The sequence below is a fragment of the Lytechinus variegatus genome, chromosome 3 (genome assembly GCF_018143015.1).
Source record: "Lytechinus variegatus isolate NC3 chromosome 3, Lvar_3.0, whole genome shotgun sequence".
Classification (NCBI taxonomy): domain Eukaryota; kingdom Metazoa; phylum Echinodermata; class Echinoidea; order Temnopleuroida; family Toxopneustidae; genus Lytechinus; species Lytechinus variegatus.
In genome coordinates, this window is record NC_054742.1 from 37,913,304 (window position 1) to 38,046,083 (window position 132,780).

The 132,780-nt window shown below is 35.8% G+C and overlaps 4 protein-coding genes and 1 long non-coding RNA gene across 11 annotated transcripts in view; 2 read left to right on the top strand and 3 right to left on the bottom strand.

Moving 5' to 3' along the window:
• Positions 1–1,837, top strand: part of LOC121410943 — a 2,982-nt gene extending 1,145 nt beyond the window's left edge. For 2 of the 3 annotated variants that reach the window (XM_041603350.1, XM_041603348.1), the window contains exons 2-3: positions 1–137; positions 506–1,837. The exon at positions 1–137 is cut by the window's left edge and continues 173 nt beyond it. In XM_041603350.1, the coding sequence (XP_041459284.1) occupies positions 1–137; positions 506–1,026 (658 nt within the window). In that variant the 3' untranslated portion in view covers positions 1,027–1,837. Of the gene's footprint in view, positions 143–505 lie in introns of all 3 variants that reach the window. The other variant, XM_041603349.1, reaches the window with a different exon arrangement.
• A 19,338-nt stretch (positions 1,838–21,175) lies between these two features.
• Positions 21,176–34,958, top strand: LOC121410945. 2 transcript variants are annotated; one of them, XR_005969403.1, is made up of 3 exons: positions 21,176–21,387; positions 32,939–33,152; positions 34,315–34,958. It is a non-coding gene; the product is annotated as an uncharacterized LOC121410945 (long non-coding RNA). The 2 variants fall into 2 exon arrangements; XR_005969402.1 differs by lacking the exon at positions 21,176–21,387 and adding an exon at positions 22,575–23,632.
• Positions 34,959–36,688: 1,730 nt separating this feature from the next.
• On the bottom strand, positions 36,689–51,867 carry LOC121410944 (THAP domain-containing protein 5-like). Of its 4 annotated transcripts, none has more exons than XM_041603352.1 (6): positions 51,659–51,867; positions 44,615–44,820; positions 41,710–41,850; positions 41,056–41,390; positions 38,094–38,209; positions 36,689–36,901 (listed from the first exon to the last, which is right to left on the bottom strand). In XM_041603352.1, the coding sequence occupies exons 2-5, from the start codon at positions 44,771–44,773 to the stop codon at positions 38,206–38,208; spliced, it is 639 nt and encodes a 212-aa protein (XP_041459286.1). In that variant the 5' UTR covers positions 44,774–44,820; positions 51,659–51,867; the 3' UTR covers positions 36,689–36,901; positions 38,094–38,205. The 4 variants fall into 4 exon arrangements, with proteins under 4 accessions (XP_041459286.1, XP_041459285.1, XP_041459287.1 ...); XM_041603351.1 differs by lacking the exon at positions 51,659–51,867 and adding an exon at positions 50,265–50,520; XM_041603353.1 differs by lacking the exon at positions 51,659–51,867 and adding an exon at positions 48,373–48,730.
• Positions 51,868–55,328: 3,461 nt separating this feature from the next.
• On the bottom strand, positions 55,329–58,206 carry LOC121410947 (high mobility group protein 1 homolog). The gene has a single exon (XM_041603356.1). It carries the CDS (start codon positions 57,954–57,956, stop codon positions 57,342–57,344), a length of 615 nt encoding a protein of 204 aa, XP_041459290.1. The 5' UTR covers positions 57,957–58,206; the 3' UTR covers positions 55,329–57,341.
• Positions 58,207–91,925: 33,719 nt separating this feature from the next.
• On the bottom strand, positions 91,926–121,667 carry LOC121410948 (dual specificity protein phosphatase 6-like). Its single transcript, XM_041603357.1, has 3 exons — positions 120,559–121,667; positions 112,660–113,034; positions 91,926–93,997 (listed from the first exon to the last, which is right to left on the bottom strand). Exons 1-3 carry the CDS (start codon positions 120,959–120,961, stop codon positions 93,567–93,569), a joined length of 1,209 nt encoding a protein of 402 aa, XP_041459291.1. The 5' UTR covers positions 120,962–121,667; the 3' UTR covers positions 91,926–93,566.
• Positions 121,668–132,780: the final 11,113 nt, after the last annotated feature.

Below are 132,780 nucleotides of genomic sequence, written 5' to 3' on the forward strand. Positions count from 1 at the left end.
CGACAGCTTTCGATTAGAGTTACAAGGTCTTGATGGGTTGATCCTTTGTCATTCTATCAACAACCGTCGCCTTGCCATAACCAATGTCTTGGATGCACTCTATGATAAGTTCTTGCCCAGAGCAAAGAAATTGCTGAGTAAGCTCATTTTTTGTGTGGTGTTTTAGTTGAACATAATTTACCTTCACTCTGTGTATGTTCATGGTAACAAATAATAGCCTACCTTTAGTCATCTTATACCCTATAGCTTTAAAAAAAATCCAAAGAATGGACCACCTTGATGGGAAAAAACACAGAACAAGGTTCAATTCAATTCCATCTAGCATCTTAACCATGTTAACTGAATATTTGCTTAAACGGAAAGCACTCATTTTAAATGTAATACAGACATACACACAAACCATTACTCGTATTGAAAATGTTATACTTTTGACTTAAGGGGCAGTATTTTCTCCACCTAATGCCAAATTACCGAGAACTCTCTCTATCCTCGTGTTGTCTTCCAGGTATTAGGAACGTAGCCGTAATTGCGCATGACTTCAGCTGGCCATTCCAGAAGAAAGCTACACTCGAAAGTTTCCAGGTGAACCAACCGACGGCTGTGGATTGCTCTTCACTCCTCATCTTCTGTGGTAAGTTGGACAACACCCGGGATAATACCCTGCAGATGGATGACTTCGATTGGAACCAACTTTTGAAATTTGCAATGAACGTCACACCCCAGAAGAGGTCTCAGGAGCAAGCACCCACTGGTGGATCAGGGAGTTCCCTGTTTGGATCATCTGTAGATCTGCTTTGGGCATCTTGTAATAAGTCCATGCTTTGGGAATGGATCCAGTCCGCAATGAGTCTCTTTGTTTGCATCATTGTAGTCATCGTCGTGAGCGTTATCACGATCGTAACCATTGTCGGTTTATTTCCATTTGTAATGATAATATCGGCTGTCTTTTTGTTGCTATATTGGTTCTTGAAGAACGTACGTCATCACAGTGAAGCCAAAAAAAGTATTCAAAGTCAGCCTGTATGATGTCAAGAGTGAGGTAACCAGCCACTATTGAAAAGATAAAGAAAGGGTATTGAGGTACATGTGGTATACGTGCACTTATCCAGTATGGCGTGCTCATTTTTCCAAAGCTTTTTACAACCACTTTTCTGAGAAGGGCCCATTTCTTGAATTGTGTTTTCTCCTCTGAGCGAAAGGGAGATGGCTCCAGTTTGTCCAGGTTATTGTGTTTTTAGCATGTCATATTTTTCATAAGGGAGTGCTATTTTTTTTTTTTAGTAATAACAGTTAAGTTTTGTTTATTTGTTCGTCATGATATTTTATGTGAGCCATCTTGTATAAAATTGTACTCGTCCAGTTCTTTGAAGGGAGGAAGGATCAATATTTGTAAATCAGATACAGCGACAGGCTGGTAGAAAGTCATTTTTACACCACGCCATGCATTGTTGAATGCTTATGACAAAAATTACGAGCCATGCTGAGAAGAAAAAAAAATCAGTTTTACAAAATCATCGCTCGCAAGATTATGGAATATTTTCATTATTTTGTATAGATATCTTTCATCACCATGACGTCATTTACCCATGATTTGATATGTTGATATTCCAGCATCATGACATCTTTTTATTTTTTAATTTAAAATATCCGAGCATCTGCGTGTGTGTGTGTGCGTGTGCTTGTGGGCGTTTCTTTGTTTGAATTTCAAACCAATTTGCATTTGACTTTGGTTCTTATTTTCTTCAGCCGCTTTCGAAATTGTTGATTGTTGACCTGTATTGTAAATTAAATATAACAAGAGGAGGTGATATATAGGGGACATCCCGTATTATCATTTTTTTTAAATGAAAAAGTAAAGAAAATTGAAAAGGAAACGATGTACCTGTCTTTGATTCTTTTTTTCCATTATTTTCCATTTATTCATCTAGACAAACTCAAATATATTGGAAGACCAAAGTCAGAAACATTTTTTTAAATAATGTACGAAGTAATAAAAAAAACGTGCCCGTCCACTTTTCTCTACATGACTTTTTATAATGCCATTTCCTTAATTTTTTTTTTATTTTCTAAACAACACAAGGGGCTATACGTAGGTCTATCTGTAGCGGTTGTCCAACTTACGACGAGACTTGACATGAATCGACATAATTTTAATGATGATGATAATAACAATAAAACTACTACTACTACTACTACTACTGCTACTACTATACTACTACTATTACCACCACCATTACTACTACTAATAATAATAATAAAACTACTACTAATAATAAAAATAACAATAATAATAATAATGATAACAACAACAGTCGATAAGAATGATATTAACAATAATCTAGGATTTTAATCAGTAACACCGTTTTCATCAAGTTGAGTTCATTTTAACGTCATTTCATTAAGTAATGTGATATGAAAATGATTTTTTAAAGTATTTTCTTTATGATGAAAATTGTATTATATGCCCTCTAATACGCTGAATTTTCATGAATAATAATCTGCCTTTGTGAATAACATTTTGCCGTGTGCTAAGACTTGTTTGATTTGAGTCGCATTTTTACAGCAGATTTACTGATTGTCTGTTTCTTGTAAGAGACAGAAACTGGTTTGTATGGTAAAATTGAATTGAAGCCTATCGATTTCCAAAGTTACAAAGTGGAGGTACCGTGACCGAGTGGTCTAAGGCGCTGAACTGGAGATCCAATGATCGGAGTTTCGATTTCCGACTTGGCACTTTTTATGCCCTTAAGCAAGGCACTTTATCCATATTGCTGTTTTATTGTATATCAAATGAATGAAATTGCTATATGCATTATGAATACCAATGTGTGGTCATGTTGTCTCACCTGCGAAGCAGAGTGAGACTATAGGCGCCGCTTTTCCGACGGCGACGGCGGCGGCGTCAACATCAAATCTTAACCTGAGGATTAGTTTTTGAAATGACGTCATAACTTAGAAAGTATATGGACCTAGTTAATAAAAATTGGCCATAAGATTGAACAAGTATTACTGAACATCCTATTAGAGTTTCAAGTCACATTACCAAGGTCAAAGGTCATTTAGGGTCAATGAACTTAGACCATGTTGGAGGAATCAACATCGAAATCTTAACCTGAGGTTAAGTTTTTGAAATGTCATCATAACTTAGAAAATATATGGACCTAGTTCATGAAACTTGGACATAAGGTTACTCAAGTATCACTGAACATCCTGCATGAGTTTCACGTCACATGACCAAGGTCAAAGGTCATTAAGGGTCAATGAACTTTGGCCGAATTGGGGATATCTGTTGAATTCCCATCATAACTTTGAAAGTTTATGGATCTGATTCATGAAACTTGGACATAATAGTAATCAAGCATCACTGAACATTTTGTGTAAGTTTCAGGTCTAATGATTAAGGTCAAAGGTCATTTAGGGTCAATGAACTTTGGCCGAATCGGGGGTGTCTGTTGAATTACCATCATAACTTTGAAAGTTTATTGGTCTAGTTCATTAAACTTGGACATTAGAGTAATCAAGTATCACTGAACATCCTGTGCGCGTTTCAGGTCACATGACCAAGGTCAAAGGTCAATGAACTTTCTCCGAATTGGATGTATCTGTTGAATTACCATCATAACTTTGAAAGTTTATGGATCTGATTCATGAAACTTGTACATAAGAGTAATCAAGTATCACTGAACATCCTGTGCGAGTTTCAGGTCACATGATCAAGGTCAAAGGTCATGTAAGGTCAGTGAACTTTGGCCATGTTGGGTTTTTTGTTGAATGACCATTATATCTCTGTAAGATTATTGATCTATTTCATAAAAAGTGGACATAAGAGTAACCATGTATCACTGAACATCTTGTGCGAGTTAGAGTAGTATTCAAAGTCAGCACTGCTGCTATATTGAACTGCGTGGTGCAGGTGAGACGGCCAGAGGCATTCCACTTGTTTTTGTTTTAACCTGAAATTTGCAATCGATTTCAAGCAATTTTCTTGCAACAGAACTTTATTATATTATCCTGGTTGTCTAAGAATACCAGGAATATTCCACGAATTAATGAATATTGCATGAATCAAGGAATGAGTGCAATATTCGCCTAAAACGATGTTTTCGTGTATATCCATTAATAAAAACCATTGAATAACATCAATGTTACCTTTAAATTGCAAGTCCACCACGAAAGGTACATTTCAATAAAAAGAGAAAAATAAAACCAAAATTAAAGAATCAACAAAATCTGATGTAAAATTAGACACAAACATGCTGTGTGCACAACATGAATGTCCTCATGTGCAAATGAGAGAGTTGGGGATATCACTCACTGCACTCCAGGATTTCCAGGGGGAGCACATATTCCTGATGAAAATTTGACAAGCAAAAAAAAAAGGTTTTCACCAAAAATTGAAGGGCATTTTGTCCACCTGAAAATATGACAAGCAAAACAAAAAGGTTTTCACAAAAATGAAGGTCTTTCCATCAACGTGAAATTTGACAATCAAAAAGGGTCCTCACTTGTGTGTGAAATATAATATGCTCTAACGTTCAAAAGGGGGAGGGGGCACATTGATGTAAGAACGGTTTATTTTCATTTGGTCCAATGCAAAATTCGTCCAATTGCCAACTCGTCTACTGTCATTTGGTCTACCATCAGTTCGTTCAATATCCACACGGTCTTATTGCCACTTCGACCAATAACCATTCCGTCTAATAACCAATTAGTCCAATAGCCATTGAGTCCATATATAGTTTGGCCTAATTAGACTAAGTGTTACTTGGGCAACAATAATGAAAATAAAACGAATATTAGACCAAGTGGTTATGGGACGAAATGGTCATAGACGAACTGGTAATTAGACGGAGTGATGATTAGACCAAATGGTTATTGGACCAGTTGGTTGTAAGACGAAATGTTGATGGACGGAATGGCATTAGACTAAATGAAGGTAAACCATGTAGTGAGTGGACGATTTGGCAGTGGACGAATTCGTGATTGATTTGCCGTAAGAACGGCATATCTACATTAAAAAAAAATATTGAGTATGGTTCTAAGGGGGGGGGGGGCTTGGGCCGGATGTACCCCGGTCCCCCTGAATCCGCCACTGCGTTCAGGAAGGAATCAAACATTGTTTCACATTTTGTTGAGGAGAAAATTAAAATATTCTCTTATCTCATAAAAAAACGCAAATGAAAGAGTTTCTCATTTACATATGATTACAGACCAACATGTGCATATAACTGTTTTAGAAAAGTTGAATTAGCCGAAATTTTGAAATGTCCTACCTTTCTTATAACGTCGATGAAGTTCATCGCATGCAACATGCTCCTTTGATTTTTCTCTTTTTAAAAATTTTGTTGAAGTCAACTTATATAGGGTCCCTAAGTTGGCTTCGACAAAATATTTTAAAAGAGAAAATGAGTTAGGGTGAACATGATCTTTAAAGGACAAGTCCACCCACAACAAAAAGTTGATTTCAATATAGTAAGAGAAAAATTCAACAAGCATCACACTGAAAATTTCATCAAAATCGGATGTAAAATAATAAAGTTATGACATTTTAAAGTTTTGCTTAATTTCACCACAAAACATGCACATCCTGGATTTGCATATGAGGAGACTGATTACGTCATCCACTCACCATTTATTTGGTATTTTATTATATGAAATATTCTAATCTTCTCCTCTTTGTCAAGTGAAGAACAATTCCTCCTTGAACATATGGAATTAGCATTGTATTCTGAAATCGGGTTTAAATTAAACCCTGGCTTGAAGTTGTGGTTTAACTATGGAAAGCCATTAGGAGCACAAATCCGTAACACTACACCCTCAACCAACTCATATACCACCAAAAAATTTTCATAACTGTCTGGGAATGATAACTGAAGTATTTTGCTTCATTATGAAAGCAAAATGATACAAAATTGTAAACATAAGAAATATACAGTATAAACAGAATTTTTGATCTTTTGGCTTCCCATAACTTTAGCACAGAAATAGACCGTGGTCTAAGTTAAACCTGACTTCAGATTACGGGGTTATATCTCTCAGTCAAGTTAGCCCTTTTGTCATATCTGTAAAAAATGAAACATGAAAACAAAAGAAACAGTGAGTGAAAGATGCATCATCGACTGTCTCATTTGCATGTCACAAATAAGCGAAACTTTGAAATGTCATAACTTTTTTTTATTTTACCTCCGATTTTGATTAAATTTTCAGCGTCAAACTAGTTTGATTTTTCTCTATTTAGGCCTATTCAAATCAGCATTTTTCTGGGGTGGACTTGACCTCGTGATCAATATGCATTGCACGGGGAATACTATGAAGAATAAACGCTTTGTAATTAAAGCTCCGCTTAATTGCCTATACAGATACAGTAAATACTGTAAGTTATAATTACTAATTATTTAAATCTAATTATTTAAATTTGCAAATAGATGTCGTGTGTTTATCATTACTCGCATGAGGATTCCTTATTTCTATTACTATCATGCATGTATTTTTTGACCGTATATAATTTTCTTTTGAAATTTAAATCAAAGCAGATTGAATCAAGGCATTTATTCTCGTCTGAAACAAAATAGCCGATAATAAAAGTTGAGTAATTGCAACTTTTTGCGTAGCAATTATGAAAGACGGCTTAATTCCGATCCTTCACTTTATAAGAAATCATGCAATAGTCCAAATGTTATAATGCTGTGTGTGGGGTTGTGGTACTTGACTTTTTATTCGATCAAATCATTATGAAAAGTATCAAATTTCTGTATCAAAACCAATTTTTGTCAAAAATCCGTTCTTATTCATAGCTGGTCAGCCCTCGGTAATAAAAAATGCATGGCTGTTTAAATGAATACTGGTAGTTATTTATATTGTGTTATAGATTGTTGCGATAGCTGTATTTTATGCAGACTGTATAGTAGGCCTATATCTCACGTCAGGCGCGTATGCAGGATTTTTGAAAGGGGGGGGTTCGAGCTGATTTTTTTTTAAATCTCCCGCCCAGTCTCTAAAAAGTGATGAGCAGGGGGGAGGTGATGATTTTTTTTTTTCAGCGCTGCAAATAAGACAATAACATTTAAGTGGGGATGGGTATGTAACAGTGCGGTCATGACCCGTGAGCGAGCAGAAATGTTCTCGTTTTTGCGTTGAAAACATAACCTTTTTGTCAATAGTTTGTTGGTATCATAGTCGATGCTGTCCTTGGATCGTAGCACTCATGATATGGCCAACCGCGTAGCCAGGATTTCATTTTGGAGGGGGCGGTAAATGCACGCGAAGCGTGCCAACACTTACAGAGCGCGCAAAGCGCGCTCCCTAGGGGGTGGGTGCAGGGAGGGGGAGTTTTCCCCTCCCGCGCGAAGCGCGAAGCTTTTAGTGTTTCATAAATTAAAATGAAAAGGAGCCGTTTCTCTTGTCTCTAGTACCTCCAATTCGGTTGACTATATTGCGATTTTGAACCTTGTTTTCAAAAGTGATTGTAAACGCACAAAAGAGGTATACAATGGAGGAAATTAAAATGATAATAACTCCGCGCGAAGCGCGGAAGCTAAAGTGATTTATCAATTTTTCTTGCCATAAAAAGGGTCCCGAGAAAAGGGTATTCTCAAAGATATATTGAAACTTTCTTTGGAAAGATCAGATTTGATTACAAACAATTTAGCATCAGTGCATATTTTTAACTCGCAAAACAGAGGAGAAGATTGGTAGAGGAAGATATTCCTCCCCGCGATGAGCAATGAAACTCTGAAATTTCAAAGGGCGGACGTTTCATCAAATGTAGATATCTCTAATACCCAAATCGTCTCTAATTCAATCGATTTTCTAAGATTATTGAACTTCATTACAAGGAAAATAGTGCGCATAAAGTTGAAACTTCTGTGATTTATTGAAATTATCTATCTATATAATAAAGGATGATTAATTTTTTTGACTTATCCTGAAGCGCTTCATTTTGAATATAAAGAAACTTAAGTGTCATTCAAAATTTCAAACTGAGGGCGCAAAACAGGACAGGAGATGAATGTATACAGGGAAATGACATGAAGTTTAATACAATTTGATAAAAAAAATATTGTACTTTTTATTTAATACGACACGAATTCCATATCTTCCTCTTTTTAAATTAGGAACCTGTTTGCCCCCAAATTACGGTTGTTTGTAGTAATGATCTGAAAAGCGGGAGAAGCTGACTTTATGGAGGTGACGACAGAAACTGATATAAAGATTTCACCCGCTCGGAGCCGACCAGACCAGAAGTTGCGCGATCAATTAAAAAAAAGATAACTTCATACATTTACTTCGGCCTAACCTTACTCAAATTCATGCCCTAATGTATACAATTTTAACTTTAACTGGCAAGAAGCACATAGCTGAGGTGGAAAAACAGGGTTAGAGAAAAGGTGGGGGAACAATGGAGAACTTCAATATTGTCATTTAACCGCGCGCAGCGCGGAAGCAAAATTCATATATGAATTTAAAGCAAGAAGAGTGAAGGAGTTTCTCTTTTGAGAAAAAAATAAAGAATAAATAGAAAAAAACACAAAGCTACCTTTCTTCCCTTTCCTTCCTTCCCTTTTCCTTTTCTCCTCTCCTTTTTTCCCTTCTTTTTTTTTCTTTTTGGGGACATTTTGGGGGGCGACCGCCCCCCTGGCTATGCGCCTGGATATGGCCTTGATCAGAACACTAGAAACTTTAGAAATGTCATGAATAATTACGAGCGACCGGAGCAAGCGAGCCGAAATGTTTGCGTTTTTCCGTCAAAACATACAATTCTTCTCAATAGCTTGTTGGTAATGATTACATAGTTGATGATACATGTCCTTCTGCTCGTAAGTCTCATGATATGGCCTTGATCAAGAGACTAGAAACTTAAGAAATTTCATAAATGATTACGAGCGAGCGGAGTGAGCGAGCCGAAATTTTCGCGTTTTCCCGTCAAAACATACATTTCTTGTCAATAGTTTGTTAGTAAATCAAGTATTAGTCGATGCTACATGTCCTTCTATTCGTAACACTCATAATACGGCCTTGAACAGGAGACTAGATACTTATGGAATTTCATAAATTATTACGAGCGAGCGGAGCGAGCTAACCGACATTTTAGCGTTTTCCGTCATTTTGGTTTTCATATTGGTAAAACATATTTTGTAAGAAAACGTATGTCTTTGTCTTGGTTCACTTGTATTCATAAGTATACATCATGATAATCATGTATGGCCTTGTTAATGGCGATACCGTGATCATGTCGGCGACATGCGGAAATAAAAGATATAATGAAATAGAGCGAGCGAAGCGAGCGGAAATTTTTTCTGTGTTTTTCGTCGGAAACATGAGATTCTGTTCATTATTGCTGTCATATACATTATTGGGTAGGGGAACTGTCCGTAACCAGACCAAGGAGTTATCAGGCGCTTGCCCGATAACTCCTTGATCAGACCGACCTCTGGGGAGACAAGGAAAAAAAAAAGAAAAAAAAAAAAAAGGAAACGAAAGGGGGGGGTTTGAACCCCCGAAACCCCCTAGTGATAAACCCCCCTTGCGTACGCGCCTGTCTCACGTATAGCTTTTTGGCCAAATGTTGGGTGCCGGGGATCGGGAAGCAGGAGGCCGGGAATAAAATCAACATAAAAATGTGCAATAGTTATCGAGAGCATTTACTTTATGTTTTGAAGTATGTTCTCGCACATTTACATTAGATCTGCTCACTATCTTACAGGCCAGGCGCGTAGCCGGGGGCGGTCGCCCCTAAAAATGTCCCCAAAAAGAAAAAAAAAGAAGAAAAAAAGAGAGGAGAGAAGGAAAAGCAAAGGGAGGAAGGGAAGAAAGGTAGCTGGGTGGGCTTTTCTTTTTATTCTTAATTTTTTTCTCAAAAGAGAAACCCCTTCACTCTTGCTCTAAATTTATATATAAGAATTTTGCATCAGCGCTGCGCGCGGATAATTGTCAATATTGCAGTTCTGCAGCTCTGTATCCCCTCACCCTTTCTCTAACCCTGTTCTTCCACATCAGCTATATGTGTTTCTTGCCAGTTAAAGTTCAAATGTATACATTAGGGCATGGAATTAGACATGTTTTATAGATCCATGGAATTAGAGTAAGGTTAGTCCGAAGTATATGAAGTTATCTTTTTTCAAATTGATCGTGCAACTTCTGGTCGGGTCGACTCTAGGCGGGTAAAATATTTAAATCAACCTCTACCGTCACCTCCATATGGGCAACTTCTCCCGCTTTTCAGCTCATTGTTAATCATAATTGGGGGCAAACAGGTACCTAATTTAAAAAGAGGAAGGTATACAATTCGTGTCGTATTAAATAAAAACAACATTACAATATTATTTTGTCAAATTCTATTAAACTTTATTTCACTGCATATTCTTCTCCTGTCCTGTTTTGCGCCCTCAGTTTGAAATTTTGAATGACACTTAAGCTTCTTTATCATTCAAAATGAAGCGCTTCAGGATTATAGTCAAAGAAAACATCCTTTTTCATATAATTTAAATAAATCACAGAATTTTCAACTTTTTGCGTATTATTTTCCTTGTAATGAAGTTCAATAATCTTAGAAAATCATGTGAATTAGAGCCGATGGGGTATTAGAGATATCTGCATTTAATGAAACGTCCGCCCTTTAAATTTCAGAGTTTCATTGCTCAGGGCGGGGAGGAATAACTTCCTCCCGACATTTACCCTTCTTCTCCTCTGTTTTACGAGTTAAAGATATAATTGTTTGTAATCAAATCTGATCTTTTGAAGGGAAGCATTCATTTTAACTTAGAGAACCCTTATCTCGGCACCATTTTCTTTGGAAAAAACTTGATAAAACGCTATAGCTTCCGCGCTACGCGCGGGGTAATTATTTCGAATTCCTCCATTTTATCCCGTTTTCATGCGTTCACAATAACTTTTGAAAACAAGGTTCAAAATCACAATATAGTCAACTGAATTGGAGCTGATATAGGTACTGGAGACAAGAGAGACGGCTCCTATTCATTTTAATTTATGAAACACCGAAAGCTTCGCGCGGGAGGGGGAAACTCACCCTCCCTGCACCCACCCCCTAGGGAGCGCGCTTCGCGCGCTTTGTAAGTGTTGGCACGCTTTGCGTGCATTACCGCCCCCTCCAAAATGAAATCCTGGCAACGCGGTTGCTATCTTATCACAACTATAGTACTGATATTTATAGTTTATAGGAAATTCATAGGTCAACGAAAATGAGTCAATGAAACATGAGAAACTCTCCGATTTCTAACGTAGATGGTAGCAATTAAGAATTGAGCTGGAGGACTTCGAGTACACATTTACCTCCACGATAATCATTGTTATATACGACATAATGTCCCATTATTGCTCTAAATTTGTGTTCGATGGACCCTAGTGCACTTTTTTGTTCACTCTGTACCCTCCATGATGATGTGTGACCCCCCCCCCCCCCCATTAAAAGGGGGTGAATTACAAGTTTGGTATTTGGCATAGGTCATAGCCAATCAGTTTAAATCGGACAATGTAACAGAAGGCTAAGTTTCCCAATAAAAAAAAACCCTTCGTGAAAGGATCGACTTCTCGGATGTTTTATCCAACAGTGAGTTAGTGACCATGGTGACAGTGCTCATCCGCCAATCAAAATTAAGCAAAGACGACAAATAACAATGTTGAAACTTTCTCCTGGTCTATGCAATCATGGACCATGATGCAAAGTAGTGGTTCCTTTTAAATATCGCAGACTAATATACCATTCAATCTTACATCTCCTATTGCGAAAATTCTTCCTCTAAAGCTAATTAAGAAACGGATTTTGGGAACGAATTCTGTTCGCGATTTAGGCGATTTCCCGAATTATGAAAGATTGACCGATCAAAATTTGTATATGATTAACATCTTTGCAAACCGGGCTGAAAGTATTTATAGCTTATTAAATAGAGTAGAATCCACTGAGCAAAATTTCATCAAAATCGGATGACAAATAAAAAAAGCATTGACGTTTAAAATTTAGCAATATTTTGTGAAAACAGTCGTCATGAATAATCATTAGGTAGGCTGATGCGATGTCACATCCCTACTTGTACTTTTATTTTGAGATTAGGTTTATTCAATTTTTTTTCTCCAAGAACTAGAAAAATTGGATTGACAACTGATTTAGTGCATTAGATTTTTAATGCTGCAACTTATTTCATTATAAGGGAGACATATTATTCATACAAGTATGAAATAATAAAAAAAAATATGATTTTATGTAATTATATATGAAAACGGAAAGCGGAGATGTGACATCACCAGCCCATTTAATGAATATTCATGACGGCTGTTTTCACAAAATATTGCTAAACTTTAAACTTCAATAACTTTATTATTTGTTTTGATGAAATTTTCGGCATTTTGCTCAGTGAATTCTACTTTATGTATTAAGATATAAATATGTTCAGCCTGGACCATCCCTTTATAATAGGAAATAGGATGATGCGTGCATACATGTGCAATGTGTTGAAATATTGAAGACACAGTATATATATAAGCATGGTATTATTATTACATTTGCACTGGATTGCAGCACATAGTCCTATGTAAATTAAACACCACACACACCATCACACACACCGACATACAGTGTCTACAAGAATCATTTGTACACTACACACAACAATGCAAAATTAGAAGATAAATTATGTTGGAACCAAAAATTCCTAACTTGGCCATCATAAATCATACGAAGAGAGAAACATTCCCACTGTTTTGCACTTAGTTTCAAATTGTCATCGGTCAAGCATGAATGATATAGAACTATACATGAAATTAAATAATGCATATTATCAGACCTTGCTTTCATCATTGAAGTATAGCAATGCTTCAATGATCATGACTTTTTTTCCTATTATTCCGAGAGATGAGATGATACGCTTTCATTATGTTGATATATAATTCTTAATATTTCAGTCAGTATTGCGGATTTCATAAGGATTTTAAACAAATTAATGTCTGACTGATGTTGCCTCATCGATTGTTGTAAATGGGTATAATCAGATTCATTTTTCATATTTCATTTCCTGTCAAAATTAATCTAAAAAAATTAAAAAGAACCCGGGAAAAGAACTTATGACCTTTGTTTTGCACTTACTTCCAAAATAATGATCAGTCATGCATGAATGATTATGATTTATGTAACAATGCATATTTTCATACACAGCATAAACTGTGGTGTTAACCGGTGTACATAGAGGACAACACCAGTTATTTTATTCCGGTGTTAAATTGGTGGTGTTAGTTTTACACTTATAGGTGTTATTACAACACCTTTTGTTGTTACATTTACACTCTTTAGTGTTATGTTTAATCTATAGGGTGTAATTTTAACACCTCAGGGTGTGGTCCTCTATTAACACCAATTGGTGTCAGTTTTAACACCACAGTTTTTACAGTGTACCTTATTGTGAAGCGTATATAGCTCGCAACGCTTCATTGATCATGACTTTCATGTTTTTTCCGAGAGATAAGATGATATACTTTTATTATTTTGATATTCAATTCTTATTATTTCAGTCGGTAATACGGATTTCATAGAGGATTTCAAACGAATTGATGACTGACTGCTGTTGCCACATTGACTTTTATGGGTGTAATTATTTGATTTCCTGTCAAAATAAATAAAACAGGTGAAAAGGATCAGAATTTTATATGAAATGAAAGCATGTCATCTTATCTCTCAGAAAAAAATAAGAAATAAGTCACTATCATTGAAGCATTGCGAGTTACACTTCGATGATCACAAGAACATGAAAAAGGTATGAAAATATGCATTATCACACTTAATGAATTATAATCATTCATGCATGACTGATCATAATTTATAACGAGGTGAAAGCAAACACTACACTTTTCTCTTTCATTAGATTTTATGAAAGCCAGGTTACAATTTTTTTTATCTCCACCATGGTCCATCCACTCATTTTACAGTGATTGTTAATGTACAGTGTATAAAGTAAGAGATCGGATGTAAGATAGGAAAGTTATGACATAATGGTTTGCCAATGCTTCACAAAATAGAACAATATATGGACATCTCAGTGATATGCGAATGAAATAGTCGATGATGTCCCTCGCTATTTTTTGGTATTTTATTACAATATTACAATTTTTACAGATTTGACAATAATGACCAACTTCACTGAACCATGAAATGATAAAACACTGATAGTTCCGTTATGTTCAGGGAGGAATAAAACTTTGTTTCACGTGACAATGTGATTTTTTTTATTATTTATTTTTTTGCATACCAACCAGGATGTGTATATAATAACTGTTATGTGAAATGAAGCGAAACTTAAAAACAGCATAACTCTTTTTTATTCTACATCCGATTTCGATTATATTTTCTGTGTTAATGCTCGTTGGATTTTTCTGTATTTATTCAATTGAAATTTTTGTTGGGGGTGAACTTGTCCTTTAACCTAGACGTTAAATGTTATAGGCAGCTTGCCGTGAAAGGAACATCGATAACTTTGATTTATCAGACATCTTTGCTCTGATCGAAGTGTTAGGCTATCTCTGATAGGCCTAATTCTTTTTTACTACCACCATCATCATCGCCAGCATAATTACAGCAGGTGTTTATTGCCATTCACTGACAAAAGAAATACTTTACAGCATTTTTTTTAAGTCAATGAGGAAAATGCCCGGGAAAATGTGTCATTTCTTATTTTCATGTGGAAATATTTCAGCCCTATATATCTTTGAAATGCCAATATATTTCAGAAACTGGGGCGATGCAATCGAGTAATTCCCCAAATGAAGGTCATGCAGAAAATATCCCAAATCAAAACAAGATTCAATGTTGGGGAGAAAAAAAATCATTTTATCAATGGACATGCCAGTGTTGCTTGCTGATTTCTCCCCAACTACCGTAACAAAGCAGTTTGGTTGTGGCAGGATCAGTTCTTGCCTATGCATTGTTGGACCATGGAGCTAAAATAGCTCTATGGTTGGACAATGAACCCGTCTGCCAACCTGACGGGGTCAAATGTGCACCCTCATAGCACCCCTTTGTCACAGAAAACTCCGTCCTTTGTAAAAAAATATGTCCGCATTATCTCGCACACAAACGCATGCTAAGTCACATTAACATGCATGTGACTCGTAACAGTGGTTGTGTACTCAAGTCCTTCATCGCGCTAGATCAAACCCAAACCGAAATGTTAAAAATAGAATAAACAAGCAAGAAGGAAGAACATGTTTTTTTTTACACTCGCTGATCTAGAACGAGGTATGGCTCCGTTTTATTACAGAAGAGAAATAGTAGCTAAGCTAAATATTGCAAATTCTTCACAACACTTCGGTCTGACACCGGGCTATGCACAATTCATAGATATCCCACGGCACAGTCCCACAAAGTCATTCAACATCCTTAAAACGAGGCTGACTTTTCCACGTACAGTATGCATGAAAAGGCACACACAATAACCAAGCATATTCACTCCGTGTAGAAGAAATGCGAGCCTTCTCTTGTGTTGTGTACACTGTACAGGACTGTATGCGGCATGCAAAGCACAATGGTTAGGCATCGATTGGATAGGCAGATGGCGGGAAAAGCGGTATACGCCCGGGGTGCATAAGAAGCTCAGCAACCTTCTATCCTTTGTTAACTGTTTTCAAAAAAAAAAAATATAAAATACAAACATTTCTCATTGGTTTTTATAAAATTAGCAAGAGACTAGGGTCACGGGTGTATATCCCAGTTAGTGGTCATAGGAGATATACCCCCATACTTTTCGGATGGGGTGGGGGACGGGTGGTGTGTCGTCCATCGTCTCAACTATTCAAGACAGAAACAATAATTTTCTCTCTTAAAAAAAGGTAGATAGGTGGATAGGACTAGATTTTCAAAATTCTAGAATCACAAAATTTCGCCATGACAAACTCCAATATCTTGCTTATTGTAAATAGCCTAGGTTATACCTATGGGCTGTTTTCAAGTAAAATAAAACAATTGCGGAAAATCTTGTGTACTGAAAACAGCATAAAATGAGATAGAACGTAGTATAAAATAATAAATAAAGAAATCTTGCTTGCCTTGCTATATAGGCCTATGGGGGGCCACTTCCATTCACGAGTGGATACCATGCGCGACCATGGGGTCTCGAAAAGCACCCTAAACACGTAATTTCCATATTCTGAAAATGCACCCCTTAACAAGTATTGGCGTGTGAAACCCTACCCTTAACAAGTATTGGAAACAAAACGATACTCTTGGCAAATATTCCGTGTTGGGACAACATCACGATTGAGAGAGTTTTCAAAAGCTTCATTAAATTGCACCTTAGAAGATGGAGGTCTATAGCATACCCCAATCAGCAATTTTCCTTGAGAATTCGGCATAGCAATTTGAACCCACAGCATTTCGCAACCCCTAAACAAGTACAGGAATGTTTTATTGTTACGGGTCCTTTGGTCGTCGGCTTTACCTTATTTGGTTTAGTACGACCCCACCTTCTACACCTCGCCCAAATCGGACTCTAAACATGAAGTGTTGGGGCAAAAAGGACATCCTTTATAAAACATTTTAATTTTGTTTTATCATCCCCGCAAATTCGACCCTAAACACGTAATTTTCCTAGTAAAATAGATACCCTTTTTTCATTATTTCTGTGTTTTTGACACCCTTATCACGTTACGTACGTAACGTGCCCTATCGTGAAAAAGACATCCTTTTTACGTGTTTTTTTGGTCGCGCATGGTATCCACTCGTCAATGTAAGTGGCCCCCCCGGGATATAGGCCTATGGAACCGACCAGGGGAACCGATCTATATAAAATATAAACATTTCTCATTGGTTTAATAAACTTTGGCAAGAGACTAGGGTCACTGGTGTATATCCCAGCTAGTGGTCATGGGAGATAGGCCTATACCCCCATACTTTTCGGATGGGGTGGGGACGGGTGGCGTGTCTCAACTATTCAAGACAGAAACAATAATTTTCTCTCTTAAAAAAAGGTAGATAGGTGGATAGGACTAGATTTTCAAAATTCTAGAATCGCAAAATTTCGCCATGATAAACTCCAATATCTTGCTTATTGTAAATAGGTTAATTATACCAATGGGTTGTCGATTTGGCGAGGAGGGGGATATATATCCCCAATTATTCTAGTTCTGGTATAGGGTGGGGTGATGGCTTGTGTTATCATGCTCCCAATTTACTTTCGACCATTAGGATGAATCCTGGTATGACAACTATGATCATGATAGGAGTGAGTATTATAGGCCTACATGATGATCACGATCATAATGATAATACCAATTGTCGTATATTCATTATGACAGTCTTTCCTCTGAATTTTCTTACATGCCTATAGACAGTTATTGAATAAATCATTCATTTCAGATATTGGACGGATAGAGAAATAAAGATGGATAGTGAAATAAAGCAAATCCAGAATGAAAAAGAATAACATGTTCTTTTTTTTATACATGACATACATTTTTTAATTATTTACCCCTCCCAGCAACCTGAAGCGCATGAGGTGGCGTTTATTTTTACCATCGTTTTGAATATTCTTTATCCAGGTTTATGATGAAAAAGAAGTGAAGAACACTCAAAAGAAATATGCCTTTAAAGGGAAATGACCTTGAAAACCGACGAGGGTCCGCGAAATGGTTCATTTATTTCATCTCGCGCTTCGCGTTCACATTATTGCCATATTACATGTACATGTACTAAATCTCGATGTAGAAATAAAGTTATCATAATATACTTAAAACTAAGGACTACTCCACCCCCTGGCGTACAGATTTGGGGCTTGAAGACCACGACCCCCCAAAAAAAAATCACAAGAAAATAAGGAGAAATAAAGAAAGAAAAGGAAAAGAAACGAGGTGATTAATGTCATGCCAAAATCGATTCAATCGAAATAGTAGATTTTTGTATTAAAAAGGTCAAAGCTTTTTGCTTGCTCGTAGCTTTTCATAAATTTTGCCCTTTGATATCCAAGACTATTTTTTTTTTGGGGGGGGTCATAACTTTGCATCTTTGTCCATCACCTCTAAGCAGTGAGTAAAATGAGTTTTCAATGAACAAATATTGATTTGTAATCCTCATTTGGTCAATTTGACAGAACAATGTATGTTTCTTCCAATGTTTCGTTTTTTATACGAGACCCTCATTTACTTTCCTCTGAAACGACTTGTATTCATGCACAGTGTTTTTACAACTGAATCTTAAACCTCTTAAAACCTCTTTAAATATCTGATAGGCGATAACAGTGTACACGTGTACCCTGTTTGCATAGCCCTTGATGTGAGGGAACCCCAAAACTTAAAGGACAAGTCCACCCCAAAAAAAACTTGATTTGAATAAAAAGAGACAAATTCAACAAGCATAACACTGAAAATTTCATCAAAATCGGATGTAAAATAAGAAAGTTATGACATTTTAAAAATTTCGCTTCATTTCACAAAAACAGTTATATGAACGAGCCAGCTACATCCAAATGAGAGAGTCAATGATGTCATTCACTCACTATTTCTTTTGTTTTTTATTGTTTGAAATATGAAATATTTTGATTTTCTCGTCATTGTCATGTGAAATGAAGTTTAATTCCTCCCTGAACACGTGGAATTCCATTATTTTAACATTTTGTGCTTCAGGCAAGGAGGTCCTAATCGTAAAATTCGTAAAAATTGAAATATTGTATAATTCAAACAATAAAAAACAAAAGAAATAGTGAGTGAGTGACATCATCAACTCTCTCATTTGGATGTAACTGGCTTGTTCACATAACTATTTTGTTAAAAATAAGCGAAACTTTGAAATGTCATAACTTTCTTATTTTACATCCGATTTTGATGAAATCTTCAGCATTGTGCTTGTCTGATTTTTCTCTATTGATTCAAATCAACATTTTTCTGAGGTGGACTTGACCTTTAAGTCATCATCATTTTCGTATATGATGACATTATGTCTTTAAAGCCTGTGTATAGCTTTGGTAAAGGGTCAATAATGTGATTGATAATCGAATATCATCTAATATGACAGTCTTACTGAAGCGTAGAGACCGTTTGATATTTTTCCAACTGCACTTCTCTGAGAAAATTTCAAATATTCAAATCTTGGATATATAGCGCCCTCTCTCGGCGATGCTTGTTTTAAATTTAAAAAATGGGCATTCAAGCACTTATCTTATAAATTTAGTGATTAGATATCCAAAAGTTACAGACAAAGAACATATCTTGAAAGTTTCAGCCCATTCCATGTTTTGGAATAGGATTTAATTGAAAGACAAAAACACACAGATATTTTAATTTGATCGGGTGACCCGATCAAGTTAAATTTCCATGTAAAATCGCCAAATTTATCCTGTAAAACACATTTTCATTTCATATCCTCTACATCATAACTGTTATAGGGCATATCCATTCATATTAGCTAGCAATGAATTGGAATAGTGATAGGTGCATTTTGGTGGATTTACCAAAACTATACACAAGCTTTAAAATATCCCGGTCCTAAATCAAAATAACACTAATAACATATCAACTCACACTCGCACCATTTATTCATTGCGATCCATATCCACTTCTCAATTTTCCTACACAGTGCTTGAAGTAGTAGATAAAATGATCCTTTTTCAGATCGGAATACTTTTTTTATGCTCCCGCTTCGCGCTCGCAGTAATTTGCATACGATGTGTTCAGGATCACAAACATTGCTAGATATACCGTATATGCGTGTGTGTGTGTCAAGGGGCTGGGTGTGAGTTTGTTTTGTGCGATCGAGCGCCTTTATAATGTTGATTATGACGGATGCCCCTCGACGCCTCTGGCATGGGTCCATGGGACTATTTTTTATTTTTTTTAGGGGTGGGGGGCTCATCTGACCAAAATTGCCAAAACTGGTCTATATCATGAGCAAGAGGGCCTTCAAGGGGAAGTTCACCACGAAGAAAAGTTTGTTTTAAAAATAGCTTTAAAAAAGATATTGGTGAAGATTTGAGGAAAATCCATTAAAGATTAATGAAGTTATTGGAACTAGTTTTGGATTTGCGACGTCATAAACGAGCAGGTGTCCCATATGTTATGTAATATAAAATGCATGAATTTTAAATCTTTAATGGTTTGTGATGACCTACTTTTGTTTTCTTTGTAGGAACAGGTGTGAAATGACTTGTCTAATGATACAGTGAAAGTACAGTAAAAATCATTTTCAATTCTGAGAAAATGACATTTCATTGATATTTTTTACTTCGGGGGTAACTTCTATTAACTTTTTATTCTTTAATGGATTTTCCTCAAACCCTTGACAATCTCTTATTTTTTTCTGCTATTTACACAATAAACCTTTTGTCAGGTTGAAATTTCCATATCAGCGCAGAAGTCATTGTACATGTAGGCTACGCATTCAGACCGCATAACTCTAGTAAAGGATTTGACAGCCGACTATTATGGGGCGCCAAGTGTCCGCCAGTATATTTTGTCCAAATCAAGTCATTTCGTACACAAAATATGTTTTTATTCAGACGAAAATCATTTCGTCATGACGCTGTTTTATTTCGTATACGAAATTTATTTTTTGTCACATAAAATTAATTTCGTCTCGACGAAATGCACGAAATAAATTTTGTCTAGACAAAATGTAATTACGTCCACAAACTTTATTTGGCGTGCCATACGAAATGAATTTTGATCAAACGAAATGGCGCACCAAATGTCCGATGTTTAATTCCGTCCAATTCACGCCATTCCGTACACAAAATTTGTTTTTGTTCATATGAAAATCATTTCGTCATGATGCAATTTTATTTCGTATACGAAATTATTCTTGTCACACAAAATAAATTTTCGTCGAGACAAAATGTAATTTCGTCCACAAAATTTATTTCGTACACACGAAATGAATTTTGATCTAACGAAATGGCACCCCAAGCGTTCCAAGGAAAATTCTGTAGGAAAATTTGTGTTTCACTCCATCGAAATTCATTTCGTCATGATGCAGTGTGATTTCGTATACGAAATTTATTTTGTGTCACACTTATAATCAATTTCGTCGAGACGAAATAAAATTGCGTCCTCAAAATTCATTTCGTTGCGATGCGAATATCTATTCCGTCGATGAAATGATTTTGTGTCACATCACAAAAAATTCCGTCGACAAAATGATTTTGTGTCACATCACAAAAAATTCTGTCCATGTAAAATAATTCTGTCTCCTCTTTCTGGCAGGGTATATGAGATCGTCGCTGATTGGCTGCACCTTGCTCAAGCCGATCTTCGATCGATCGATATCCGGCCGCGGGACGGTCACACTCACAGGTCGGCATGTTGGTGAACCTTTCTTGTTTAGCTTGGATTTCACGTTATTCATGCCAACAAGAGCTGCAAACAACTTCTCTAATTGGTAGAATGTGGACGGACATTGCATTCGTAAGTTCAGCTATGTTTGAATTACGTTGAAAACAAAATGGGAAATCGTAGTGGTTGCCATACGCATACCTGCTACTTTCATTTGCAAGAAGCTGTGTACTGTAAAAATTATAGTCCCATGTATTCAAGTTTGTGTACTGTAGTCAGACAAAGGGGGGGGGGGGGATTGGTCTTTTCTGCACACCTAAAATGGTGAGGAATTATACAGGCTGAAGATATTTTGGCCTAGAACTTAGCAAATAATGTAAAATTCATACAGAGCAAAATGCTGAAAATTTCATTGAAATCAGATGACAAATATATTTTTTTTTAATTTGAAAGAACAAATTTATTCAACAGTTTGGGCATGTTGGGCGGGCTTGGCCGCAACTTGGCGCAAGTTTACCCAGCCTCACTAACCTTGTACCCCGGGGCCGGGGCACTTGAACAAAAAAGTGGTGGGGGTGTGCCGCAGGAGAGACAAAAACGGGGGCCTTGGGCTTGGAGCGGGCGTATTGTAAAAAGGATGGTCCTCGGAACGGGGTTTGGAACTAAAATTTTGTGAAATGGGGGTCCTTGGAAGTTGGAACGGATCGATCGCCAGCGTGTGAGTACGTGCGTATGCATCCCTATGGAACGGGCATCCGTGATGCAGCTAGCGCAGCCTCCGCCGGGTGCGCTCGCTCAGAGACGATGGTCGGACAGCGCTCTGTGGCCGCTTTTCACCAAAATTGCAGCAGATCAATGCAACCGGAATGGCGTAACGAAAAATATGCGAAGCTTTGGAGTGAATTTCTTCTTTTTTCTAGATAAGAACAAAATGCTTTGCCTTGGAGCAGCTTTCTTTGTTTTTTTCTCAATAAGACAAAAATGCTATGCCTTGGCTTGGAACGGAAATTTGGGTGTAAAAATGGGGGTCCCCTCCGCGGCACATACCCACTATGCATTATATACCGAGTGCCCCCCCCCCCGGGCCTCGTACTAGTGTGAGTGCCCTAGCCTAGGCTACTCCACTTACACGTATTGCGATGTTTCAGTCTTGATTCAGGCCCTCTTCAAATTCAGCTCCTCTGTAATTATGCTCTCGCAGACAAAGTCCGGAGGGGGCATATAAAAGCGTTCCACCTGTCCATTGATTTGCCTGCCTCCCCCCCACCCCCACTTGGTTTCAGTGCAATAAATTGAAATATATTTGATTGTTTTTTTTTTTAAATTTAGGTGTGTTGGTAGATGACACTCTAGGCACCGTGCCTATTAATTCCTGTGTTAAAAAAGTGAGTGCACGCGAATTAAAAGTTGGACTTAAATTACTAGATTTTAACATGGAACTCCATTAAGAAAACTATTTTTAATTAGTCCCTAGATACTACTTCTTTTCTTGGGGTATTGAAGCCTATTCGTCCAGAACTTGCTCAACTTTTGCGACTAGCCTTGTCGCCATAGGGTTGTACACATCCTTGTTTAATACTGATTGTCACGTGACACGGCAATGTGTGTGTGTCGTTAGGCTGTTTGGCCTGTATTCAAGGCGTTCTATCCGTTATGATTTTATATTGAAGCAGAATACATCAGGTATAGGCCCATGTCAAGTCAAATCGATACAGGGATCGAGGAGGGGGGAGGGGTAGAGCAAAAAATTCCCAGTCACATGGATTGAAAATGATATTTTTTAATGATTGTTCATGCATTAGGGCAAACCCCTGTGTGGCAGGAGCATGATGAGTAAAAAAAATGAAATAGTAGAAAGAAAGAGGCCGAAACATATGGCACGTGGGAATAAAGTTGCTTTATATGTTCCAAGCGAATGAAGCAAGCGAGAAAAAAACCTTTCGTGCAAATCTAAATTTGAGACAGATATCTTACCTTACACTTTTCCTAATTTTGGTTTCTTTAATTCCCTTCATTTTTTTATATCTTGGTTGTACGTAGAACATTCGGGGGGCATGCACTGGGCATAACCCTGGCTTGTGTACCCCAGTGCTAAATCAGCAGGTGGGTTTTGATATCTCTGGATATTTAGCAATTTTAAAACTTTTTATAGAATGGATGAGAAAATCCCTGCAATCTGATTGGTTGAGAGCAATGCAAAAATTTTACTGGGCTGCATGAACGATATCCCGATAATCAAAACGCAACGATATCCACTGTAAACAAGCAATCGCCCGAAAAGGTGATGTCATCGCGCATGTACTGTTACCGTCACTTGTTTACGTCAAAATTTGAATTTCGATCAAAGCAGAATGAATCAAAGGATGCAAAATGATCTGTAAGTACAAATACGGTACCGTAATTGTCATTGGGATTAAAACTGCCCACATACTCGTTAGTTGGCATGCCCGTTAGTTGAGAAGTCCAGACATACATGTACGATCTAACGTTAGATCTATACTGCCCTGGGCTGGCTGTGCACAGCCAAATATCCACTGCAGGCCCAGGCAGGCGCTGGCCCCCGGCGCGGCCCGCATACACACACACACAGCTACATGTATTGGAGGTCGGAGGCTGCCTCAACTGCTCAAGATATAGTCAATGCAAAGCTGTATCTGGCATTTTGGGTATAACAATATCTTTGTGGCAACATTATCCAGTTAAGCCCATATTTATGTTGTCCAGGGTTATCAAAGTGTCTGCGCTCTGCATTAGATTTTGGAATTTTCATGCATCGATCCGGTAAAAAAATCATGTGTCCGGTAAATTAAATTTACCGGACGCATGAAATTATCATGCATCCAGTAAATCATTAATTTTTGTGGTTTATTAAAAAAAAATTCCATTCTATAAAACAGATGATGCATGGGTTTCTTTCGTGGGTCAGTGGAACTGTGTGCATGTGGTTACCTTGTACACAGAGTTCCTACTGACCCACTCTAACGCATCATTTGTATATAGATGGCTACTATTTTTTATTAAATCGCGAGTGTAGACCTAAATGTAATTATAGAAAAACATTTCGTTAAGGTTTTTATTTTTTTGACCCCCCCCCCCCAATAAAAGAAGGAAAAACAATTATAAACGAAGTTATAATATACACCCCTTTAATGATTTCGCTTTTTCTTCTCTCTTTTCCCCTCCTTTTTTTTGGGGGGGGGACCTTTTCGGGGGGCACCACCCCTAGCCATGCGCCACCAAATAAAGAGACGAGCGAGCAAAACTTTTGTCACCCAATACAAATATCAATTTTGTGATATATTTTGACACTACATTTGGGATGATTCTCGCATGAATTTTTCTTTCATTTGCTTTTTTATGGCCGTTTATTTCCCAGTCTTCCCTTTCTCTCCCCCCCCCCTCTCTCTTTCTTTCTTTCTTTCCTTTTCTCTTATCTGGATTTTTTTTCTGGTGAAATCCACTAGGGATCAAGGGCCAGCCTGCATGCCCCTGCAGCGGTTTACGCCTCTGCCGTGGTATACGCATGATCTTAACCCTAAAAAGACTGAATCAGCCCCCCCCTCGACATTTTTCGTGATAAATCCGCCGCGCAAATCTTTTTGACCGCGTTGCTCGCTGACTTTTTACTTTCAAGTCTCGCGCAACTTTTGAGACCAAAATTGTGACCCCCGGGTACACAGTTTCGAAATTACGCAACATTTCATTCCTGCATGCAGACCCAAAATTACTCAAAAACGTGAATTTGTGTACAAATCCAATACAAATAGTGTTTTTAGCCAAAATTCATAAATGTATTATTTTTCCTTCTACTGCTTAAAATCAATTTATTTTATCTTTTTCATGGTCAAAATAAGGTCCCTGACAATTTCCATTGAAAAAACAATGAAAAACAAAGTCGAAAAACAATGAAATACATAAGAAATTTAGAAAACAATAGAATACATAAGAAAATAAACATGATGTTGAAATTTTTAAAAAATAAATTTGATCAGATGCCTATCTAGAGTAGGTGAAACAAAAATTAGCATTTCAGGGGCATTTTTTTATTAATTAGAGCAAACTAATGATTTTACGCAAAAATTAGCATAATTAATGAAACATGAGATTTTTTGCATAATTTGATGTGATAATTTGGTAGATTATGCCATGGGTAATGTGTGCCAATTTTCGTCGCGATCGCGCAATCGACGTCCGAGATCATAAGGGGGCGCTGAATCAGCCCCCCTCCCCAGTCTTCTTAGGCATCGAAATAGCCCAGTCTATTTAGGGTTAATCATGATTAAAACTAGAGGTAAATCCAAGATTTTCCAAAGTAGGGGGGGGTGGGGTGAATTTTCTCAAGTACAATTAGACAACTCCCAAAAAAAGTTCTCACTTAAAAAAAAACGGTCATTTTGTCTCACGTAAAGTGATGGTCACTAAAAATGAAAGTCATTTCGTTCGCGTGATATTCGGCAAGCTCCCCCCAAAAAAATAAATAAGAAAAGGGAAAGTCATTTTGTCCATGTTATATTTGGCAACCCCCCCAAAAAAAATTAAAATTAAAAAAAAGGTTTTAACTGTAATAATGATCGAAGGTAATTTTGTCTTGCGTAAAATTTGACAAATGAAAAATAAGATTGTCACTAAAAAAATGAATGTAATTTTGACCCACATAAAATTTGGCAAGCCCCCCCCCAAAAAAAAAAATGAAAAGGTTTTAACAAGCAAAAAAAAGGCTAAAAAGAGAAAGAAGAGACAAGAATATGAACGAAATATATCCCCATTACAAATAATGCTGTGATCATCATAAGGGAGGGGTCGCATAACTAATATAATTCCAAAATATTTACTATAAATCTCAATAGGGGGATCGTGTAGAAATGCTCACCAACAGTGAGCATTAATATAATCCATTTTAATTTCAACTAATTTTATAAAGTATTAAATGTCTTCCCACCAAATGAAAGTCATATCGCATAACTCCAATTTGTATTAAGGCGTACATTTACCAAAGTCTTGGGTTTGAAATCAGATTCAGAACAGCATTGTCCAACCGGCAACCCATATTTTGGGTAATGTCGCCTACATGTATGAGGTCCAAACATTAACATTAATCATTGGTACTAGGAGTGTGTGTGTGTATTTTGAGTTTTTGACAGACGTATATCAATCAGGTTTGATTATTTACGTCTGGGACCGACCTTTAATGTCACAATCCGAAAGACGTGATCAGGGCTCGAACCTCTGCATCAATGTGTAACTTCCCCACAGCTTGGAGTGGGTGACACCATAGGAGTGGATGACACCATAGTAATAATAATATTCCACATATTTATATAGCGCTTAATGCATCGGAACGACGTCTCTAAGAGACTAAGCGCTTTCCAGACTCAGTATTACCACGGTCATCAGAACCTTGTATGCCTGCGTACAATGAATGCACCTTCTCCACTCCCTGGGGAGCACTCCAACAAGAGTTCCAAGACTCAATTGCTAGGCATACTACATTATACATAGGCTTTCACATCCTACCAGGTACCCATTTAACACCTGGTGGAGAGTGGCAAAGTGGATTAACGCCTTGCCAAAGGACGCTAGTCCATGGCGGGATTCGAACACACGACCCTCTGATAGTACAGGCCAAGTTTGAATTTGGAGTCGGCAGGTCAAAACACATTAAATATGCAATTTAGTTTCCGCATGATAATGTCTTTTTTATGAGTTATGAAATATTCTACTTATTTGAACAAATTTGGGTGTGTAGGTAGATGATACCAATACAGGCTAAGTTCGAATTCGGAATATGCTGGTCAAAGATCACAGCTCATTAAATATGCGAGTTGGATTCCTCACGATATCTTATCAAAAAGTCATCAGATTTTTTAAAATTTGGGTGTGTTGGTAGATGATGATGCACAGCATTTATATAGTGCCATATATCTGTTAAAGACATTCCAAGGCGTATTGGAGGAGCCAGCCAATCTGGGTCGCCTACAAGGGTGCGCACACAGAACTGTGACCCGCAGGTATCTCCTCCCAATTACTGGTTGGGGGTATCCAGGTGGACCACTACACTGGGTCATAATATGCGAGTTGGTTTCCTCATAATAACTTATAAATATTCAACAGATTTTTTTTAAATGGGTGTTTAGGTAGATGACACCAAAATACAGGCTGAGATCGAATTAAGAGTCGGTCGAAGCTAATTAACGGCTATGCGAGATCAGCTCATAAAGAAAGTTGCATGTGTCATACATGTACCTTGATTTTCTGCTGCACGGCGGCATAAAAAGTACCCTTGAGTGGCCTAGCCCGAGGACTATGTCACAATTGTCATGAATATTCATTACATGGGCTGATGATATCACATCCCACTTTCCTTTTCCTTGATAGTTAATATTGTACACAAAATTATAATTGCTTCATTTTGTCATGTGTAATTGATATGTCTCCATTCTAATTAAGTAAGTTGCTGTGATCCAATTGTTACTTGTAATTTTTTTTTAATAAACCTAATTTCATACAAAATGCAAAAGAACAAGTGGGGGTATGACATCAGTTTGCTCACTGAATATTCATGCATGCCCAGAACTGTTCCACAGGAATATATTTTAAATTCAACAACTTTGCTATTTTCCGATTTTGATCAAATTTCCAGCATTTTTCTCTGTGAATTTTACTCTATTTCTTGAGACATAATCAATTAAGAATATCTTCAACCCGGAGCAATCATGTTGGTATTGGAATAATGTTACATGTAGGCCTATTAAGCACTAACACCTATTGTTCTACTTGGCCCGGCCAGAGGCAAGACTTCCAGATTGATGCTCTTTCAAGAATTGAATTACATCCTGGATAGAAATTATGAGCTTGTCTTGTAATGGTTTGGGGATGAAGGGATCAGACCAGTGCCGTAACTAATACCCCTTTCATAAACCCAATTATTTTGCTAATAGCAGTATAATTTGGTCGTAAAATCGGAGGAGGACCAGAGTTATCCGCTTTATTTTGATGCTGCAATTATCCGCAGCAGCATCGGGACCAGATTTTGACTTTATGAACGCATTTCTAAATGCGGATAATTGCCATGGAGCGGTCACAAGGTCACCCTTTTCCGAAACAACCGCATCGGAGGGGGTGTGTGTGTGCAATTGCCATGAAGATTATCCTCCTTTTTCAGGACGGGCGCTTGTAAAAATAGTACGGATTGTTTTCAGAGTTTATGAACACAATTTTTATTGAATTATCCGCATTACTCTTAGGCGGCTAATTGGAGGATAGGTTTATGAAAGGGGTATAAGATTTTTTTTTCTCAGGGGGAGGGGGTCAACTTGGGGTCCTTGCTTTTTCAGGGGGGCACCATTTTGTTCTCTGTGTGTGTATATGTGTCACAAGGGTGGATCAGACTTTCGCCAATAGGGGATGGGGCCCAAAATTATCTTCAGGTCTATATTTTCCCTGATCAGTCACTTCTTAGCTTTATTCTTATAAAATAACATCAATATGAAATAATCACGTAGGCCTTATATAAAAAGTGCAAAGGCAAGCAATTTTTTTTCTTACTTTTTTTGGAACTTTTATATATGTATTTAGGATGTATTTTGTCCTGAAAATTTAACATTCTAGGCACCGTTTGTGATCCTGAACAAGATGTGTGTGTTCTAGATAATTACTGAGAATGCCAAGCACGAACATAATTTTTAATAAGTGTTCTAGCATGATCCTGTTAAGGACTGTTTAACCATGAGGATGGTACATATTTCAATAATGGGAATGCGAAGCACGAGCTGAAAATTGTTGACATTCCGACCTAAAAAAAATGGTCATTTGTTCTATGCACTAGATCATAAAATGATAGGTACGTAACTAAATAATTGATGCGAGTGCAAATTGGGAATTTGAGTGTGGCAAACTGATTCTGTTTGGTTCTGCTTGCGTAGACTGGGGCCCGTTTCTCAACACCGTTAAGTCTTCTAACTTCTTAACTAAATTGGAAATAGTTAGCTACCTGTTAGCGAACTGTTTCACGAATCCCTCTTTGCCAAGATCGGGGACAACTTGACCAAATAGTTATGACATCTCCAAACCTGTCATAACTTACTTCTTTCTTAAGGGTCAAGTCCACCTCAGAAAAAATGTTGATTTGAATCAATGGAGAAAGACCAGACAAGCACAATGCTGAAAATTTCATCAAAATCGGATGTAAAATAATAAATTAATGACATTTCAAAGTTTCGCTTATTTTGAACAAAATAGTTATATTAACGAGCCAGTTACATTCAAATGAGTCGATGATGTCACTCACTATTTCTTTTGTTTTTTTATTGTTTGAATTATACAATATTTCATTTTTTACAAATTTGACAATTAGGACCTCCTTGCCTGAAGCACAAAATGTTAAAATAATGTAATTCCACGTGTTCAGGGAGGAATGACACTTCATTTCACATGACAATGACGAGAAAATAAAAATAATTCATATTTCATATAATAGATTACAAAAGAAATAGTGAGTGATGTCATCAGTTTCTCATTTGCATATCGACCGAGATGTGCATAACTGTTTTGTGAAATGAAGCGAAACTTTAGAATGCCATAACTTATTTTACATGCAATTTTGATGAAATTTTCAGTGTTATGGTTGTTGAATTTTTCTCTTTTTATTCAAATAAAGTTTTTGTTGGAGTGGACTTGTCCTTTATGTAGTGATATCATGTGGATAGACTGTGACATTCAAATGAGCCTCGAAATTTGAAAATTTTATTACGTAATAATTTAAAGAAAAATGAATTATATAGCAAACAAGTGGGATAAATCATTCAATAGTAATTGTAATGCACAGAAATTATAACAAGTGTTAATTTAAGGTAGTAAAATAATTGAATTGACAAAGATTCTACCACTTCAGGTCATCCATAATTGGACTCGTTTTCAGACCCTTATCAAAATTTTAATAAATTCTTCCTCTAATATACGCATAGCATTCATAAAATTGTGCGTTTAGGTATCTAAAGAGTTTAACAATCCATGATAATATATTTTTTGATGATGTTTGGAATCCTGAAAATCTGTTTGATTATCATCATGTTAAAGGCAAAAAGAAGCTGCTGAAAACTGCTTATCTAAAAAAAAAAGAGCCAATGGAGTAAATTAGAGAGTCAAAAGGGGGCCTAAGCTTTCGATCCTAGCAGAATCTTCGTCGGAGGCAAAATGACAAACATATAAAGTGGAACAACCATGATATAGACCACAAACATCCAACAGCAACACTAGAAACCATCATGTTAGGAAGAAAGCCTTATGGTTTACTTACGTAAACTATTCAAATTTTATATCTTGGGATAAATATCTCAATGTCCACTTACATGTGATTTTTTTTATCATGATATGAATTAGTGTTAATTTCATTTCCTCAGAAATTTAATGCCCATGTCTGCATGTTTAAGTACTTTTTAAGCATATTTTGCCTCTATTTTTTGCAACTTTTGGAAAATTTGCTATTTTGTGACTAAGGCTACGTCTGGTATGTACTTTCCACCAATAGTATCAATATGATATTAATGGATTCTAGTTAATCCTTTTGGGTAATTTTGGAACTAATTCTGTGTTTGGTAGATAAATAGGACTAACTTGTCCAGGTGTTGAGAAACGGGCCCCTGCTGATGAGTAGGCCTAGAGTTTTTATGCCCCTGCAGATGAAGCCCGGAGGGGGCATTAAGTGTTGCCCCTGTCAGCCCCCCCCCCTTGGTTTCCGCGCAATAACTTGAAAAACATTCAATGGATTTTAAAAAATTTGGTGTGTAGGTAGATGTCACCAAAATACAGGCTAAGTTCACAGCTCATTATGCAAGTTGGTTCAAAATTTATTTTTTTGATTATATTTATATGCGTATTGATTTCTGCATGATATTAAGTTCAATCATATTGAATGGATTTCTGATCGCGTTAACTGGGGCCCAGGTTGGCACGTTTTAACCAGTGTGTTTTAAAACACATTTTTTTTACTTGTGTGTTATAAATAAATCCTCTTTCTCTTCCCCCCTTTACTCTTTCTTGATTGCTTTGTCATGTTCCTCTTCTCCCTGTTCAATCTTGCACAGCAATCAATATTAAGAATATCATTTTAACAAACAAATCTATGTGATTAGCTCACTTTTATCTACAATAAATTCGTAAACATGGCAGGGCCACACAACATTCAAGACTATTTTTGGAATGCATGCATGGTTACGCAGTTATGATATACACAAGTGCATATTATCAGATCCCGAATTGCTTAAAAACTTGATTTCATGTACAACTCAATGTGAGTCATTGCCAAAATTTGTATCTGTATCATTATTTTCAGAAATTGCTGAAAATTTCTATTAGTAATAAATTTGAAAATCTGTACATAAGAAAAATGAAAAAGTAAAAAAAAAAAACATTACCAGTAACCTACATAGACTGGGCTATTTCATTTCCTAAGAAGACTGGGGGGGGGGGCTTTATGATCTGGGCAGTCAATCATGGGATCACAGCGATGATTGGCAAACGCATTACCCATGGTATATTCTAAAAAACTATAATCAAATTTTGCCTAAATCTCATTGCTAATTTATGCGTAAAATCAAAAGTTTGCTCTAATTAACTAAATAATGCCCCTGAAATGATCACTTTTGGTTCACAGACTCAATATATTTCAACATCACACTTATTTTCTTATGTGTTTATTGTTGTTTCAATGGAAATAGTCGGGGACCATATTTGACCGTAAAAAAGTTGAAATTAATTGATTTTAATCAGTAAAAGGAAATATAATGGCACATTTATGAATTATGGCTAAAAACACTATTTCCATAGATTTGTACGCAAATTCACATTTTTCCAGCAACTTTTGGTCTGCATGCACTTCCAAAATGTTGTGTAATTTCGAAAGCACATACCAGGGGGTCGCAATTTTGGTCTCAAAAGTTGCGCGAGACTCGAAAAAGTGAGTGAGTGATGCTGTAAGTCTGTGAGTGATGCGGTAAAAAAAATTGCGCAGTGGATTTATTGCAAAATATGACAAGGGGGTAAATCAGCCCCCAGTCTCATAAGGGTTAAAAACATTATATAGGCCTACTGATTGTTTTTAATATACATTTGATCAGAATTCCTGAATTAAAAAAATAAGTAGTTCAAGGGCTATATTTATAGGTTTGAATTGAATTTGTATTTTATGCCCTAAAATTGGTATAATTGATTCAAATGAAATAAAGCATATTGATTTACCTGAAATGAAATTAAGCTTTGAAACCCAATGTATATCAATTTTTCCATTGTGCAAATTCTCCTCGCCCCCCCCCCCTCGATTGACAAGACTCAGGACACCTAGGGACAACACGTATATAATCATGTATTAGGAATGAAATGTCATATTACTTATAGTGTTTTTTTTTGTAGGCATTCAATTTCCATGATTTAGTAATTTGGGGGGAAATATCAACTTTTCTGTTCAAAATTCATAAACAAAATTGTGGTAATCTCTTATTAAAACATCAAGAACTGAAATCTTATTTTATTAGTGTATAGTTTAATTGATTTACAGAAAATTGCATCATAAAACAATAAAAAACATTTTTTACTACAATTCTGCGGGGGCATCTGTTTCCTTTGGACACGTCAAACTTTCTTAATTATGTGTAATTGATTCTATGACATGTGTTTACATTTGCTGCAGATTCCCATTCAGCCATTGGACTGAACCGGTACCAAGACCGGAACTGTAACACAGTAAGGATGGTCAATATGAAGCGAGCTTCATTGAATTCCTCCAAGAGCTCTGTACTCTGTTCTGATCATTTTGAAGATGCTTGCTTTGACCTGGGCAGACGATACGTCTTAAACAGGATGCTGTCCCAACCATATTTGATTTCCCGCCTCGTCTTCAGAAGGTACAGTGGATCTATATCATACATGCGTTCTAAAGAAATATATATTCTGTTTTATCTACCTTTGTTTTGATAGAACATTGCTTTAATTATTCAATTTTCAGTAGCAAAATAGAGATGAAAATTATCCTAATCAGGAGGATAACCATGGACCGGGGCCTATACTGTGTATTTACAGTAAACTACTAAATAAATATATTTTTTAAAATTTGGTTTAACTCATAATCCTGGGCTACTTTGAGATTGCATAGCCCAGGGAGGGGGAGGTGGGCTTTTTTGGTCCCCCTCTTCAGATCTTGCCTCTGATCAAAACGAAAACCAATGCACACATCAACATCAATGTAATCTGCAAGCATGGAACTAAAGGTTACAGAATTCATTAAAATTTATTGTTAATAAATTATTTATTGTTAATAAATTAGTAATGCTAATTTATGCGTAATAGAGAATTCTTTGTTTTAAAGGTTAATCTCTAAAGAATTCCCGAAATTCTATGATTTCTAACAAAGTTGCTCAAAAATAAATGGTAAATGACATTTCTAATCTTATGTATTTTATTGTTTCTATAATTCCATATGTATTTCTTTGTTTTGGGGCCTTATGTATTTTATAGTTTTTTTAATGGGATCTGTTCATGGCACTATTCTGATTATAAAAAGCAAAGATTTGATTATTTTCAACCAATAAGTGCAAGAATAATGATAAATTTGTCAATTATGACTGAAAATAGAATTTCCATTGGATTAAATGTGTATACAAAATAATATTTTTGAGCAATTTTTGGTCCGACATAAACTCATAAAATGTTGCGTAACTGAATATCCGGGTGTCTCAAAAGCTCTGCAGAATTGACCAAAAAGTAATCATGGTACCTCATTTCTCATTGTGGACTTATCATGAAAAATGTGGATGGGGAGGGGAGCTTATTAAGCCCCCCCCCCCCCCGGGGCTAGATAGGGTTTATATATCATCATGTATATTTTTTTAAAAAATTATCTTGTTGCAAGTCACTGCAAAAGGTTTGATTTCTAAACGAATATTGTTCTTCATGGATAATCGAATATTTGATTGAAAAATTATCTTTGAATAGTTATCTTTTCATTCTTGTATCTGTTTTTGTTCAATATTCTTTTTTATTATTTTTTTATTAATTCGTCTCCTACAGAATTCACCCAAACCAAGGTATTTCCCAAAAGACTTTTCGATTCAGCAAACAACCTCCCAGATACTGCAAAGACACCAGTGCCAAAGTCTTCAGCACCTTAATTTCTCGAAGACCACTCCTACTGAATACCAGAAAGTCCAAGAGGGGTAAAGTGGAAGTCAACAACAATAATGGACTGTATTAAAACTTGGAGAAGAGGCTGAAAACCACACAGAAGTCCTACCTTATACATTACTTGCTTTTAAGTTTGGACAAACATTGATTTGCACAACTTTACAACAAAAAATTTACGCTGTGTGGATTCTGATTATTTAAAATAGCTCAATGAAAACGTTTATCACTGGGCATGTAACAAAAATGAATTCATTGAATTTGAAGATGTCTTACAGTATATTCATTCTGATTTGAATGTCAGAAGAGAAAAAAGTTTGTGAAAAGTAGGAATGACGGCAAGCTGACAGAAGAATAGAATACATGTAGGATAGAACAAGGCCACAGTTATAAATGAGCTGTTGGATAGAGACAAAAAGATGAATTAAGAATGGGGGTGATAGAGAAATAGAGACAGGAATTGGGGAGCCTGTGATGAATGCCTGAGAAAGTAAAAATTACCATATTTTATTTTTTTAAGGATTTGAACAGTCAGGAAGAATGTGGTCTTTTTTCTGTTGTTATTTCTCAAAATACTGGTATGTTTTGTGTACAGAAAGGGGTATAATCCTTTGCAATAATCACTCTCACAGAAAATATTAACTAATCAAAAGAAAAGTCAAATATTTCACTGATTTACAATTGTTCGGTCACTCTCATATCTAAAGTTACCCCCCCCCCCCATCATTTCAAGGTATTGGAGAGAGAGGTTGGGCAGGACATGGCTGTCAGCAGAAAAAAAATGCAGGGTGGGGCAAAACAATTTTGGGATATGTGCGAGGGAGCGAATGCGACAGAGCAGAATTTTGTGGGGGGGGGGATATATGCGAGAGAGCAAAATGACAGAAGGAAAATGCAGGGGCCAAGAGATTTGAGGAATATGTAAGAGGGAGCGAAGTGACCAAGCAGAAGAAATGTAGAGGACAACAAATTGTTGGGTATGTGAGGGAGCAAAGCAACCAATTAAAAAAGGAGGTTAGTCAAAACGTTCTTGAATATGAGTAAGGAAGCAACTTGTTCACTTCCGAGCAGTAGGACTCGTTTTAAAATAGCTTAGGAAATATGTGTTTCCTAAGCATGGTAAACACATATTGTAGGCCTATAGTACAATTTAGGTGGTCTAAGAGTTAAATTCTGAATGAGCTGCATTTGCTGGTAAATCATGCGCAGAGGATCTTTGTCTTTTATCCATTTCTACACTTTTCTTTAGATTTCAGTTTTAAGGCGGGAAGGATCCCACCCTCCTGTGGATGCTAATATTTTGACTGACCCTGGGTAAATAGAATAATTACAAAAACAAAAATGATGTTTTAATATGAGATTTTTTAATGCCCCTTGAAAGTCCACCATCTTTCTCACTCTCTCCATCTTTGTTTTTATTCATTTTAACTTTCCAATTCTTTCTCTCTTGATATCTATAAAGTTCAGGTTCACCCTTTTAACTTGCACTATTCCAAGCCCCCAACCAATTGGCATCCACAGGAATGGGGGAGTGGGGCTTCCCCCTAGAAAATGCATATTTCCTATGCCATTTTTAAACAAGTCCCTATCGCTGGGAGTGAACGTGTTGCTCACCAGCACGAATTCGAAAATATTTTGATTGACCTGGGGCCCGTTTCATAAAACATTTGCCGCAGCGGCAACTCCCATTTTCTGCGGCAAATCTCAAAACAGCGGCAAATGACAATTTCTGCGGCAATATTTGATGCAGCTATTTGAGCTGCGTCAAATATTTGCCGCAGATACTTTCAGGGGCAAATGACAATTTCTGCGACAATATTTGATCTATTTCAGTTGCGTCAAATATTGCAGCAGAAACGGCTTTTTCATCAAAATATCAACAATTTGGAGGGCCTAACAACCATATTGCTAAAGTTTTTGATGATATTGAATTGATAAATTGCTTTTTGTCATTCTAAATAGAAAATACAGGTATTTTCACTCATTGACAAATAAAAGTAGATATTTATTGAATCACTAAATTTATTGAATTGAATTTACTGAATTTATTAAAGTCAAATTTATTTCATTAAATAGATACATAGGAACATCCATTGTGTTCCTGCAAATTTACACTTTAAAAAAGTATTTCTTTATCCTGTAAAAGAATGAATAATTGTCTCAGTTTGTCAAAGATGTTGCGTCATTGGCTTTTGAGTTTCAATTAGATTCATTTCATTATTCATAAGTGTTTTTTTTGCTGCTGTTGGTTTTTTCTGATGTGTTTGTTGAAACTCCAGCTGAAGCTGTGGTTGCTGTTAACGTTCCCGGAGTGCTTGTTGGACACCTTGATGTTGTTGAGGTTGCCAGTGTGGTTTTTGCATCTCCTGCAGAAATTGTTGATGCTGCTGTAGTTGTTGCTGTTGGTCAATGTAGTGTTACATCTCCTGTGTGTTTGCTGCTGTTTTTGCTCCTACTGTGCATGTGATTGAAGTACCTGAAATAGTAATAAATTTATAATGCATATGAGCAAGATACTCCCGGGGGGGGGGGGCACTCGACCAAAAATGTGGTGGGGGTGTGCCGCGGGCGAGACAAAAAACGGGGGCCTTGGAGCGGGCTTATTGTAAAAAGGAGGGTCCTCGGAACGGGCTTCGGAACGACAAATGTTTGTGAAAACAGGGGTCCTTGGAACGGATCGCCAGCGTGTGAGTGCGTATGCATCCCCACGGAACGGTCATGCGTGCATGATGCAGCTAGCGCGGCCTCCGCCGGGGGAGCTCTGCGGCCGCTTTTCACCAAAATTCGACTCGTTCAATGCGATCGGAGCGGCGTAACGAAAAATATGCTAGCTTTGGAGCGGATTTCCCTCTTCTTTTTTCTCGATAAGAAGAAAATGCTATGCCTTGGAGCGGCTTTCTTTGTTCTTTTTATCAACAAGGCAAAAATGCTATGCCTTGGAACGGAAATTTGAGTGTGAAAATGGGGGTCCCCTCCGCGGCACATACCCACTATGCATTATATACTGAGTGCCCCCCCCGGGAAGATACTAAACTTATTCCTAATTTCAATTTCATTGTTAACCCTTAATAGAGTGGGGGGGGGGTGGAGGCACCTCTTGGTACTTTGCAAGATTTATCCAAATGGACAAGATCCTCAGGCACTCCCGGGATGACCTACCAGAATAGCCTCACAGTAAGGTGTATTAACAGGATTTTGTACTCATAACATTCAGTTGATTTTGCATGAACTCAATTCATCAAATGAATGTAAAGGGTCTACCAGTAAAAAAAATTCTGTGAGCTTTTTCGGGTAATCTTTCTGAGTCCTTTTACTCCTTTAATGAAATATTAATAATTAAATACATGATGAAGTGAGTTTGACAGTTATTTGACATGTTGCATCTTATGTGCTAGTGGTGGGGTCAATCATTATAGAAATGCAGAATATACATGTACATGTACCAATTTGGCAAGAGAAAGCAAGTCACATTATCGACCAATGATTGATATTGGTTTGTTACTTTTGCAGCTGAAAAAAAAATCATCAACACCTCAAACTAAGAGTTTAATTCTAAAATTTGGATTCCTGACAAAGAGCAAATCAAGAAGACAAAAATAATTCAAATTGTTATTATGACTTACTTTCTATGCCAAAATGAATCAGAATTATAAATAAGTTTAACTTACGTTTAAATCACATTTCTCGGCTCTTTATCTGGCTCTTCAAACCCTTCAGTTGTTGATTCTGGCATGACTTTCTGATACTATTTTGTGTCCTTCTGGAACTGTGGACAAAACCTCACCTGAAGGAATAAATTAAAATTTTCAAAAAATGTTTGGCACTATAATTTTTTTTCTCACATGAATACATTACATGTATATCAAAAGAAAAGAAAAGGAAACTTCATTTGACTATTAGGTTTTTGTCAGGGGGGGGGGGGGTAAAGGGGTCAAGATGGGTCAATATGATGAACAAAAATGCAATAGTAAATAATATATAAGGATCAATCTCTGGTTGAAAAACGTCACTTCATGCAATTATTCCTCATAATTCATCTTGCACACACATATACACATAGTGAGGATGGGTGAGAGAGAGCGAGCATCGTCATCGTACATGCAAAAAGTATTAAATCCATCACTGATGTATAGATGGGGGCCATGCCCCCCAGTCAGACTGCAGGTCCCAAGAGAGTGGCTTCTTTCATCCAAATGATATTCATGACTTGAGATGTTTTGTATATTTAATGAGCTTGACGCGGACCATAACACCTTTTCATTCGGTCATTGCTGCTCTAACTGTGCATCGAATTTCATGAATTTGGTACCATTGTAAAGAAGAAGAATCATTCTTTCATGTCATATGTTTGGATTTATTCAAAGATTTTGTAATATAGGTTCAAAGTTTGATCTAAAATATGCTATAAAATAAATATTTTCACCAGACAAAAGTTGCTATTTTCACACTTTATTTGTGTTTGAGCCCAAATGATTTTTATATCATGATAAAGCTGAATATGTATGCTTTGAAACGATATAGGTTTCAAAATAAGAATTGGTTTAATCGGGTCAAGATCACACTTTTCATTTGCCAAGTACATAAAGCAGTTTGAAAACAAGAATACTGCATTCTGATTGGTCAAATAGACCACCCAGTGGCAAATTCCAACGGTTCCAGTGCCAGGGTTCGTAGGAAGGTCACACTTCCCATGTGGTAATCTCCTCAAATACCCTGTGCCTGTTGTTCTGTGAACCTTATCCAGCCAATCAGAACTCTGGATTTCATGCAAGTACAAAATTACAGAAATCTCGTATTGTACCTTAGTGGGAAAAGTGTGATCTTGACCCGATTAAAAGGTGCCGCATATCAAGAGTGGCATTGTGAGAAAGAAAAGAAGTTCAGCTTTATGGTGATATGGATATCATTGAGGCTCAAAATAAAAAGTTTGCACAATGTGCAAAAGAAAATGGAAGAAGAAAATTAAGTTTTGAGGCACACTTTCAGGCCAGAAATTTACTTATTTAACAAAATATTGTATACAAAATAAATGACCAATATGAAAGAGTAACTTTTACTCTATCTGATAGTGCAATAATATTTAATTTAACTTGAGGTTAAAAAGAAATGCCAGTAGTTGCAGTAAACACTGATTTCATGAGAAAGTCTGGCTTAATTGTCAGTATATCATCGAGGATCTAGATTTGGTAAAGTTACATAAACTGAACTTTGTGAAATCTTGAAATCTACGCTGAAAAATGTTCACACTGAAGATCACCAACACAGATAGGCACACGTGGGACAGTGTATTATTATTGCTGGAATATGAGCTTATTTTGCTTATTTCTCAGCAATTACACAATTTCTTCCAGAATCCTTTGGCACATATTTTTTATTCATACAAACAGACACTTGGGTGGTCATTATATTAGATTCTGTAAAAAGTCATTTTGAGATCGTTACCAATACTGGAATTTCTCTTTAAAACAGGTAAATTCTTAGACTCGAGAAAGAAAATCTCATGAATCACAAGATTTTGCAAGGATTCAGCCACGAGATGATTTGGATGTATCTGGACTTTTTGCTCATTAGCATAGGGACCTGCGGTCTGACTGCCCCCCCCCCCAATGTTTAACGACCAAGAAAGAAAAGGAGAAAAAGAAAGAAAGCGAACGAGAAAGGGTGAAATAGAGAGTATTTACTGGATATTATTACGTCAAAATCTTTCCAAATTTTGATTTCTGTATTAAAAAGTTCTAAAATTTTGCACACTCCCTTCGCTCTCTTTGGAGAACTTTTGTTCCATTCGCCATATTTAGCCCTCTCAAAATATTTGGCTCATTACGCCACTGAATTCAATTGTAAGAATTTTATGTTTGCTTAATGTAGACTTAATCTAACCCTAATAAGACTGCCAGGGTATTTTGGAGGCAGGAAAGATGGGCGGAAGGGGAGTGGGGGCCCTCAAGATTGACCGTTAATTGCGCAATTGTGAAGAAATGCAAAATGCCTGCCACAGATGAAAAAATTGTATATTTGATCATTCTAAAATTATTTAGAATTATATATTTTACTAAATCATGCATGAAATTAGAATTTGGCTGGAAATCTATAAACACAGCCCTTGAAGTTTTTGTTCAGACACATAAAAATTAATTGATATCAAATACCTTTCATATGTATTTTTTTCCTTTCTTAAGTATTTCTTTGTTTTTTTTACTTTTTTTATATTGTTGACAAAATTTTCTGATCATAAGCACAATGAAATTAATTGATTTTAATCAGTAAAAATAAACATTAACCGGTATGATACAATTATGAATTCTGGCTAGAAACAGATTTTGCATTGGATTTGTCCATGAAATCACATTTTAGTGCAATTCTGACATGTGTACTTACACAATGCACAATGTTGCATAATTGCAGAACCGGGTACCCAGGTGTCACAAATTTTGTCTGAAAACTCATAAACTTTTTTTTAAAAAGGCTTTATAATGACGCGGCACAATCTTTCACGTTGTGGATTTATCGTGAAAATTTTTGGGCTCCCACGGCCTTTTTAGGGTTAAATCAGATAGCACATCATGATGGGTTTTACTGATATTCATTCTGCAACAAAGACTATCCATCATATCTGACATTGATTTTTACCTGTGGCAGTATGTTAGTCTCTGCATTTCTACAACTGTGGCCAAATATTCTACTACTAGTTCATTAGATGGGCCCATGGCATTTTTCTTATTGTAGGAGACTGGCAAGCCCTGGCTTTGAAGTTCCTGGTATATCCTTCTCCAGCTGCAATATCTGGTCAGTTGAGGACTTGGGGGCTTTGTGTCAGGAGTGGTCTTGGTAATGGCGGTGGCAATGGTGATGGCAGTGACAGAAGCAGACTTGGTGGTGGTGACTGCAATTGCAGCATTGTTGATGGTGGTATATGCCTCATCACGACCAACATTAGCTCCTGCTGCCATGCTGCTGGTCTCCATCTATTATGTTTTAAATAGAATAAAACATTAAAACAATTGATTATTAACACATCAACTTCAGAACACTAGCATATTGATAATAAAACTTGTAGATTAGCAGTCAAAGCATAAAATGAACTTCCACAGAAGAGTACATGTACCTTCTAATAGAATTTCAGACCACCTTGAGGATGTTATGCTCAAAGCAAGGTTTTTATTTGACAACATTGGTCAGAGGGACATGGATTTAAATGTCAGAATACAACTGGTATCATTGGTTGATCAATCATACTGTACAATACCCCATTTAGATATATGTTGCTGTTATCTTCCACTTTACCCCTCTTAGATCTTTGGCATTGAGTAGTAGTCCCAGGGAAGGTGCTGAAGACTTTGGTACAGGTGTCTTTGCAGTATCTGGGAGGTTGCTTGCTGAATCTAAATGACTTTCTTTCGAGGGTTTCCCTGGTTTGTGTGCATTCTGTACGAGAAGAGTGAATAAAAAAAAAAAACATTAAAAAAAGAAGAAAAATTGAATAAACCGAGATGCAAGAATGAAAAAATGACTTTAAATTTGTCAAATTAATATTCAATAGTACATTTAGAATAATATTTGTTTAGAAATGAATCCTTTTCAATGGACTTGCAGCAAAATAAACATGTTTAAATATTCATGATGATTTATTAACCCTATCTGGCCCCAAAGGAGGAAGGGGGGGGGTCTTAAAGGGATGGTCCAGGCTGAAAATATTTATATCTTAATACATAGAGTAGAATCCACTGAGCAAAATGCTGAAAATGTCATCAAAATCGGATAACAAATAATAAGTTATTGAAGTTTAAAGTTTAGCAATATTTTGAGAAAATAGTCATATCATGAATATTCATTAGGTGGGATGATGTCACATCCCCACTTTCCGTTTGGTTCATAAAATCATAATTTTTTCATTATTTCATACATGTGTAAATGATGTGTCTCCATTATGATGAAATAAGTTTCAGCAATTAATATCTAATGTACTAAATCAGTTGTCAATCCAATTTTTCTAGTTCTTGGAGGATAAAATTTAATAAACATAATTTCATATAATAAAATTCAAAAGAACAATTTGAGATGTGACATCATCAGCCCACCTAATGAATATTCATGACGACCGTTTTCACAAACTACTGTTATAAACTATCAAATTCAATAACTTGATTATTTGTCATCTGATTTTGATGAAATTTTCGGCATTTTGCTCAGTGACTTCTACTCTATTAAGCTACATGTATAAATATTTTCAGCCTGGACCATCACTTTAATAAGCCCCCCTCCACATGTTTTGCAATAATTCCACAGTTAGAAACATGTCCTCATATTTTTTTTGTTGGTCAAGTCTCGCAGAAGTTTAGGGACCAAGTTTGCGGCATCCGGATACGCAGTAATGCAACAATGTATGAGTTCATGTCGGACCTAGAATTGCTCAAAAACATTATTTTTCTTACAAATCTAATCCAATGGAAATTCTATTTTAAATCATAAATGACAAATGCATCATTATTCTTGCACTTATTGGTTGAAAATTATAAAATCTTTGCTTTGTCTCAAAATATTATATCTATATTTTGATATTAATAGATGCTCTAAGATCTTATCTTTGAAATGGCATTTAAAAAATAAATTCATGCTTGAGCGAACACGGGACGTTTTATACTTTTAGACTTTTGGCTAATCAGCAGACTTATAATATATTCATTATCTTTGCCATAATTTTCGAAAAATGCTGTCAAATTTCACTAATAAATTTATTCATTTACCTGAATTACATTGGTTTTAATTTGAACTTCTTTTACCTTTGAATTTTCCTTCATAAGTAAGAAGAGACTTTCTTGTCAACCCAAGTGAGAAGATTTGCATTTTTAATTGGGAGAATTTGTAATCATTCAAATCCTTTTTATTATGTGAAACAAATTATGTTATGGTACCTTTGATAATAATTATGTGAAACAATTTATGTAATGGTACCTATAAAAGACATGAATCCTATTTTCAAGGGGTCATTGAATCCTTCACCAAGTTTAATTATGTGCTTGACAGGACAAACAAGAAAATATTCATGTCTTTCAATGGCAATGGTGTATTGAGTCAATTTTGAAGGAGGAAGATATGGCAGATCAGGTAAAATGCATTAAAAAGTTGTGAAGCGAGCAAGCAAAAATTTCCAGTTTTTACTAAAATATCCAATTTTGTGATTTCGACATAATATTCAGAATAATATCATATTTCACTTTCTATGTTTTCTGTTATTTTTCTTTCCACTTTTTTCCTTGGTCATAATTTTGTATTGGGAGGGGGGGAGCACCCCGAGCCCCCACCCCTCAGTATGCCACTGTTCAAAGGCATCATAACCTTTGCAGAACACAATGAAAGGATTCGAAAAAAAACACGCTCTACCATAATTTGGTTTAAAAAAATGTTCTTGCCTAAGGAAGGAATATTCAAAACTAAAAGAGAACATATTAAAAAGGGACAACACCACAACTATCCAAATAAATAAGTAGATTTGGAAATGAATTTTGACTGCATAATTCGAAAATTATGGCAAAGATAATGAAAAGGTTAAGAGGAATTCTGCTGATAGCAAGAAGTCCGACCATCATATTATGCCATTTTGGCGCAAGCTTCCTTTTTTACCCCAGACAAAACAATTTGTGTTTGCGTAAGCACGAACAAAACCAAATTATTTTAATAGCATTTGAAGGATAAGACTCCATAGCATGTATTGACACCAAAATATTGAGATCATAATTTGAAACAAAAATTTTATAGACTTTTCAAATCTATCCCATTTTTTCATACGCACTGTAGAACTTGGGAACTTATTTAGAGATTTACTTAACTGTACAGCAGAGAATTCTCTATTTATCCATAAAATAATTTATCAAAAATGAATTTTAATAAATTATGAAAAATCAGCAATACACCCTTAGCTTTGCAATTTCAAAGCTCATGCTAATTATGTAGGGCTAAACCAAATTTTTAATTTGTTTGATCATTTAGTAAGCGTTAACTTAAAATACACAGTCCCCTGGTACACAGTATAGGCCGAGGTCCATGGTGACCCTCCCGAATAGGATAATTTTCATTTCTCTTTGGCTACTGAGAATGGAATATTCAAAACATTGTTCTGTCAAACCAAAGGTAGATAGATACTACAGAGATTATATTTCTTTAAAACACGTATGATATAGATCTACTGTACCTTCTGATGACGAGGCGGCAAATTAAATGTGGTTGGGACAGCATCCTGTCTTAGACGAATCGTTTGCCCAGTCCTGTCAAAGCAAGCATCTTCAAAATGATCAGAACAGAGTACAGAGCTCTTGGAGGAATTCGATGAAGCTTGCTTCATATTGACCATCCATACTGTGTTACAGTACCAGTTCAGTCCAACGGCTGAATGGGAATCTGCAGCAAATGTAAACACATGTCATGAAATCAATTATATATAATTAAGAAAACTCTAGGCCTACTCAGCAGCGGCCCGTTTATCAACACCTGGACAAGTGAGTCATATTTATCTACCAACCACAGAGTTAGTTCCTATCTTTAGGATTTTTTACAAGATATAATCCATTAATAACGTTATATTGAGACTATCGGTAGAAAGTACAAGAGATGTAGCCTTAATCACATAATAGCATAATTTTCAAAAAGTTAAATCATGATAAAACTTGCAATTATTGTGATAAATCAGGAAATACATCCAATCAAAAAAATAGCAGAGCCAAAACTAGAACAAAAGCTTCGGTCTCTGTTAAAGGGGAATCCAACCCAAATAAAAACTTGTTCTTAGGGGAATAAGAAAAATCAGTCAAGTTGATAGGTGAAAGTTTGAACACTATCTGACAAATAATAAGAAAGTTATTTTTTTAAAGTTGTGAATATTGGTAATCCCTAGATCCACGAGAATGCAAATTGGCCACATATGTGATGTCACGGTGATGTAAGGCAAGGACTACTCTTCCATGTACTCCAATACATAAAATGGCTAATATGTCATTTTTTCAAATGTTTTACTTCAAATTTTTATTTTTCTTTCACATGAGGACATAAAACAATTTACTACCAGGTTTATATTTAGATTACTGCCCCAGGGGAAGGGCAGTTAGGAGAAAAACACAAATCCCTGATAATTAAGTACATGGCCTATGGGAAAGTTGTCCTTGCCTCTTGTCATAATTTACTTACCCAGTTGCCACTTTGAAATCTACATAATCATAGGGATTTCAATTTTAAAGCAGCCATAACTTTCTTATTGCTGGTCCGATTTCTTTCAAACTTTCACCATTCTGTTTTATCTAATTTTCTCCTTTCCAACACTATATTTTATGACCAAGGCTGGATTCCCCTTAGGTGTAAAGGCATCCGGCCGAGCGTTGTTGGAGCGGTCGTGGAGCGGAGAGAAAAAAAAATAATCACTGCTCGCTACCGTTTACCATTTTCAAGTTCGATTTTAGTTTTTTTGTTTTCGATTTTTTCCCCCATTTTGAGAAAAAAATTCTACCCTCTTTCCCTACCGCTCCAACAACGCTCGGCCGGTGTGACCATGCCTTTATGTTGGTTGTTCAGCTGAATTTCATTGGCTTCACTCACCAAATACAGAAAAAGATATAAAAATACTCCTCGAGACAGAGGGCTGCCAGCTGTCTACTAAAGGCAAAACATGCATCAAACATAATTAAACCATGCAGACTTGGGGATTAAAATGCCGAGAAAAATGAAATCATCACTAATTCATTTTGAACATGACTAAAAAACAAGGTAAAAGCAATTTTTGTCTCGCCCACTTATGAAAATAACCAGAAATATTGTGATTTGCGAGGGCACGCAAGAATTATATCGAAACTTCATTGTGAAATTACTGGGATGGAATAACACTTGTCATACCAGCCTTGCACGTAAACTTTAATATTGACCTGAAAATGACCTTTGACCTTACCATGTGACATCCGACTGCAGCATAAGTCTGCAAGTTTGGTTGAAAAGTGACTTACGGTTGCGGAGTTAGGTGTCATAAGAGAGTCTTGCATGTAAACTTTAACCTGTAAATGACCTATGACCTTTCCATGTGACCTCTGACTGCAGCATAACATGCAGGTCCCCCAAGTCCATCTACCATCCAAGTTTGGTTGAAAAGTGACTTACGGTTGCGGAGTTAGGTGTCATAATAAGAGAGTCTTGCATGTAAACTTTAACCTGTAAATGACCTTTGACCTTTCCATGTGACCTCCGACTGCAGCATAACATGCACGTCCCCCAAGTCTATCCAACATCCAAGTTTGGTTGAAAAGTGACTTACGGTTGCGGAGTTAGTTTTCATAAGAGAGTCTTGCATGTAAACTTTGACGTTAACCTGAAAATGACCTTTGAACTTATCATGTGACCTCCCACTTCAGCGTAACATGTGCAGGTCCCCCAAGTCCATCTACTGTCCATGTTAGGTTGAAAAGCGACTTACATTTGCGAAGTTAGGTGTCCTGCATGTAAACTTTAACGTTGACCTGAAAATGACCTTCGACCTTACCATGTGACCTCTGACTGTAGCATAACATGCAGGTCCCCCAAGTCCATCGACCATCCATGTTTGATTGAAAAGTGACTTATGGTTGCGGAGTTAGGTGTCATAAGAGAGTCTTGCATGTAAACTTTAACCTGTAAATGATATTTTACCTTACCATGTGACCTCTGACTGCAGCATAACATGCACGTCCCCCAAGTCTATCCAACATCCAAGTTTGGTTGAAAAGTGACTTACGGTTGCGGAGTTAGGTGTCATAAGAGTCTTGCATGTGAACTGTAACGTTGACCTGAAAATGACCTTTGACCTTACCATATGACCTCAGACTGCAGCATAACATGCAGGTCCCCCAAGTCCATCTACCATCCAAGTTTGGTTGAAAAGCGACTTACGGTTGTGGAGTTAGGTGTCATAAAAGTGTTGCATGTAAACTTTAACGTTGACCTGAAAATGACCTTTGACCTTACCATGTGACCTCTGACTGCAGCTCAACATGCAGGTCACCCAGGTCCATCTACCATCCATGTTTGGTTTAAAAGCGACTTACGGTTGTGGAGTTATGTGTCATTACAGGTTTGTGACGGACGGACAGACGACATTTGGATCCCTTAGTCTCGCCTTCACCTCTGGTGGGCAGGACAAATATGTCATACGGACGTTGAGATATGCCGCGAGAGCTTTTCTCGAAAGGGTGGGTTGAGGAGGAAAGTCAAACAAAACACACCTTTTCGGGACAACCGGGGGAACTTTCCATGAAAGGCTGCATGTGTTTAATATTTTTTCTGAACCAATCGTTTCTATGAAAATTAGTCTTGAAATAACAATATAACAGTAATATAGACACTAGACAGAGGTGCATAGATGGGGGGAGGTTTGGGATGCTCTCCCCCCCCCCAAAAAAAAAAGGGAAAGAAAAATGAAATATAACATTTTCTGAATATTTTTATGTCAAGCTACAAAATGTGATTTTTTTTAATGAAAAGCTTGCTCGCTCACAACTTCTATTGAATTTTGCCTGATATGACACATCTGACTCCCTCAAAATCTTGGGCTCATTTTGTCTCTGATTATTATTAGAAGAAGAGAGCTTGCAGTTTTTGTGATTCTGAATAAAATTTCATATTAATGAAGTAATTCTGGACACAAAATAATTACACAAAGCCATATGGAATTATGAGAAATAGTAAACAAATATATCAGGCTTTGAGAAAGTATTGTTGAATTATTTATCCGAGGTTGGTCTGACAATTACTTCCTGAGGGGCGAAGCCCCGAGGGAAATATAGTAGTTTTGCCAGTCCAACCGAGGATTAATAATTCCCACTATGCTTTCGAATGAAACGCCTGATATATTTGTTTTTTATCCAACTTTTTATAATTTATAACCAAAATCTATGTGATGAGCTTGCAAAGTCCGGTTACTTGAGTTGAATTACCTACTTTTCTCTGAGCCATCGTGCTCAGCAGAACGCAGATCAGTGCCTGTGCCGACACATCGCTGGACTTGCCCGGGAGAGAGAGCGCGCTGGCCGGTGTGCCTGAGAGTTTAGCTAGATCCAGTTTTGTGAAATAATGATGTCAGACCTCGATATACTAGTATCCAAAAATATATCGAGGTATGACGTCAGAGTTGAAATATATTCGGTCACATGATGCTACTTGAACCAATAGTACTATACATGATTTACTCTATGTAGGATATAATGTATTCTATTCTATAGGCGTAAGTATTTGCATAGAAGTGTGATGAAACAAATCAGTGGCGAAGTGAGCCAAAGTTTTGAAGGGGCTAGATATGAATAATTGGGCAGATCTTTTTTGTGAGCGAGCAAAAAAAATAAAAATATTTAACTTTATAAATATCCAATGAAAGCATAATATTCAGAAAAAATATATTTCACCATTTTCTTTTCTACTTTCTTGGTCATAATTTATTTTTGTGGGAGAGGAGAGGGGGCAAGCGCCCGAAGACCCCCTCGCCTCATCTGAGCACTGAAGAAATTACTTTGAAACTGACTTTCCTTTGCAAGCTGCTGGATAATCTTTATATAATAGTTACCATGCAAGGACGGCTGCACTGCCGAGACTATTGAAAATAAATACATGAAAATGCACAAAATTTGTGTTTTCCCTTCTTTCCTTCCATTTTGTTTCACCTGCATAGGAGAGTAAAATTATATTATAGGCGCTGTTTTTCTGACGGTGGCGGCATCAACACCAAATCTTAACAAAAGGTTGTGTTTTTTAAATGAAAACTTAGAAACCTAGTTCATGAAATTTGGGCATAAGGTTAATCAAGTATTGCTAAACGTCCTGCCTGAGTTTCAGGTCACTCAGTTGTTGTGTGTCCGTACAGGTTGTGTGTCCACACGATCAATGTTAGAAAGTCATTTGAAAAAAGTTAGAAGCGAAGTTTCATCAAATTTTAGTACAAAATGTTGGGAAATATAAAGAACAAAATAGAAGATGATAACAAGTATTGAATTCATATTTTTAGTGTAATCCAAAGACAAAAAGGAAGGCTTCAAAAAGATTGTTTACATTCATAATTCCGAAGCTTCGTTATTCCGAAGGTTTGATATTCCGGAGGTTCGTTAATCTGAAAGCGAAATAAGGTTCGTTGTTCCGAAGGTCCGACAATCCAAAAATTGAAATGACGTTCGTTGTTCCAAAGGTTCGTTAATCCGAAAAGGAATAATGAGAGTCATAATTCCGAAGGTTCGTTAGTCCGAAAAAAAATGAGGTTCGTTGTTCATTTAGTTTTTTCGGATTAACGAACCTCATTTCGTTTTCGGATTAACGAACCTCATTTCGTTTTCGGACTAACGAACCTTCGGAATTATCACTCATTATTCCTTTTCGGATTAACGAACCTTCGGAATTACGCCACAAATGTTCGGATTAACGAACCCTTTTTCGATTTAACGAACATTGTGGTTCAGGCAATAATGAATTCACGTGTTTTGGAATTACGAACCTTCTGAATTACGAAGTGTAACCAAAAGATAACATGTCCGGACACTGGACCCCCTCCTATATTAGTTTTGTTTTTAAAGATCGCGATGTTCCATGAGTTTTATATTTCCCCATAAAATCCCACCTTTGTCACTCGGAATATCAGATCGACTTAACGGACACGATGTTCAGCCAGATGGAGCGTATAGTAGTGGTGGTGAAGTGGAGCCGGCACAAACATCGCTCGAAGTAACTAAACTTGTACTAGTAATGAGTGGGGCTAGGACCTAGGCCAAACATACTTAGGCTACCACAACAGGCGATAGGCTTTCTTACCCCTCCAAAGATAACTTCTTAAATTGGAGATAAAATTTTACCTTCTAGGGTGACCTTTTCTTGGACTTGCCCTATACCCTGTACCATGAACCGTTTTGGCAGTGGATATCTAAGTCAGTGGGTCGCGCATGGGATCTCATTCTTACTTCTGGTGTCCATACCACATGATTTTTCTGTGCGCGGTGGCGCATCTTTGGGCCCGAGCCGAGATAGGCCTCGACTCTAACATTAGAGTCTACGGACAAGCCCAACTCATAGTCAAGGGTTCATTACATGCAGAAACAGATCTAGAGGGGGGGTTGCAACCCCCCCCAAAAAAAAAAAATCTGGGGACCATTTTTTTTAAATCTTATCTTTTTTAAAAAACTTGTAATTTTATTTTATTCTATTTCTATGTATTCATTTAATTTATTATTATTATTTATTTGGGGGGAGGGTTGGGCGAACAAATGTCACATAGTCCTTTTTGCCCCCCATCAGCTTTTTTGAGGACACGGGCCACCGCGGAAGTGACAATCTAGGCCAGGGTTGCCGATTCTCATCCCCAAACAAAAATCCCCCCATTAAAAAAAAAAAAAATGGGGGATTGCAACTTAATTTTACAAATTTTCATGGGGGTTAATTTGGCAACGACCTCTATATAAAAAATAGTGGTGTTTTTGATGCAAGGAAACGCCATTTTCACACACAGATTTTCAAAAATTTTCCCTACGTGGGAGGGGGGACACCCCCCCAAACACCCTCGCTTGCTCCGCTCGCTTGGACTCGGTCGCTACGCTCCCTCACATACCACCCCAACCCCCCTTTATAAAAGCTGGATCCGCCCCTGACATGCCACAGCGCACAGAAAAACCAAGCCATTACTTAGAAGTGGTGTGTTTAATGCCTTATGGACGTGGACATCACTTGCAGAAGTGGGATCGCAGCAAGCCAGCATGCGCGACCCACTAACTCATTAACTGTCAATTCGAAATCCACTGCCAAACATGGTTCAATGGTTTAATTTACCAGTATTAATACTAACCTCGCAATGCGTGTGGGTGCCCAAGCTAAAGCTGTTTTTAATAATCTAAAAATAAAATCACGTCAATCACCGACTCAGACAGTCAATATTATATAAAATTTGTCATCCAATGAAGTTTCCAATTTCAACATGCATTTTGCTCTGAGTCAGTCTGAGTATGAATTTTACACCATTTATCAAAATCTAGGCCTAAATATCAGCCTGTATAATTCATTACCATTTTAGGTGTGCACAAAAGACCAATCCCCCCTGGCCTGGGCATGGTCGACTACAGTAGGACCCTACACAAACTTGAATACACGGGACTATAAATTGCACAGCTTCTTGCAAATTTGCAAGTTTGGCAACGACTAACGAATTCCCATTTTGTTTTCAACGTAATTTTGAAGTCGAAAACATAGCTAAACTTACGAATGCAATGTCCGTCCACATTCTACCAATTAGAGAAGTTGTTTGCAGCTCTCGTTGACATGAATAACGTGAAATCTAAGCTAAACAAGAAAGGTTCACCAACATGCCGACCTGTGAGTGTGACCGTCCCGCGCCCGGATATCGATCGAGCGAAGATATCGGCTTGAGCAAGGTGCAGCCAATCAGCGACGATCTCATATTCCCTGCCAGAAAGAGGAGACAGAATTACTTTACATGGACGGAATTTTTTGTGATGTGACACAAAAATCATTTCGTCGACGGAATTTTTTGTGATGTGACACAAAATCATTTCGTTGACGGAATAAATATTTGCATCGCAACGAAATGAATTTCGAGGACGCAATTTTATTTCGTCTCGAGGAAATTGATTATAAGTGTGACACAAAATAAATTTCGTATACGAAATCAAACTGCATCATGACGAAATGAATTTCGTTGGATTGAAACACATATTTTCCTACAGAATTTTCCTTTGGAAAATTGGGGTGCTATTTCGTTAGATCAAAATTCATTTCGTGTGTACGAAATAAATTTTGTGGACGAAATTACATTTCGTCTCGACGAAAATTTATTTTGTGTGACAAGAATAATTTCGTATACGAAATAAAACTGCGTCATGACGAAATCATTTTCATACGAACAAAAAAACTTTTGTGTACGGAATGACGTGAATTGGACGGAATTTACCATCGGACATTTGGCGCGCCATTTTGTATGGCACGCCAAATGAAGTTTGTGGACGCAATTACATTTTGTCTAAACGAAATTTATTTTGTGCATTTCGTCGAGACGAAAATGATTTTGTGTGACACAAAATAAATTTCGTGTACGAAATTAGAAAAGCGTCATGACAAAAAGATTTTCGTCTGAATAAAAACACATTTTGTGTACGGAATTGCTTGAATTGCACAGAATATACTGGCGTACACTTGGCACGCCATAGACTATAACGATAAGGGGAGACGCGTTATATTTTTCGAAGAACAGGGAGCAAAATGACAATTCATCATGATGACACTTGCAATTTCAATAACGAAAGTGAAGGATTTGGTGCACAATTTTGGCAATTTTTTATAATCCCTATAAGAACTATAAACTATTTCTGTTTGTAGGGGGGCAAAGGCAACTATCCTTTACCCCTAAATTATGGTGAAAATTGGGTAAAATCCCACACGCAATACCAATTTTTCAAACGGTATTTGAGAATGATCCTGCCCTTCCACCAAACACACACACACGTTTCTTGGGCATCCAACACCAACTTGTTTTAGCACATCCACAAAATTGTGCTCGGAGGAAGTAGTGAACCCCACCACAAAATGCACCCATTCATGCCCACTGCTGTAGTCAACAAGACTACAATGTTCGGCGAGCCCAGAGAAACAGACTCTTATTGAATGCAATATTTTACTAAAATAAAGCAGAATTTGAACATGTTTTTATATTTATTTTCTGGTGGGGTTCATTAATCTTTGAGTACCGGTATATGTATATTCTTTCTATTTCCATACTTCTTTCACTTCACCCCAACTCACGTGATACTTTTGTTTGCCACCCTTCAAAGAGAACGGTCAGCAACAATCGTCAGAATCATGACCCATTATCTAAATATTAAAATGTCTTCTACTTAGTGCAGTGTACAATAGGGGGTACTCCGGGCTGAAAAATGAATAGAGTAAAATTCCCCGAGCAAAACGCTAAAAAAATTAATTAGAATCTGATAAGGTTTGAGAGTTAAATGGATGCTCCGGGCTTAAGACATTTATATCTAAATAAATAGAGCAAATGCTTAAAATTTCATCGAAGTCGAATAACAAATAATAAAGTTATTGAATATTAAAAATTGGCAATATTTTGTGGGGAAAAAAGGAACATATATATGCACGCCGAATAGGTGGGCTGATGATGTCACATCCCCACTTTCCTTTTTCTTGTTATTACATGTACATGAAATCATAATTGATTCATTTTTTCATAAAATGTGTAAATGATCTGTCTCCAATACGATGAAATAAGTTGCAGCAATGAATAACGAATGCACTAATTACATATAATATACAAAGAACAAGTTGGGATAGGATATCATCAGCTCACCTAATGAATATTCATGAAGACATGCCTACTGCAGAACTGTTTTACCGGAATAATGCAAATCTTTAAAATTCAATATCTTTGTTATTCGATTTTGATCATTTTTCAGCATTTTGCCCGGTGATTTTTTACTTTATTTATCGAGATATGTTTTCAGTCTGTAGCATCCCTTCAAATGCACGCAGTGACCGCCGCGCCGTGCAACAGGTGGGACGAAGTGTCACCACTTTCCATTTTCTTATTAAATCGTTATTTCATGTGTATGGCTTGTCGTCCTTGTAACAAAATAAGTTGCAGAAATGATTACCTAACCATGATTAAAGGTCAAGTCCACCTCAGAAAAAGGTTGATTTGAATCAATAGAGAAAAATCAGACAAGCACAATGCTGAAAATTTCATCAAAATCGGATGGAAAATAAGAAAGTTATGACATTTCAAAGTTTCGATTATTTTCAACAAAATAGTTATATGAACGAGCCAGTTACATCCAAATGAGAGTCGATGACGTCACTCACTATTTCTTTTGTTTTTTATTGTTTGAATTATACAATATTTCAATTTTTACGAATTTGACGATTAGGACCTCCTTGCCTGAACCACAAAATGTTAAAATAATGGAATTCCACGTGTTCAGGGAGGAATGAAACTTCATTTCACATGACAATGATGAGAAAAAAAAATATTTCATATAATAAAATACAAAAGAAATAGTGAGTGATGTCATCAACTCTCTCATCTGGATGTAATTGGCTCGTTCATATAACTATTTTGTTGAAAATAAGCGAAACTTTAAAATGCCATAACTTTCTTATTTTACATCCGATTTTGATGAAATTTTCAGTGTTATACTTGTTGAATTTTTCCCTTTTTATTCAAATCAAGTTTTTGTTGGGGTGGACTTGTCCTTTAAATCAGCTGTCAGTCCAATATTTTTTTTTCATTCTTGGACCAAATTCGAATAAATAAGATTTCATATAAAAAATCATAAGTCATAAGTTTATTATTCCTAGTCTGATTTTTATTTTAAATTTTCAGTGTTTTGGTAGTCTGATTTTACTTAAGTGTTACATTCTATCAGTCTGGAGTACACCTTCATTAGCTTTTTTTTCTTTCACCCATGACAACTCCAATATTCAGAATGTGGTAGACACCTATGGTGCTATCAAGAGTTAAACTTGAAGCAAGCCCGCCTATACGAGTTGACCGAAACTATTCATTCATTCAGGCCAGCGATTCAGATTACTATTCATTCTATTGTTACTGAAAAAAAATTGAACACGGGTGAAAGTACAAATTCACTATACAGCGTGCATTAATTCTAACATAACTTGAAAATGGTTGTTACAATACTCCAATGGAGCACTGAACAAAATAGCTTTAACTTTGGAACATGAAAATGACCATGCTTTTACATGTGTGTAAATTCTGGGAAGCAACCTTGAAGGTACTGTATCCATATATGATGTGCATTATACAGTTTATGAACTCACTCACTGACCAAAAGAACCACTTGATTTAGAACTACATCAAAGAAAAGGATTTACTAAAATTCATAATATTGTTCTCTGAATTAAAAACATTCTTTATTTATGAAGCAGAAAAAATATAACATACAATGACTGACTGTGATGGACGCTGAAGACTGAAACGTCACAAAAATAAAATACATGGAAAGGATTAAGCACAGGATGGATGCCTTGAGAATTAGCATCAGCAGTGGCATGCTTAGTGAAATCATATGTGTACAATCCAGTACATTGATCTCCAACCACTGAAAAAATACTTGTTACATGTACATTGTCTGTACATAAACTTGAGTAGGGATTGATATAATTTCTATGCTTTAAAGCACCTTTTCAGAACATTTTTTCTTTTCCAAACAGTAATTCTCAAACTGGAATGAACACACATATTTTTTCAAAAGATCCTATATCTCTGATAATTACCATCAAGTTGAAAACAGACAATTTCTGGCATAACAATTCAAAGTGAAGAACACCGTAAAAATCACATCAATTTCCAGCAAAATATACACCTCTGCAGATCAGTTCATTCAAGCTTCATTAATTCAAACAAATATGTAAGTGACTTAGGCACAAAGTTCCAACTATGGATCATATAACATTAGTTGTATACACATAAAACATACATGCACATGTAGCTGTCATGTTTATACGTATCATGATGCATCATATGCTGATAACAAAACATGTCATACATTGGGCCATTAAACATGGCTGTATTAGAATTTATGACTGACTGATACTTGGTCAAAATGTGGAAGACCTAATTTACAGTTGATGCTAAATTCAAAACAAACAGAAAACAGTAAATATTCATGCAGATAGTTTTGCCATGGTACATGTACGTAGAAGCTAGGATTAAAAGGAAATTTTATACTTTGATGCACATTCCTTATGAAATTTGAAAATTCATTCCAGTCTAAACAATAGTGTCTATTACCCGTAGTCACAATTTGACAGCATTTCTGATAAAAATAACACTAAACCTTTTGAGCTTGAAATAACTTTGAGGATAAAATTATTTGAGGACTGCTTTAAAAATAATAAAAAGTTGCATTATACTTTCTCTATTTTCTAACTATAGTGGTAAATGTTATTTCACAAGAGTAAAGTACGTGTACATCATACAATAGCATTAATACAAAATTTGACTAAAAATCTCAGCTTAATTTACCAATAAGAACATTACGCAGGATTCTGTCACTTTACACTAAGGATAATTCACACAATACTACTATTTACAAAACTGTACACAATTTATTGTCAATGTTACTTACAAAACAAGGGGACTTGTGCCAGTGTTCCTCATAGTCAGATACATTAAAATAAGAAAAAAGTGCATTAGTTATTTCTTTTAGGGGGTATTTCAATAAATATTGGTATCCAAGATTTTTGAAGGTCATTACAGACTTTACAATAGTATTATGGTAAACTTCTGAAAATTTTACAAGGATTGATAGTCAAGCCAGGAACACTTCAATTTCAATATTACATTCTACACTTCACAATTTTACCAGATGTATTAACAGGGCACTGGACCAACAGTAACAGGCATTAGCAATTGACTTTTTTTTCAATGTACTCTCTTTCATGAAATATTGAATGACTTCAGGTTTGTCCTGATAGAAAACGAAAGGCCAAAGTCGGGAATTTATATTATAGTATAGACCTAGTGGGCCAGATTATGTCTTAATTCTTCCAATAAGTAAAGCAGAGTTTGATCTCAAACACAGAATACATGATGAAGTCAGAAATGCAACAGTAGACTACCAATATCATATATTATATTACATCATTTGTCCATTTCACACTAGATCTACATGTAGATCATCTACATCTCATTGATACAACTGATTAAGCAGCAGCAATTAAAACGTGACAAATTGTTGAACAAGAGATCTAATAAAAATAACAGCTCAATCAATATTTTAACAAGGTCAATAATGTTTGATGGTCATCATACAGATACAGGCTGAGGGTACTGTCTTGGCAGTCTAAACAAGTATTAAGTTCTTCTAGACCCCAAAATTAATAGTTTGGTGCACTTTTTACTCTTCGTCACTGTCAGAATCAGAGCTTGAGTCATCTGAACTTGAGTCATCTGAGGAACTTGAGCTGGTTGATTCCTTCCTCTGCGGCTTTCTTGGTGCTTTTGGCTTTGTTTCCTTGAAGATTGCCATCTCTTTCAAGTATCGCTCCTTGTCTCGTGCAGCTTCAGCATCATACTTCTCCTTGGTTTCTAGGGGAACCGTCTTCCAGATCTTAGCAAGCTGTTGTGCAATCTTTCCAACTGACCAATCTTTGTGGGCATTCTTGATAGCACCTCGCTCGTCTCGGCTGAAAAGGAAGAAAGCTGACAGATTCCTCTTCGGTGCATCTGGATCTTTTTTGGCTCGGCGTCGTCCACTTTTCGAATTCTTGTCTTTCATAGGAGGAATGTAACTCGACATCTCCCGATCATAACGGAGCTTATCAGTAGCTGATTTATCGTTATATGGACGTTTCTCGCCATCTGACATACCCCTCCATTTATCGGCACAATCCTTTGAAAAGGCGGTGAAATTCACTTGCCCTTCAGCTTTGCTACGGCGATCCTGTACAAAGTACGCGTAGGCCGACATGCGTCCACGGGGCCTGTTTGGGTCCTTCTTATTCTTCCCCATGATGATGTTATAAGAAATTACACGTGCTAGCACTCAAAATATCTGCAGTAAACAGTTCAGAATGATAAAGTAAAGTTTCCTTTGCGAACAGTCTTAAAAATTCAGAAATAATGCCAAGGTTGCGGGGGTGTAGTATGCAGATGTACGGCAGTTCCCACACGTGAGTATTGGCCAAGCGTACAACACAATGCTAATGGCGCCAAATGCACATAGGGATAGCGTGCTGACGCCGAAACAGTGCATGTATATGCTAATGAACCGAATTTATCGACTTATATTTTTGCACGCCGTGTATGGTAGCGCGTACTGAGTACGAGACTTTGTTTCTCAGCTGTCGCCACTATGCGTTTTGCATATCGTTGAATTCGTTTTCTTTTAAAGCTACACCATTTTGAATACCATAACGTATCTTTAGGGTAAATTTAGAATATACCATATACTACAGGCTACAGACTCAATATCATCAGTGCTCAATATACTGTAAAATACTGCGTTTATAGGCCTATAGTCTATAATGAAAAAAAGGTCTAAATTTATCAGCCAGTGTAGCAACAGGAAAACAAAAACATAGTTTTTATAGGGACGTCGGAGGGCCCTCTGACATCTGTGAGATAAACCATTTCCCTTTATCACGCAGTATAGATAGCAGAGATTTCCCTAAGGATTGTAAAACATTTATATGCACGTGATAAAGGGAGTGTTATGCTGAAATTGGTTTCTTCGTAATAGGCCTCATTTCAAACATTTTTCAAAATGAGGTGAAAGCTCCATCCATAATAGCTTAATGTTATGGTTGCAACAATTATTTAGTCGGTTTTTAAAGACCCTATTTTCTCTCTATATTTTGCTAGAAGAGATTCGTTTCTAATAGCACTGGCGTACTTGACCGGGGCTTAATTTTTCACGACCAACGGAATATAAAATAGAAAAGCAAAGAAAATGAAAGGGATGAGGGTGAAATATATTTTCTGAATATTATGTCAAAATCTATCACCAACTTGAATTTTTGTAATCTAAAGATGTTGACATTTTTGCTCACTCGCTTCGCTCACTCCCAACTATTTATTAATTTTATGTGATGCCCCATATCGAGCCCCCTGAAATGTTATGCCTCATTATACCATTGATTTATAGGTCTATTATGTTAGGTCTACTGCATGCTTTATATGGCAAACCCGGTATGGCGGGGGGGGGGGGGCAAGGAGAAGCTGTGCAGAAATAAATACAGATAATTTTTTACCCTTCAATGTCTGATTAACGACTTTAAAGTAATAGAGTCAAGTTTTCAAAATTTCAACAGTATAGAGCAATCACACTACCACCTATATCTATCCATGCACATCCTTCCTCTCCATCCACTCCATATACTCAGTCTATTTTTTTTCTAATTCTGTAAGAAAGTTTTCTCCAACCCCCCGGACTTACCGAACAAAGCCTTTGAATTTGGGTCCTGTCTTGTAAAATTTTTATCCGTACAACTCGGGTTTAGAAAATATCTCAAAAAGTAAATCAATCAATCATGATTGATTACTGTTAATTGATTAATGATTATTGATTACTGTTTTATGATTTTTTCTTTTTATTCTTTTTATGTTCCATGATTAGTGTTTTCAATCATGTAAATCCTTTGTAAATATGTGATCTTTAAGGATGTATTTCAATAAATTAAAATAAAAATGCATTAGGACCAGTGGCGTACCTATATCCTAGGATTTGACAAGCAAAAAAAAAAGGTCTTCAAGCTCGTCAGGGGGGGCAATAAAGGTCTTCAAACTCGTCAGGGGGCAAAAAAGGCCTTTTAAGCTCATCAGGGGGTTTTGGCAGGGATATATGTCCTTTGCATGGGTTGTGGCTCGTCAGGGAGGGGGGCAGACTACCCCCATATAGGTACGCTAGTGATTAGGACTAACCTCTCAAAAGAGCTTCGAGCTGTATCGATTAGCCGATCGGGGAAATGTGAAATTTGTTAATTTCCATCACCCCCATCCCCTTGGATAATGTTTGTTTGTTTGCATTTATTTCTGCGTTCAAAAACACAATACAAAATTATTTATGATTACAAAATACAAAATAATTCATAATATAAACAATGTGGTCATATTACATAATAAATACAAATAAGGATGTGAGTATAAATTAATCTTTTATAAATGTAAACATATACATATAATGTAAAAAATGAACGCAGGAGACCGCCATCGTGAGCGGTTAGGCTTGAATTGATGGCGGCCTCATAAAAGATTCGTGACTAAGATTGATATTTACTGACCAAGTGGGTGCATTGCAAGTGCAGGTGCTGGTGCTGTGTATAGCAGTTGAGTAAAATCAGAATATTAAATAGCGAATGTGAATATTTGAGTGAATGTTTTAATTTGGAGGGTGGGGTTGATAAGATTGAATGATAGTTTTCTTTAGAGTGGCTTTTAATGAGTATATGGTTGAACACGTTTTAATATTGTTTGGAAGACCATTCCAAATGTCAGGACCATGGTGTCGTATTGATTTAGAGGCAATTACCAGTCTGGGGTTAGAGAGGTGAAAGTTTCCGGATATGCGCGTTGGGTAAGTATGGACAATGTTGGATCCATCCATCACTAATCTGGATCAACGCTTCCACCCCAAGAAGTAGAAACATAATATGTTTATATCTTGATTATTATGTTTGTATTTCGATTGGGGGTGAAAGCGTTGATCCATGTTCCGGATGGAGGGGACGGGGGTAAAAGATGAAGAAAGAAAAAATGTCAAAAAGTTGAAAATTATTCATATCAGACCTGAAAAGGGAACATGTAAAAATACCCTTTTTAGGAAACAGACGATAGGTAATAAACCTGATACGATGGCAAAGCGCGGGCCATTTTTTATATTAAGATATATAAGAATGAATATTCTAAGCAGCGCACTTTTTTAAATTATTAAGCTGATGCATTTAAACACTAATGCGAGCGCGAAGCGCGAGCTGAAAATGATCGATATATGAGACCTGCAATCGGGACTTTTTAGGGAGAAATAATTTCACGATACGTATTGAACTAACTAAGCAATTAATGCAAGCTGGATACACTGTAAAAACTGTGGTGTTAAAACTGACACCAATTGGTGTTAATAGAGGACCACACCCTGAGGTATTAAAATAACACCCTAGAGATTGAACATAACACCAAAGAGTGTAAATGTAACAACCATAGGTGTTAACACCTATAGGTGTAAAACTAGCACCACAATATAACACCGGTGTAAAATGACTGATGTGGTCCTCTTTGTATACCGGTTAACACCACAGTTTTTGCTGTGTATGTTAGCTGAAATATATTTTTATATAGGGAGCCTACGTACCTTAAAAAGGACTTTTTAAGGGATGGTCCGGGCTGAAAATAGGATATAGTAGAATTCACTGAGCGAAATGCCGAAAATTTCATCAAATCGGATAACAAATAACAAAGTTATTGAAGTTTAAAATTTAGCAATATTTTGTGAAAACATGTCGTCATGAATATATATGGGCTGATGATGTCACATCCCCACTTTCCGTTTTCTTAATTTATTACATAAAATCATATTTTTATACTTGTGTGAATAATATGTCTCCCATATAATGAAATAAGTTGCAGCAATATATATATAATACACTAAATCAGTTGTCAATCCAATTTTTCTAGTTCTTGGAGGAAAAAATTGAATAAACCTCATTTCATATAATAAAATACAAAAGAAGGAGTGTGGATGTGACATCATCAGCCCACCTAATGAATATTCATGACGACTGTTTCTACAAAATATTGCTAAACTTTAAAATATTTGTTATCCGATTTTGATGAAATTTTCGGCATTTTTCTCAGTGAATTCTACTCTATTTATTAAGCTATAAATACTTCCGAACTATCTCATTAAGGACTATTTGTAGGAATTCATAAAAAGGATACGTACATGTATCTTATATACACACACTAGCCCGCTCCGGCGTCCAATCCCCGGGTCCAATCGGGTGCACTGCATTGGGAGATGGCATGTTTACTGCAAAATGTATAGTCACCATTAAGTTTTTCGTCAGAAATTTTTCAATCAGAAAAAATAGGCTGAGAGAAAAAGGAAAAGAAAAAGTTAAGGGGGAGGAAAGAATTGGTAAATAGCACGGGCCCCTAAATCTAAATGAAAATCTCGCTCCCAGCTAGGTTGATGAGACTGACCGGTTTTTCTTGAGTCAATATAGGCCTACGTTTCGTACCGTTTCATGGTATTGTTTACATTGAGAATTTTCAGATCATATGCATGCATAGTTACAACAATGTGCTTAAATGTCATATTTTGTACAGTAACATGAAATATTTTTTTTATTTTTATATGAGTCTTCCCCTCGTAGTGTTATTTTATTCACTCGTCTTCCTCCTCTTATGTTTCCCCTTCCCTTTTTTCTTTTCTTTCTTTGCCCCCCCCCCTTTTTTTTTGCTCCGCCATTGTAGGCCTGGCTTGGCCCGAAACGTCTTTTAGCTCCTCGAGTATCCGATCTTATGTTTTTTTCTCTTAACTCTAAGGTGCCCCTCCCCTAAATGCATGGACAATCGGTATCTGCAGTAAAATACCATCTCTAGATGCACACTCCAATATTCCAGAGTTGATTAGCGAGCCGCGATATTTGAGTTTCAAAAAATGTATCAATCAGAATATACTGACATCAGTGTCCAATTTCAACAGAAAATTCAATTGAGTCCGAAGGAAACATTCCTTTCTTCTTCATGTATCCTATAAGGCTATTCATAGGAGCAAGAATGTTCTTGTTATTATCATAGGCGGCGGAAGCGGGGGGGACGGGGGGGGGACGTGTCCCCCCCCTAAATTTGAGGAGGGGGGACGGTCCCCCCTAAATTTTTTGTTGATGACCTTTTTTTTTTTTTTTTGCTTGTCAATTTATTTTCCTACGTCCCCCCTAAAATTTTTGGGTTGAGAACCTTTATTTTTTTTTTGCTTGTCAAAAAATTTTTGGTTGTCCCCTCCTAAAATTTTTTGCTTCCGCCGCGAATGTTCTTGTTATTATTTATTACCATAAAGGTAAAGTTTCATCCGCCTTATAGATGGTGATTCAAATTTAATTCAAGCAATGCTTATATAGTGCTTCCTATATGATTTTTCATTTGCGTCAATCCAAAGATAAGACTATACGAGTCCCGTACGAGTCAACATCTCGGCCTGAAACTCAGATTAAGTTATTAAACCTGTCTCTTGTTTCAGTTTTTGAATCCTTTCCTATGTTTGTCGCCCTCTATGTCGAACTCTTTACAGATCCGTAACCTTTGGAAGTGTAGGTCCGTTGAATTAATATTTAGAAAATCTCATCTAATCTACGTTATTAAGGTTTCGGGCGATAAATAATTGGGGTAAAATGACTTATTGACTATCATGGTTATGGATATGGCAAAATTTTAATGGATTAGGGTGAAGCATTGAGCAAAATTATGGCAAGAATGTATTGACACCTCTTGTATGCATTCGAAAGTCACTATGGTCCCACGTACTTGAAAATCACGGAGGCTAATTAGACACATAATTCACCTTGTCATTGAACCTTGTTGAAGAGTAATCCCTTTTAGCAGCTTCAAAGCTCTCCCGGGATGAACACATTCTATGTATCAGTGCGGGGTACCATGTAGACAGCTGGCAGCCGTCTGTTTTAATTCGAGTTTTTTAAAACATTTTTATTTCTCGTAGGCCGGGCCTAGGCTACACAGTCTTAGTCCAGAGACCAGACGGCTCGCTATTGTGCAGCCACCATTAGGGGACTTGCAATGCAAAATCCCCCCGTTGGGGCTCTTCAATTTTTGTCTTTAATGAATACAAAATTTGAAAATTAACACGTCCAAAATGCAAATTAATATTCCCTCTTGGCATTATTTGCCAAAAAACTGAGAAAAATCAAGTTAAAAGGAACAAAAACAGTGACTTACCTCGGCTGTCACGCAAATTCACTTCCCTGTTTTATCTGATCTTAAGTTCATAAACATATGGCCATTGAGTCCCCTGACCTGTACAGATCAGTCCTTACGACAATAATCTGAACAGCAAAATAATGACAGGGAAATTAGTAAATATCTCTAGATGTCCTACAATCATATTGGGGAAATTCAGATTGAGAATTAGTGAAGAAGTGTCAATGTTGGTCCACTGTGGTTCACTCTTTGCATTGTAAATCACGTATGATCCAATTGGTGCTAATTTACTCATTGGAAGGATAGCGTCTTTGTATTTCCTTGAACCGATGTGGTGGTGTAGAATTGTCTTAATTTGCTGTTTATTGTCTTTGATATAGATAGTCGTAGAAATTCCTATTTTTTCCCGTTCCAGAGACCCTCAAATTTGTGATTTGATTTGTGATTAGATTTCTGATGTTGATCTATTCAGCTAGTTGGAGCGGCGAGCACGAGCGGCGCAGAGCAATAGCAGCTTAGTGCCGGTATGCCGAAGCTCTCCGTGCCCGCAGCTAGCTTGCACTAGCCTGATATGAATGTGCGCACATTTTTAAGTAGCCGCTACCATGCTATGCCTATGATCTGGAGGCCCCCTTTTTTGATGTGGTCAGTTCCAGAGCATTGCATTTTTGATAATCGCTGAGCCAAGAGTTGTTCCGGAGACCTCCGTTTTCAGCCCAAGATTTAGTTCCAGAGCCCCTGCCTTTGGCAGGGCACAGAGTTATATTGGAGTACCCCCCCCCCCTCGGGAATAACCGTGGACGTCGTTTCTGGTGATTTATCCAACAATTTACGACATTTTACTGTCATCCCATTCACTGACAGTCACCCGTTAGTACAAGCCCCCCTTTGTGTCTCAGAGTGTTGCATGAATATGCATGAGATTGGTCATGACGTTTCTGCCCGATGGACCAATCAGTGGTCTTTGAATTGCTGTGCATAGCTTTGGCTGTCGTTGAACGCAATTTGCCACTGTACTGCGCGGAGTATGAGTGGGCACTGGGATGAGAAATATATGAGGGTCTCTTAGAATGGGGGGAATTCCTGTGGCTTTCTAAATTGGTGATGCTCTGGAACTGAAAATTAGGCTGAAAATGGGGGTCACGTCCGCGGCACATACGTATCATACATTCAAATTATATACCCTTCTTGGGATTTACATACATAAGGTTCAGTCCTGGATGCAGGATATTCTGTTCCTTTATGTTCAGCTCCTGGTGATATACAGTGACGTCTGAAGAATTGGCATGGTCCAGGGAACCTAAGAGACATAATCAAATTTAGATTTTGGATTACGCCACCAAAAAATAAATCCTCTTCAAACTGTAATACATCCTCTTCAAACTGTAATACATCCTTCGACTCCACAATGAGTTACTACAAGCTTGCACTCTTTCTTTTGATATTACTGATCATGGGATAAAATACTGAAAATATATGTTACCTATGATTTGTTTCTTGGTTTTCAAAATTAATCACCGGAGATGAAACACTGGCAGCAGAGTTTGTTTTTTAAAGTTAGGCATTCATCACGGCTTTCTGATTAGAATTTTCGATATCCTGGCCAATCAGTGTGAGCAACAAGTTCAGAACGCTTGCACAAAGACAATTCGCAATATGAAGACAAGTCGTAGAGCAGCTTCAAAATCGCGATACATTGCAACTGGTAAAGACTTCTATTTAAGGATGATGAAATCATTCAAAATGGCAATTTATGGTACTAATGAAAGGACCGAGGATGACTATGTTTAGATCATCATTTGAAAAGAATTTGCGCTTACTGCCATCTAAGGTACTTTGTTTATTAATTCTATTCATTTTCTTGTCAAATTGGATGTATTTTTTTTCCAAATGACATTTAAATCTACCGGTATGTGCAAAAACATGATTAAAATATCGGGTTGTCCCTTGATTAGATCTAACGTTACTGCTAATTTGTTGTCTATATTTGTGGGCCTCCCAACATTTAAGTCTATGTATTGGTGAGTGAAGCCAACGTAGTTCAGCAGAATAGACAATTTACAGAGACTGAAGCCTTTGGTCAAGACAAAGCGAAGTCTAGACTGATAAGTCTATTTCTGTCGGGGATATTTTCCTCTGAGACTTAGTGTGACTCTGTGGTAGACTGATGACGGCCATTGGGCTTGTACTTGTGGAGGTTCGACCGATGTGTAACCAGGCTTGCGCGTACTCCATACAGTTTGTATGGAGAAAAAGGGTGCGCTAGTGCACTCTCTTCGATTACTCAGTAATTCCTCCTTTTGACAGAGAAAACAAAGCGCTTGAATAGAAATCAGCTTACCAGTTGAAGTATGTGATTTGATATCCCAAAATTAAATTCCAAAGAGCTGTTGTACGGTTCCAACGATCAATTGTCCTTTTTCTTTTGTAGATTGCAGCTTAGGAATGTGCCAGCCAATCACAGTCATGTTACCATTTTCAGTTCATCAAAACCAAGAAGCTGCTTGTATATAATGTTGCAAATCAATGATTGAAATTCGAATAACTTTCTTAGTATTTGTTGGATTTTCCTCAAACCTTCACCAATGTTTTTTCTTATGAATCTCTGGTATTTTTACTAACTTTTCGTTAGGGTGAACTTTCCCTTTAAGGTTACCTGAAACTTCTAATAAGTATAGTGATTAGTATTGGTAGTTTGTTTCATTTTATTGTCCCTCATTTTTTTTCATCTACAGTGCTACTGAACTAAGCAGCCTACAAGTGTAGCTATGGCCAAATCAAAGAATCACACCTCCCACAATCAGAGTGAGTATTCATTGATTAACAATTTCTAAAGTGCTGTGTCAGGGTTCTTTCACTTTTGTATTTTTTTATTAAGACTTCTCAATGTACTATAACATACTAGTAATGCTCCTAGATAAGCTGCACTGTATGAGAAGTGTTATGAGTATGTACAGTTTTATACACAGGAAAACAAGACAATATTGATTTTCATGCATGGAGATATAGAAAGCTTTTCCTGCATGCTTGCATTGGTGAAACCTACATTTCTGGGAATAATTTTTGCCATGTTAATTTCTCAGCTGGAGTCTTCCTGTTTTTTTTTTTTTTTTTTTTTACACCAGTGACCACTCGGGCTTTTTTCGGCAGAGACCGATGGACCGCTAAAGTTTCTGTCTTGTCAAAGGCTATGAGTTATCAACCAAGGTTAGGCCCATATTTCCTTATCAATATCTAGATCTATTTCTATCAAAATTTTAACATTATCCTGATATTCCCAAACCTTGATTAATAAAGTTATTAAAATAATGGTACCAAGCAGGATTTCTCAATTCTTGAAGAAAATTGAGAAATCCTGCTTCGTACTATTACTTTCATAACTACTTGGTTGATCGTGGTTTGGAAATATTACGAGAAAAATAGATCTAGACAAGAAAATATAGGCCTAAACTTGGTTGATAATTCATAGTCTTTTGCAACAATGAATTATGTATTTTCTTTTAGCGGAGCACCGATCTGCACAGATTTGCACTGTCAGCGGGCGGGCACCGGTGGACCGCCCATTTCATCTGAGGCCTAGTAATGTCCCAATTATTTAGTGCAGCATCTCATCTCTCTTACTCAGATTAAATGCGACAGTTGCTTTGTGACAGCAATCTTGTGCAAATAAGATCCAAACAAATAAATTGCAAATACAAGGTTAAGAGCTAAATATTGTCAGTGTTTTCCTTTGCAAAGTGAAAAAAAAATGGAATTTCAAGTATTCTGAAAATTAAGGAAATAACCTACGTAATGACAACCCACCTGACACAGTATTACATTAAATCTGTATTAAGAAACTCAAGAAATCCCATTAAACCTCTTTTTCTTGAGCAAATCACTCGGCTGGCAAGCAGTTAATATGCATAAAACCTGCTATGTTGTGCTTAGGAGCATACAGGGTTTTGATTTTAAAAAGATAAGGTTGAGATTTTAATTAAAGTCCAGAAAGTCTATTCTTGAAAAGTGGATACATTACAATATGAGACAACTCTGTATTGAAATGTGTGTGGAGTTGATGTTGAATAAATGACTTCTTCCTTCCTAGGTTTCAAGGCTCATCGTAATGGTATCAAGAAACCCAAGAAGAACAGATATACTTCTCTAAGAGGGGTAAGAATTCAGTACTCTCCATCGCATCCCCCCCCAAAAAAAAAAATAGTAAAAATAAATTAATAGATCTATGTTTAGATATATCAATGTTTTCAATTTGTTTATATTTGTTTCAGATTAATTGCATACGGAGGCAGGTATTTTTGTGTGTGTGTGTGCTTCTAATATAAGTCTCTTCAGTATTCATATCAGAACATTGTCATATCATGTTAAACAGAATGTTTGAAATGTATCTTACAAGTAACATGAGGTTTCAAAACAAAATGTGTTTTTTCTTAGATTTCTGGGAACATGTTTTAGCTGCAGAGTTTAGAGAAAAAGTACTTACGATAAAAAGAATTTCAAAATATTTGTTTTATTTATATTCAAATTTTAATTACAAGTAGTATATAAATTTTCGAAGCATTGAAAAATGTTCTGCAAAGCAAAATGTGTTGCAAGGCAAATGTTTGAAGATCTACCATTTGGTATTTTATTCTTTTAATCAGATGGATGCCAAATACCTGAAGAACATGAGGTTTGCCAAGAAACACAACATCCGCCACCCCAAGGTTTCAGAATAAACATCTCATGAATAGAGAAGAGAAGGATCTAGCATTCTTGGATTGGACTTCTATTTAGCTTCGTTCAATAAAGATCAGTATGAAAGACAGTACAAAGACAGCCTATGCAGTGGCTTTGTCGAGATGAACATTGGATTTGAATAAAAGAGCATTCAGCAGTCTTGTCCAGGAAAAGTAACATTTGTATGACTTGTTTGTTGGAAAATTATAGTGTGATATATAATTTATGTATGGGAATAATGATATCAAACAAGAGAGCGTGAACAAGTAAGAGGATTCACTTGAATGTTGCATGTTGTGTTTCAACATCTGTGCAGAATATGTGAGAAAGTTGAAATCTTGTATCTGTCAATAATAAAGCCGTCTCATAGGTGTGTATAATCAGTTCACAAACTTAGTATTCTCCATGTAGGTTCTTCTGTCAACCTGTCAAACTTTTGTCTTTGCTATATCTGACAAGCTCATATGGCAAGCTTCAAGTTTGTCATTGGCAATCTTGAAGCAGAAACGAACCAATAACCTCAATAGTGCCACCTCAAGTCCACAACTACTCGCATCTGGCCAGCATAATGTAGCATTCTGAGCTGGGTAGTCTTGTAATATATGCCCACTTGAATGATAACACATTGATTAAACAAGGAATACATTTGTACCACACCTCTTATGTTTCCAGTAGCATAACAAGTGCTTTCCTCTCAAAAGCATTTAAAAAAAATTTGTGTCAATAAAATATAGGCTTATTTATTCTCTGTATGGTTACATCAGTAGTAGATTCTTGAGACTACTTCTTTATAACACACAGTCAATGAGGGACCACACAAAGTTTGCACCCTTTTTATAGAAGATTTTAAAAAGTTATGTCTGCAGTCTGATAACTTCAACAGCCTGTTGGTGCTTTATAGTCCATTCGTTTTAGGGTCCATGGTGTGACAGATGAGACAAGATTGAATGAGTGCATGAGGAAGTGTTGTAGAATTATAATTGGTGTTGGTAAATAGCATACTTTGATTAGATTACCAAATTTAGAGAGTACAGGGAATCAAATATGAATTGACAAGTGTGATAATGTGAACTATGTGTGATCGTGTGAAGTCATTTTAAGAAGACAATGTTACAAGTATTTGTGACTTTACAAACAAGGAAATTGTTCCATCATAATTTGTGAACCAAGTCACTTTCATATCACTTAATTCATATCAACTAAAAGATGAAATCACAAGACATACAGGTGACTGCTCGAGTCAAACCTCTTGGGACCATCTGTTGGATTTTAGAGAAATTTGACTTTGAAGATGTTGTCAGCACTTCTTTTTGTTTTGCATATTCTGGTCAAAAATTTTATTTGACATGCGCAGAGTCTACAGAGTACTGTACATGAATATTACTAAACGATGGCCAATTATTATTTAATCAAACAAAATATCAAATATTTAGCTCTTTCAATGGCTGAAAGTATATATTGTCTGCTAACTTGAATTACAGTGTGACACAAAATGGCGCTACTGGAGAAGTGAGATTGACCTTGAGATTTGTCTGGCACTCTGGTTTACAAAAAGGCAAAAAAATTTTTTTTAAACAAGGGTTATTTTGACAACACTGAAAGCTTACCCCAGCTATAAAGCAAGAATCAAAAGCATGAAAATTGATTTAAGGTTATATCACCCGCCCATTCATTACAGATCAATAAATGGGCCTATCCCATGACAAGGGCTCTAAAAAGAATGGAACTAGGATCAGTCATGAAAGAAAAACAAATAAAGATCAAGTTGAAAAGAGTTGGTGGTAAAAAAGGATATGACATTTTAATGTTGTGCTTATTTCCACAAAACAGTTACATACACAGTATCATATTCAGTATGCAAATGGATTCGGTTATGTCACTATTTCTTTTGTATTTCATTTTATGAAACACGGAACATTTGATTTTTGGTAGATATGACAATGAAGAACCTGATTTATTAATCATATGAAATTTCATATGTTCACAGAAGAATCAAACCATATTCTTGATTACAAAGGGGGAAATATTCAAATATTTTGTAATTCAAACAATAAAAAAGAAGTGTGACATCGATTAGCTCATTTTCGTACCGACCAGGATGTGCATATAATTTTCACCTCTGATTTTGATGGAATTTTCAGCTTGATATTCAGTTTCATTTTTTTTCTCACATAGATTTTGTGTAAGTGTTGATTGCCCTATAACTGTAGTGTTATCTTATCTATTCCTTTCACATTCCCATTGTGAGATAGGCCCATTCATCGACCCAGAATTAATGGCAATAATTCTTTAATCTAATTTGTTTGCATTGATTGTTACTTAAGCTCTCAGGGTTGTCAAACAACCCCCCCCCCCTTTTTTTAAAGGTCAAGTCCACCCCCAGAAAAATGTCAATTTGAATCGGTAGAGAAAAATCGAACGAGTTTAACACTGAAAATTTCATTTAAAATTGGATGTAAATTAAGAGGAGTTGACATTTTAAGTTTCGCTTATTTTTCACAAAACAGTCATATGCACATCTCAGTGACATGTAAGTGAGAAAGTCCATCACTCACCACCTCTTGTTTTGTTATTGTTGGAATTTTAAAATATTTCAATTTTAAAGATTTGACAATAATGACCAACTTGACTAAACCACCAAATGCTAAAACGATGGTTATTCCACTTATTCAGGGAGGAATATGTCTTTGTTTCATATGACAATGAGGGGAAAAGAAAGATATTTTATATAAAGAAATACAAAAGAAGTAGTGAGTGGGTGACGTCATCAGTCCCCTCATTTGCATACCGATCAGATTGTGCATATAACTACTAAGTGAAACTTTAAATTGAAATGTCATATCTTTCTTATTTTACATCTGATTTTGATGAATCAGTGTTTTTCTTGTTGGAATTTTCTCCTTCAAATATTCATTTTTTTTTCTTTGTAAACCAGAGAATTCTCAAGATCAATCTCGCTTCTCTGATATAGGTCTAGCGCCATCTTGTGTCAAACTGTGATTCAACTATGAATACTGGAAGAAAATAATTTTGTCCCAAGACTCCCAACCATGTATTCTCGGAATGCATTCGTAAGAGGTTTCTACTAAAATCACCGAGAATTAACTTGTGCATCACATCAATGTACGTGTATCTTAAAAGACGGCCGAATGATTTGATTATCTAAATACAAGAGGATAACATGAGGTTCCTAACTAAGAATCATTTATGGTGTTACATATAAATGAAAATGTGTTTCAGCGTCATCACGGTAAAATACCATGCTTGCTTCGGGGGTATGATTCATTAGCGGGGCTGATGGACGCCATTCAATAGAGTGTGCTCGCTTGTTAGCCGATGCGTTTGGGGATCTATTCGTCTGCTCAGTGGTGAATCCAGGAAGCGGCCCGTGCCCCCTCTCCTCTTTGAAAAACAATTTTTTAAATGTGTGTTTGTGGAATTGTCGTTCGTATGCAAGTGAAGACTTTTTGCGCTTGTCAATTTGTTTGTACATGAATCACCATCGATCAGGAGTAAAGGACCTTTTTTCTGAAGAAAAATCCCCCCTTTAAAAAAAAAACAAAGTAGAGGACACCCCCAATAAAAAAAATGATTAAAAAAATAAATCTATACTGAATAGATATTTTTAAAAAAATGGGCAAATTAATAATAATGAAAATATATATATATTATTTCAAAAGATAGATCAATAAAACAGGATATAAAAAAAATATTACGAAACACAGAAATATGAATAGCAAATTACAATAATGATAATGATTGGGACAAAGATAATACATTATGAATGAATAAATAGATAAATTTATTTTATGTCACTATCCCATCACTTCTCCCCAATTATTTCTAGGTAAAAAGTGAAATTTGTATTTTTCATTCATGCGTTGATGTCGATATTTATACATTCATGTAAATAAGCAGTTGTATCATAACTATTTACATATCCTGTCTCAGAATATACCTTCTGCTTATACTGTGCCTCGGAAACGTCAAAATAAACGTGTACTTTCATACAAGTGTTTCATATAAGTATACAGGTATCTGCCTTTTATGCGTTATGCGCTATCTTTGCGTAAAAATTGACATTCATGAACATTTACAAAGTTTTACACGGATCCACGGGCACATTGGGTCATTTAACGCAAATGTGACTTTCGACCCCAATATTGCTGGAAATGGCCATTTTCGTTATTTTAATGAAAAACACTTTTTTTATTTTTATATTTACCAGTTTTTTTTCTAGGCAGAAAATGATTTGATGGCTGTGTCCTCTCTCCTGTGAATCCGCCTCTCTCTCTGTTTACTTACCTCCAAATCTTTACTTCATTATGTCACTATTTTTGACCATGCGCGGAGAAAGCAATTTGGATAACCTAATCCGTACTTTCATAACGTTCAACCCGAAAAAGAAACATTGATGCAAGGTAGATATTTTCATATTCCATGCGAGTCCTTGGGTTTGAGCCGACCTGATCCATCAAACAAATATACAAGTATAGTCGCTTCTCTTACGGGCGGACGATGTTTTATTGATTTTTGTTTTCTATATCTGTTTGGAGACCGAAATGAATATGGAATTACTTACATTCTCTTCCGTTTGCGATATCGAGATTAAAAAAAAAATGGGAGACCTGAATTGACAATATCACGTTCAACCCCCCCCCACACACACACACATACGTACATTGTTTTGACTGGGGATTTTCAAATGAATGTTTCTCATATTTCCTATACCAATAAAGAATAATGACAGAAGTTCATATTTTCCCATTCCAATAAGATTTATTGCTCACGTTAATAAATATCTCCCAATATTCGACCATTTCTGAATCGGAATCTAAAACAATCGAGAAGAATAAACGCTCTTGAATTTACAGAAATATAGAAATAAATGCGATTCTAGAATGAGATGAAAAAACAATCGCTGGATTAGTTCATGTATCACTAATTTAAAAAAAGTCAATGACAATATTGATGACAACAATAGTAATAATAATAACTTATAATAATGCTAACAATATTGTAAAGAATAATGATATTGACATAAAGGGACGAATAAAAAAAATGAGAAAAGGAAGGGGGAAAATGGTGAATTAGTATTTTTAGAATATTATGTCAAGATATATTACCAAAATGGATTTTCGTATTGATAAAGTTCAAATCGTTCGCAGCTTTTTTTTTATAGAAAATTTGCTCCATATACGCCAGGTCTGGCTTCCACAAAATTTCAATATCACAATTCTCGTTTAGACTAGTCATAATAGTATTCGAACATAATTAGCACCACGATTCGCAGCATAATTTTTTTTAAACAAGTGCACACCAAGTTACCAATAATGCCTATATCATTTCCATTTATTTGAAAGCAGGATAAATTAGAGCATTGCACATTTAATGCCTTGCTCACAGGCATAGGTGCCGCGGCTGGGGATCGAACCCCGGACTTTTTATGTATAGCCAGGCGCCTTAGACCACTCGGTCACGGCACCTCCATAAATGCATAAATGATGCACTCTCAACGATAATGATACATGATGGATAATAGAAAAGTGTTCATTGCTATACTCTGTGTGTGTGTGTGTAGGTTTTTTTTTAATCAAAAGAAAATGTTTGAAGCAATTTCTTTATCCGGTATTTCTTTTTGTAACCATGGTGATATGCCATAATAACTCCCTACGAAGATAATCGTATTGTAAAGGGTTATTTTCCTTTCGGTTGTAATCGTAATAACAGTAATATAGTGAAGTTAGCTCGTTGTATATGACAGAAAATACATTCGATATAATACTACGCTCTAAGAACACTCGCCCAACAAGACAATCATTTTTTTTTTCAGTGCACATTGTAGGGGGGGGGGGCGCCACAGAGGGCAAAGTACACTTATAATTTCCCCCTTTCCAACCGTCTCTGTCAAAACATTTCTCCCGTCCCCTTCTCATCTCTGTCAAACGTTTGGTCTTAGGGACAGGGGGCATATTCCTATGATTTTCAAATAAAAGGGAAGAAAAGGGAGCAGAGAGGGGAGAAGTTAAAGTCTTAAAGAAGCCTATATATGGAGGGACAGAGAAAGAAAGAGGGGGGGGGGCTGGATCGTGTTACTGGCTGCATAATAATATCATTTAATTAGGAAAAATGATGTCACCATTAGGTCGTGTTGTTCCCCCCCCCCCTCCAGCTTTGTGCCGCCCTTATACTGCAAAACAAACATGTTTTTCCTTCTCCAATCAATGTAACAACCAATCAATGAAGATTGAATCCATCAGGATACCTGCTCGGTTCAAAGAAATACGCCAATCAACGAGTACACATCAAGGTCTGATATTGGCGTCGCCTCACGACATCCTTACCAATGGGGGTAAACATTACCGTCAGAATGCCGTTTTAAATCATCTATAAGCTGAACCTAAAGATTAATTTACTATTGAAATTACAGTCGAAAATCTACTTTGGTAACATACACGTAATAATCAGGATACGAAAGTCATTTTGAGAGAAGGCAAAGTTTAATGACATATTTCGAAGCTTTTTTGATAATTCATACAATGTTTCACTTTATCTTCACTCCATTGAAATGGTTCATTTTGTTAAACACAAAACCTAACTATTATTAAACAAATTTCACAACTAAAACATTAACATTTTTCCTCTCAAAGTTCTCAACCAAAATCTCATCATGAACCCTTTGCCCTTTTAAAGAAAAATTCCCTCTCCAACAAAATGTTGCCCTGATTAAACAAAAGAGATAATTTGACTACGACTACCATAACGCTGATTTTTTTTAAAATCAAAATTGATTATAAATAAACATTTTCAAATTTTGCAGCTTTTTGCACAACACAGTGATATGCGAATGAGAAGTCGACAATGTCGCACACTCCCTATTTCTTTTGTATGAATTATTATTAAAGGTCAAGTCCACCTCAGAAAAATGTTGATTTGAATCAATAGAGAAAAATCAGACAAGCACAATGCTGAAAATTTCATCAAAATCGGATGTAAAATAAGAAAGTTATGACATTTCAAAGTTTCGCTTATTTTTAACAAAATAGTTATATGAACGAGCCAGTAACATCCAAATGAGAGAGTCAATGATGCCACTCATTCACTATTTCTTTTGTTTTTATTGTTTGAATTATACAATATTTCACTTTTTACGAATTTGATGATTAGGACCTCCTTGCCTGAACCACAAAATGTTAAAATAATGGAATTCCACGTGTTCAGGGAGGAATGAAATTTATTTTCACATGACAATGACGAGTAAATCAAAATATTTCATATTTCATAATAAAATAGAATAGAAATAGTGAGTGAGTGATGTCATCAGTTCCCTCATTTGCATACTTACCGAGATGTGCAGATAACTGTTTTGTGAAATGAAGCGAAACTTTAAAATATCATAACTTTATTATTACATCCGATTTTAATGATTATTTCAGTGTTATGCTTGTTGAATTTTTTTATTCAAATCAATTTTTTGTTGGGGTGGACTTGTCCTTTAATATTTCAGCTTTGCAGATTTGACAAGGAAACTTCCTAAACCACACTATGGCATTGATGATTTGGAGAGGGGGGAGGGTGGAATTGGAAGATGATAGCACATTGCCCCTTTGCCATCATGGTCATGTATCTTTGTCAAATTCATCGGGACATCTACGTGATAAAAGGGCAAATTCATCCAATTGCGTTTTGGGTAGTTATCGGTATTGTAAAAAGAAGATCTGATATTCTCATATTGAGTTTGTTGTGCGATGCGATAGAAGAAGTTCAAGCTCGATTGAGGATCCGTCTTGCTGAGATCCCTATTTAATCACGTAATTTGGTTTTTGTGGTTCGGTGGGAGGAATAACTATCAAGTAACATTAATACATGCTAATTTTCGTTCACTGTCATTTATACTGTTGTTTATTTTCTAATTATTGTCTTGTTTTTCATGAACGTCATTCTTCGTTCAATTGCGTCATTACTTTTGTTTATTCAGAAAATAGTTCCGCCCCCCCCCCTCACGATACTCCAAAGTTGTTTTCAATTTTCATTCTACCAGCCACGCCCCAATACATCAAGCCTGAGTGCGCTTTCCGTGCTCCCCTTTTATAAAATCTAGAGTAAATCGATGACAACGCTGTGGTATAATATTATGGTGGTTCGAATCCCATGCAGCCATGAAGCAATTTCATTCTTTTGCAGGAGATTTATCCACGTTGTCGGCTGCATTGGATGGGCAGCTGACAGAATAAAGTCCTTGGAAACTGCAGCTGGACCCGAAGTCGATACACTCTTGAATTAGCAACTACACAAAACGCCCTTTCTATATTTCATTCCGTTTATTCCCCCCTTTTTTTTTGGGGGGGGGGGCTTTGTTTTTCCTTTTACAAATCATGCATCACATATAGGCCTGGATAAATCGCAAGAATAAGCATTCCAAATGATTCAGCGAAGTAAGTACAGTAATACTAATAAGCACAAAGAAATATCTAGAAAAGAAAGTTGAACCTTGAAAAAAAAAGTAGTTGAACAAACACTCGTAAGGTTCGTAAACTTTCGCAATCTGGGTCTTATAAGACGTGATGTAGTGGTTCTAAAATACCTTCATAAACAGTTTGAATATGTGATATTTCTTTTGCTCGGTCGCCACGCTCAACATAACAATCGAAGGTAATTTATCACTGCATGGGCCAGGGGGGCCAGGGGCGGACTAAAATTACTCAGTTGCTGTCTTCCACCCAATGCCGCCCACTTACGATAGACAATGTTCATCGTATCTTGACTTGCGTATAATTTCTCCATGTTCATAAAAGATTCAGATAATTCACCGAAGAATGTTTTCTCATTTTTTCTTCTTCCATTCAATTCCTCACCATGCATAAGAGGTTTCCACGTTCCTCAACTTCTCTTTCTTTGCAAAGATATTATATGCTATAATAAAGATGATATACACCACACCTGACTACAAATTTTAGCGTGAAGTCACATACGGCGAGTAGATAACAGCAGTTTAACATTTTGGTGGTTTAATGAAATAAAAAATGAATAAAATGGCTGTTTTGACTCGCCGTATGGCCGCCATTTGAGAAATGCGACTGAGGTGTTACCGACGTAATGTATATAGGAATAAAATAAAATCGGGCTATTTCGTTATTGCGGAGAGAATGATGGAAAGGCGTAGGCCTATATAAAAAAATACCCATAAGCTCTGGGCGATGTCCGATATACTTGTTTTAATTTCTGAAAGGTCACGCCATGCACGTAAGAAATAAGAGAGAGAGAGAGAGAGAGGGGGGGGGGGGGATGGAGAATGGGGAAGGGCGGTCAAAATTCTGTCCACTCTACATTCATGGTCCATTATTATTATTAGTCAGGCGCGGTTCCAGGAGGGGGCCGAGCCGGCCCCGGCCCTCCTATTTTTTGACAACCTGCAGAAAAAAGTGTACTCTTTATCTTGATAGAAACTACGAAAAGCAGGAAGAAAAGTAAGAAAGAGCTATTACACCCATGATGTTTAATTTACAGCCTCGTAACCATGGTAACGGCCGGCCCGACCCCGAAAGGAAACAAGAAAAAGATGAGGGGAAGAATTGGAAAATAGACTTTATATAAAAAAGTTCGCTCGCGCATCGCGCTCGCATTGCCTGTGTAATGAATTCCATTCAAGAGGATTAAATGGCACTTCATATAATATACATTCCTTCTCCTGCAAATTGTGAACATCATATAGTTAATCATTTTTGTCTGGAATTATCTTTTTAGTAATCTTTATTTACAATTTATGCCAAAAAATGCTAACATATTATGTTTATTATGTTATGAAAAATGTATCATACAAATGTTATGGATGTAGAAGAAAACAATAAATCAAAATCAAATCAATTCATATATCCAGTTCTCAAATCAATTTGCACACAATATTTTAGCTCACACATCAAGCTTTCATTATTTTGTTTGATTTACACATATTAGTATATAAAAGTTTTCAGCTCACGCTGCGCGCTCGCATTGTTTTATTTGTGAGATACCTATTCTCTTTGGAAATTCTTTCTAAACTTTGTCAAAATGCTCCTGTATCATGTCAGTATATCAAAAAACTAAGCTCGTGCTTCGCGCTTGCATTTGATTGTTTGAGACACACAAGCTTGTTCTTTAATTTTAAATAAAAACGCGCTTAGACCCTCCAGTTTTCAGGTCGGAATATCACTCTCATTATTTAATTGGCGATACTTGTATCCTCTTCATTAATCACTAAAAACAGTCCTAATTGAGTCCCTTAATTATCACGTTACTGTAATAATATTTAAGGCTCGCGCTACGCTTTCGCATTGTTTAGTTGGATACTTTGATTATAGCAATTCTTGATTATAAAAACTGCTCAGAATCTTCAGTTCTAAGGACATAAAATATCAAAGAATTTTTTGCTCGCGCTTCGCGCTCGCATTATACATTAAGACCACATAAGATACCTTATCTTGTTTATAACAATAAAAACTAACATATACTTAAAACCTCCGACTTTAATTAGGACTACCCCCTGAAAACCAACAAAAAATAGAATTATGGCGGCCGATCGAGAAAAATGTTGCTGAAAATATGTTTCGCCCCCCCCCTATTGGCGAAAGCTGGATCCGCCCCTGTTAGTAGTAGTAGTAGTAGAAGTAGTAGTAGTAGTAGTAGTAGTAGTAGTAGTAGTAGTAGTAGTAGTAGTAGTAGTAGTAGTAGTAGTAGTAGTAGTATATAGCAGCAGCAGCGGCAGCAGCAGCAGTAGTAGTAGTAGAAGTAGTAGTAATAGTAGTAGTAGTAGTAGTAGTAGTAGTAGTAGTAGTAGTATAGTAGTAGTAGTAGTAGTAGTAGTAGTAGCAGCAGCAGCAGCAGTAGTTGTAGAAGTAGTAGTAGTATAGTAGTAGCAGAAGTAGAAGTAGTAGTAGGAGTAGGAGGAGTAGTAGGAGTATAGTAGTAGTAGTAGTAGTAGACAGTAGTAGTAGTAGTAGTAGTAGTAGTAGTAGTAGTAGTAGTAGTAGTAGTAGTAGTAGTAGTAGTAGTAGTAGTAGTAGTAGTAGAAGTAGTAGTAGTAGTAGTAGTAGTAGTAGTAGTAGTAGTAGTATAGTAGTAGTAGTAGTTGTAGAAGTAGTAGTAGTATAGTAGTAGCAGAAGTAGAAGTAGTAGTAGTAGTAGGAGTAGGAGGAGTAGTAGGAGTATAGTAGTAGTAGTAGTAGTAGACAGTAGTAGTAGTAGTAGTAGTAGTAGTAGTAGTAGTAGGAGTAGGAGTAGTAGTAGTAGAAGTAGTAGTAGTAGTAGTAGTAGTAGTAGTAGTAGTAGTAGTAGTAGTAGTAGTAGTAGTAGTAGTAGTAGTAGTAGTAGTAGTAGTAGTAGAAGTAGTAGTAGTAGTAGTAGTAGTAGTAGTAGTAGTAGTAGTAGTATATAGCAACAGAAGCAGTAGTAGTAGCAGCAGCAGCAGTAGTAGTAGTAGTAGTAGTAGTAGTAGTAGTAGTAGTAGTAGTAGTAGTAGTAGTAGTAGTAGTAGTAGTAGTAGTAGTAGTAGTAGTAGTAGTAGTAGTAGTAGCAGCAGCAGCAGCAGTAGTTGTAGAAGTAGTAGTAGTATAGTAGTAGCAGAAGTAGTAGTAGTAGTAGTAGTAGTAGTAGTAGTAGTAGTAGTAGTAGTAGTAGTAGTAGTAGTAGGAGGAGGAGGAGTAGTAGGAGTATAGTAGTAGTAGACAGTAGTAGTAGTAGAAGTAGTAGTAGTAGTAGTAGTAGTAGTAGTAGTAGTAGTAGTAGTAGTAGTAGTAGTAGTAGTAGTAGTAGTAGTAGTAGTAGTAGTAGTAGTAGTAGTAGTAGTAGTAGTAGTAGTAGTAGTAGTAGTAGTAGTAGTAGTAGTAGTAGTAGTAGTAGTAGTAGTAGTAGTAGTAGTAGTAGTAGAGTGCACCATCATCAACAATTTCAACATCTATTTATGAACTAGTGCATGATATGATAAAAACAAACATTATTATTAAAACATACAAGAGACATCAAAAGAGAGTTTACCTTTTACCCTTTCAACCTTTCGCATTATCAAGTTCTCTTGAATGATGACTGAATATATTCACATTGAATTGATGCTGTATGAAAGGTTCCTTTTTAATTCCCGTTTGTATGTTTCTGGTGAAAGTCAGACTCTTCTTCGTGAGTCTCCTTTTTCCATCTTTCGTCTGACTTACGTCCGCTTTTGATATAGCGTTGTCGAAGAAACAGTGAAAGCTATACAGGAATTCAAGGTTTTGAGGCAGACCAAACAATGGGTCACAGGTATAGATAGACATGAGAGAGAAAAACAGAAATATGGAAAAGTAAAAGAAACTAAAACCCCAGGGAAATAGAACAAGGAAAATTTAGTGAAAGAAGTCAACTTCTGATGATCTGAAAAGCAAGGTTAGATGGAACCCATAACGGCGACGACATCGACGACGGCGACCAAGCGGAAGAAGAAGTAAAGGAGAAGAATCATTGACTATCAACAAAAAAATGCTATCTTTGCATCAAGTACCTATATTGACTTTGGTCGTACATGTTTTAACTTCAATAATTTGAACACAATGACTTTTATCATACTGATCAACCCTCAACATCTTCAAGAATATCATTATACTGTTACTAATTGTGGGTACCGGTATTGCTTTCTTAAGGGAAATTTAGAGCTGCCCTAGCTATTGCTTTGAGAAGCCAAAAAAAAAGAATAAATTGTCGCGAGATGAAATACACACGAATCTAGGTAGCAAGATGAATACCAACGGACGTCATATGACGTCAGAGCATGCAGACGAATTTCATTGTGAAATTTCGGATGGCGGGAGAGAGGTTTCGGGGAGAATAGACCTTTAAAATAAAGAAGATTCGGGTAAAGAAAGAACGACACGACCGAGGAGAAGGTTCAAAGGGACATCATCGAAGCTTATACAGTTACAATTAAATGCGCCAAGATATGCATTCAAGGAGAAAATCTGATGAACTTGTGTTTCTTAGAGCTGTGTGCTTATTTGATATGTTTACAACTAAATATGAAGCCACACCCAATCTTATTGAGAGCGATATCCCCTGTTCGTTCAGTTGTTATTCATTTTAGTTTATTGATTTGTATTTGAGAAGGTGTTCGAGGTTCAAGTCCATTGATGTAAGGGAACAGTGGCGTAGTGAGTCAAAAGTTTTGAGAGGGCGAGATATGACGTGTCGGGCAGAATCTCGTATTTTTTTTAAGTTGCGAGAGGGGGAAGCAAGCGAGCAAAAATTTCGAAATTTTTATTGCAAAAATCAAATTTTGTGATAGATCATGAAAAATATTCAGAAAATAAAATACTATACTTCACCTTTCTCTCTCTCTCTCTCTCTCGTTTTCTTTCTCTCTTCTTTTTTTCTTGGTCGAGAACACCCCCCCCCATCTTTCGTCACTGTAAGAGAATTTAGAAGAAATTTGCAAAAAGAAGAAAAATCCAGGTGTTTTGACAGGTTTCCCATAAAATAGAGTGATAGTTTGGATGCATTTAGATGCAATTTGGTCGCTCAGCACCCTCAAATCGTTATGTAGAAATTTTTCTTAGATATTTAAAAAGGGAAGTATAAAAACTCTTTCATCATATTACGCTTATGGAAAAAAATCACGGTTTTGTGAAAATATAAGCCTAAAATAGCAATGATTTTCATATTTTAAGAATTGTACGAGGGTATTAGTTCTCCTTCAGTTATTGAAATTAAATCATATTTGGCTTGAAACTGCATGGCCTAAAATAGACACTGCCTTAAAGTTACTGACAGAATGAAAGTTGTATTTACTTTAAATTACGATTATAATTTATGTTTTTCACTCGCTTACATTTTTTTCATACCTGAAAGTATTCATTTTTGTTTGTATTTTATGAGGGTGTTTTATCTGGGATCGGAATGTTTGTTGGTTTAAAGGCTTGATTTGTTTATCAAACCATTCTCCCCAAAATTGTAAATAGTGGTAAACGCAAATGTATACTCTCCGGCTAAAGCGTCGCCAATTTACAATGAAGGGCGTCTGCGGTTTAACACAATATTCTTCTTTTACAATTTCAAGCCACCGTAACACTTTGTATTCGGATAGATTCGGATATAATAGATATATCAATGGATTTCAGTTCTGATTAGGGAAAGGCCTATGATTATGCAGACCACATTTTAATGATTTCTAGTGAATTTATATGTGATATTAACTCTCCTACAAATCATTCATTTCATTATCCCATTATTACAACCTCATCTATGTTCTTCTGTTTTGCAATACATTTTTTGTAGTGTTCATATTTAATGTTAGATATAACTATTTGAGAATGTCGTTATTTTTATAAAATTATATAAACATAGCATGACTATCCTTCATCCAACGGACTTGAATTCTTAACCAAACAGTTTTTAGTATATTTCGATGCATAACATGTTTTTATATGTAGGCCTAAAGAGAACGCGAAAATCTTTGGAAAAGCAGATTTGAAACAGGAAGTAATTATAAAAGTGGAAACTTCTGTGACGTATTGTATGAATGAATACGCTGAAAATCAAACTACTTTTAACTACTTTATTTACTTCGTAAATACTGGAAACAAAATAAAATATCACCTATATTGTTTACTGTTTTATAGGATGGCTCTCATATACACGACACTTTCAGGGGTGGATCCAGCTTTTGCCAGTAGGGGGAGGAGGCCGATTTTTTTTCACACGTATTAATTTTCCCCGATTAGCCACTCAAAGTAAATTTTTGTTTTCTCTGAAAGGGTAGTCCTAATAGTCATTTCCTACATTATTATCATGACTATAAAATAACAAACTTATAATAGTGCCACACACACACACACACACACACACACATATATATATATATATATATATATATATATATATATATATATATATATATATAATCATAAAAGGTATAGTAAATGCCGTAGAAATGAAATCATAGATTTTAAAAGGAGCATAGCTCATGAACAGACGTGTTTTTCACGACTGTTTCAGAAACGGATTTTGAATTCTCTTTTTTGTCACATCATTGGCACTGACGAAGAGTGTGACTTTACCTTTCATTTTTGAGAGCTATGCTCCTTTTAAAATCTATGATTTCATTTCTACGGCATTTACTATACCTTTTATGATTATATTATTCCATATGCAGAAGCAGACTATTTCTATTTTATATATATATATTCATGTATTTTGTCCAGCATGTCCAGAAAATTACACGTTCTGGGCAATATTAGATGTTGGTGATCCTGAACAAGACGAATATGTAAGCAAATCATTACAGCGAGCACGAAGCGCGAGCAGAAAATTTTTCTTTATTCTTTTTTTATTCGTTCTGGCCTGATCGAAAAGAGACCTGTTAAGGACTGTTTGCGGTTTGCCATGAATATAGTACATATTTCATTTAAGACCTAAAAGTAGTCTGTTATAGAATTGATATAGAGGACTGGTAACTCATAAATCCAAATGCAAGTGCGCAGCGCTAGCTGATAAGTTTTGAAAATCAGACCTGAAAAGGGATATTTTGAGAACTTTATGGAATACATGACGAGTATAGATACTGAGCAAATTAAATAATGCAAGCGCGCAGCGCGAGCTGATGCCAATAAACGGGAATTTTAAAGACCACTTTTTAAATCTCAATTTATATATCAATCAGAATAATGAGAGCTCGATATCCGAGCAGAATGTATTTATATAGTGACATGATTTTTTTTATTCAAGTTTTCCCCTCACCTTATTTTGTTCTTTCGTTTCCCTCCTCTTTTTTCCTCTTCTTTTTCCCCTCCTCTCTCTTCTCCTTTTCTTAGGCAGCGTCATTTAGAATTCCGTTTGGTGCGCCAAAATATAGAAATATAACCACCCCCCCCCCTCTTTCTCTCATCCCATTAGTCGCACCGACCACCACCATCGTTATCAACACATTGGATGCCTTAATCTTAAAGTAGTTTCACAAGTTCAATCACTTAATTTACAGAAAGAAGTGAAAATGTAGATATGAATTAAGATGCAGAAATTAAAACATGTAAGTATTAATGACAATATAAAATGACAAGTCAAAGGACCTTTTCAACGCTTATAGCCCTGCTCAAGAAGTCAAGATAAATGTGGAGCAAACATTTCAAGGGTTGAACAAAAATCAAGGCCACCGAAGGAAACGCACGCCTTACGCATCTCCAGGGTTTTATTTCTTCTTTTGATTTCCAACACCGATGAAAATGGAGAAAAATAAAGGAACTTGTTATGTTTGTTACAGTATGTGCGAGCTATATTATCGAGGGACCGTCATCGTTACACAGTCTCGTGATATTGGTCGTATCCAAGACAGCTTATATTAAATTGGTTCGTGGTGCAATGTTTCCAGATTTAAATTGGAGTAGCCTGACAAGGTACATGGAGGGAGGGGGGGGGGTGGGGCATTGAACTCCATACTTTACTTTATTAAGAGTTTAGCTGGGAAGGGGCACGTTGTGGTCAAGGAGGGTCCAGTACTAATATTGGCGTAGGGCTATAATGACAATGGTGGCTGGTGGATCCCCAAACACATCTCCCCCACAACAAACAAAAAATAAACAAAACATTTTTCTTTCGTTGTTTAACGTAATCGCATTTCCTTGAACATCTGACATTTTACATAACTAATCTATGAAAGAATTCAATTTTTGCTGAGAAAGGTTGATATTCTTGCCTAGCTGTCTAATTCCCAGTCATCTGTATCAAGAACTCAGTCCCCTCAAAATATTTTCCTTATTACGCCACTGGGAGAAAACCCGAAACAGATAGAATGGGAATTTCAGATCGTCGACCATTATTCAACCCTTCACCATTTTTGCCATATTTAAAATTGATATTTTGAGCCCTTTTTAATCATGAATGATAATAATGGATATGAATGACAGGAGAACTTTGGCTGACCATAAATTTTTCAAATAATAAAATATGTAACATTGAGCAGTCCAGAAGGGGAGGGGGGGGAGTGGCTCCGCATGGATTTATTTATTTTATTTTATTATTATTAATTTTTTTTTTTTGGGGGGGGTAAATAAAGACACCAAACCCTTTTTTTGTCGAAGTCGGTGTCCCCCTTCATGTAAATCGTGGATCTACAGCTGAAATTGAGTCAGGGTTAGAGAAAGGGCAAATGCTTTACGATATATTAGTACTGTATTATATTTCCTCCTTTTAGACTACATCATGTACATTCGTTATTTCATCTATTTTTTTAAATGAGCAAAAACCGTGAGCCCGTACACAAAAATATTCAAGTGTTACTTCCTTGGTGTTACCCCGCAAACATTCAAGAACACTCTGGATCCAGATGTAACATATCTAAACCAATATGTGATTGAACATACTAACAACCATAAACCCCAACACTTTTTGTTGTAAGTTTTCAATTACCACCCGTCCACATCTTTTCGATGTCACTGTTTGATTATGTCGAAATGTCAGATCATAATTGTATCATTGACTTACTGCAAAATGTAAATTTGATTTTGTATGGAGTAAATTCTACTCAATTCAGCTTCTCAATGACAATAATACATTTCTCTTTTTTTTGGGGGGGATGGGGGCAGGAGGGGAGGAAGAGACTGAGGTATACCTTTCTAAAGCAATTTTGTTAAAATTAAATCAAACATTATTATGAGCAATAGAATACAAACTTTCACCACATCTGCTTCTATTTGTCCCTCTCACCAGTACAATCATGATCCATCTTATTTATGATACACAACAACGAATGCCCCAGAACAGATTGTGATTTTCTCATATTTTAATTACGATCTCACGACGTCCGCTGTGTCTTCCTGCATTTCAAATTTTCAATGTCTTATGATAATCAAACTGTACAAAATAGAATAGACAAGAATCAACATTGCCTTTTAAGTATTCACACATCCGAGCACTCATCCATGATAATGTCACATTCCGAGTCTTGTTTATACAAAATAAATTTGTTTACGCATACACATTTTTTCATGAACAAATCACTACACTTCCCATCATTCATCCACTGTCTGTTCACACTATATGAATCTCGTTTTATACAAAATAATCTTCTTTTTACAAATACATTTTTTTGACCAGATCAAGATTGAATCCCTCAGAGCAACAAGTACAAATCACTAGTACTAGTACTTTGTCTTGTAAATCAAATTTGTTCATTTGAAGCATTAAAACTCAAAGCTGACACAGAGAAAGTATCATTTACTTTACTGCTTAGAGCCAAAGTTAGTATCTCTCTACCTAATCCCTCTCTTTATTCTCCAATAAGGGAGTTATAAACTGAGGTATAAAGAAAATAATTGTCACATCATTACATTTTCTTTTCAAGAAGACACACTCTTTCTTTGAGTGTGAAAGTCCCATCGTTTTGTCCCATGACATACACAAATCTCTGGTAAATTTCAACAAAGCAGTTAACAAAACAAACATTAACACTGCTTAAACTTAAAAAAAAATTACCACACAAAATATACCTTACACATTACAGTTTAACTTTGCTCTTCAAAAATATATACTCTAGGAATATACATATTGACTACTATTGTATATAAATCTACAATTGTTTATCGAAAGAGAAATGCATTGTTACAAAATTAATGTTCTTAATTACTCTCTTGATACTCAACACCAGTGCTGAGATTTTCTTTACTTGAACATTAGGTTTCTTGCTTGAATTGAATCACTTTGTTTCCTTGATTTTTTTCTTTATTTCCACGTCTGGTTCATTTCCCTTTTCCACATGGAATCATACTACTGGAATAGTTACTGTATGCAAATTGCCTTTTCAAATGAAGGCTTCTACTGTATTAGTTCATATCAGAAAATAAGATTAATAATAAAAGAAAACAATATCAACATATATTACCAACAGTGGAATGCTATGAAATAATATTCTTTTATTAAAAAAAAATCAGGAATATTGCTTATCATTTGATATGGCATTTAGCATAAATGATAAGAAATATTTCATAACCTAACCAAGTACACTGTCAAACCAATCACACTTTCTCAAAGATCTAACTTTTAGTCAATAGCTCGGGAAAGAAATTAACAAAAAAAAATGATCTTTTTATTGATCATAACACTTTGCTCAAGAAAAAATTTGATTGGCACATGTAATTGATCTGTCCCAATTTTGTTGTTGAAAATCATCTTAGAAATATTTTAATATACCTCTTATGGTAACTAAGAGATTTTGAAATTGTTCAAGTTTGTTGAGTCATCGTGAAGAAACTTTTGGCTCACATATTAGCATTTCATATTCCAGGCATTCTTAAAATCATGTGTTAAACTTTACAACAGCATATGAAACCTCCACGCCCCAATATATAAAATTTGTAAGCAACCATTGGAACTTTTAAGTACCCAATGCTTCTATATAAAAATATAAAAACCAATGACATTACTGAAATTTTCAGAGAATGACTACTGTCCAGTGCTGTCTGCTATATGAAGCTATACCCTGGCATGTGTTTCCATACTTCTATGCCTACTTGTGGGAAACTTTCACAAACACCATTCACTGATATTGTAAGAGAATTACTACTGTCCAGTGCTGCCTGCTATAAAGCCATACCCTGACTTATGTTTCCATACTTCCATGGCTACTTGGGGGACACTTTCACAAGCGTCAATCTCAATGAATGCTCATTTGTGGAACATTGTGATTGCACTTCTGGATAAGATCTAATGAAGGAGATCTCAACCCAATCTGTAAACTAGCTGCCAAGTTGAATTGTATACAAAGATGAAAATACTGACATCAAATGCGCATCAACAGTGTAATCGGCCCACCTCCCATAACTAATCACCACATAAACCAATACAAACCCTGAATACTTTATAGTACACATTTTCACTTATTTGTAATGCATAGAAACAACATAATTCAGTAAGCACTAAGTAGATTTTGATCAAGATAATTAAATTACAAATTAGACCATCAAAGTATGAATCCATATGATTTTATGTTTCCATCTGTTGCATAATAGGCTCACATAATGTAACTTTCACATGAAATATTATGAGATACTACAAATTTACAAAAATATGAATTAAAAAAAATCTTTAGTTCATCTGTCTGAATGCCCAATTAATCATCATTTATTGGTGTATCTGACTTTTGCAATCAAATAAAAACAACATCAAGATCGATGGTGTAGAGTTATATGTATTTGTAGATGTTCTCTTAAAGGTCAAGTCCACCTCAGAAAAATGTTGATTTGAATCAATAGAGAAAAATCAGACAAGCACAATGCTGAAAATTTCATCAAAATCGGATATAAAATAAGAAAGTTATGACATTTCAAAGTTTCGCTTATTTTCAACAAAATAGTTATATGAACTAGCCACTTACTTCCTAATGAGAGAGTCGATGATGTCACCCACTCACTATTTCTTTTGTTTTTTATTGTTTGAATTATACAATATTTCAATTTTTATGAATTTGACAATTAGGACCTCCTTGCCTGAAGCAAAAAATGTTAAAATAAAGGAATTCCACGTGTTCAGGGAGGAATGAAACTTCATTTCACATGACAATGACAAGAAAATTAAAATATTTCATATTTCATATAATAAAATACAAAAGAAATAGTGAGTGAGTGATGTCATCAACTCTCTCATTTGGATGTAACTGGCTCGTTCATATAACAATTTTGTTGAAAATAAGCGAAACTTTAAAATGCTATAACTTTCTTATTTTACAACCGATTTTGATGAAATTTTCAGTGTTATGCTTCTTGAATTTTTCTCTTTTTACTCAAATCAAGTTTTTGTTGGGGTGGACTTGTCCTTTAAGAACACATCCACAACAGGCAGACATCCAAAAATGAATTATACCAATGATGGTGTTGGGAGTTACCAGGCATGTGCAATAACATGTCTGTAACAAGGATCAATCTTGAATTAAGTAGGCAACACAATGGTGGAAATGCTAAATAGTAAATACATACAGTGCACATTAAAAAGTGATTCTGCATCTACACGTACAGAATTACACCTATCCACAGGTTTGACTATTTTTAGTTGCTCACAATTGTATTCATTTCTATTTTTTCTGATGAATTTATGCTTTACTTACTGGTAATTTCAAATCTCAATATTAAGATGTCGATTGTCGAGGCACATAGGGATACTAAATATCATCAATACAAAAATCCTATCCAATAAATATATTCTATACATATACAATCTATTCAAGACATTTCATTTTTTTCCATCCTACATGTACATGTAAATCTAAAAATACAAAGTAGTTTGTATCTTTTTTTTTTCACACCCTGATTTTGGCAAACACACATTATGTAGAAAATCCACTCTTTTTTAATGGAAGTGACTACCAGACCCCACATGGAATGACTGGACTTGTCAATTTTTTCAACAGGCTTTTATTTTTCAGCAATATATACCATAAGGCTTGAGTCAAAACATTAACCCCATGTTTAATCAACTGTTGTCATAGAGAAGCTTACTTTTTGGTAAACATTATAACTGTTTGGGAAAAGTGACCAAAAATACCTTGAAACTGACAAAATATTCCCTTAATTCATATCATACAGCTTTGAAATGAATTAAGAATGTAAATTTCACTAATACATATTTCTAATTTGAAAGGAAAAGATGTTAAATCATGTAGGCCCTAATATTTCTGTTAAAAAAGATAGAAGATTTGCATTTTGAAGTCTACATAACATCTCTACAATACACAAATTTTAGCATGTGGGGACAAATACAAATATCATGGTTTGGTCTTGGATTGTTCTGACTTCTAACTTACATCTTGTCATGAAAATGTCAATGAATTTGATAACCTGTAAATATTTCCCTTAACATTCTACAAATTTAAATTCATTTAATAGCAATATGATATGAATTTGGGCAATTTTAGGGTGTTTTTCAGTTATTTCTTATTAAATATCTTTTGCCCTTTTGAACATAAAATGTAACCGCCTGTTTCTTTTTGTTTCGATGTTTCTTTTAAATGAATGTAATGACTAAGCCCTAAGACTTGTGTGTATGTTAACTACAAATATATATACATACAGTGCGTCCCAGAAAAAACGAAACCGAGATTTGATGATTTATCATAACTTAATCACAAATACAATAGACAAGTGACCTACCATTGTCAAGCTTAGAATCTCCTCTTTCATCTTAAATTGAATTATTTCTCATTCACGCATGAATGAGCAAAAACAATTTGAAAAGGGGATGACAAAAAGTCACTTCGCGGGCTGTATCTGGGTTTTAAAAAGAAAACCACATTTAAAAAAAATTCAATATCTGCTCTTTAATTTGATACCTCAATTACAGAAAATGGTCAAGAAATAAGAAAGTTCCGTTTTGTTGACGAATCAACCATGCATTAAGTCGTTTGTTACCGTGCGATAGCCTCTATGGGAAACCGGTAAAAACATGTTTATTTAATGAAATTATGGAAATACAAGCATTGTTTCGAGGGATCATAACATTTTTACTTCTTGACCATTTTCTGTGATTAAGGTATCAAATAAATAAGCAGATATTGATCTTTTTAGTAATGCGACTTTTTTTTTGAAATTTATATACCCCCCGCCAAATGAGTTTTTGGCATCCTTTCTTTGAATTGTTTTTGCTCACTCATGCTTGAATGAGGAATAATGTAAGTAGTATCAGATGAAAGAGGAGATTCTAAGCTTTACGTTGGTAGGTCATTTGTCTATTGTATTTATGATTAAGTAATGGTAAATCATCTTTTTTTTGTGGGACGCACTGTATAATATATATATATATATTGGGGGATATAATCAATTAACTTTTTACCATCCCCTTGCATAATAAGGAAATAATACAAAGTTGTAGGACATGCATGCGAATACATTCTTGATTTAGGATGGATGTTTATCTCTTTGAAAACACCACATGATTCTTACATGGAACCTATAGTTCTAAACTCAGCCCTGTTATGTTATATCATCTTTAGATATTAATGAAGGTCCAAATAACTTCTAAAAGATTTCTTCTACATATTCCACATGTTGCCTTCACTCAAATAAGACATTTATAAACATTAAAATTACCTTTTAAAAAATCTAATTAGGGTACCAAAGTAGCCAAATAAGAATTCATACCCTCAATTATTTGAAATTCTTTAGGAAAATAATGGAGAAATGGGGTCTTCGATTTCACCAGCAATGATATGACTACTGACTACTTGTACATTCTTATTTCAGAATTAATCAAGAATGCAGTTCTTGAGTTGTTTGCAACCTTCCTACAAGAACAGGCTTTGTTGAAATACAAGAACACCTACATCATTCTGTACAACAGCATGATCTATCTTTTGAATTATATACACAAGAAATGAATCTGTAAAATCATCATTCGTACATAAGAACGTCATAATTTATAACACATTCACAATATAATAATCCAAAACCAAAGCATATTCATAGTACCTGATTGGAGGAGAAAACATTAAATGGCAAGAGGTATTTCAAACTTGTTTATCATACAAACATAAATTCTTAAGTAACATTTTTTGTGGAGTAATAATTCAGAGTACAAAAACAAAACAAAATATAAAATGTACCTGTTCAGTGTGTAATATTAGAGATAATGTCAGCCATTTCAGAATTTTTTGAAGAGGCGGGGTTTAGTTTGGAAAAGATTCGTGTCATGACAGGGTAAATAGTAAAATAAATGATTGAAAAAATTGAGAAAAGGGGGAAAAGACCCAAACATTTTCAGGTCTAGTCTACACACACTTGACATGCACATCCAACTAAAAGGAACTTTATAATGAAACATGTGTCTGTTTAATTTCAACATAAGTCCAGATTAGATTACAGAATATGATACTAGTCGAGAAATTGGCTTTGCATGAAAAATGAAATTAAATAGCACCTTTATTCAGGTGGGATGGTAAAAAAGGGAGGAAAAGATGAAAATAGGAAGCAGATGCTATCACTAAGGCCAAAACAATAGCTCCATCAAGGGCCTGTTGCATAAAACTTTTCCCATTAAAAAAAACTCTGGCAACCCCCCCCCAAAAAAAAAAATGCCAGAGTTTTTTTCTTTTATGCAGCAGGCCCCAGGATTAAATGCTTGCAATTACTTAAATGAACTTAAAGAAAGGCATAAATGCTAAATCATCATGTGATAATAAACAGAAGACATCTTGAATTATTTGTATGTACTTTCCTTTCATTTCAGCATTGTTCAGATGATTTGTAAGTTGTAAAGTACAAAGAAAATGGATAAATCTTCAACTTGCTTGAAGTTCTTCTACTATTTCTATGATCAGAGCTCAACAGGTTTCCATTTTAGAATGTCAATCATGTATATGCCAACTACAAGACTTGCAAAATGACTACGCTTCTAATAAAACTTGACTTACACATTGGTAGACAGTTGCATTTTAATGAGGGCTTTCGAGATTGGCTTTTGCAATGTTTCGACCAGGTAATATTTCTTGGTGAATATGTGTCCAACCAAAAAAGTGGCAAAAATCTCAAGATCATCCAACGTTCTAGTATGTTTAAACCAACAATATGGTAATATTGACAGTTGGTCAATTACAATTTTTACCAATATTTGTGAATAGACACACATTCACAAAGAAATCTTACAGGAATTTACAAACACTTTATGGCATGGTGACATAATTATGCGTTGTGCACTGAAAACTGGTGGTGGTAGAGGAGATAATCATTCTTAGGATAACTTATAGATGAGATCTATATCCTTTGTTCATACTTAATCTTGTAGCATGTAGAACCCTAAATGCAGTAAACCACAATATCATTGGATAGAAGGCTGTTCCTATCTGCTACAGTACATCATTTATTGCTTCTTCTTTCTGTGATCTTCTACAAAAAATCACACTTCCTGGTGTTCTTTCAGACTGATAAACTTTCAGAACTTCACAAATGAATTTACAGTCTAATAACGGCCTTTTAATAACAGGCCTGTACCTTGTTTCAGTTCAGGTATCTAAATGAAAATCAAATTCCCCTCTCCTACTGTCTGCTGAACATGTGCTGGTGCTGACACTACTGGCCGGAGTTGTAAGTTCACTGGACAACGATGAGGTTGATGAGGTGGATGAGGATGCCGATGAGGATGTTGACATCCATGAGGTGGGGTCTGGGCTGAGGCAGTGGCAGCCATCAACTGCACACCGACATGAACCAGTCCGACATGGACTCGTTGTGAGCTTCTGTTCAAACTCTTTTAGCTGACCCATGAAGTTGAAGTTGGGGGAGATGTTGGACTTGCGTTTCTTGACAAAATCATATGCATCGTTGAGAGAGAGGCAGAGCTTTTGCATGAGGTATGCTACAGTTACAGTCACAGAGCGGCTTACACCTGCCAGACAGTGAACAAGGATGCCAGATTTGGCACGGCGAGCTTCATCTGTAAGAACAAAGAAAAAACACATAATTTAGAAATGTGATGAACATTTATAGCTCCTCATTTTATTCCAATAATCCAATAATGTAGATGGACAAGACTTTCACTCATCAAATAAAAAGAAAATTGATAAAGATAGAATGGGATTTAAATATGTCTGATATTTTTAGGCAAGGCAACTTTAATGAATAGATTTCTGACAGTGGTCACTCCTACAAACAGGAAATGACAGGGTTCATCAAAAATTTCAACCATAGACAAATAAAACCCTCATCAAGAAAACAATTGAGGAAGTTTACACAAGTTGGTAACAGATCAATAGCAAAAACAAATTTGTATAATTACAAGGGAGGATGGTGTTTTTTAATTCTCTTACATTGGCCACTGGTAATTTTAACTTCCTAAAATCAATGACTGATTTTTTTCATTGACCAATATGTACATTGTTAGAAGAAAAAGACCAGTTAGAAAAAGGTAACAGAAGGGAAAAAAAGAACAAAGCTTATATATTTTACACATGAGTCACCACATATTGTGGGGATGTCATGGTCTAGCTAGTGGAAACAACTCTTGTCTTTCAATCAGAGGGACTTGGTTTCAAATCCCAGCCATGACTTGTTTTCCTTCATTAAGTATTTAACACATTACGCTGCACTTTACCCAGGTGAGGTGAATGGGTAACTGGTAGGAATTATTCCTTGATGCTTTAGTGCCGATATGGCAGCTCAGCTCAGCTTTTATGATACCAAGTATCATAGTGCAACATTTACATGTATGCACATGGTATCTGCATTATACACAGGGACATATTGTTTATGTTTAACTACAGTAATTGTTTCCAGCAAGTTTATTTAACAGTGGTCACTTAATCAAATAGGAAACGGAATAAGTTATCAAACATTTCAACTAAAACAAACACTTTATCAAGGAAATACAGTGATTGCTGATAAATAATGTAATAAATAGCACAAAACTCAAAACTCAAAATTTGAACTACTGTAGGCCTACTTAACCAGACCTGCCAACCTCTGGGAATGAAAAACTGTATTCTGTGATAAAAAGAAATGTATTTTCCCCCCAAAAGTGTATTTCATAATAAAATTCTTGGCGCACTCGCTCATCGCGGCACTCAAGCTGCATGCAAGCTGAAATGCGCACTGCTCTTGCAGATGAAAAAAAAACATTGAAACATGTGTTTAACAAAATGTTTGAAAAAAAAATGTTACCTGGAATTACATTGATCTAATAACCATATTTGTGTATGTTTTATGAAAAGAGACATAGAGATGATTTTTCTCAATAAATTACGATTTTGTAAAAAAAAAAAAAAAATTTAACATACTTTTTAAGAAAAAAAACATACTGACATATTTTGGTTGCAAAAATGTACTAAATACGCCTAAAAAAGTACTGGTTGGCAGGCCTGCTTAACTAATACCACAATTTGGTTTAGGGTCTTGGGTTCAAATCCCAGCCAGGGTAATAAAATCTAAGTCCTTTGGAAGCACATAGAGACATTATTCATGTGTTATGCACTATAAACTACTATAAACTATTATTATTATTCATGTATGTGCCTAACTAAAAATAAACATGCAATCATGCACTGCAATAGCATCACACACAGCTTTATTGCATAACCATTTAAAATGGTTTTATTATTTGGAAGTGCCCCAAATATGGGTGCCAACAGTTAGTATTTGAAAGTCAAATTAATCTATACTTAATTCATTGATTGTTCTTTTAGAGGTTAAACACAACTTTTGAAAGCATTCAACTTTTTTTGTTCTACAAATGATGAAAATTTCCATTCAAAATGTCAAATCTTTTGTTTTAAATTTAAGCAATACCTTATCAGTTCATACATGTATAATAATAATAATAGGCATTTATATAGCGCCATCTATCTAGAAAAATATTCTATTCCGAGGCGCGTTATTATTATTGTTATATAATTATTTTTATATTGTTATATATAAACATGTAGTTAATCAGGCTGTATAAAGTATATTTACTGTGGAGATATGCATGGGGATCCAGATCATTTTAGCTTACTAATGCCTACATAAGAATAAAGAATATGCTACTGTTTATATTTATATGTTCATTAACTTCATTCAATTACATAGAATCAAGAAATGGGAAAGCAAGCTACCGTATTATGTACATGTAAAGCTAGATATGACACAAGACATAAAGAAAAGGAAAAAAATAAAACAGACCAAACTTTGTATAATTTTACACATAAGTCACCATATATAATATGTTGTTACTAGCAAAGAAATTTTATAGTGGTCACTTCATCAAACAGGAAATGACAGAATTCAAACATTTCAAACAAAACAAATAAACACCCATCAAGCAAACAAAAATATTGAAGTAAACATATTTTGCAACAAGAGATAATTATAAGTTAGTATCACTTTTGCATAATAATAACACAGAAAAATAAAAGTAATTTTACCCTCAACCACTCTCACACTGGCCTCATTTATATTAAAAAAGAGTGTATTTTTTGGTTACAAACATTTCCCCTATGATTCATACATCATCAGAATTTACAATGCAGATTCTCTTCCTCTCTGCTCTGGACAATATTTCATGTGATGAACTACACTTTCTAATTTGTCTTATGAGCCAGAGTTTGGATGAGGTATCCAGTAATACTGATAAAAATCAATTTAACCTTAATGTAATGGACATGTATTACTCAGCAAAAGATGGAAAGAAGCTAAGGAAGGGGAAAAGAAATTCAATCTCGACTCTTGAATTGAGACTTGATTAGACACAATACCCGGTAATTGGCGCGCAAGTACAACAAACAAAACATAAAACCGCCCTAAAACACATTTATGGTACTCCAGTTGTCATATGAGGCGGTAGCTCAGTATCCACAGGATTGCTGGGATGCTGAATTAGAGAAAGGATTTCTCTGATCGATGATTCACCATTCCTATGTCTGTTTTTAACAAATATAACAATGTAATAGTACTCAAATTACATTAAGCTTTCCATTTTGTTCTAATTTGCCAACAAGCTACTTTCCATTTTGATGCACTTTTTCAGCAGTCACAATGGCAGAGTGTGTATGCTCATCGCGTTACATGAACATGTAAATTCTCTTCACTTTTTCATTGAATCTTTAATGCAGACAGGAGAAATAAACAAAACTGAATTGAGGAATGCTAATCTCTGGAATTTCAAAACTCATCAAGGTACAATAATTGGGAAAAATCTTGTTGGAGCTTCACAACAGCATAAAAACACATGAGAAAATTCTATTAAATATCTGTAATTAGTTTCATCATCACAGGTGAAAGTGTGTCACCTATTGGACAGAAATGTGACATAGTTGAACACCGCCATTAGAAGGGAAGATTCTGATCAGCTTATTATTAAAGTAGTAATGGGATAGCAAGGACACATAACAAGTGGAGAGGATAATAGCTCATCATTAATGGACAATGGCACACCAAGGACAACAGTGGGCGTCAAAAGGACCAACCAAACCACCTTAATGACATGCTAACATGATAAAAACAAGGTTCATCAAAGTTAAATTAATAGCTAAGTTACAGTAATAGAAAAGAGATACAAGCAGAGGGTCAACTGTCAGAATCTTGAGCGATAAAGAATCACAATATTGGCTACTCTAAGAAGATGGTATTGATTACATGTTTATTCAATATAAGATGGTGAATTGTATGAGACATGAGTGGTAATGTACATGTGGGTGTGGGTGGGTGTGAGAAGGGTGTGTGAATGCACAATTTACCATGGTGCTGCAAAGAGATAGTTTCCCTTGATTCCACATCTAATAATATTTCACACTTAACCCAATAGTGAATTACTTTTTTAAATTAGTTATTTTACTGAACTACTTCACACTTTCTTAGGGATATTTTCATTTTACATTTTTGGGATAAATCGGCTTCATATTTTTATATTTGGCTTGACACCTCCCCCCCCCCCCAACCCAGTTCAATTTGGAAAAAAGCACTTAATATCAAATAATAGTACAAACCATGACCTTCTGAGCAGAGATAAATGTGGATGTGGTAAAGGGAAGATCAGTCTAATGTGTGGTGTAAAAATATAGAGTAGGAAATGACTTCGCAGAAGGATATGAGTGTGGGAATACATTTAACCCTGGATATGCATTTACATTTATGAGTAAATAGGGAAGGCTGCTAAAATGGACTTGACTTTACAGTGTTAATGTCATATAGGGCCTAGCCCTTTCATTAATTTGTGGATGAGCATCGGATGCCACTTGTTTATAGTTCACATTCACATTGTTCTCATCCGTATTCAGTTGTGACTATTTCAGGGTGAATATGCAAGGGGTAATACACGTACACGTATATGCTTATACACCTGCTTGTGTCTTACAGTGAACCCAGGTCATATTATGTAAGATTATTATCTGAAATTGTGCAAAGGGAAATTGGCTGAGGTTTAGGACTTGCTGGATACCCCCCCCCCCTTCATATCGATTAACCCTGGGTCACAGCCCACTGTACAAATTTTTCGTCTGTATGTTTTTTTAAGGCTACAGTTGACACATATTATTCTGAAAAAAGGTGAGGAGAGAGCTCTTGAGTGACAAGAGTAGGGAGGGAGTATGTGAATGCATGTCACTCGCATGGCCATGAGCGGTTACAACGCACAATCTCTGGGTGATTGCCGCGTTATCGTTCGGAGGATGTACTAACACATGCTACTCACATACGCTGTCTTTGCTCACTCGCAAGTTGTGTGTGCAAGTGCGATAAACGTTGGCAGTAGAGGGCATCACTCGTACTGAGGATGAAGACATGCATGTAGCCTGCACACAGACAGCACACAGCGAAAGTTCTTCATGCAGTTTAAGTGCTACATCATGTCTGCATGCTCCCAAATCTGTACAGAGGAGGAACAGACTCGCCATGTACAGTACACGTACGGATCCCCTAAAGTTTGCCCATGTTTTTGCAAGTAGATAGCATGCAATTTGTAAGCTGGGAATGGTTGGGACCAAGCCTTTAATGAAGCAGAAATCTACAAATTCAAATTGTGTCCTCCAAAAATGTAAAATAGGACTGACTACTTCTTTGTGATGAAAGATCATCATTGATGAAACTTTACGAGCAGGGATGTGATTAAAAAAATAAAAAGAGATGTCAAAAACTGAAATTGGAAGAGTTACCATACATTTGAACAGAGAAATGCTTAAATAGGCTGGAAAAAAAAACACATACAAAAAATGATAAAAAGCTGAACTCACACCCCTGTACAACTACAAGGGAGAAATCTTCCACAAATGCATGAAAATGTGAAATAATCATGATTTCTATATAGTAAGACAAGAAAAATTAGCACATCAATGATGTGGAGCTCATCCGGCACCTCGCAACAAATTCAACACAATTTTCAATTTCAGTCAAGTTGACATTGTAGTGAATTATATTGGTGACATAAAATGAGAAAACAAAATTGAAATTGAAGAATTACAGAAACATTTTTGTGATTTATGAATAAATTTTATATAAATTAGCATGAATAATTTTCTAGTCAAAAGTGGAGAACCTTGGTGAACCTTAAGTAGCTCTCATATGGAACAAAAAAAAAATAAAAATCAGTCGACAAAAAAAAAATTATTTTTTTAGTTTTGAAAAAATATGCATAAATTAGCATATTTGATGAGTTTCAAAATTCTGTGTTGAAATTTTTTATCCCCACCTAGAGCTATCATATAAAGCAAACAAAATTAAAATTGATCTACAAATGAAGGAGAAAAAGCATATTTTGTGATTTATGAAATTTTGCATAAATCAGCAAAAATAATTTTTTAGTCAAAATTTCATAATTCTGTGTTCAAGTTTGGTGAACCTCATGCAGCTCTACCAGATGGAAGGGAAAAAATCAAAGTCGGTCAACAAATAAGAGGCATTTTCTTTGATTTATGAATTTTGTATTAATTAGCATTATATGTAATTTCTATTAAAAAATGAAACAAGTGGAATGCCTCTGGCCGTCTCACCTGCATCACGCGGTTCAATATAGCAGCAGTGCTCACTTTGAATACTACTCTAACTCGCACAAGATGTTCAGTGATACATGGTTACTCTTATCTCCCTTTTTTATGAACTAGACCAATAAACTTACAGAGATATGATGGTTATTCAACAAAAAAAACCCAACATGGCCAAAGTTCATTGACCTTACATGACCTTTGACCTTGATCATGTGACCTGAAACTCGAACAGGATGTTCAGTGATACTTGATTACTCTATGTACAAGTTTCATGAATCAGATCCATAAACTTTCAAAGTTATGATGGTAATTCAACAGATACACCCAATTTGGCCAAAGTTCATTGACCTTTGACCTTGGTCATGTGACTTGAAACGCGCACAGGATGTTCAGTGATACTTGATTACTCTAATGTCCAAGTTTAATGAACTAGACCAATAAACTTTCAAAGTTATGATGGTAATTCAACAGATACCCCCGATTCGGCAAAAGTTCATTTACCCTATATGACCTTTGACCTTAATCATGAGACCTGAAACTTGCAAAAAATGTTCAGTGATGCTTGATTACTATTATGTCCAAGTTTCATGAATCAGATCCATAAACTTTCAAAGTTATGATGGGAATTCAACAGATATCCCCAATTCGGCCAAAGTTCATTGACCCTAAATGACCTTTGACCTTGGTCATGTGATGTGAAACTCATGCAGGATGTTCAGTGATACTTGATTAACCTTATGTCCAAGTTTCATGAACTAGGTCCATATATTTTCTAAGTTATGATGACATTTCAAAAACTTAACCTAGGGTTAAGATTTCGATGTTGATTCCTCCAACATGGTCCAAGTTCATTGACCCTAAATGACCTTTGACCTTGGTCATGTGACATGAAACTCTAATAGGATGTTCAGTAATACTTGATTAACCTTATGGCCAAGTTTTATTAACTAGGTCCATATACTTTCTAAGTTATGATGTCATTTCAAAAACTTAACCTCAGGTTAAGATTTGATGTTGACGCCGCCGCCGCCGCCGCCACCGCCGCCGTCGCCGTCGCCGTCGGAAAAGCGGCGCCTATAGTCTCACTTTGCTTCGCAGGTGAGACAAAAACTGTGTACAAGCTTGGTGAACCTCATGAAGCTCTACCAGATGGAAGCACAAAATCAAAATCGGTCAACAAAAAAGAGAAGCATTTTTTGTGAATTTTGAAAAATGCACATAAATTAGCATACTTAATGAGTTTGAAAATTCTGTGTAGAAGTTTTGAATCCCCCACCTAGTGCTATCATATAAAGCAAACAGAATTGAAATTAGACTTGAAGTGACGAAGAAGAAGCATTTTGAATTGTGGACGGATGACAGACAAAGGATGTCACGCCACAAGCTCATCTGGCCCTTTGGACCTGATGAGCTACAACAGGAAAGTTGGAACATACATGTAACACCATCCGCCCACCTATCACATTTTTATGGCAGAAAGCAAACAAAAGCTGTGCTGAACTGTAATATTGAATTGCTTTGTGTTTTTTTTAAATCAGATTTGATGAAATTTTCAGCATTATGCTCATTTCATTTTATTCCATTTATCATAACACTATTTTCAGCCTGGACTTACAACACTAATTTTAAAAAGATCATTTAATCATTTGAGAAGCATTAATATTGAAGATACCACCTCTTTCATCAGTTATCACATTAAAAAATAGGACTTCTAGTCGTACATGTATACTACCAGTTCTTTTGAGAATGTCGATTAGTAAGAGATGGCATCAAACGTGCAATGTAGCAATGAGATGTGCAACATATTACACAAATAACACTAATAAATATTCTTTTTTTCCTCCTCAAATAAAGCAGTAATAAAAAACACAAAATGAAAGTTACTTTCTTTGTTGATTGGAAGTACATACAAAATATTTTATGAATAGCAGATTTTTGCTGTAAAAAAAATCTGCAAAAAAAAAGTAGCTATTTTCTATTTTCTGCCAGAGATGATGAGAAAAACAAAGACACCCGGACATAAGGTGAACAAGTGCGGTTTCCATCCAAAAGTGAAGGAAATAAAGAAGAGGAAACGTACAGTCTCATACAGACATCTCTGAGCAGACGAATGGGAAATGAGTGTTGCTCTAATGGAGGAAAAAATATTGAAAAGGTTGCTTGCCTATCCTTGCGCTGAGTACATCAAAGCGCATGTTTGTGTGTGTGATGTATGTGTGTGCCTACATGATCGAATCGTTTATAGTTGACGATGCTTAGTTTCGTGTATGCCAAGTCTATGACTAATGTAGAGTACAGTTTTAGACAGGATGTGAATGCTTCCGCCATCAAGTGGCCACTTAAATATAGGTTTCGGTTACATGTAACATTCTGCTTGTGCCCCAAGCGAAGGTTGCACGCTAAGTAGCTGAACAGATGTATATCTACTGCTTTGGGAATTCTATATTTGGATAGAGGGGAGAGATAAATCTATCTTTACATCACTACAAGCCAAAATACAAATCCCACCAATAAATGGGTTTCTTTTTTTTGGGGGGGGGAGGAGACATCTTTGAAGAACACATTCAACATCTAGAAAGATGGGATGGAGCAGGAACCCTACTTATACTACTAGTTGGGATCATGAACAGATCATGGATGATGGATCATGGAGCTAACACAGATGGATGGATACTTCTCAATTCTAACAAATTTTCATTTTAGTCATAGATGTATTCAGAATAGAAGAAAATTAGAAATTGAACGTGTCCAAAGGAAACAGATGCCCCCCGCTTGACGCTATCAGATGATTGAACTTAATATCATGCAGAAACCAATACAGGTATATAATATACAAATTAAGACCTTTGAACCAGCTCGTATATATAATGAGCTGTGACTTTTGACCTTTGACCTGCGTACTCCAAATTCGAACTTAGCCTGTATTTTGGTGTCATATACCTATACACCAACATTTTTTAAATCTGTAAAATATTTAATTAGTTATGAAGTGGAAACCAACTCACATATTTAATGAGCTGTGACCTTTGACCTGTGGATTCCGAACTTAGCATGTATTTTGGTGTTATCTACCTACACACCAACATTTTCAAAATCCATTAAATATTTTTTTGAGTTATTGCGCGGAAACCAACTCGCATATTTAATGACCTATGACCTTTAACCTGCAGACTCTGAATTTGAACTTGGCCTGTATTTTAGTGTCATCTACCAACACACCCAAATTTTTAAAAATCTGTTGAATATTTCATAATTTATCATGCGGAAAACAACTCATATATTTAATGAGCTGTGACATATGACCTTTGACCTGCAGACTCCCAATTCAAAATTAGGACTGTATTTTGGTGTCATCTACCTACACACCCAAATTTTTAAAATCCATTGAATATTTTTGAGTTATTGCGTGGAAACCAAGTGGGGAACAGACAAACGGACAGGGGCAATGCTTAATGCCTCCTCCGGACTTCGTCTGCGCGGGCATAGATTTTTTTTTTTGGGGGGGGAATAGGAAAACAGATATTTCCTTGCAATTCACCTGTATATATAAAGAGTAAGCATTGTACATATAGATGCTACAGTACTTTGTGGTGACCTGTGTTTTTTCTTTAATACAAATTCAGAAATCAGAATAGGAGTTAGCTGAAAGTTATGCCTCAATTACACAGTCAGTATTGAATAATAGACGATTTGTAAACAAATAAACAAAAACCCAGAGCACAATGGAGCAGATATGAAGTTACTCGGAAAATTTGAAAAAGGATAGGGCAGTAACTTGAACCTGATTCCCTTCCTCCCCCAAACTTCTAACCTAAAACATATAAAGAGAGTCATCTGACTTGAGAAAAGGAACTGCATGAAGGCCTGACTGGCACATTATGGCAGTCAGTGTTCAGTAACTTCAGGAATCCTGTGGGAGGATGTCATTCTCTACATGGTGAATGAATATTGTTGAACATGGTACATCTCAAAAGGTGGTTTCAAACCGCCTTGATCACAAGAATCCCCGTTAAATTATGAGAACTTTTTTAGGCTAAAAAATACCTGTTAATTATTCCTGCATTCACACCGCCCCGAAACACATCGTTCGGGATAAGTTCCCGAAGTTACGAGCAAGCGCATTATGGTCTGATAAGCAGGCAAGGCGCGAGATTCAAAATCACTAGCCCAGCGGCCACCCACGCCGCCGCGCCCAACGACACGCTGGGCTAAAAGTTCCCGTAATTTGCTTTCACATCGCCAAAATACCTGCGACCTTGGAAAAATCCCTACGAAAGTTCTCGTAATTTCGCCAAGTACCTACTATTTAGCGGGTATTTTCTTTCAGGGAAATTACGCGTAGTTTGCTTTCACATTACCAAAATACCTGGTATTTTCTGATCGGGGTAAATTTCCCGATCAGAGAATACCTAGAACTGGTGAACTTCGAGGCGGTCTGAAACCACACACTAGGCGTTTTCAAACCGCCTCGATCACAAGAATCCCCGTTAAATTACGAGAACTTTTTAAGGCTAAAAAATACCCGTTAATTATTCCTGCATTCACACCGCCCCGAAACACATCCTTCGGGATAAGTTCCCGAAGTTACGAGCATGCGCAGTGTGGTCTGATAAGAAGGCAAGGCGGGAGATTCAAAATCTCTAGCCCAGCAGCCACCCACGCCGCCGCGCCCAACGACACGCTGGGATAAAAGTTCCCGTAATTTGCTTTCACATTGCCAAAATACCTGCGACCTTGGAAAAATCCCCACGAAAGTTCTCGTAATTTCGCCAAGTACCTACTATTCAGCGGGTATTTTCTTTCGGGGAGATTACGCGTAGTTTGCTTTCACATTACCAAAATACCTGGTATTTTCTGATCGGGGTAAATTTCCCGATCAGAGAATACCTGGAACTGGCGAACTTCGAGGCGGTCTGAAACCACCTAAAGTCTCAGACACCATGAAAAAGTAACTTTTTTTATTTCCTGCAGTTCTAAGGGTCTATGGCAGATGGTTAAAAGATGACCAGGGTTTATTAACCCTATCTTTAGCAAAGCACAGCGAATTGCAGAATCACCATGAACCGGCATCTAAACCTGCGATGTGCGATTGCTCTTAAATGGAAATATTAATAGGCCTATGATCTAACACTACATTCAAAACAATTATCCAGAGCCTCTGTGGTGTGATAGACACAATGTTGCAAAAAATCAATGGGATTGGGTCATTGGGAATAAATAACATACATATACCCCACTCACTTCACTCAGAAACACATCAACTCCCATCTCTAATTTTACATCCTTTGTACCTGTGTACATGTATTGGAAACAAGGTCTGGATGTCTACCTTTTCTGCATATCTTTTATGAGGCATAGCAGTCTAGTACAGTGCTGGTCTAGAAAGCCATATCACGTGGTGGATTTCTAAACTGATTTCCAATACAACTATTTAAAGTGTAATATTGGAAATGATCTATTAACGATAGCTTTAAAAATCACCCCAAACCCCTACTTGAATCCATGCATAAGGAGCCTTGGGGATTTGATCTCTGAAGATGATGCTCTCCTCCACTATATCTTCTCATCTCTCTTGCCCTGTCTTCATTTGTCTCATCTCATTTAGGCCGTGTTTATGCTTCCACTTTTCAGGCCAGAATCAGCGTTTCCAAACGTGATTAGTCCAAAACACGGTTGCGTCCATGCTTACTTTCATTTAAACGCTGTTTCAAAATGCCGATCGTAAACTCACAAAAAGGTGCGTTTGTAAACGTTGTTTGACCAGAATCAGGCTTTCTGGGGAAGTATAAACAGAACCACGATCGTAAACGTGTTTAAATGACGTCATTTGGTACATGCTTCCGGTGAGATGAAAATCCGCGGGCAAATACAGTCGTATTGCTCCATGTTATCTCCACGTAATAACAACAATCGGAAAAAAACTTTCGAAAAAAGGCGCGCCCAATTTGACCTCGCTTTACGATGCGAAGCCAGCTGGAGATCATGATTTGCTCTGAAAAGTTAAGCATAAACAGCACTTCCAGAACCATGTTTACGATCGGCGTTTTGAATCAACGTTTGAATTGCTGATTCTTTCCTCGCAATGGAAGCATAAACACACCCTTAATCTTGTTCTAGTTTTCTACATCTACAGTAATAAAGGTGAATGAATACCCATCTCCATCCATACCTCTCTCCCTTAAAGCTCAAAGGCTCATTTTCATGGGATGCTAGCCAATGTTTACTCAGGCACCATGCGATTTCCGCACTGGTCTGTTTGTTTGTGCAATCTATACCCTGCCTCACATTTCTATTCCCGACTGCACACATAACAGGTAAGGTTGTCCACAGAGATGTGCACATACAACCATAGGTAGCATCATCCCCTTGCAGGAGAGACCGGATGTGAATTATGTGCTCAGACTTAACTCTCTCTATCTCTCTCTCTCCTATCTAGCGAATCTCGATGCCTTCTGTTCTCACTTTCGCCAATACATGTACATGCACATGTAGATGCAATCTAACTGTTCACTGTTTGGCACATATATGCAGTATGTACACTACAATGTATGTGTAGTCAGGAGAATAAATACCTGAATTAAGATGGACTTGGTTTCTTTGTTATATATACATAGGCCCTAAAGGAACAAATATTCTTACTTTTCTCTCTCCATAACCCTTTTTTGCTCTCTGGATTTTATAAACATATGTGCACAGACACCATCCACCCCCCCCCAACATGTGTACCTTGGATTCGGCCTCTCCACTCAGACTGCAGCACAGGCACGTCAATATTGAATGAGTACAAACCATGAATAATAGAAGGCCGGTAATTTGGCAGGTTTTTGAGCTTCCAAAAATGTGTAACCTCGACCGCTAGTTGTCACTCCCTTGTGAGTGTGTCATGCTCTTCATGTATAAAAATCTCCTTTAATTTTGTTCGGAATGGTTGGTTGGGGGAGGGTAGGTTGACATAATTACAGGGATCATTAGTGGTTAACACACCCCTCATCAGTCAGGTGTAAACCGGTCAAAATTAGGCCAATCACATTTCAGATCCAAAATAAGAATACCGGGTAAACAGTAGTTCCTACATTAATTTTCAATTGGACTACAGTATTTTTAAGTATGGCATTTATTTTTAAGAAGAAATAAACCATTCATCAAAGTGCATAAATACAACAAGTGGAATGCCTCTGGCCGTCTCTCCTGCATCACGCGGTTCAATATAGCAGCAGTGCTGACTTTGAATACTACTCTAACTCGCACAAGATGTTCAGTGATACATGGTTACTCTTATGTCCACTTTTTATGAACTAGACCGATAAACTTACAGAGATATGATGGTTATTCAACAAAAAAACCCCAACATGGCCAAAGTTCATTGACCTTACATGACCTTTGACCTTGATCATGTGACCTGAAACTCGAACAGGATGTTCAGTGATACTTGATTACTCTATGTACAAGTTTCATGAATCAGATCCATAAACTTTCAAAGTTATGATGGGAATTCAACAGATATCCCCAATTCGGCCAAAGTTCATTGACCCTAAATGACCTTTGACCTTGGTCATGTGATGTGAAACTCATGCAGGATGTTCAGTGATACTTGATTAACCTTATGTCCAAGTTTCATGAACTAGGTCCATATATTTTCTAAGTTATGATGACATTTCAAAAACTTAACCTAGGGTTAAGATTTCGATGTTGATTCCTCCAACATGGTCCAAGTTCATTGACCCTAAATGACCTTTGACCTTGGTCATGTGACATGAAACTCTAATAGGATGTTCAGTAATACTTGATTAACCTTATGGCCAAGTTTTATTAACTAGGTCCATATACTTTCTAAGTTATGATGTCATTTCAAAAACTTAACCTCAGGTTAAGATTTGATGTTGATGCCGCCGCCGTCGGAAAAGCGGCGCCTATAGTCTCACTCTGCTTCGCAGGTGAGACAAAAACTAAAATAAAAAATATGGCTGTTTTAGAACATACATGTAGATTGATATGGAAAATATGTTCTAGAAATTTATTGAAGTAAATTCAAGTCATTGCTAAACAATTCCTTCCTGAATCCTGATTGACAAATTAAATTGAAAAAAGTAATTTTCAAAGGATTGGCCATGCTATTTGAATTATGTAATTTTCACTGATTATATATATCAAATCCTGAGTATCTGTGCAGCTACTCCACTCCAGTGTTAAACGAATTATCAAATATACTAAGGATCAAAATCAACTGGATAATAGGCCCATATATTAGTTTCATCTTTTTAAGGCATTCATTACCAAAGAATTGGTGAATCAATCCTAATTCAATCACTGGTCAGTGCAATAGAACTCTTTCAAATGACAACTGGTCACATCCTTTAAATAAATAAATTTATATAGGCCTAATATTTATGTTAGCTTTTTATAAAAATGCCCTTATTTGGCATGGTATTGTAGCTTATTCATAAAGGTCATTTGGTTGACCTCAGGAGGACCAACCCCCCCCCCCTCTGTGTATATCAAATTGAGAGGACAAAGGTCAATACAACACAGGAAATCCAGCTTCCTCATTGGACGCTGAGCAAATGTCTGAGTAAATGAACCACACAACTACATGTATCTACAGTCCTCCTGAATCTAACCCTTTGCCAAATGCTGGTTTTCAACACAAAGTTGTCTTTTGCATTGCAAAAATTCTTAAAGATGCCATGGATCCATGCATGAGCCATTGATTTTGGGCCTGCATGTAGTTCTACTCCTAGACAATTCCCTGCATAAACCAATGCTCCATACAAGATTTATACTGCACTCACATACCGGATGGATTTGCTCGCAGCTCTATACCAATTTCCATGATTGCAAAATACACTTGTACATCATCGTCAGTCACATTATCATCACACATAAGTCAGTCTATATGTACCTACAAATGGACCTAGCTCCTTCAAAAGTCCAAACAATGCAAAAATCTTTGCAAATCGATTGTGAAACTAGCTATTACATTGATGAACAATATCAGTCATAGCAGTAGGGTGCTGCAAATAGATGGCAAATGCCATCCAATCCTTTATACAGTCTGTATAGGCCCAGTAGCGTACCTACATGTAGGATTTTCCAGAGGGGGGGGGGGGCAAATTTGTCCGCCAAAAAAAAAGGTCTTCAACCGCATGTAAAGGACATTTCGAACCAGAAAAAAAAATTGACAAGCAAAAAAAAAAGGTCTTCAAGTTCTCGGCAGGGGGCAGGAATAGGGGGAGGGCCCTTTCATGGGTTGCGACTCTTCGGGGGGGGGGGGCAGTCTGCCCCCCCCCATAGGTACGCTAGTGTATAGGCCTACTTATTTTCATACTTTCATGTAAAAGTCAAAGATTCCCTCATCAGTCTGTAACTTTGGACATGTGGACCTAGTAGTCCCAACTATTCAACCAAGGAAAATAAACAAGTAAAAAATAATTCCAGGAAATATAAGAGCACATTGAATGGGGTGTTGCTTTCAAGGCTGTTTCTATCGATGCCATTATGAAAGCTCTTAATGTTGAATGCTTCCAATGAAATATTTTTGTTTTGAAGAACAGGGTATAATCTGACGTGCATGTAATAAGAATACTTTAGTATTCATCTGATGTAACATCTTTCATTTTTATCCATCATGTAGCAAATTACATTTGCTGTTAATATGAAGTACTTTGTATACAAAATTCTGGCTTGCAAAGATATTCATAAAAATATAGCAATTAAATAGCCTCAAAATGTTATTCAGCTAAATGATTAAAAGTATGACTGTTATTGAGCTAGGAAATGTAATGAATATTAATTTCAAGAATCCACTGTATCTATACATGAAGAGGAAGCTGGTCTCCATTGTAATGTGAGATACAAAAAGGCCTTCTACCCACCTGCTACTGTCTAGCCTCTAAGTCCCTACAGTACACTGTATGGCACTGTTTCCATGGCAACTTTTGAATTTAATAGACAATTTGAGGACATAATTTGGATGAAATAAAAAAAAGTTTTTGTTAATCTTGTTTTGTTTTTCTCTTTTTATCCAGACCAAGTCAACTTTTTTGTTGGCATGGGCATGTCCTTAAGTTAATGTAAGATGTTTCCCTTCAGAAACCAGACAAATATTCAAAATTCAATGCATTCAAAATCTGCAGCACGAAAGGAAATATGCTAGTTTATTTCTTGCCACTAGTTGTCATTACAATGAAAATATGGGTGAAAAAGAAAATGGGGGTGACTAACAAGAGATGCCGCAGGGTGCAAAAACACATACGTTGTAGAATGTACAAAGTCAGGTGACCTCATCCAAAACGAGAAATTATTAATGGAGTTCCTTTGTTTCTTTTATCCTGAGGGTACTGCTGTGTCCCATTGAGAGCCAATGAACCAAAAACAAGCTTCCATTGAACAAAAATAAGATTAGTGTTATGGTAAGGTAGTAAAGGAAGTCGCAGGCTTATACATGCAGAATAGTACTGGCTGATTCATATTGGAGTTTATATTGTACTGCATTTTAAACGAAATGTTTTAAATATCTTATCTATGACCCAACAATTTGAGAGTGACAGAGTCATTGTTCAATGTTTCATACTTTCATTATTCAGTTTTTAGACAATTCTGACTATTAAGATTTGGGATAGCAAGACTACCATTTTAGTTTGAATTTGTTCATCTACACATGGAGGGACTGGGTCTTCCTACATGTAGGCCTATAATATATTTACAAATACTTCAGGAAAGTTTCATGAAATGTACTACATAAAAATATTTTGTTACATGTATCTGTACGTAGGTGATAACCCATTTCACAAATTCATTCTGGAAACTTGAAAAAGGTTGGAAAATATCAGGACAATAGTACCTGTAAATTACCGCCTCAATAATTTTTCAGGAATCTGGGAAATAGTTGGATAAGCAGGGATATACCAGGGAGTTGTGAGGGGGACAAATCTCTGGAAAGAAAGTCTTTAAATGTTTTCTTGTGACTCTGGGTGTTATTCTTGCAGCCTAAATGCCTTAGACTATAAATGTGTAAAATGAAATGTCAAGAACAGCTGCCACAGTCCCACCTATGTCCTTGACCAGTGGGGTTTCCTTGTATTTGGATGCACAAATCACTGCTCTGTCACCATTTTGGGGTAATGGAATGGAGTGCTGTCTGACTCTGTGACACTGTTTGGTCAATGACTCTACACACAACAATGCCATATATGCTACGTGTATGGACTATGGGCAGAAGAATGAAAGCAATGTTGTTGCATTTCGCCAATGACACAGAGTTCATTTTTGAGTCAGCATATCGTTAGTTCAAATATTTGTTCGGACTAGACTATAAAGGAAGAAAGTCATTATTTGTCCTAATTTATTACCATAGAAATTCATGACTGTCACTACCGCATTGTAGTTGTAGGTCATTCAACGGCAAACCACACAGTCCTGCAGTTATATGCTATACAATTTCTACATTGGATTTTCTTAAATACCGCTATTTGCTACCCTGTACTATCCTTAATCACGTTCTAATTTATTAGCTTTTCATACATGCAAAATGGCTTAATAGGGCATAAATCTAGCGCTGTTCTTGGCTTGGCCAGGTTTCCTTTTTACACTAGCAATCTTAACCCCGAACTATCACTCCTATAGCACCGCAATTGCTCAGCTAAATGAGCTAACCATGTTATTTAGCAGTGCCATATAATCCCATACTACAGATACTACATATAACACTGTGAAAAAATGGTGGGCTAAGCTTAACTCGTACTATGATTGGTTGCTGAACCAATTTAACCATGGTAATTTACCTATTGATACAACATACAGTATTTAACAGAGTTACAACAGGAACTTGAATGCAAAAGGACTAGCTCTGGTAACAGTGTACATGTATATACATGAGGAAACTGACTCAAAAGCGAATAAAAAGGTTTCAAATAACATCTCAGTCTAGCAGTCTTCATCTGACCTTTAGTAATTCCTATTTCCTAAAATAAGCCTTGAGACTCCTAAACTAGTTAGTTTTGATATGTGACAAAACAACCTAATAACGGAAAACCTGAACATGGGTAACCATGACAACAGTATTGATGTATGTCCTTTCCCTTGGTCATTAATTTTCTATACCACATTCCACACTGTGTTTATGACAGTAGCTTGTATCATTTCCTGTTTCGATAGAGCAATCTTGAAAAGTAGAGATAGCTGACAAATATTACAGCCAAGATCAATGAGTGGGGTCAAGTACAATAATTCACATGGGAGGGGGCACTCTAGACTCTAGATAGAGTTGTACAGACAAAAAATCACATAAAAATTGGATGAGGATTAACAGAGTTGACATGTATGACAAGTCAGTTTTGCAGTTTTGGTAAAACAGTTCTAACTTCTATGCATATCTAATTTTTAATATGCAATTATGAGGTAGCTGATGTCATCCTCATCTTTTTTTTTTTGGGGGGGGGGGGGTGGGTATCATAAAAATTTAAGGGGAGTGAACCCTGAATCCCTGTAACCACCCCCCCCCCTGCATATGCTACTGCATAGCTTCTTATATATGAAGAGCTTTATAAAACCATGGACCTACAGGTCTAAGATGAAACATCTCCCGGTGTCTTTAATGGTCATCTTGATGACCCTACAAGACTTTGTTCATTCCAGATCCTCATATACTTACCAATAAACTCAATGGCTTTAGGAAAGAATGCTGCCAGGTTCTGACTCCAATGGTCCATGATAGGTATCTGCATGTATTTGATCCCATTATCTTCAAAACAGTTTGGGATATTGGGTGTTACATTCAAAACATAACGTATCCTCAGTTTTGAGAGCAGTTCAAAGTTTTCACAATCCTGCTTGGTTCCGAGGTACAAGTAGGGAAGGATCTGGGCGGGATATCGGTTGTCCAATGGGGTTTCTGCTTCAACCAACCCTGTGGTCTCTATCTTAAGTCTGTCAAAGCCCAAGTCCGTTAAAGAACACTCATCAGAGTCGCTGTCTTCCGTTGTTTGGCATAAGTGAGGGAACAGTCTATAGAATTCACTAAATCCACCTAAAATTCAAATAAAAACAGAAATAATTGTCAAGAGGATTCAAAATATTCAACTAGAATCAGGAAATTATAGTATCACTTGTGACAATGTAAAACTTGCAACATCCCCTCATATTGCTAACTCTAGATTATCTTTCATAGAATGGGTAGTTTTTTTAGGATGGACAAGAACAGCGTCAAGGTCCAGTGATCAAGGAACATCCATGTTTTAGATGGCTCCTGTTCATTTCACAGATCTCAGATTTCACTTGAAATGTAGGCCTACACATATGTCCACAGAAAGAAATCACAAATCAGCATTAACACAAATTATTGATACCGATAGCAAGTGGGCCATGACCTGATGCCAGCCTGGGAGGATCCGGCATACCATCATGTCACAAGCTTGTTGGCAATGCGAGGGAGCAACTTGTGCAAACTTGTACTTTTGTTTGCTTTATTTCCTTTGTACATGTTCAAACATTTTATACAATACAAATTCAGAGTGATTCTGATAACTTCATTTCATGACAAAAAGAATGCACCTATGAACTTACAACATGTACATTGATTTTGTGAAAAGTCACTGAAAAGTAAAACCATCTAATCAAAACCAACTTCATATCCTGAGCTATAAAATGACAACACATTTGGAAAGCCTATGTGCACATTGTTTATGATTCAGGACAAGTCACAACTATAATTCTGGGAGAGGACACAACATGTAAGCATTGCCTTAAAAAATTCTTTGTAGCAGTTCACTTTGTTAAAATTCAATTCTAAATGTACATGTAACATCATGTGAAAGTCGAAATGCCTCACAAAACAAGCTTTTTAGAAACAATGAAACGAAATCAGTATGGCTACAAAACAATTCAAATTTGCAAAGTCTAGAGAGATGGTTAAAAAAGCAAGAGAAACAAACAGACATTTTGATTTTCATTCCTTCTTTTATGGACTTGAAAACTTTATAACTTGTGGGCGAAATAACAGAAAACCTAATACAAACATTGCATTCATCATACTTGTGGAATACATACTGATAGATCTGACAACAACAACATGACCTTTAAGCAAGCACAGTTACACAACATAGGATGACTAAAGAGTATTCTTTTTGAGATCTCTCCACTGATTAGAAGATGATAAAATTTAAACTGCAAGAAGTAGGACAATGTTTTTCTGTTGAGCCTTTTCAATTATTTGGACTCTACAGTACACAATGTGTGTGGGTGGATGCTTGGTGGATGTAGAATTCAATGAAAAGGTATTGAGCAATGGAAAAGGCTGAGACTCAGTCAACTAATCAATGATTTCTGTTGAATAGGGGTATTTACACATAATGCTCAGCTTGAAACCTCTTCAATAGGACTCTGGAAAACAGGGTTTACAAAGGAGATCTTCCCTTCCTTCCATGAATGAAAGGGAAAGAAAATACAGTGTATGAAAGAAGAAAAAATGAAGGGAAGGGAGGATTGAGAAATATATAAATGCAGGCTGTTGTAAACGGATCAGACTTGTCACTTTTATAGCGAAGATAGTTCTTTTCTTTTATCTACCACCTCCCCTAAAAAAAGTTTTTAAAACTGGAGTAAGTTTATCACTTTAGTAAATAGTAGGGAAATACATATCCAGCACAGAATACAGCAGTTTCATTTAATGGGTAAATTACATGGGACATGTACATGCATATAGACCAACATTCAAAATGTAAATGTATTGTCATTTGCCAAAATACAAAACAGGAAGGAAATCTTGAGATAAAAAGGGAGGTAAAAATATGGAAAGTTTATGGATTTTAATATGTTCTTCAAAACAACAAAAAGTATTGAAAGAGAGCATGTCATAAACAGCCTTGATCGTAAACATGTATTCATGGTTAGTATACAATGACGTTTTCAGTCTTAGGATGAGTGACATTTATTCATAATTAAGTAATAAAAAATGATCAGGTTTTTAATATCTAAACATAACAAAAGTATTTTTTACATGTATATCATCCAGTCTAGGTTTATCTCCAATACATAAGGTCTAATTTGGAAGGTTTGGAATGGAATAGAGGAGAGTACAAAGTGAGTGGGTAGGCCTATAGATAAAATGATTAATTGGGATGACGGTATCCTGATTGATGCTCATGGCAATTACTGTACATGATGGGTTATGGAGATGCAACATCACACATATGAACACAGGTTCAGGGTAAATAAAACACCACCACAGTACCCAAAGCTGCAACATGGACAAGCTGGAGAATATTAAAACACACAACCCAATCTCCAAGTTCAATGAACATGTTTTAAATTTATATCAATGTCTTATTCATTTAGACTAATAACTATTACCATAAGGCCCAAATGTACATGTATTTGTAGTCTAAATGTGTACAGGTATTCTACCAATGCATTTTCTTTGGAAGGGGACATATTCCTCCTTATCTTTCACCGACACAATTGCATATACATGTACCTAAAATGGGAACAGAAGATGATGATCCATAAAGTTTAAACGTTAGGATCCCTTGTTTGACAATTTCCTCCCACTAAACTTAAATCACACTTTGACTGTCTTTATAAAAGCCAAGTCTGTCAAGATTACATGTACCTCAACACTGGGTAAGAGCCAAAATTCAAACAACATTGGAAATCGCATTAGATTTTAATGTGAAATAAAGTAAAATCTTACAGATGAAGTCCACCCCAGAAAATTGTTGACTTGAATTTAAAAAAGAGAAAATCCAACAAGCACTGAAAATTTCATCAAAAATGGATGCCAACTAAGAAAGTTAATTTAAGTTTCACTTATATTTCACAAAACAGTTGTATGCACAACTCAGTGACATGCAAATAAGAAGGTCAATGATGTCCCTCACTCATTATTTATTGTTTTTATTATTTTTATTTATACAATATCTCAATATTTACAGATATGACAGTAAGGACCAACTTGACTGAACTATAAGTATTAACATACGTGTAATGGTAATACCACTTGTTCAGGTAGGAATAACTTTGTCATACATGTACATGACTGACAATGAGGAAAAAATTGGAATATTTCATATATAATAAATTACAAAAGAAATAATGAATGGGTTGTGTCATCAGTCCCCTCATTTACCGACCAGGATGTGCATATTTTATAACTGTTTTGTAAAATCAAGCGAAAATTTAAATGTCATATACCTTTCTTACTTTACATCCGATTTTGATGAAATTTTCAATGTTATGCTTGTTGACTTTTTCTCTTTTTATTCAAATTTATTTTTTGTTGGGGGAGGACTTGTCCTTTAAAGGGCAAGTCTACCCTCAACAAAAAGTTATTTTTAATACAAAAATTAAATTTCATATGAAAGAAGAATACCAACAAAAATAGTGACTTATAAGACATTGGTTTAAATGCAAAATGACACAGCCTGTGAATGTGAAACCAAATAAGAATTAACAAAATTATGATTTTTTTTTAAAGGAGAAGTCCATTCCAACAAAAAGTTGACTTGAATAAAAAGAGAAAATCCATAAAGCAAAACAATGAAAATTTCATCAAAATAGGATGTTGAGATAAGAAAGTTATTACATTTTAAAATTTTGCTTTATTTCATAAAAGATAATATATGCATATCCTTGTCGCTATGCAAATCAGGGAAATTAATAGGGAACTGTTATACATGTTTAAAATTTCTCATTGTTATGTGAAAAAAGTGTTTTACATGTATGTACCCTCAACATGTGGAATTACCATTGTTTTAACATTTTGTGGTTCAGTCAAGTTAGACATTATTGTCAAATCTAAATATTGCATAATTAAAACACAAATGATAGAAATTATGAGGGACATTGACTCTCTTATTTGCATATCACCAAATTGTGCATGCAATTGTTTTGTGACAAATAAGCTAAATTTCAAAATGTCATAACTTTGTTATTTTTATTTTACATTCAATTATGATGAAAATTTTCAACATTATGCTCGTTTCATTTTTCCCTATTGCTTCTTTGGGTGGACTTGACCTTTATTTCTACATAAGAATTTTTCAGTGTTATACAGTAATTACTTGTTCATTTTTTCTATGTTATTCGGTTAGACTAGTCCTTAATGGGTTAATAATATATTTTACAAGCAAATGGATAAATAAATAAAGGCCTTTACATATACCTTTTCTTAGTTTGGAGCTTTGTCTGGTAAACAGAACAGATATCTTGTCAGTTCAAAGCAGGCCTAAATCAAATTGGATTTTTTTTTAAATGTGATGAACATTATTTTCATTGACTCTGTGAATAAATCAATGAAACCATACTATTTGCCTTTGAAATTTAAGTGCAATGTTTCCTCAATTAAGCTTTGAAGATATATGAAAGAAAGTATAACTTTGCAGATACATGTACCTTGATTTTATGAGAGAGTCTATAAAACTATAAAGAGTAATTAACCAGGTTATTGTATATCAAGATCTGGTATAAACATAGATGGAATTTTGTGAAATCATGAAATGTTTTAAGTGATCACACGGAAGATCATCAACACATATACGCACATGTGGGACTAATTACTACTTGGAAAAATACCAGGCATTTGACTGGAATACCATGCTTATCATGTTAATTAATCAGCAATTACATAATTTCTTCCAGAATTCTTTGATACATATTTTCATATTTACATGTATACACACAGACAATTGAATGGTCATTTAATTGGATTCTGTACAAACTCATTTTGAAATCATTAAACTTGAAAATGAAAAAAATATATATCTTAAAAAGATCTACATGTACATATGTAGAATAAAGTACTCAAATCAACAGATCATGACATCGATAAGTTTATACACAGAAGGTGACTGAGCAGGAATTTCTCCAACCAGCAGATGACATTATGGGAAGGGGAGCAGACATCATAAAGGAAATGTGTTCTCATTTCTCTTCCAGAGCACAACAGGAAACATCAACTCAACGGGGGTGAACTTCAGCTATTGGTGTTGATGGAATTCCTCCGAGATTAATACCAAATGTCAAGCACAAGAGGCTAAGAAATATAAGACCATCCTCTCCAACTTATATGTGGATGATATAAGTAAATAGCATAAGGCAAAAAATGACATTTAGCATGTTTCCTTCCTTGAATGAAAGTAAAGATGTCGCACATGGAATTTCAATATTCTCCCCTACAATAGTGAAGGTCTTAGATCACAAAGAAGTGTGAGTAACTTCCCTGGTTGACCCTTGTGGAACATAATTATAGAATCATAATTATTGTGAATTAAAATTGTCATATTTCATGTTCCATACATGTCAGCACATGATTGTGATTCATTGTATAGCAGACTCAGAGCCAGTTGCTCAGAGCTCCTTTAGTGTAAGTCCACCCCAACAAAAAGTTGGAGAAAAATTCAACAAGCAAAACACTGAAAATTTCATCAAAATCGGATGTAAAATAAGAAAGTTATGACATTTTAAAGTTATGCTTAATTTCACAAAACAGTTATATGCATATCCTTGTTGGTATGCAAATTGGCAGACTGATGACGTCACCCACTCACTATTTCTTTTGTATTTTATTAAATGAAATATTCAAATTTTCTCCTCCTTGTCAAGTAAAACAAAGTTTTATTTCTCCCTGAACATGTGGAATTACCATTATTTGAACAGTTTTTGATTAAGTTAAGTTGGTCCTTATTGTCAAATTTGTAAAAATTGAAATATTGTATCATTCAAACAATAAAAAAAAAGAAATAGTGAGTGATGGACATCATTGTCTCTCATTTGCATATCATTGAGTTGTGCATTTAACTGTTATGTGAAAAATAAGTGAAACTTAAAATGTCATAACTTTCTTATTTTACATCTGATTTCGATGAATTTTGCAGCGTTATGTCTGTTTGATTTTTCTCTATCATTTCAAAGCAACAGTTTTCTGGGGTGGACTTGACCTTTAAAAGAAAATAGGAAAGTGGCAGTGATGCACTGCCAAATTACCAATGTTATGAATTACATTCTGTTTTCAATTGACATGCTTGGCATTTAACTCCCTTGAAAATCATCCAAGTTTGATTAAATTTATTAAAGTTTTATTTCCCTCTCTACATGTATGTGGTTATTGTAAAATCTGACATATATCAAAATAATTTAAACCAAATAATGATCAATGACAGGGTAGTACATGTAGGTCCATGTAAAGACAAAAGCCTATCAGGGGTTTCAATGGATTACATAGACCTGTACTAGAATTCACTTGGATGTTGAGATGTACATGTAGGGTATGCTTGTTAACCCCTTGCTTAGGGTGTGTTTATGCTACCATTGCGAGGACAGAATCAGCGATTTCAAACGTCCATTCAAAACGCTGATCGTAAATGTGGTTCTGGGAGTGCTGTTTATGCTTAACTTTTCAGAGCAAATCATGGTCTCCAGCTGGCTTCGCATCGTAAAGCGAGGTCAAATTGGGCGCGCCTTTTTTCGAAAGTATTTTTTTCCGATTGTTGTTATTACGTGGAGATAACAAGGAGCAATACGACTGTATTTGCCCGCGGATTTTCATCTCACCGGAAGCATGTACCAAATGACATCATTCAAACATGTTTACGATTGTGGTTCTGTTTATACTTCCCCAGAAAGCCTGATTCTGGTCAAACGACGTTAACAAACGCACCTTTTTGTGAGTTTACGATTGGCGTTTTGAAACAGCGTTTAAATGAAAGCATGGACGCAACCGCGTTTTGGACTAATCACGTTTAGAAACGCTGATTCTGGCCTGAAAAGTGGAAGCATAAACACGGCCTTAGAAGGTAAAAAAAAGATACCTGTGCTGTAGCAAACAATTATTTCATGAGAAAGTCTTTAGAATCTTAGTTTAAAGGGCCCAGCAACTGACAAATCATGGGGAAACAGAATCAATACGAAATTTGCAAAAGGCTAATTTCATGAATTTCCATGCTTATTTTGCTAATTTCTCAGCAATTACGCATTTTCCTCCAGAGCCATACTTGGTACATATTGGGGTGGTCATTTTATTGGATTCTGTTCAAACTCGTTTTGAGATTGTTACCACAACTGGTGTTTATCTTTAATGCACCTAATCATCAACACTATAAAAGGAGTCATGACATTTATCTGTCAAACAGATATAAATAGTAAGAAATAGTAGTTACATAAACTTACTCCATACTTGTTGGTATATAGTTACCATGCAATACTTTCACCTTGCTATCATGATCATAAGACAACACTGTCGGTGTATTCTATTTCTACTACTAGGCCTATACAGTTTGGGTACAAACTTTAATACAAAGGCAAGAAATCAAGAATCCATAAATGTAAATAAGTATGTAAAGAGCCACATAATAATCTTTCACTTTGGATAGTATCCATCATGTCAATGAGAATATGTTGTATGATCAAGTGACATTTCACCTGAAACTAGCATATATATATATATATATACATTTTCACACAGTTAACCCAACTGATGGTGATAAATATATGACATTGTGTGGACCAATCATTTATAAATTACTATATATTGAATACATGAATGACCAAATAAACCTACCTCTCAAATAGGTAACCCGATAACCAACCTCTTTGAGTCTCCTCAGTAACAGAACAAATGGGGTATCTGAGTTTGCATTAATGTTGCTAGAATTCTCATCATAAAGAATGAGAGGAACTTTGCTGGCCATTTTCATGAACAGGTCCTTATTTCCTTCATCTCCTTGAATCAAACATTTCAATGAGAGATTCTTTCCTTTCTTTAACCTCCGAAGGAGAATTCCTGGCAAGCAAATGTTCACGGCCCCTTCTATATGTGATCGACAGAAGGCCGAATTTGGTCTGTAGTCCATGAGGAGAACTTGGCCTGACAACACTTGCTCCTGCACCGACTTGGAACTGGTCCCCAAAAGTTCTGAGTCTTCCATTACGAAGGACGACCTTTCAGGAGTCTGAGCTGGCATTATGTTCTGTGGTTATCCCCCGAAGAAATCGGGTGGAATTTGATTCCAATCACACGATAATTTTGCTGTTACCTCAATCTTATTTGAGGAGATGAAAAGAAGTTGATATCGAGAAGTGGAAATGACCAAGAGTAAAGACGCGAAACTTGTGTACTTGTCATTGGGCGCGTATTCCTAAATGTGATGGATACAAGAGGTGCACGGGTGACTGGTATCGGTCCAATGAGGGGTGCACTACACTGTCGATGCTATGCGTAGGATGTATGGGTCGTCATACATGGGCACTGGTAATGGTGTGAAGAAGTTCTGAACACTGCGCCTTGAGTAAACATCCCAAATATATTAGAAGTGGGTTTCGGATTATTGTGCTGGATGACCGACCCTCTCTGTGTAAATATCTCCCACGTTGCTTAGAGTTTGCTGTGCAACATGCATTGGGAAAACCACCTCGGGACGCTCTCCGGTAAGTGACAACACCATCAGCCACTCCACTCGTTTGGCTCTAGCATAGCATTGATGAAAACAGAGCTATTATCCTTTCAGCCAGCGCCAGCGCATGCTCGTACTACTACTAGCACACCATGCAAGGAAACCTAAATGCGAGCGTTCATGAACAACATTACCGGTGGGTCTTCGCTCGCCTTTGCTCCTTTTCAGAACGGCGCACTTTTTTGATCTCGTATGATTGACAAGTAATTTGATCATGATCGGAAGTCACTGAAAATAGGATTAGGTAAGGACCAATCAGCAACGGCGACACGGCAACGTCAGGCAGGTTCGGAATCTGCAACCATGGCAACCATTCGAGTAATCCAATATCGGCCTTCCGGAGTCGTCCAAAATATTTTTGGGGAGGCAGATCCTATCAATTTGAAAGGGTCCTTCTCTTATGGTGGAAAGAGAATAGGGGGGGGGGGGGGCACATATATTATATGAGTTATTGATAAATGAGTATACTCGTGAAGTAATTTCATATGATAAATATGCATTGAATCCTTGATAATCGGAGTGGCTGTTATATTCATTTTATTTTACGGTTGTACAAGGGGAAAAGCAAGACAAAAACATTTCATCAAAATCGAATTGAAAACACAAGAATTAAAAAAAAACCTTTGCTTATTAATGAGCGAGTTAGTAATTACATGTCCCTACTTCGGATGTTTTTTTTGTGTGTGGGGGGGGGACACATATATATGAGTTATTGATAAATGAGTAGGCCTGTTCGTGAAGTAATTTGATATGATAAATATACATTGAATCCTTGATAATCGGAGTGGCTGTTATTTTCATGTTATTTTACGGTTGTACAAGGGCAAAAGCAAGACAAAAACATTTCATCATAATCAAATTGAAAATACAAGAAAAAAAAACTTTGCCTTCGGGGTTTTGTGTGTATTTTTTTAAACCTCATTGGTGGGCACAGCGGGAAAGACATGCAGATTGAAGACCAAATGGGATTGTCCGTGAAGTGTGGTGTAATTATGAACGATGTTACTTTTATTTTCCTTTATAACTGAATTTACAAAAAGAAAAAGAAAGGAAAACAAACAAAAGGGAAAAATGGCAAAGCATTACACATGCCTTGTATCTTTGTAGTTTCAGTGTGGACTTACTAATAAAAAATCGAATGATGTTCAGTATTATGATTTACCCCTAAATCATGTATGAAATTATCTTTCTTGCCAAAAAAATATCGGCAATGATTATTAACACCTTACACATCAAATCAGAATTTTTCTTCTTTTAATCCCAGGAATAAATTAAATTTTTGTAGGCTGACTTCAGCTGGATCAATGTATGTTCATCACGAACCATGGTGAAGCTACATGCAAATGGAATTTCATCCTATTTTTATGATTTGTTTAGTGTTTTAGGTGATTATGAAATTCGATATGTTATCTCGGTCTCTTTTCCAAATCACAAATCGCCCCCCCCCCCCTCCCCCTCTCTCTCACACACATGCACATACACACATACTCGCAAGTACAAAAGTGACTCTACAAAATTATTGTCCATTAAAAACAAGTGCCATGCACGTAAATTATAAAACGAAGATGTCCCTGCAGTGTTTTATCCCCCTGTTTATCTGTAATGGAATTGTCCATTTATATATACCTGCGAAATGGGGGATGGCCTTAACGTCTTATCCATTGAAAGGCTTGTGAATGTGAACATTCATGTTCAGCAAGGGGATATTTATAGTCGGAAAGCCTGTGTTGTCTCTCACCCTGTCGCTCATGTCCAACCTCTGGACATTTCCGGGCGAAATATCGTTGTCAATGGGGTCAAATGTGGAGGCTTCACGGTACCATGCATTCTTGGGCATTCTTGCATGGCTTCTGAAGTTCCCTTCCAAAGCAAAACTTGTTATTATTGAAAACAATCGCGTGATTAGCAACCCCCCCCCAAAAAAAAAAACACTCCGTTTTTCCAACATTTTTGATATCTTATCTTCTGTATCAGGTGCATATTCTTCATATTTGGTTTATTTGAATATTTATGTCATTTGTATTTTCTGATGTTATATTTTATTTATTGTAATTATTGCTTCTAAGTTTTGTTGGAAAAATTGAATAAATGAATGAATGAAAAAAAAAATCAGGGGACCAGACATGGCGGATGATGCAAAAGTTCTTAAAAGTTTCGAGGGAGCAAATATTTTGATCTTTTCAATACAAAAAAAGATATATTTTGACATAATATTCAGATAAGCATATAATATTACTTTTAACCTTTTCATTTTTTTGCCCCCCCCCAACATCTGTGCGCCTGCAGTGATTGAAAAGAGATTCACCACAGAAAGAAAAATCATACAAACATAATGCTGAAAAAAGTCATCAAAATTGGATGCAAAATAAGAAAGTTATGGGATTTTTAAACGATTCTCTTTATTTTTTTCACCAACAAATTATAAAAAAAAACAGTGATATGAACGACTTAGTGATCAGTGACATGCACATGAGAAGAGGACAAGAGGATGATGTCCATCATATTCTTTTTTTTTAATTGTTTGAATTATACAATACTTTATTGTTCTTACATGCAGATTTGAAAATAAGGACCAACTTCACTGAACCACCAATGTTAAAATAATAATATTTCGACATGTTCAGGGAGGAATAAAATTATGTTTCACAGGACAATGCGGAGAAAATTAAGATATTTCATCGGAAACAAAAGAAATAGTGGGTAAGTGACGCCATCAGTTCCCTCATTTTGCTTACAGACGTGGGCCCCGTCTTACACAAAGAGTTACGATCGATCCAATCATAAATTTTCAGATTTTCCTCATCTTTCAAATTGCATCTTGCCTCCTTCTGAGCACAACATATGTCATTGAAAAAATATAATTCACATGTCAAGGTCAGGAGATAATGTGAAATAAGTAAAATAAATGGGAAAATCTGAAAATTTGTGGACGATACAAATGGAGAGTTGTCCACAAAATCAGGCATTCTGAAACAAATTTGCCAATATGAGGATCCCCATAGTACAACAAGAATTTTTACACGTCCATAACTTGCTTATTTCATCATGTTCATAACCGACTTTGATGAAACTTTTTTTTATTTATCCTCTCATTTTACTCTTTCCAATTAGATTGCTTCTCTTCTTGGGTTTTGGTTTCCTATTATTAAAAGAATCCACCATTATTGTTAATTATTATCATTATTATTGTTAATTATTATCATTATTGTTATTATTATTATTTTATTATTATTATTATCATCATCATCATTATCATCATCATAATTATTAGATACTTCATTTGGTGCTACTGCATGCTGTTTTGTTAATCTCATATCAGCACAAATATTCAAAAATAATCTAATTAATGCAAGTTAATTTATCACACACATTAAGCCTATATTGCTATAAAGCTAATGAAAAACATTTGGGCCAACCATGCAAGAATAAACATTAAAACATATTAAATAAACACAACATGATAAACACAATTATGCAGAATTGAAACTACACAAATATATGACATATTTGGTTAATGTTCAATTTGGTTATGATTTTAATTGTATTATTTCATTTTTATTTATCATCTCTGAAAATACAATTGTTGGAATGTTTACAGACCAATTGAAATTTAATACTTTATAACGTGTTATAAGTTCTCTTTTTCAGGTTTCCTTCTTAATTGAATAACAGCCGCGATGGCCTTTGAAAATATTGTTACCACATCATGTTTAAGGACAGATTGGATTAAAAATGGGGTTGACATGCCATCTATATGCCTATCATTTCAGTTAGGCCTTATGTCACATTCCCACGGAGATTAGTTATTTTTGTCATTACCGCAAATTAATATTAAACCTTTAATGTTCAGGGATTACAGAAATGGCAGAAAATTAAATTTCCTTTTGAAAAGGTGAGCCGTCGTTTGATTGGATTAGAATATACATTTCGGGGATGTTGATGGCATAAAAGTTGGGCTTTGGAAGGGTTAGCATGGTTAGAGAGGGATCACAAGCCTCCTTCATTACGCCCAAGTCAATTCATGAAATAAACTTGTTGGAATTGTCTTTTTTATTCGACAAACCGATTTGATGATATCATTTTTGAGGTTGTCTGATCATTTGTGCATCACTCCTATAGACTGGGAGGAATGATTTGAAGGCACCCCAGAAAAAATGGATAAAGTATAAGGCTTTGATATATCCTCAATTTTTTTTCTCTCCATAATTCGTGTTGCTTGTTTTCGGATGTATAGTCAGTCATATCACGTGCATAAACAATAAAATTGTATTTCCATAGATTTTCTAAAATCTTCATCAAATCGACATAATTAATTTCTTGTTCTCGACCATTGTTCTAAATGTTGGTAGACAACTCCTTAAATTTTACTTCACCTGATACTGCCACTGTGCTTTACGACCTCTGACGACTGATTACATGATACAGTGAGTAATTTGATCGGCATGACAAAGAAAAATATTGATATATTCAGAATAGATACACTGTATGCATATTGGAATTATGATTGAATTTCATATTTTGTTTTCTGAAATTAGCCATCTATCAATCCAAGAAGCCATTATCATGTTATGTGGAGGGAGCATAACAATGTCCTTGAAAAAAATATCATTATTATTATTTTTTGAATTATTATCATTATTATCATTATTGTCATTATAATCATTATTATTTTACTTGTTTCTAGATTCTATAATGCAGGAGCAAACTCCGATGACTATAGTAAAAATACAAAACATGAAATTTGACTTTTTTCCTCGTAATTTATTATCTTCAAGCTACCATGAATTTCAGTCTAAATGATCCGTATATCGTCTTAATAAAAGAGATATAATAACAAGTTTTCTCAATGGTCTTATCTGTCTACTTTTTTCTAAGTTTATAACTGTCAGTTTTATTAAAAGAATTTAGGTTAAGATGCCTATATCTTCATAATCTTCTTTTTCGACCTTCTAGTTATATTATCCGGAAACATTTTATCAAATTTAATCCGATTGTCATAATCGATTAGAACAAAATATTATTGACACTGTACCCTATGTCAGAAAGGTCTCAAGCAAACACCCCTTTTCGTAAACATTAGAGTGGTTATGAATAAACAAAACAATCGTAAAAACATAAAGGGGATTATCAAATAAAGTATTACAAAATTAACAAGTGTTTAGCATTGTTTTTGTATGCCCAAACTTGTTGATCATTGCTTTATTTTTCCTTATATAAGTTTGCGTTGCATTCATAACCATTTTGTACCTGTATTACATTACTATTTTAGAGGAAAAAAATCCAAATATGACATGAAACTGCATTTTGGGGAATCCTGGGACTTCACCTCATGTATCAATGTTTTATTGAAAAGATAGTTTGTCTGTTGAACAGGCGACGGGGAAACTTGTATTTACCTGTAAATATTGTTTACCGACTATCGGTCTCTTTTCGATCTATATGGTCATGAAAACAAATCTGATATTGCTCATCGTAAACACAATCCTTTATCTTAACTCAGTCAATTGAAACAGTTTTGATAAGGAGGTAGAGAGAGAGAGAAAGAGAGAGAGGAGGGGAAGGGGTTGGTGGAGGAAGAGAGAGACAGGGATCATTAGGCATGCAGACTTATTGCCCAATGACACAATAATGCCTTGCTTCGTTAAACAAATAAATTGGTAAATCAACAAAGAAAACCCCCCGAATGTGGCATTGTTGTGAACAAAATGATTTGAAGTATGTAAACGGAAGGTTGTCACAAAATTTCTATTACCCATGTCATGCAAAAAAAAAATTGCTTTTGCAAAATAAAATTGGTGAAATTCCCCGAATGTGGGATTGTTGCAGTTTATACATCTTTATATCAAATCTATCACATTCCCTGTTGCACAAAACCTAAAATTTATCGTCGGTATGTTGTTAAAGGTCAAGTCCACCCCAGAAGAAAGTTGATTTGAATAGATAGAGACAAATCAAACAAGAATGGCGCTAAAAACTTCATCAAAATCGGATGTAAAATAAGAAAGTTATAACATTTTAAAGTTTCGCTTATTTTTGACAAACAGTTCTCTGCTAAACTCAGTGATATGCAAATGAGAGAGTCGATTATGTCACTCACTCACTATTTCTTTTGTTTTTTTTATTGTTTGAATAATACAATATTTCAATTTTTACGAATTTGACAATTAGGACCCTCTTGCTTGAACCACAAAATGTTAAAATAATGGAATTACATGTGTTTAGCGAGGAATGAAACTTTTTTTCCACATGACAATGACGAGAAAATTGGAATACTTCATATTTCATATGATAAAATACAAAACAAATAGTAAGTGGATGACGTCATCAGTCCCCTCATTTGCATGCCAACCAGAATGTGCATAACTGTTTTGAAAAATCAAGCAAAACTTATAGTCCACCTCAGAAACATGTTGATTTGAATCAATAGAGAAAAATCAGACAAGCACAATGCTGAAAAATTCATCAAAATTGGATGTAAAATAAGAAAGTTATGACATTTCAAAGTTTCACTTATTTTCAACAAAATAGTTATATGAACGAGCCAGTTACATCCAAATGAGAGAGTCGATGATGTCACTCACTATTTTTTTATTGTTTGAATTATACAATAATACTTCAATTTTTACGAATTTGACGATTAGGACCTCCTTGCCTGAAGCACAAAATGTTAAAATAATGGAATTCCTCGTGTTCAGGGAGGAATGAAACTTCATTTCACATGACAATGACGAGAAAATAAAAATATTTCATATTTCATATAATAAAATACAAAAGAAATAGTGAGTGAGTGAGTGATGTCATCAACTCTCTCATTTGGATGTAACTGGTTTATATAACTATTTTGTTGAAAATAAGCGAAACTTTAAAATGCCATAACTTTCTTATTTTACATCCGATTTTGATGAAATTTTCAGTGTTATGCTTGTTTGATTTTTCTGTTTCTATTCAAATCAGCTTTTTGTTGGGGTGGAGTGGACTTGTCCTTTAACCATCTTGGGGTTGAACTTCGAACGACAGTACAAAGTTTGTCGCATTTAGAGTAATATGCCGAGTAATATGTTCTTATGTTGGAATCGAAACTTGCCCCCCCCCCCCCCCGCTCCGATGTGTAGGCCTAGTCTGCATTCACAGACCCTGATTGAAATTTTGATTAACAAGCGGGTCTCTACGCAAAGAATAGCACATACAAAACTTGCTGTTTCAATTTATTGAGAGGGTCTTCCTTACACATGAGTAGGCTGAACATTCAGACCTTAACTCGAGTGAAAGGTTTGCTATAGCAGACTTATGTAAAACTCACCCACGTCCTTTTACTTCTTTTTTTTTAGAGTTATCTCGGAAACAGGAAGTTTACAGCACAACTGAGCGCCGTTTTTTTATCGGGATCGGATTAAAACGGTAATCATCATCGGATTAGCCAACCATTAATAGCTGTTGATGATGTAACGACCGACTGGACGCTTTTGTGGTATATGGTTGGGAATAATACCAAATCTATTTGGAATACTAAGGCTACAATTTTGTGAACAATGGTTTTACGGCTCACATGCATCTTTGGCGAAGGATGCGTTTTATCCGCCAATTTCCTCTTTGTGTTCACGAGCAATTAAATCAATCAAAACGGTGAAATAAACAGGGGTGTCGTCGAAGGGGTAGGGGTGCTACAATCCCTGATATTTTTCTCTCGTACTCAATTTGAAAAAAAAGTGACAACATGGAAAAAATAAGGAGGGGTGGGCATAAGGAATGAGAAAGAAAATAAAAAACTGCCACCTTCTTATCAGATCATGCAGTGTCATGCTGATCCCCGATGCTGCTTCAATTAGATTAAAACTGGGCTATTTTTTGTACCTATATACATCTGAAAAATTAAACTGTCCTAATTCTTATACATACAGATAAGATGGTGGGAGCTGGTTAGCGCTGAGGAATAGCATGGACATACCGGAAATAGCAAATGGGACAGACAAATAGCAGATAATTATATAAGAAAGAAGATAAATCATATATCGATGCGAAATTAAAATGACAACGATGATGATGAAAATGATAATATTAATAATAATAACAATAACAATAATAATAATAATAATAATAATAATAATAATAATAATAATAATAATAATAATGATAATAATAATAATAATAATGGTCGAAACGGCAATGTCAGTAGAATGGATTTCCCCTTTCTGTAATTTTCGCCTGTAATTAGCATATTTGAGAATGAAAAAGTCGCAATCATTTCTTGCCATCTCAAAACAGAAGCATATATAATCAGCAACTAGACAAAACCTCTAATTGTTGAGTATCATAAAAAATCCATATACACCCACGGGTTTAAGTCGACTCTCAAAACGTGTTGAAGCATGAAACTAGATATCAATCATTTGTATTATTTTTACTACTTCCTGATAAGTGCAGAATAAATAATCAATGTTTTAAAAATAGCACTGATTTGTCTGGAAGATAACAAAGGTAAAGACAAGATATCATCACAAATAGTTGTTAGTGTTAGAAATTTTCGTGCACATGCTGGGTAGTCTATTTTTCATATGGAAGACAATGAGAATCAACACATTTCTACCACGATAATCGATTTCATAATACAGTTTAAGATTTTCTTTTACCTTTCTTACTCTATTTCATGATTATCTCGCGCCGAGACCTTCCGGAACACGGGCATGATGGGGCGGTGCCAGGGTATTTCATGGGGGCAGATTAATAAAATAGAACGTTTGTATTTTTATACGATAACGGAGGAGACAAGGAGGATGATAAGAAGGAGAAATAGGAAAGGAAGAAGAAGACGAAGAAGAAAAAGAAGGAGGAGGAGAAGAAGAAAGAGGAGGAGGGAGAAGAGTAGGAGGAGGAAAATGTGAGGTAAATGGAAAGTATAGCGGGAGGAATAAGAAGAGGGAAGAAATGAATTTTAAAAAATGGGGTGGGGCAATGCAGAAGAAACCAACTATGATCAAATTTAACATAGAGCAAAACAAAAGAAATAAAACAACTTAATGTAAAGTAAAGATTAATGCTTTCACTTCAGTTGCAGAAGTTATTAAGACCAATACATTTCCATTGATGAACTCAGAGGAAATATTATCATGATCATGACTCTTGACGATTTATTATATGGATAACATTATGTATTCTATTACAAGTTTCTCTTGTGTCAATTTCCAAGTAATTTCGACTGACAAATTTGACACCCCCATCCACCAAAAAGGAATTTTTTCCCCCAATCAATACAATCATGCATTCGTTGACACGGTTTGCATTAAAAAAAACCCTAAATACTACGGATTGCCGATGGCAGAAAAGTTTTGGCAAAATAAAGATCAAGTGTGGAAATATTATTTGACATGTGACATACATCCGGCATGGTCTCCTTTTATTCACTTCCAGTCGACACGAGTCGAGGGGAAATTAACAAATGCATTCTCAAAATTTAATCCATATTACAGGAAAGGCGGAAAATGAAGAAAAGTAGGTTGCGTGTCACCGTCAATGCAGCGATCCATCTATTCATATGAATGTCTCCCATCTTCGTCAAAATGAAACCATGTCGGCAAGAAATTGAAAGCATAAAGCGATGAAGAAGCGGTGCGAGGAATAGCTCTTTTCTTCGTAACCGAGTTTTCACCTCATCATTTCAGAAAAAGGATATTTGACTGGTTTTTATTTATATAGAAACTAGGTCTTTAAGGGAGGAGGAAGCACTTAAAAGACGGATGAGAGTTGACATTTAAAATTCATGCGTTTCATGTTGTCGCGTAGGAAATCCTGTTTCAATGTTGCCAAACATTCTATACGTCCATTCATTCAATTTCAGCTACTTTTTTTTGTTGCCATGCCGAATAAGATATTTGTGATGTAAACGATAAACTAAAAAAAAGGCGAGACAACCCGGAAGTCAGGCAGGACATGGACTTCTAGAAAAGGGAATATTGGGAGATTAAATCCTCTAATATACACTTTTGCTATTAAGATATTTGAATAAATACATAAATATATAAAAAAATGAAGAGAAAGACTGAAATCAAAAGTTTATCTACTAGGAAGTGTCCGAGTAGCTCCATGATTCAGCTCTTTAGTTCGAAGGGATCAAAGTGCAATATTGCATTTTTATGGAACACAATATGTGGACGTTTGAAATTGAATTGCAAAATATAAATTGTGTTTCTATAAAGGAATGAACTTAATGTTGTCAAAGAAGAGTCTGCTTGGGTTGATTTAAACTTATCTGATTATATTTTATGGATTTCCTTATCTCCTTTCAAATAATATAATGCAGTTACAATTCTATTTTACCAAGTTTTGGGCGAGATGTAACAGTTCCCCACATGTTTCTATTTCGTCTCATTTTCATTTAAATGGACAAAAATTTATTTGCCCAATAACAGCTTGCAGAAACAATGTTAATTCATATGAAGGAACAAGTAAAAAACAAAACAAAACAAAACCTCCTGTATGAATCATTCTCTTTCCAACAAACGTCATTGAGCAAATGTATTTTCTTAAAAGAGCGAATTGGAGAGGACATGTTTATCATTTAGCACTTACGAAATAGACTTGTATAAATAAAATGTTTAAGGATATCTGCTTACATTAGCTCTAAAACGGTTAATCCCAATCCTTCTCGGTAGTCCATTAAAGGATGGGCCAATCTTCATTGATATTTTAGCCAGATACAGTGTCAAGGGAAACTGAGTTCCAAGGAACATCTAATTTAACACTGGTAGCATTATGTGTTTTAGGATAGTCTTGATTATTCTTTTATAAATCAATTTCAAATAAATAGTGAAATTCGGTTTGAAAATATGACAGCAACTTTGTCTTTATTGAAAGAAGGGAATGATGGTAAGCATCACTGTGATATGAATGATGTAAAGAAGAGCTGGTACGTTTCATAAAGCTGTTTGTAAGATATGAGTGACTTTACAAACAACTGATGATTATTTCTCATGGTAAATTTTCATTGGTGTTGATGAAAGGATCACCAGTCGTTCGTAAAATCGCTCGAAATTATAAAACAGCTTTATGAAGCACCCATATGAAAATTATTTAGCATGCTGATATTGGCATCATGAGTAACGACCAAAGAAGATTTTCAGGAGTGGATTTGGCATATTTGCTTCATATTATTTTGTTACTTTGACCTATTTCATGAAAATTTCTTAAAGAATGTACTAGAGTACATGTATCTGAATTAAAGTATATACATACAATAAAATTACTAAATCACAATAAATGAATAAAAGATGTATGTATAAATTATTAAGAAGTGGGTGAGAGAGAGAAAGAGAGAGAGAGAAGCAAATAAACAGAAA

Excerpts from the sequence above, each read along its gene's own strand:
- LOC121410948 (XM_041603357.1), bottom strand. The coding sequence starts at position 120,961 with ATGCCAGCTCAGACTCCTGAAAGGTCGTCCTTCGTAATGGAAGACTCA. Across the intron at positions 113,035-120,558 it reads TCGGGTTACCTATTTGAGAG|GTGGATTTAGTGAATTCTAT; the intron begins GTAGGTTTATTT and ends TTTGAATTTTAG. Across the intron at positions 93,998-112,659 it reads TAAAGCCATTGAGTTTATTG|ATGAAGCTCGCCGTGCCAAA; the intron begins GTAAGTATATGA and ends TTGTTCTTACAG.
- LOC121410944 (XM_041603351.1), bottom strand. The coding sequence starts at position 50,310 with ATGGTACAGGGTATAGGGCAAGTCCAAGAAAAGGTCACCCTAGAAG. Across the intron at positions 44,821-50,264 it reads AGAAAAGGTCACCCTAGAAG|ATTCCCATTCAGCCGTTGGA; the intron begins GTAAAATTTTAT and ends CATTTGCTGCAG. Across the intron at positions 41,391-41,709 it reads ATGCCAAAGATCTAAGAGGG|ATGGAGACCAGCAGCATGGC; the intron begins GTAAAGTGGAAG and ends AAAACATAATAG.
- LOC121410947 (XM_041603356.1), bottom strand. The coding sequence starts at position 57,956 with ATGGGGAAGAATAAGAAGGACCCAAACAGGCCCCGTGGACGCATGTCG.